This window comes from Salvelinus alpinus, chromosome 13 (genome assembly GCF_045679555.1).
Source record: "Salvelinus alpinus chromosome 13, SLU_Salpinus.1, whole genome shotgun sequence".
In the NCBI taxonomy this organism is placed as follows: domain Eukaryota; kingdom Metazoa; phylum Chordata; class Actinopteri; order Salmoniformes; family Salmonidae; genus Salvelinus; species Salvelinus alpinus.
The window spans coordinates 21,158,616-21,298,195 of NC_092098.1; the positions used below are offsets into that span (position 1 = coordinate 21,158,616).

The window sequence follows — 139,580 nt, forward strand, 5'->3', positions numbered from 1 at the left end:
TATGCAAATATTGTCTAGAACGGGCCAATAAGGTCTTGCTAGTTCAAGCTTGGCTCTGCCCACGTCCTTGCTTGTTCTGCCCACTATGGCTAATTTGTTCCCATTTGAAATGACAGGCTGTGGTCTATCTTTGTTTAGTCATAAAAATCTTTGGTACTATTCTGCCAGTAGCATAACGATGATGTCACTTTCTTTCTTTTTAATGATGAAACCTTCAAAATAAAAGCCCACATTGTAATATCATTAGCTGATAAAAAATGTATTGAATGGTATATCAATGGCCACTTGTATTGTGCCAACAAGAAAAAGTGATAAGTAATTTATGAAAACAAATAAAAAATATGGTTTTAAATTATTATTATTTAAAGACCAATAATGAAAAAATACAATGTTGACACTGGTATGTTAAGTACATTGAACTGTAGAGAGAAAACTTTACTACCTGTCTCAGCTAAAGGCGTGGGAAATAATTATTAGTGTCTACTAACCAAATATGATTTGTTTTCAAGGGGGCTATGTCACATGGCCTGCTGCTGGCTTTTTACTCCACCCCCTACATAGCCCCCGATACAATACATATTGGATTGTCGAGAGATCTTTTCTACCTGTCTCAGCTAAAGTTAGGTGGGAAATACTCAGTATGATTAGTTTTGGAGGGGGACTGTGTCATACATATCCAGCTGCACTTCTCCGCCCCCTCCCTTTAGCTGAGATTTTGCTCTCGAGTGGCGCAGCGGTCGAAGGCACTGCATCTCAGTGCTGGAGGCGTCACTACAGACCCTTGTTCGATTCCAGGCTGTATCCCAACCGGCCGTGATTGGAAGTCCCATAGGGCAGCGCACAATTGGCCCAGCATTGTCCGGGTCAGGGTTTGGCCGGGGTAGGCCGTCATTGTAAATAAGAATTTGTTCTTTTTTTAATTATTTTTTAAATTTAAATTTAAAGGGGTGGATCAGCTTAATATTGCGCAAAGAATGTTGCGGAAAGAATTTGTTCTTATCTGACTTGCCTGGTAAAAAAAGAAAAGCTGAGACAGGTAGAAAAGATCTCTCTACAACCCAATATGTATTTAGCATCCAAGATGGCGTAGCAGTCGGACGTGTGTTTGTTTGTCTTGTCTTGTCCCGTGTAAATAGTCTTCGTATTTTTTCGTATACATTTCGTATATATTTTAATTTCACTTTCCATCTAGGAACTGAATATACATTCCTACATTCCGCCTCACCCAATGTGGTACGGACCTGCTATTTTTTATACTTTAGAACAGTAACCCCAATCAGAAGCTAGCCAGATAACTAGCTACTAGCTAGTAGTCAGTTAGCCACTGCTGCGGTCTTCACCCTTAACTCGGACACAGCCAGCTTCAGCTCGGGCCAATACCTGCCAGTCTGCAAGCGCGATATCAACCCAGAGCATATAGGACTGCTTTTTCTCTACCACATCACCGGATTCCTGACGCAAGCTCTGGACAATTACACTGTATCATCACAGCTAGCTAGCTGCAACCGAGTGGCTACTACTGGCTAACACCTCTGTCCCGAAGCAAGCACCAGTTAGCCTTGAGCTAGCCTCGAGCTAGGCCCATCTGCCGGCTAGCCGAAGAGGTCTACCAGCGAATTCTTGGGCTACAATACCTCTTTTGCCAATTGGACTGGACCTTTTTTTGCCGACACAGAGCCCTGCCAATCCATCACAACTGGTCTAAATCAGCTACAAGCTAATTTAGCCATTTTTTTTTGCCGCTGCTAGTAGCTTTTACCTTCTGCACAGACACCAGCCCTGTTATTAGCCTGGATATTACTCACCAATTTACCAGCATCGGACTGTCTCTCGACAACAACGCCGGATTCCTGCCGTAATCCCTGAGCCACTACTTCTGATCCTCACAGCTAGCTTGCAGCTAGCGCAGCTAGCGCCACTGCCACGAAGCTAGCACCAGTTAGCAAACACAATTCTACAATTCACAACCTCTCTTTCGCCATCCGGCTTGGATTCTCTGTCGACACGACCACGTCTGAGCAGACCCCCTCCGTCTGAGCAGATCACCCCCCGGGCTACTAACTTTAAACGCCGCGTGCTAGCTTAGTGGAGGCCTCCCTGCTCCATCTACGGCTGCCCCCTGGACACTATGATCACTTGGCTACATAGCTGATCCATGCTTGACTGTCCATTAATTCACGGTACTCCATTCTGTTTATTTGTGTTTTATCTGTCGGCTCTGTGCTTTAACTCAGGATCTGTGTGTAGTTAATCCGACCCTCTCTGCCTAGTCGTCGCCATTTTTACCTGTTGTTGCTGTGTTAGACTAGCACCCTGTTATTGCTGCTGTTATCTTACCTGTTGTTTTAGCTAGCTCTCCCAATCAAGACCTGCAATCACTTCATGCCTTATTGTATGTCTCTCTCAAATATCAATATGCCTTGCATACTGTTGTTCAGGCTAGTTATCATTATCATTGTTTTGGTTTGCAATGGACCCTGTAGTTCCACTCTCCGTACCTCTGATACCTCCTTTGTCCCACCCCCCACACATGCGGTGACCTCACCCATTGAGACCAGCATGTCCAGAGATACAACCTCTCTTATCATCACCCAGTGCCTGGGCTTGCCTCCGCTGTACCCGCGCCCCACCATACCCCTGTCTGCACATTATGCCCAGAATCTATTCTACCACGCCCATAAATCTGCTCCTTTTATTCTTTGTCCCCAACGCTCTAGGCGACCAGTTTTGATAGCCTTTAGCCGCACCCTCATCCTACTACTCCTCTGTTCCTCGGGTGATGTGGAGGTAAACCCAGGCCCTGCATGTCCCCAGTCACCCTCATTTGTTGACTTCTGTAATCGAAAAAGCCTTGGCCTCATGCATGTCAACATCAGAAGCCTCCTCCCTAAGTTTGCCTTACTCACCGCTTTAGCACACTCTGCCAACCCTGATGTCCTTGCCGTGTCCGAATCCTGGCTTAGGAAGGCCACCAAAAATTCTGAGATTTCCATACCCAACTATAACACTTTCCGTCAAGATAGAACTGCCAAAGGGGGAGGAGTTGCAATCTACTGCAGAGATAGCCTGCAAAGTTCTGTCATACTTTCCAGGTCTATGCCCAAACAGTTCGAACTTCTAATTTTAAAAATTAATCTCTCCAGAAATAAGTCTCTCACTGTTGCCGCCTGCTACCGACCCCCCTCAGCTCCCAGCTGTGCCCTGGACACCATCTGTGAATTGATCGCTCCCCATCTAGCTTCAGAGTTTGTTCTGTTAGGTGACCTAAACTGGGATATGCTTAACACCCCGGCAGTCCTACAATCCAAGCTTGATGCCCTCAATCTCACACAAATCATCAAGGAACCCACCAGGTACAACCCTAAATCCGTAAACATGGGCACCCTAATTGACATTATCCCGACCAACCTGCCCTCCAAATACACCTCTGCTGTCTTCAATCAAGATCTCAGCGATCACTGCCTCATTGCCTGTATCCGCCACGGGTCCGCGGTCAAACGACCACCCCTCATCACTGTCAAACGCTCCCTAAAACACTTCTGCGAGCAGGCCTTTCTAATCGACCTGGCCCGGGTACCCTGGAAGGATATTGACCTCATCCCGTCAGTTGAGGATGCCTGGTCATTCTTTAAAAGTTACTTCCTCACCATATTAGACAAGCATGCTCCGTTCAAAAAATGCAGAACCAAGAACAGATATAGCCCTTGGTTCACTCCAGACCTAACTGCCCTCGACCAGCACAAAAACATCCTGTGGCGAACTGCAATAGCATCGAAGAGCCCCCGCGATATGCAACTGTTCAGGGAAGTCAGGAACCAATACACGCAGTCAGTCAGGAAAGCAAAGGCCAGCTTTTTCAAGCAGAAATTTGCATCCTGTAGCTCTAACTCCAAAAAGTTCTGGGATACTGTAAAGTCCATGGAGAACAAGAGCACCTCCTCCCAGCTGCCCACTGCACTGAGGCTAGGTAACACGGTCACCACCGATAAATCCGTGATAATCGAAGACTTCAACAAGCATTTCTCAATGGCTGGCCATGCCTTCCTCCTGGCGACTCCAACCTTGGCCAACAGCCCCGCCCCCCCCGCTGCTACTCGCCCAAGCCTCCCCAGCTTCTCCTTTACCCAAATCCAGATAGCAGATGTTCTGAAAGAGCTGGAAAACCTGGACCCATACAAATCAGCTGGGCTTGACAATCTGGACCCCCTATTTCTGAAACTGTCCGCCGCCATTGTCGCACCCCCTATTACCAGCCTGTTCAACCTCTCCTTCGTATCATCTGAGATCCCCAAGGATTGGAAAGCTGCCGCGGTCATCCCCCTCTTCAAAGGGGGAGACACCCTGGACCCAAACTGTTACAGACCTATATCCATCCTGCCCTGCCTATCTAAGGTCTTCGAAAGCCAAGTCAACAAACAGATCACTGACCATCTCGAATCCCACCGTACCTTCTCCGCTGTGCAATCCGGTTTCCGAGCCGGTCACGGGTGCACCTCAGCCACGCTCAAGGTACTAAACGATATCATAACCGCCATCGATAAAAGACATTACTGTGCAGCCGTCTTCATCGACCTGGCCAAGGCTTTCGACTCTGTCAATCACCATATTCTTATCGGCAGACTCAGTAGCCTCGGTTTTTCTAATGACTGCCTTGCCTGGTTCACCAACTACTTTGCAGACAGAGTTCAGTGTGTCAAATCGGAGGGCATGTTGTCCGGTCCTCTGGCAGTCTCTATGGGGGTACCACAGGGTTCAATTCTCGGGCCGACTCTTTTCTCTGTATACATCAATGATGTTGCTCTTGCTGCGGGCGATTCCCTGATCCACCTCTACGCAGACGACACCATTCTATATACTTCCGGCCCTTCCTTGGACACTGTGCTATCTAACCTCCAAACGAGCTTCAATGCCATACAACACTCCTTCCGTGGCCTCCAACTGCTCTTAAACGCTAGTAAAACCAAATGCATGCTTTTCAACCGTTCGCTGCCTGCACCCGCACGCCCGACTAGCATCACCACCCTGGACGGTTCCGACCTAGAATATGTGGACATCTATAAGTACCTAGGTGTCTGGCTAGACTGCAAACTCTCCTTCCAGACTCATATCAAACATCTCCAATCCAAAATCAAATCAAGAATCGGCTTTCTATTCCGCAACAAAGCCTCCTTCACTCACGCCGCCAAACTTACCCTAGTAAAACTGACTATCCTACCGATCCTCGACTTCGGCGATGTCATCTACAAAATAGCTTCCAATACTCTACTCAGCAAACTGGATGCAGTTTATCACAGTGCCATTCGTTTTGTTACTAAAGCACCTTATACGACCCACCACTGCGACCTGTATGCCCTAGTCGGCTGGCCCTCGCTACATGTTCGTCGTCAGACCCACTGGCTCCAGGTCATCTACAAGGCTATGCTAGGTAAAGTGCCGCCTTATCTCAGTTCACTGGTCACGATGGCTACACCCACCCGCAGCACGCGCTCCAGCAGGTGTATCTCACTGATCATCCCTAAAGCCAAAACCTCATTTGGACGCCTTTCCTTCCAGTTCTCTGCTGCCTGCGACTGGAACGAATTGCAAAAATCTCTGAAGTTGGAGACTTTTATCTCCCTCAACAACTTTAAAAATCTGCTATCCGAGCAGCTAACCGATCGCTGCAGCTGTACATAGTCCATCTGTAAACTACCCACCCAATTTACCTACCTCACCCCCCATACTGCTTTTATTTATTTACTTTTCTGCTCTTTTGCACACCAGTATCTCTTCTTGCACATGATCATCTGATGATTTATCACTCCAGTGTTAATCTGCTAAATTGTAATTATTCGATTTATTGCCTACCTCATGCCTTTTGCACACATTGTATATAGATTCTCTTTTTTTTCTACCATGTTATTGACTTGTTTATTGTTTACTCCATGTGTAACTCTGTGTTGTCTGTTCACACTGCTATGCTTTATCTTGGCCAGGTCGCAGTTGCAAATGAGAACTTGTTCTCAACTAGCCTACCTGGTTAAATAAAGGTGAAATAAAAAATAAATAAAAAAATTTCATATATAGTGTCTTGCGTTGGGTGCTATGGAAGGGGTGGAGTAAAAAGCCAGCAGCAGGTCGTGTGACACAGCCTCCCTCAAAAACAAACTATATTTGGTTAGTAGAGACCCTAATGAATATTTTCCACCCCACTTTAGCTGAGACAGCTGTATTTTTCTCTCTACAACCAAATGTGTATCCCATGTACATTGCAGTGAATGGAGTGGGTTGAGTAGGGAGCACTCTGTATTAAACCCATCACTCAACACAAGAGTTCAATTTAAGTTTTTGCAGACTCTATTGAGTAATTCCAGCGACATATATTTGTATTTTGTTAAAAGTGTATTTCTTGAAATCTAACCTACACAATAGCTTTCAGCATGGCAGTATTAGTGTAAACTTTCAAAATAAATGTTGGTATAAATAATAATAATACTAATAATAACAATAAAATACCACAATTTTTTTCAAAGGCGGTTGCAATGCTGTGTGAAAAACTGTTGTACTGCACTAGAGTGTTAAAAAAATAGATATTCCCAAAGTTTAGCACAATCGTGCCGCCAGGAGTACGGTAATAAACTGAAGGCTGATTTTAATTTCGTTGGTATACTACCTTTCAAAAGTTTGGGGTCCTTGTTTTTGAAAGAAAAGCAAATTTTTTGTCCTTTAAAATAACATCAAATTGATCAGAAATAGAGCGTAGACATTGTTAATGTTGTAAATGACTATTTTAGCTGGAAACGGCTGATTCTTTTATGGAATATCTACATAGGCGTACATAGGCCCATTATCAGCAACCATCACTCCTGTGTTCCAATGGCACGTTGTGTTAGCTAATCCAAGTTGTTCATTTTAAAAGGTTAATTGATCATTAGAAAACCCTTTTGCAATTAGTTAGCACAGCTGAAAACTGTTGTTCTGATTAAAGAAGCAATAAAACTGGCCTTCTTTAGACTAGTTGAGTATCTCGATCATCAGCATTTATGGGTTTGATTACAGGCTCAAAATGGCCAGAAACAAATAACTTTCTTCTGAAACTCGTCAGTCTATTCTTGTTTTGAGAAATGAAGGCTATTCCATGCGAGAAATTGCCAAGAAACTGAAGATCTCGTACAACGCTGTGTACTACTCCCTTTACAGAACAGCGCAAACTGCCACTAACCAGAAAAGAAAAAGGAGTGGGAGGCCCCGGTGCACAACTGAGCAAGAGGACAAGTACATTAGTGTCTAGTCTGAGAAACAGACGCCTCACAAGTCCTCAACTGGCAGCTTCATTAAATAGTACCAGTCTCAACGTCATCAGTGAAGAGGCGACTCCATCGATATACAAAATCTCAAATTCATACCACTGAACAAAAATATAAACCCAACATGTAAAGTGTTGGTCCCATGTTTCATGAGCTGAAATAAAATATCCAAGAAATGTTCCATACGCACAAAAAGCTTATTTCTCTCAAATGTTGTTCACAAATTTGTTTACATCCCTGTTAGTGAATATTTCTCCTTTGCCAAGAGAATCCATCCACTTGACAGGTGTGGCACATCAAGAAGCTGATTAAACAGCATGATCGTTACACAGGTGCACCTTGTGTTGGGAACAATAAAAGGACACTCTAAAATGTGCAATTTTGTCACACAACACAATGCCACAGATGTCTCAAGTTTTGAGGGAGCGTGGTATTTGCATGCTGAATGCATCCATGTCCACCAAATCTATTGCCAGATAATTTAATGTTCATTTCTCGACCATAAGCCACCTCCAACATCATTTTAGAGAATTTGGCAGTACGTCCAACCGGCTTCACAACCGCAGACCAAGTGTATGGCGTCGTGTGATCAAGTGGTTTGCTGATGTCAACGTTGTGAACGGAGTGCCCTATGGTGGCGGTGGGGTTATGGTGTGGGCAGGTATAAGCTACGGAGAATGAACACAATTGCATTTTATCGATGGCAATTTGAATGCACAGAGATACCGTGATGAGATCCTGAGGCACATTGTCGTGCAATTCATCCGCCGCAATCACCTCATGTTTCAGTATGATAATGCACGGCCCCATGTCGAAAGGATCTGTACACAATTCCTGGAATTGTGAAAATGTCCCAGTTCTTCCATGGCCTGCATACTCACCAGATTTGTCTCCAATTGAGCATGTTTGGGATGCTCTGGATTGACGTGTACGACAGCGTGTTCCAGTTCCCGACAATATCCAGAAACTTTGCAACAGCCTGATCAAACTCTATGCGAAGGAGATGTGTCGCGCTGCATTAGGCAAATGGTGGTCATACAAGATACTGACTGGTTTTCTGATCCACTTCCCAAGGTATCTGTGACCAACAGATGCATATCTGTATTCCCATTCATGTGAAATCCATAGATTAGGGCCTAATGAATTTATTCAGACCCCTTGACTTTTTCCACATTTTGTTACGTTACAGCCTTATTCTAAAATTGATTAAATAAATGTAAAAAATTTTATAGCATAATGACAAAAGCAAAAACAGGTTTTTAGAATTGTTTTCAAATTTATAAAAAATACAAAACAGAATTTACCTTATATTTACCTTATTTACCTAAATATTCAGACCCTTTGCTATGAGACTCGAAATTGAGTTCAGGTGCATCGTGTTTCCACTGATCATCCTTGAGATGTTTCTACAACTTGGAGTCCACCTGTGGTAAATTCAATTGATTGGATATGATTTGGAAAGGCACACACCTGTCTACATAAGGTTCCACAGTTGACAGTGCATGTCAGAGCAAAAACCAAGCCATGAGGTCGAAGAAATTGTTCGTAGAGCTTTGAGACAGGATTATGTCGAGGCACAGATCTGGGGAAGGGTACCAGAAATGTCTGCAGCAATGGAGGCTGCAAAGAACACAGTGGCATTCGTAAATGGAAGAAGTTTGGAACTGCCAAGACTCTTCATAGACTCTTTCAAACTGAGCAGTCGGGGGAGAAGGGCCTTGGTCAGGGAGGTGACCAAGAACCCAATGATCACTCTGACAGAGCAACAGAGTTCCTCTGTGGAGATGGGAGAACCTTCCAGAAGGAGAACCATCTAAGCAGCACTCCACCAATCAGGCCTTTATTGTAGAGCGGCCAGACAGAAGCCACTCCTCAGTAAAAGGCACATGACAGCCCGCTTGGAGTTTGCCAAAAGGCACCTAAAAACTCTCAGACCGTGAGAAACAAGATTATCTGGTCTGATGAAACCAAGATTGAACTCTTTGGTCTGAATGCGAAGCGTCACATCTGGAGGAAACCTGGCACCATCCCTACGGTGAAGCATGGTGGAGGCAGCATCATGCTGGGGGGATGTTTTTCAGCGGCAGGGACTGGGAGACTAGTCAGGATTGAGGCGAAGATTAACGGATTAAAGTACAGAGAAATCCTTGATGAAAACCTGCTCCAGAGCACTCAGGATCTCAGACTGAGGCGAAGGTTCGCCTTCCAACAGGACAACGACCCTAAGCACACAGCCAAGACAACACAGGAGTAACTTTGGGACAAGTCTCTGAATGTCCTTGAGTGGTCCAGCCAGAGCCCAGACTTGAACCCGATCGAACATCTCTGAAGAGACCTGAAAATAGCTGTGTGCTAACGCACCCCATCCAACCTGACAGAGCTTGAGAGGATCTGCAGAGAAGAATGGGAGAAACTCCCCAAATACAGGTGTTCCAAGCTTATAGCGTCAAACATAAAGAAGACTCGAAGCTGTAATCGCTGTCAAAGGTGCTTCAAGATCAAGATGGCGCCAAAGAGGATGGCTGACGTTTTACATGCCTGTGACTAATTGTGCTATTTAGTTAGTTTTTTGTTGTTGTTTGTAACTTATTATTTTACTTATTTTGTATACAATGTTGCTGCTACCATCTCTTATGACCGAAAATAACTTCTGGACATCAGAACAGGGATTACTCACCTCGAACTGGAAGAAGCTTTTTCCTTTAATGAGTCCGACGAGAAAGATATACTGCTCTCCTGGGAACAGGCCCAGATCCCAGTCATTTGCGTGAAGAAAAGACGAAGGAAAAGAGGACGCAGATCAGGCTGCCTTTGAGAATCTGTAGGCGAGCGAGTAAACTCCCACTGCCATCCTACTTGCTAACATGCAATCATTGGAAAATAAAATTGATGATCTACGATTAAGATTATCCTACCAACGGGACATTAAAAACTGTAATATCGTATGTTTCACAAGTCGTGGCTGAACGACAACACAGATAATATAGAGCTGGAGGGATTTTCAATGCACTGGCAGAACAGAGCGGCTACGTCTGGTAAGACTAAGGGTGGGTGTGTGTGTCTTTTTGTCAATAACAGCTGGTGTGCAATGTCTAATATTAAAGAAGTCTTGAGGTATTGCTCACCTGGGGTAGAGTACCTTATGATAAGCTGTGGACCACACTATCTACCAAGAGAGTTCTCATCTATAATATTCGTAGCCGTCTATTTACCACCACAGACCGATGCTGGCACTAAGACCGCACTCAACCAACTCTATAAGGCCATAAGCAAACAAAAAAATACTCACTCAGAAGCGGCGCTCCTAGTGGCCAGGGACTTTAATGCAGGCAAACTTAAATCAGTTTTACCAAATTTCTATCAGCATGTCACATGTGCAACCAGAGGGAAAAAAACTCTAGGCCACCTTTACTCCATACACAGAGATGCATACAAAGATCTCCCATGCCCTCCATTGGGCAAATCCTCCTAATTCCTGTTTACAAGCAAAAACTAAAGCAGGAAGTACCAATACGGAAGTGGTCAGATGACGCTGATGCTACGCTACAGGATAGTTTTGCTAGCATAGTCTGGAATATGTTCCGGGATTCATCCAACGGCATTGAGGAGTATACCACCTCAGTCATCGGCTTCATCAATAACTGCATCGACGACGTCGTCCCCACAGTGTTCGTACGTACATATCCCAACCAGAAGCCATGGATTACAGGCAACATCCACATTGAGATAAAGGCTAGAGCTGCCGCTTTCAAGGAGCGGGACACTAATCCGGACGCGTATAAAAAAATCCCGCTATGCCCTCAGACGAACCATCAAACAAGCAAAGCATCAATACAGGATTAAAATTGAATCCTACTACACCGGCTCTGATGCTCGTTGGATGTGGAAGGGCTTGAAAACTATTACGGACTACAAAGGGAAACCCAGATGCAAGCTGCCCAGTGACGTGAGCCTTCCAGACGAGCTAAATTCCATTAATGCTCGCTTCGAGACAAGCAACACTAAAGCATGCACGAGAGCACCAGCTGTTCTGGATGACTGTGTGATAACGCTTTCCGTAGCCGATGTGAGCAAGACCTTTAAACAGGTCAACATTCACAAAGCCGCGGGGCCAGATGGATTACCAGGACGTGTACTCAAAGCATGCCTGGACCAACTGGCAAGTGTCTTCACTGACATTTTCAACCTCTCCCTGACTGAGTCTGTAATACCTGTTTCAAGCAGACCACCATAGTCCCAGTGCCCAAGGAAGCGAAGGTAACCTGCCTAAATGATTACCGCACCGGAGCACTCACGTTGGTAGCCATGAAGTGCTTTGAAAGGCTGGTCATGGCTCACATCAACAGCATCCTCTTGTCATGAAATTACCTTTCAAATTATAGCTAAAATAACCAACTTTGAAAGCACTAACTACAACTATTGTTTAAAAATCGCCCATATTGTGCCATTGACATCAGATTGTTAGCAGATAGAGGCACCAAATTGCACACTCACAGCTAGAATATGGATTTGTAGATACAGGGCCATCACAGGATTCACAAATTAACCCCACAGAAGCCATTTTCCAATATGGCCTCCAAACAACTCAATGGGGTCTTATTGGATCAGTTTCGCATGACCATACATGTATGAAATATAACTGTAGTATGCCCAATAAAATCTTTAAAGGTTCGTAGTGATGTAGAATACACAACCAAATGAGCCAGGTGTGCCAGATATATAAATATATCTATAGCTGTCAGAATCACTGACTTCTGATTATGTTTTGATCCTTAATTGCAATATTTAATCTTCAAACATTTAAAATGGATACATACGTGTAAATATTCATGGATGTGGGCTGATTAAAATGATATACAATGCTATCCTATTAACTGTTTTCATTAGGAGGACTATAAGAGAACTACAAGTCTCTCAGCTGAAAATGTACTGTCATGTTTGATTAACTGGAACAAACATTTAACCTACTGTGAAATATGTGCTCACTAATTTCTCTATGACTCAAAGGCTGCCTTTAGACAGGTATCTCAATTCTGATCTTTTTTTCACTAATTTATTTTTTGACCAATCAGATCAGCTCCGAAAAAGATCTGATGTGATTCGTCAGAATACCAATTAGTGGAAAAAGATCAGAATTGGCTGAATTAGCCTAATGTGTTTCGTCTGCTCTGAAATTGTATACAACTGTTTTTGGACATACAGTATTTCCCAAAATACCAGTAATATTATGAATTACAACTTAGTTCACAAATCATTCAAAGAAACCTAACAGACTTTTGGATGTAGACTCCGACCCATTTCGGCTCACACCCACTCAGAGGACAGGGACAGGTACGAGTCTACGAGGGCAGAGTAATAATAGCTGGAGAGAGGAGAGAGCTTCCTTCCCCAAGGATATAAATTATTCACAGATAATGGGAAAAATAATAGCGACATAAAAGCCCATCCATTCATAACTTGCAAGGACAAAATGGACTGAACAGCTGTAAGGCTATGGTATTTCACATGCCCGCCTTGCAATGCAGATGACACATTCTTTGGATAAAATTTGTCAGAGATGCTGACAACGATACCCCCACACAGAGCAAATGTGTTCACATACCCATGGGGGTGTGGCAGAGGGACAGGAACCATCGCTAAACTTACATAAACCAAACAAAGAACAAGCCAAGATGCTTTGATTTAACATAGCAATACTTGGTTAACAGCTTGTCCTAAGAGAGGCCTATTTAATATCTTATGTCTTGTCTCTTGTTTGCTGTATATCCTCAGACTTCAAACACTACTTTTTTTTTTATATACATCTTGATTGATATCACTGAGAATTAGTCTTCAAGGCATTTTAGAAACCTAGACTCTTTGTTGTGCCATGATTCTGGACGGAACAAACATTCCTGTTACATGAATAACATGATAGTGTCTAACTTCACCTCAGATTTAACCAGACCGGAGCATAGACTGAAAAAAAGACTGAGCAAAGTCTGAACAGCCTGTGATATTGTGCCCAGGTCAGGGGTTATGGGAAAAGAGTTGCTCTTTGTTCTGATGACACGTCTCTCTCTATGCTCCATAGTCTCTCTCTCTATCTACGCTCTATAGGCTCTCTGACAGATGTATTGTGCATTTGGGGCTAGTGTGCTGGCTAAGGCTGTGAGTGAGGCTCAGCTCTCTGAGTAGAAACTTCCTCACAACAGCCTAACTACCAATACTGAGGATTCTGAAGTGGCTGTGTCCCTGCTTTAGACTAGATTATTAATTAAGGAATTCATATGATTTAGAATTGTTCAGTGCACAGGTGTATTACATCACATCTTGCCAAGGCCACATACAGTATGCACATTATACCAAACCACCAGTAAAGCGAAACCACTTCAAAGTAATCTGAGTTTGTTGTTTCTATAGGCCTACTTCATGAGGCAGCATCTCAACCTATGGTAAGCCTATTCATATTGTGGTAGTGGGATGCATTCATGGCAGTCTTCTATAGCTTCCACCTGAGTGAGTGGGATGTCTTTGTTATGTCAAAGAGATTCATTGTAGTCTCGACTGAGTCTTGAGTCTGTTGGTGGATATGTTAAATAGGGAGTGTAATCTATGTGATGTGCCAGCCACCAGCGCTCTCAATTCTCAGCGAACTGGGCGTGCCTTGCAAGACCCAGGCTCTGATGGGTTACAACAGATGAACTTAGCTCATGAGCATCTACAAGTTATATTCTTCAAGAATTCATGGATTTACAAAAGTATGTATACAAAAGTATGTGGACACCCTGTTAAATTAGTAGATTTGGCTATTTCAGCCACACTGTTGCTGACAGGTGTATAAAATCAAGCACACAGCCATGCAATCGCCATAGACAAACATTGGCAGTAGAATGGCCTCACTGAAGAGCTCAGTGACTTTCAACGTGGCATCGTCATAGGATGCCACTTTTCCAATAAGTCAGTTCGTCAAATTTCTGCCCTGCTAGAGCTGCCCCAGTCAACTGTAAGTGCTCTTATTGTGAAGAGGAAACTTCTAAGAGCAACAATGGCTCAGCCAACAAGTGGTAGGCTACACAAGCTCACAGAACGGGACCGCTGAGTGCTGATGCGCATAGCACGTAAAAATCGTCTGTTCTCTGTTGCAACACTCACCGCCAAGTTCCAAACTGCCTCTGGAAGCAATGTCAGCACGAGAACTGTTCATCGGGAGCATCATGAAATAGGTTACCATAGCCAAGCAGCCGCACACAAGCCTAAAATCACCATGCGCAATACCAAGCATCGTCTGGAGTGGTGTAAAGCTCGCCGCCATTGGACTCTGGAGCAGTGGAAACGCGTTCTCTGTAGTGATGAATCACGCTTCACCATCTGGAAGTCCGCCGGACAAATCTGGGTTTGGCAGATGCCAGGAGAACGCTACCTGCCGGAGTGCATAGTGCTGACTGTAAAGTTTGGTGGAGGATAAATAATGGTCTGGGGCTGTTTTTCATTAGTTCCAGTGAAGGGAAATCTTAACGCTACAGCACACAATGAAATTCTAGAGGATTTCTGTGCTTCCAACTATGTGCCAACAGTTTGGGAAAGGCTCTTTCCTGTTTCAGCATGACAATGCCCCCATGCACAAAGCGAGGTCCATACAGAAATGGTTTGTCAAGATCACTGTGACTGAACTTGACTGTCCTGCACAGAGCCCTGACCTCAACCTCATTGAACACTTTTGGGATGAACTGGAAGCAAGTTCCCGCAGCAATGTTCCAACATCTAGTGGAAAGCCTTCCCAGAAGAGTGGAGGGTGTTATTGCTGCAAAGGGGGGGGGGGGGGGGGTTAACTCCATATTAATGCCCATGATTTTGGAATAAGATGTTCGGTGAGCAGGTGTCCACATACATTTGGTAATTTATTGTATCATTCATTTAAAGTCTAAAAATCAATGTATCAATTACAGATTTTCCCTTTAAGCAAGGATAATTAGTTCATGTTAATAACTAATTAAAATAAACGCCCATACTTTCATTATTATCTTATAATAGGGTAACCCATACCCTACCTAAGTCCAAAAATGAATGTAGCAGCAATTGCAGATTGCCCCATTGATATTTAATAGGCTTTTATCAGAAGCTTTCAATAAAAACTCATAACGTATAGAGGTGCAAGTATTCCATATTATTATACATCTTGTGCTATTAAATTGATTATCTGTTATTTCAAATAAAAATAAAAATACATTGCAACTGGCTCGTTCTTCTCTTTCATAATGTTAATTAACCAGATCAATTAATGTTTTATTGAATGCCTAAATCTTGCTTCCCAGAAGATTAGAATAAGAGAAGGAGATATTACAGTATCCTCGCTTCAGTTACGAGCGTCGTTTCCACTTGGCTGCGCTTGCTTGTATGATGGAGGCGTGAGCAACGACAAAGACGCGAGGGAAACATGGGCGAGAGGGAGAGAAAGAGGAGGGAGATACATACAGTGAACGTTCGTCTGATGAGGGGGAGGGGGAGAGGGAGAGGGAGGGGGAGCTTGCAAGCGCTTGTGTGACTCACAGATGGGTGGTAGCAGTCTAGAAGGAGAATGCGTGGACCGCACGGTGCGACTGGGAAATAAACCCACAGACGCCACTACATGCCTTCTCTTTAGGATAGTATGAGATGAATTGGCGAGAGGGTCGCGGACGGTGCCACCAGAATCGTGCAGCAGCCTGACATGAGCTATTCGAGCGCACAACACAACAAGCACCAACCGCAGAGGAATGTCTATAACTCTATCCGACTCGAATCAAGCCACCCAGAAAATAACGTAGTCTCGGATCCGTTGGACCTCCTTCGTCGTTGTTATAAAACAGGAAAACGGATTACAGAACCAAACATTTGAGAATTTTGGGCTTGTTGGAGCGTTTCTTTTGTCAGGCGAGACCTGAAAAACTTATACAATGGCTCTGGTCATGGAGCCTGTGAGCAAGTGGAGTTCGAGTCAAGTGGTGGACTGGATGAAAGGTACGCCACGGTTTCAAGATGTGCATTAGATGTTGCCAATCAACCTGCACACAAAATGCTGTGAAATACATATTCTCTGTCCTCAAGTATAACGGCACCAAATGCGCCTAACTCCGATCAATAAACAGTGAGGCTAGTGCCATCACTGGCGACTAGGTGAAACAAAAACACCTGCTGGACCTCAGAAATAATGTATTAAATTATAATGGCAACAAATTGATATTCTATTATATTGTATTTACTATGTGGGCTCTCTATACCACTAATGGAATTCAAATTGCAATTGAAATGTGGGCTGTGGAATTGGCAGTGATATAGACTTGGACCTGAGAACATGTCGAAGCACTGCTGGATGAGTTGGTTTATTGGTAATTGAAAGAGTTCTGTATGGAGGCAGTCTTTGTCTTTTAAGTGGCATTTCAGATCGGTCTGAATATTGCCATTATGGGAGAAATGATCCACTGAAATGAAGGCATTGGGATGAATGACACTGAGGGAAAAGTATTTACAATAAAACATGTAGGTATTTGAAATGAAACATTTGATGGTTCCAGAATATGCAGAATATAATTATTGGAACAAACCGAAATGTCTATAAGAGAGACACTAATGTATCTAAAATACCTTATTTAATGTCTGTGGATGTGGAGCTGAGATAGTTGTTTGATTCTCTGAGTCCCATCGAAGTGAAAGTCAAAGATGGACTCTAGAGTATATATTACTAATAGCTATTACATCATCACTCTGGAGTGGATCTAGTGCATATACCAAATACATCAATTATTTATTAACTACATCCAAAAATACTATTTCAGATCTGCAACACAGGTGGTGGTAATAATGCAGTAATAGCTATATGTTAGATGAAGAATATAAGATGGATGTGGTGCTACTTTGAGTGATTCATATGAGAGATGTATTGTGTGTGAGGCAATGGATGAAGGTTGGCAGTAGGCCCATGTTGCTTTGGAGAGATGCTTAACCAGATGGTGGTAGTGCCCTATGTGCTTTTGAGCCACTGTGGCCTGCGGTAACTGCCGTTGGTAAGCCTATCTTTAACACTCACTAGGCTCCCTGGGCCCAGAACCTGTGGCTGGGCCAGCTCTCTGAGATCCAAGCTCAATTTCTTTCAGTCCTCATCACCTTCCCACTGGGCACACACTGGTTGAATCAACGTTGTTTCAACAAAATTAAGTTGTACCAATGTGGAATAGACGTTGAATGGACTTCTGTGCCCGGTGGGTCTCCATCTCTTCCAATATGCAATCTCTTTCTCTTCTCTCCATCAGCTCTGAATATCATCATTATTGTCCTTTTACTCTCTCTTCTGCCATTCCCTCTTACTCTTCCATTACATCCCTCTAATCCTCCTATTCCTCCTGTCTCTCCAAGCAAAAAAAAACACACACACACACACACACACACCACCTCAAATAGACGTTTTTCACCTCCCATCCTCTTCTTCCAATATGAATTGTATGAACTACTGACTCCAGGTTAGAATTAAGTGGAGCGGTAACACTTAATACACTTCTCAGACGTGTTTAGATAATGTAGGCCAAAAGGCATGCATATTCGGGGGGGTCATGCATATTCATTTGAGAGAGGGTATGTTTTCTGTCCATTCTATGTTATTGTTTACATTAATTGTGTGTTACTGTCATGTGTTTTGTGTGTATCACATGCCTGTGTATGTCTGTTTTCATATATGTCGTTATTACTGTGTAATGTGTTGTTTGTCTCTGCTGAGCAGAGTACTCATGTGGATGATTCTAACCTCGCAGTGATGCTCCAACCACTTGTTCATTTACTTATTCACGCCTCCACTGCCGGAAAACACACTCACTCAAAGATTCAGTCAATCTCCAAACGTACACAACAGCTCAGCTGGCTGACTGAGACAGACACACTAGTGCCTGACTGCTGGGATCAGACACAAAGTAGTTCATGAGTTCAATACAATAGCACATAGTAGTCAAGGCGTTAGTGTGTGTGTGTGTGTGTGTGTGTGTGTGTGTGTGTGTGTGTGTGTGTGTGTGTGTGTGTGTGTGTGTGTGTGTGTGTGTGTGTGTGTGTGTGTGTGTGTGTGTGTGTGTGTGTGTGTGTGTGTGTGTGTGCATTTGCCTGGAGAAACAAGAGGAATAGGAGGATTAGAGGGATGTAATGGAAGAGTAAGAGGGAATGGCAGAAGAGAGAGTAAAAGGATAATAATGATGATATTTAGAGCTGATGGAGAGAAGATATTGCATATTGGAAGAGAAGGAGAGGAGATGAGGACTGGAAGAAACTGAGCTCGGATCTCAGAGAGCGGGCCCTAGAGTGGCCCAGCCACTGATGAGTGGAGCTGAGACAAGTTAAAGGCCCAGAGCCTAGTAATGGGCATGTGAAGTGAGGGATGTAGGAAGACGCCACAGTAACAAAGGAAAGGAAATGGAGTTTGTGTGATCTTGTCTCGGATCCATTCTTATACTCCCCGTCGCAAGGGCCCATAGCATCTCCACCTCATCATTACCATTCAGAGGTTCCATTATTAGCATAGGGCTCAGTGATGTCACCTGAGGCCAAATAGGAGCACCCAGTGACCTTCCTATAATGCCACTCTCTGCATCCTCCTGGCGCTGTCCAAGCTCTCTACTCTCTTTGCACCTACAAAGACCTCTCCACTGAGAAACCCCTCCACTTATTTTAAATGAAGGGTGAACTGTGCATTTTGCACATATCATTTATTTACACATGTATTGCATTTTAAACCAGGGGTTGGAATGTTCTGAACAGAACCATTATTGTTTTTATTTCGTTCCACTCTTCCGACCAGCAAATAAAGTTCTGAACCATTTTTAACCCTCAAAAAGTACCGGTTTATATCATTCCTTTCTGTTCCTTTTTTAACCTGTGAAATATATATATATTTTACAATTATCTCATCAAATTACTTCACCAACCAGTGCAGATAGAGCAGGCAAGCTAGTTGATTACATGCGTGATGGACAGACAAGTGTAGCCTATGGCGCAAGATGCCACTGAAAAATGCCTGGAATGTAAAATAATGATATTAACTGGTTCCCATGCATTTAAAATAATGTTTCTGTTCTAGAACAGTATGGATAACTTTTGTTCCAGGTTCCGTTTCTGTTCCTTAATTTTTTTTGTTCTTTTCCAGTTTTCGGTTCTGTTCCCTGAACCGGGTTCCAACCCCTGGTTTAGAAAGCTGCAAATACTTGGCTAATGTTCAAGCTAAGGGTTTTATGAAAATATTTAAAAAAAAATCTTAAATATGTTATGTTCACACAAACACCTGCCATACATTTGTGCTAAAGGCAATTACTGAGAAGATTGTCAAGCTAGCTACCCTAGCAGAATCATGTCGAAAATTAGACCAATTTCCTCACTTGTGTTGCATAACATTTAATGCATTTGATGTTTGAATATTATTATGTGATTAAAAAACATGAGCTGGCGCACACCCAGAAAAATGTGTTTGTGTGGAGGTGCTGACTAACGGGGAATAAACTTTTAACTATCAAAATAAAGAAAGTCACACACTGGCCCTGAGGAAGGCACAGCGATGCCGAAACGTTGGTAAATACCCATTCAGTTGCTGGTTTATACACGGAGTGTGCGACTTTCTTTATTTTGATAGTTTATGTATAGACTATAGAGTATGTGTGTACACATTTACAGCATGTTTCTCTGGTTAAAGTGTGGTTATCGGGCCTCCTGGGTGGCGCAGTGGTCTAGGGCACTGCATCGCAGCGCTAGCTGTGCCACCAGAGATTCTGGGTTCGCGCCCAGGCTCTGTCGCAGCCGGCCGCGACCGGGAGGTTCGTGGGGCGACGCACAATTGGCCTAGCGTCGTCCGGGTTAGGGAGGGTTTGGCCGGTAGGGATATCCTTGTCTCATTGCGCACCAGTGACTCCTGTGGCGGGCTGGGCGCAGTGCGCGCTAACCAAGGTCGCCAGGTGCACGGTGTTTCCTCTGACACATTGGTGCGGCTGGCTTCCGGGTTGGATGCGCGCTGTGTTAAGAAGCAGTGCGGCTTGGTTGGGTTGTGTTTCGGAGGATGCATGGCTTTCGACCTTCGTCTCTCCCGAGCCCGTACGGGAGTTGTAGAGATGAGACAAGATAGTAATTACTAACACAATTGGATACCATGAAATTGGGGAGAAAAAGGGGGTAAAATGTATTTAAAAAAAATATATATTTTTAAAAAGTGTGTTTATCGTGTGTGTGTTTTGATCTGACTGGCTGGCACACTGCCCATGTCTCTTGACATTGATAAATGATGTAGATTAGCATAGTGCCCCTCCCCTACAAAGCCAACACAATAATGTATCACAGCACTAAACACAACTTACTCACCGCAGGCTCAATTACTAGCAGATTAATAGTCTCTTAATCAGATCTCTCATCTCATCTCTCTCTGTGTCTCTCTGTGTGCTCTTCCCAGTCAGGGTGGCTGTCTGTCTCATCCATTGGTCTCATCACAAAGAATAGCTCTGTTTGTTTAGGGAGGCCAGGCCAGTTGATTAAGGGGTAATTTCTCTGCAAAGTGGGGGGAAGGCTCTATGCAAAGTGGGGTAAAGCAAGGCTAGTTTGTTATAGAAGGGTTGCTCTGCCCATTTAGAATGACAAAGCCCATCTCTGAATTGAGGTGTAATATAGGTGTTTAGAACAGATTACTGTGTTTATGTAGGGAGATAGCTCTGTTATCTGGCGAGGCAGAGCATTCATACTTTAGACAATGACCCTGCTTGTTTTGGTGGGAAGACGTTAGAAGGGTCTTTTCTATCTCTCTACCTTTTCACTTACATGTTTAGTTACAGTATTGTTGTCTTGTTGTCTTGCAGGAGCCACTACTCCAAACCCCACTGCATGGTTTCTATAGCAACATGGGGATTTCTTCATTGACAAATGGTTCTTGATTAACTGGGTAAAGAGGCTGATTTGTTAAGCCCTTAAATTGTATGCAAAGCCATGGAACTCTCCTCTTTCTGCTTCTCCACAATTTCTCTGCCAGCTGAACTTGAGCCGAATGCTTCATTAGGTCCAGGCCCGAGAACACACTGAGATTGAATCAAAAGGAGGAGATGAGGGCTCCACAGCCTTCTTTGTGGGAGGCTGACCGAGGGAGGAGAAAGGAGAGAAAGAGTGTGGAAGGGTGGATGAGAGTGGATGAGGGAGAGATTGAGAAACACTGAGACGGAGAGAGATGAGGAAAATTGTATATGTGTGTTTAAACATGTATATGTGTGTTTACGTGTGTGTGTGTGTGTGTGTGTGTTTTTATATGTGTATCGGTATCTTAGCCAATGTGAGGACAATGTCAACATCCATGAAGAGCGGGGGGGGGGGGGGGGGCGTTTCCATGACAACATCAAGCTCTGCCAAGTAGGTCTGCCCCTATTTGAGACAACGGTCCTTGAGATGAGATCCATGATGTGTGTGTGTGTGTGTGTGTGTGTGTGTGTGTGTGTGTGTGTGTGTGTGTGTGTGTGTGTGTGTGTGTGTGTGTGAGACAGCAGTGTGTGTCAGTGCTGGAGCGAATGTGTGTGTCTGTGTGAGTGTTGAGTCCAGATTTAGACAGACAGTGACAGATAGCGTTTGTACAGCTGTGAATGAAAGCTTTCAGAGATAATGACAGAGATGGTGCTATCGTTGTGTTTGTATGCCAGTGAGATAGGAGGATCAGTTTGAACAGCTCCTCTGTTCAAACTGGGGAGGGAAGGATGGATGGAAGGAGGGAAGGAGGGAAGGATGGTACTGTGTTTCAAGTGGGTTTAGTGTGGGGCTAAATGTTTACTCATGAAAGACCTGTGCCAACTGTTGGTTATGAGTGGGCTGTAAGTGTGCAGTAAATGTGAGAGTGTTTGAATGTGTCATGGTCTTAATAAAGATATTATACTTTTTGTGTAGTTCTTTGTGTGGAAAGAACTACACAATAATAGTAGGATGGTTGTATGTAATGGTATGCGTAGGGGTTATGCGTATGTAATGGTATGTGGAAAGGATTGGTTGTTTGTGGGTTGTACATAGCACTGTAATTTGTTGGACATGTGTGGAGGTCTGTGTGACGTGGTTGATTAAAGCTTGGTGAGTCTGTGTGTGTATATCTGTTCAGCGATGCCCAGAAAGGCACTATGTTCATCTCTGAGATCTCTGTTTGTCCATTTTCGTTAAACCAAGCACTGGCACACACTCACAGGCTGCAGTTTCAAAGCCCAGAAATGAGAGACACAAACACACACACAGTCAGAGATAGAGAGAGAGAGTGGGGGGGAAGAGACAAGGTGGAGCGATAGAGTCACTGTAAACCCCTCAGGACTGCAGAGCTGAACTGATAAGAGGGAGTTTCTTCACACAGCCCTGACCAGATAATATAACATCTTCACACACAATATTTAGACTGATGCCTGTGAGGGACTGAGGTTGTTGGAGCTTACATCTGAAACACACTGCCTGCATTGGTCTTGGTAATAATCTGGATAGATGGAGTTGATACCAAGATTATTGTTACTTAAATGATATTATGTTGTCTCTCAAAATAATATGCTATATATGCTATTTTTCAATTATACATGAATCAATACTTGTGTATAAAGTAGTAGCAGATAGCAGCAGAGAGGAGTAAGCCAATACAAATCTGTTTACCTGAATATATCCCTATGTAATGAGAGTTTTCACCTTGTCATTTCCTCCTCTCCCTCCAGGGCTGGATGACTGTCTGCTGCAATACATTAAGACGTTTGAGAGAGAGAAGGTGGGAGGAGACCAGCTGCTTCGTATCACCCATCAGGAGCTGGAGGACCTGGGAGTCACCCGCATCGGACACCAGGAGCTCATCCTGGAGGCTGTGGACCTACTCTGTGCTCTGGTGAGTCCTCCATCCCTTTCACTCAGTAATTTCATTCCCCTCCAGAGCAGGGGTCTTCAACCTTTTCTTACCCAGGGACTCCCGTCACATGTTACCAAACCTTTTTTTTCACGTCTTGTCTTATCATCAGGTGAATGATAATGGCAAGGCGAAGTAATCAACATTTATTTTTAAAATGGATAGATATGGTAGATCGTTTTCACTATTTTGACCTCCCCACACTATAATTGGAAGATGAAGTGTAAACTCTCAACTGCCTATTAGCTAGAAAGTTAAAAATAGCAGCTAAAAAATAGCAGCTGCTTAGAGCTAAAATAGCAGCTGTTTAACTGGTTAAACAAAGGTTAGCCATGTTTTTGCAAAAATGATTTACCAAGTCAAGAAAGCTTACCACCAACCAGTAGCACTTGCCACACTGGTAGCCTATTCGCAGGGGCTTTTTCAAAGTCTATGTCAGATACTCTAGTGATTGTAATTTGCTCAATATTAGGAGTTGAGAGTCATTGAGGACCGATGAACCCACCAATGAGTGTGAATCAAGTTAGGAAGTCAGAGAACCATCCAGAGACCAACTCAAAAAGTCTAGGTCTAGGCTTAATCTGTGTCCGGGAAACCAACCCTTTATTTTTTGGCCATAGTGAAGACCCCTTTTTAGAGAGGTCAGACAGGCAGCTGGCGTAGGGCTTAACTGTAAGAGTCTTTACAGTTTAGGAGTGAAGTGTTGGGATATGTTAAAGCATTTCTGCGCTGACAGCATTTCAGACTCTTGTTCCATCTTGTATGTTTTGTTTGTCTGACGTCTGTGTCCATTTTAGGACATTCTATCATTCAATATTCCCTTTAGGTTGGATTTTCTTTCTGATTATTGATAATTAGTTGTTGACATATTCACAGTTGGCTAATATCTATTTTAGGCTGACAAGTGTTGTGACAGATCAGGTAATTGCCCTGTTTGTCAGTTAATTTCACTTGTTCCATCTGTATGCTGGAGGGATAGTCACTCACAGAAAATAAACATTGATAATCTCTGATAATCCCCTGGACTAATTTTCCATTCTCTCTGCCACCCCACACATACTGTACAGACACAATCACACCAGCTTCTAGGGTGGTTTGGGTGGGTGTGACACATGGATGATAAAGAACGATGACCAACAGAAAATAATAGATATAGAGAAAGAGGGGGAGCTAGAGGATGAGAGAGAAGAGAGAGGATCCGAGTAAAGATTGAGTGGGTGAGATTGATGGGAATAAAGGGAAACGAGTGAGGCGGGATATCTATTTAACTAACTATTTAGCAGCCTTATGGCTTGGGGGCAGAAGCTGTTCAGGTTCCTGTTGGTTCCAGACTTGGTGACTTAGTTGGTACCATTTGCCAAGCGGTAGTAGAGAGAACAGTCTATGACTTGGGTGGCTGGAGTCTTTGACAATTTTTAGGGCATTCCTCTGACACGGCCTTGTGCTTGAGCTCGGCCCTAGTGATGTAGTGGGCTGTACGAACTCTCTCTGTAGCGCCTTGCGGTCGGATGCCAAGCAGTTGCTATACCAAGCAGTGATGCAGCCAGTCAAGAAGCAGTTGTAGATGGTTTAAATGGTGCAGTTGTAGAACTGAGGATCTGAGGGCCCATGCTGAATCTTTTCCGCCTCCCGAGGGGGATGAGGCATTGTCATGCCCTCTTCACGACTGTGTTGGTGAGTGGACCATGATAATTCCTTAGGGATGTGGACACAGAGGAACTTGAAGCTCTCAACCTGCTCCATTACAGCCCCATCAATGTGCATGAGGGCGTGTTCGGTCCTCTGTTTCCTGTAGTCCACGATCAGCTCCTTTGTCTTGCTGATGTTGAGGGAGAGATTGTTGTCCTGACACCACACTGCTAGGTCTCTGAACTCCCTGTAGGCTGTCTCATAGACTGTTCTCTCTGCTACCACATGGCAAGCGGTACAGATGCACCAAATCTGGAACCAACAGGACCCTGAACAGCTTTTACTCCCAAGCCATAGGACTGCTAAATAGTTAGTTAAATAGATAACAAATACAGTTGAAGTCAGAAGTTTACATATACCTTAGCCAAATACATTTAAACTCAGTTTTTCACATTCCTGACTTTTAATCCTAGTAAAGATTCCCTGTCTTAGGTCAGTTAGGATCACCACTTTATTTTATGAATGTGAAATGTCAGAATAATAGTAGAGAGAATGATTTATTTCAGCTTTTATTTCTTTCATCACATTCCCAGTGGGTCAGAAGTTTACATACACTCAATTAGTATTTGGTTGCATTTCCTTTAAATTGTTTAACTTGGGTCAAATGTTTCGGGTAGCCTTCCACAAGCTTCCCACAATAAGTTGGATGAATTTTGGCCCATTCCTCCTGACAGAGCTGGTGTCACTGAGTCAGGTTTGTAGGCCTCCTTGCTCGCACTCGCTTTTTCAGTTCTGCCAACAAATTTTCTATAGGAGGGATGTCAGGGCTTTGTGAAGGCCACTCCAATACCTTGACTTTGTTGTCCTTAAGCCATTTTGCCACAACTTTGAAAGTATGCTTATGGTCATTGTCCATTTGGAAGACCCATTTGCGACCAAGCTTTAACTTCTTGACTGATGTCTTGAGATGTTGCTTCAATATATCCACATAAATTTCCCTTCCTCACGATGCCATCTATTTTGTGAAGAGCACCAGTCCCTCCTGCAAGTTATGTTGATATAGGACTCATTTTACTGGGGATATAGATACTTTTGTACCGGTTTCCTCCAGCATCTTCACAAGGTCCTTTGCTGTTGTTCTGGGATTGATTTGCACTTTTCGCACCAAAGTACATTCATCTCTAGGAGACAGAATGCGTCTCCTTACTGAGCGGTATGACGGCTGCGTGGTCCCATGGTGTTTATACTTGCGTACTATTGTTTGTACAGATGAACGTGGTACCTTCAGGCATTTGGAAATTGCTCCCAAGGATGAACCAGACTTGTGGAGGTCTCCAATTTTTTTTCTGAGGTCTTGGCTGATTTATTTTGATTTTCCCATGATGTCAAGCAAAGAGACATTGATTTTGAAGGTAGGCCTTGAAATACATCCACAGGTACACCTCCAATTGACTCAAATGATGTCAATTAGCCTATCAGAAGCTTCTAAAGCCATGACATCATTTTCTGGAATTTTCCAAGCTGTTTAAAGGCACAGTCAACTTAGTGTATGTAAACTTCTGACCCACTGCAATTGTGATACAGTGAATTATAAGTGAAATAATCTGTCTGTAAACAATTGTTGGAAAAATTACTTGTGTCATGCACAAAGTAGATGTCCTAGCAGACTTGCCAAAACTATAGTTTGTTAACAAGAAATGTATGGAGTGGTTGAAAAACGAGTTTTAATGACTCCAACCTAAGTGTATGTAAACTTCCGACGTCAACTCTAGTTACCCGGGCTATTTGCATTTACCCTTTTTGCACAAACTCTTCTGACTCATCACATACGCTGCTGTTACTGTTTATTATGCACTGAGTGTACAAACCATTAGGAACATGACATAGCCTGACCAGGTGAATCAGGTGAAATCCCTTACTGATGTCACATGTTAAATCCACTTCAATCAGTGTAGATGAAGGGGAGGAGACAGGTTAAAGAAGGATTTTTAAGCCTTGAGACATGGATTGTGTATGTGTGCCATTCAGAGGGTGAATGGGCAAGACAAAATATTTAAGTGCCTTTGATCGGGATATGGAACTGTAGTAGGTGCCAGGCGCCCCGGTTTGTGTCAAGAATTGCAACACTGCTGTGTTTTTCACACTCAACAATTTCCTGTGTGTATGAAGAATGGTCCACCACCCAAAGGACATCCAGCCAACTTGACATATCTGTGAGAAGCATTGGCGTCAACATGGGCCAGCATCCATGTGGAACGCTTTCGACACCTTTTAGAGTCCATGTCCCAATGAATTCAGGCTTTTCTGAGGGAAAAAGAGAGGGGTTCAAATCAATATTAGGAAAGTTCCTAATGTTTGGTATGCTCAGTGTATATCCTGTTGCTTAGTCACTTTATCCCTACCTATATGTACATATCTACCTCAATTACCTCATACCCCTTGACATCGACTCGGTACTGGTACCCCATGTATATAGCCAAGTTATCGTTACTCAATGTGTAGTTATTCCTTGTGTTATTATTTTTCAATTTTTTATTATTATTATTATTTGTCTCTGCATTGTTGGGAAGGGCCCGTAAATAAGCATTTCACTGTTAGTCAACACCTGTTGTTTACAAAGCATGGTGAGAGGGAACGAGGGATGAGAGAGAGAAAGAGAGGAGGGGATAGAGAGAGAGAGGAGGGAATAGAGAGGGAGAGAGGAGGGGATAGAGAGAGAGGAGGGAATAGAGAGAGGGGGGGGTAGAGGATGGGATTGAGACAGAGGAGGGAATAGAGAGAGATGGGAGGGAATAGAGCGAGGAGGGGATAGAGAGAGAGGAGGGGATAGAGAGAGAGAGGAGGGGATAGAGAGAGAGGAGGGAATAGAGAGAGAGGAGGGAATAGAGAGAGAGGGGGGAGAGAGAGAGAGGGTGGGATAGAGAGAGAGGAGGGGATAGAGAGAGAGAGGAGGGGATAGAGAGATAGAGGAGGGAATAGAGAGAGAGGGGAGGGAATAGAGAGGAAGAGAGGAGGGGATAGAGAGGGAGAGAGGAGGGGATAGAGAGAGAGGAGGGAATATAGAGAGAGGGGTGGGAATAGATAGGGAGAGGAGGGGATAGAGAGGGAGAGAGGAGGGGATAGAGAGAGAGAGGGGATAGAGAGGGAGAGGAGGGGATAGATAGGGAGAGAAGAGGGGATAGAGAGAGAGAGAGAGGAGGGAAGAGAGAGGGAGAGAGGAGGGGATAGAGAGAGGGAGGGGATAGAGAGGGAGGGGTGGGAATAGATAGGGAGAGGAGGGGATAGAGAGAGAGAGAGGATGGAATAGAGAGAGAGAGGGGGATATAGAGAGGGGATGGGATAGAGAGAGAGAGAGGAGGGGATAGAGAGAGAGAGAGGAGGGGATAGAGAGAGGGAGGGGATAGAGAGGGAGAGGAGGGGATAGATAGGGAGAGGAGGGGAGAGAGAGAGAGAGAGAGAGAGAGAGAGAGAGAGAGAGAGAGGAGGGAATAGAGGGAGAGGAGGGGATAGAGAGAGAGAAGAGGGGATAGAGAGAGAGAGAGAGAGGAGGGAATAGAGAGGGAGAGAGGAGGGGATAGAGAGGGAGAGAGGAGGGGATAGAGAGAGAGGAGGGAATATAGAGAGAGGGGTGGGAATAGATAGGGAGAGAGAATGGGATAGATAGAGAGAGAGGATGGAATAGAGAGAGGGGGGAATGGAGAGAGAGGGAGGAGGGGATAGAGAGAGGAGGGGATAAAGAGTCAGCAGTCAGAGGTCACAGATGTTATCTGAAGCCCACTCATCCTCCCTAGACGTACGGGTAAGCTCGCCTTCACTCCCAAAGCCCCTTATGTAACTGGGATTTGGTTAAGTCAGTCAGTCAGGCACAGTCAGGCACTGTATTAAATATGATTACTCATCGGCCAGCCCCCCTCCAAGAAACCCTCTCATGACACACGCCCACAGGCCCCCACGTGCAGCGGGGCATTGTGGGTAGCGGGTAATGAGTTTTCTGGTTTCCCCACACATGCGAGGTGACAGCTGGAGGGGGAGTGGGGGGCGGGTCTGATGGGTCACTGGTTCTGTTAGATCCTCGCATGTTTGTCACACAGTGAGGCAGGCATAAGCAGGCAGGCTAGACTCCCTGTGAGCCCCTGTCAGTATGACTGGCTTTTTATTTACCACACTTTTAATCCCTTACTTTATCTGCCTGTATGGAAAGAAACATGTTACAGTGAATTGTGTGTTTATGCCACATTCCCTTCCTTTGAATGAGGGTGAACAGTGTTAACGTGAAAGGGAGTTTAAGGAGCATTTTTATGATTACTGTTGACTTGATTATCTAAACAACATTGTCATACAGTATATTTACAGCTTTTGAGAAAGTTAGTAATGTCACGACTTCCGCCGGAGTCGGTCCCTCTCCTTGTTCGAGCGGCGTTCGGCGGTCGACGTTACCGGCCTTCTAGCCATCGCCGATCCACTTTTCATTTTCCATTTGTTTTGTCTTAGTTTTCTACACACTTGGTTTCAATTCCACCATTACATGTTCATTATTCCTCTGGTTTCCCCCATGTTTGTGTGCGTGTTTGTTCTATTGTTCAGGCTGTTTCTGACGGCTGGTATTTTGTTGCCGGGTTTTGTTATTTACGCCCGTTTATTTTGTGGAAACGATATTCTTCCCGCACCGTAGTATTGTGTTTATACTGGTGTATCTTGTATTAAATACCTTGTCCACGCATCTCAGCTCTCCTGCGCCTGACTCTTTTCACCATAACCCACAGCCTTAACAAGTAACTCCTTCTCCTTCACATGTAAAGGATGTGACTTACTGGTTAGTGTGCACTTTGTTTTACACACACTATAGTCAAGATCTTCTTTGGCAAAATGCACTCCATGTCAGTGAACTTCCTGTAATTGTGTAATATATTGGCTCTGAAGTTTCTGTAGTTTGTTTTGAATTGATATCGACAGGTTAAAACCAGTTGAGACGCACCATCTCCTCTTCATGAGGGTTCTGTAGAAACATACAACAACAGAAATCATCCAAAATCCCAAATAAAACAACAATAACACCCCTGTAATAAATGATAATGACAACGAGAGTCGACCAAATCCCCCCCCTCTCTCTCTCTCTCTCTCTCTCTCTCTCTCTCTCTCTCTCTCTCTCTCTCTCTCTCTCTCTCTCTCTCTCTCTCTCACTCTCTCTCTCTCTCTCTCAGAACTACGGTCTGGAGACAGAGAATCTGAAGACTCTATCCCACAAGCTGAATGCCTCAGCCAAGAACCTGCAGAACTTCATCACAGGGAGGCGTCGCAGTGGTCACTATGACGGCCGCGCCACCCACAAGCTGCCCAACGACTTCCTCACCTCTGTGGTGGACCTCATTGCTGCAGCCAAGAGCCTGCTGGCATGGCTGGATAGGTGAGATTTGCAAAGAGCTACAGTACACACACATACACACACACACACACACACACACACACACACACACACACACACACACACACACACACACACACACACACACACACACACACACACACACACACACACACACACACACACACACACACACACACACACACACACACACACACACATTCCACCAGTTTTGAAAAGAGGAAACAGAACATTCTGCTCCATTGCACTTCATTGTAAAGTGCAATAATATATTTGACAGCATCTGTACACACTGTACATGCTCAGAGACACACTATCATACACAGACCACTCTCAAAGGTTGTTCCCTATGTAATGCACTACTTTTGTCCAGGCCAGTGGCGGTTTTAACATGTGAATCTTGGTGGGGCAAACAAAAAACATGTGGGATGCATGCCAGCAAAGCCACAACACAACACTAAAGAATACATGAATTGCACTCAAACAGTGGCCACAAACTGTTAGGGCCTGCATGATGCTGTCCCAACAGCAGTCCCAACACCTTACCGCTGCTACAGTTCATTCAGCCTCATTTACTGCCTTTTAAAAAACAGAGTTGATATGGATGACTTGCTTAAACAAATATGGTTTCTACTGACAGTTGAGATGTACAAACTATGGCATAAGAGGACGACAAGTGGATAAGAGGCAATCCATAATTTCGATTAAGACAATAATGAGTGAGAGACGACGGACTAAAAGGAAAGGGGTATATCTAGTCAGTTGTACAACTGAATGCATTCAACTGAAATCTGAATAAGAGAGGTGCGTAGGGCTGCCTTAATCGACATCCACGTCTTAAGTGCCTTGCTCAGGGGCAAAACAACAGATTTTTACCTTGTCAGCTCGGGGATTCGATCCAGCAACCTTTTGGCTACTGGCCCAACGATCTAGGCTACCTGCTGCCACGTAGTCAATATAACTATTTGTTCAGCATTTTTGAAATGTACAGTGACAGAATTCAGAACATAGGCCGTTCTTACATATAAACAGACAATGAAAGCTCTTACAATATTTGATGAATACATTTCTCTTAAACAGGTGATAGGCAAACAAGCACACACCGGCCACGAACGATGTGTTTACGAAACCGCGTTGGTGAAAATTGACCAAATGATTAGGGTGAAGCACATGGGCAACTAACAGCTTACCACACAACATACAGTTAGTATTACTCTCTCAGCTGCAGTATACATATCTCCCTGGCATATTACATCTGTTATGCAGCAGCATACAAGACATTTTTGGACTCACCTTGGCTTGTGATTTGCTCACTTAAACATGAAGGTGACGCGGCGGTTTTGTCATCAATTTTGTCATCAAAGTCTGGCATTCTCTGGATTTATGGTAGGAACTCGGAAAAGAAAACACACAGCCACTCGATTGAATAGCAGACTACTGTTACTTATTGCTTTGCACTGCTTGCAGTTAGCCACTGATTCCTTCCAAAAGACTCATTGTTGTATTTGCGATTTCCAACTTGTTGTGTAATCTTTATTTCCAATGGTCGATGAGCACCGATACGTTTTATCCATCATTTCTCTTCATTATTTCTCTTTATATGACAAGGATTAAAAATAATTTGCCTGTAGATTGTTGATTCATGATAATGACTGCTAGCTAAGACTTTTAAAGTCCAATCAAAGCTACTGTAGATATAACGTGATTTGATGTCATTCTGTCTGTGGCCAATGATCTTGAGCCTTCTTGGATGGGCACTTCTAATATAACTCTATAGCAGAACCCAAGGGGCAAAAACTTTCGAGCTCTAACCTTAGAATTGGGGGTGACGTACTGTCCCATGAGTGACAGAAAACTGAGCCAATCATGCTGGCTACCCCCACCACCACAGAAAGCACTGAGCTAAGCTGAAACACCTGCATTTTGGAGCTGCCTTACTCAAGAAAACCAAAAAGAGACCATGTTTGTATGCAGCTTTATTATTAACTCGGTTAAATTTTTGTTTATTTACATTGTTTGCAAATTGATATGTGACATGTAAATGCCAAAATAACAAGCAAAACAGGCAAGCCCCCCCCCCAATTTTTTTTTTGCCCCACCTGACCTGAATGACGAGTCGCCACTGGTCCAGACCCATAGGGTGTCATATGAACATTTACCCATAATTAATTCAGAGGTCAAGGGTCAGAGATGGCTCACTGGGTAGCAGACAGACAGGGTCTGTTTTCGACCACTCAAAAGTCTATGTCCTTACATAATCTCCATGAGCAATCAGCTGACGAACAAAGGATGAGTAAAGCTTTTATGTAAGGGTTGTTTTTGAGAGGTTGGCCATGAGAGCTGTTAAGAGCTGCTGTGTATCCTCCTCAGGTCCTCTATGAGTTGCTGCCAGACAGTGTGTCTGTGTGTGTGTTTGTGCGTGTGGACCAGCGTGTGGGTGGGTGTATTAAGACTATCATATGCAGTAGACAAACTTGTATGAAAGCTGCATTATTAGTTTGATTCCCTAGACTTGCACTCTAGTTTAAGAACTGAACAATACCAGCTTCATAGATAACTGTCATTGTCATATATAATATGACACACGATACACACATCATATTCACCCCCATGCATTGTCCACTCAAAGGGATCCGAATGAAGAATGATCTAATGGTTCATTCCAGGTGCTACTTCTTTTTCAGGTCTCCGTTCGCAGCAGTGGCAGACTACTCCATGACAAGAAACAATGTGATTCAGCTGTGTCTAGAGCTCACCACGATTGTACAGCAGGCAAGCCATCAAACACAGTCCCATATACAGCTGTACCACTAGCTAGCATTAACCACTGTTATAACAAACATGTCTCAAAGGCCTTTTTAAATTGAGTTAGTCAACACAGGACCTGTGTTCTCTGCTCTGCTATTGGAAATAACTGTATGTGTCATCATGCCAACTGAGCAAAGACAGCCTCTGGCTACTCAAATGGAGCCTTTCCTTTTGTAAAGAGCATGACAGCCTGCCTGCCTACCATACAGTATGTGTGTACGCTGGGAGGATGTGGATGGGTTTCTCTGTGTTGCTCTAATTCCTACTGCGGGAGCAGAACTGAGCTGTTCCAATAGATATAAATAGGGGAAGGCTGTGACTGTATAGAGGCATCCGTCTTCACTAGAGCAGGACAACGTACTGTAGGAGGAGGGCTGCAGGGAGGGAGGAAGGGTGAGTTCAAGCCTGGTCCTACAGGGATTGGCTGGGGTACAGGCTCTACGAGAGGGCCTGGTCCAAGGCTGCAGAGGTGTTTACAAAGAGCAGCAGAGGTTTCATCCATGTGTGGCTGTCTATGGAGTCTATCTGATGGCCAGGAGATATCGTCTGTAGAGAGAGAGAAGGAGCGGAGAGAGGGACGCATGCTCCCGACAAGGCAGAGGGACTCGTAGCGGACTGTTTGTGTGTGTTTGTGTGGGAGGGGGGCATCAGTGCTGAACTTCTCTGTTCTTTTCATATTGCCACCTTGGTATAACTGGAATAATCACTTCTCTGACACGTTGTCCTGTGGTAACCTCTACATCTCCCTCTGCTTGGCAGGACTGTTCTGTGTATGAGACAGAAAATAAGATTCTCCATGTGGTGAGTGGACCCACTTATTTCCATTCCTTTCAATGCATCCAAACATAATTAGAGTCCCCATAACTCAGTTACTGTCTGGCGACTCATCCCTAATCCATCTAAAATCCCTGTTTTCTCTCTTTCCCTACTCTCCATCCTTTCTGTCTACAGTGTAAGACTCTATCTGGAGTGTGTGATCACATCATCTCTCTGTCCTCTGACCCGATGGTGTCCCAGTCAGCCCATTTGGAGGTGGTTCAGCTGGCCAACATCAAGTCCACTGAGGGACTGGTAAGACTCCCCAGATACTCAGACGTACAGACTAGAAGGTCTTGTACCTTTTACTTATCTTCTCTCTTTCTCTAACACAACTACAAAACATGCACTCCTTCTGGGTGACAGATCACTCTTCTGGGTAATAGCTTTTGGAGAGTTACTACTATGTATTTACTTAGTATATTTGTCCTGTACAGTATGTGGATATAAACCGTTATCTAAAACCTGCATGTTTGCCCTAACTTGCACTTACAGTTGAAGTCGGAAGTTTACATACACTTAAGTTGGAGTCATGAAAACTCGTTTTTCAACCACTCCACACATTTCTTGTTAACAAACTATAGTTTGGCAAGTCGGTTAGGACATCTACTTTGTGCATGACACAAGTAATTTTTCCAACAATTGTTTACAAGCAGATTATTTCACTTATAATTCACTGTATCACAATTCCAGTGGGTCAGAAGTTTACATACACTAAGTTGACTGCGTGTCACGATCGTCTTCTGGTGAAAGAGTGGACCAAGGCGCAGCGTGATACGAATACATCTTCCTTTTTATTGAGAGAAGATGAACACGAAACAAAACACTTTTACAAGCTACAAAACGAAAGTGCAGACACAAGCTACTAACGTTTAGACATAGACAATTACCCACAACCTGCCTAATGCCTATGGCTGCCTTAAATATGGCTCCCAATCAGAGACAACGATAGACAGCTGTCTCTGATTGAGAACCACTCAGGCAACCATAGACATACCTAAACACCTACACTGAACACAACCCCATAAACTCTACCAAAACCCCCTAGACAATACAAACACCCTCGACTAGACAAAAACACACAAACATCCCCCATGTCACACCCTGACCTAACTAAAATAATAAAGAAAACAAAGATAACTAAGGCCAGGGCGTGACACTGCGCCTTTAAACAGCTTGGAAAATTCTAGAAAATGATGTCATGGCTTTAGAAGCTAGGTAGGCTAATTGATATCATTTGAGTCAATTTGAGGTGTACTTGTGGATGTATTTCAAGGCCTACCTTCAAACTCAGTGCCTCTTTGCTTGATGTCATGTGAAAATCTAAAGAAATTAGCCAAGACCTCAGAAAATAAATGGTAGACCTCCACAAATCTGGTTCATCCTTGGGAGCAATTTTCAAATGCCTGAAGGTACCACTTTCATCTGTACAAACAATAGTACGCAAGTATGAACACCATGAGACCATGCAGCCGCCATACCGCTCAGGAAGGAGACGCATTCTGTCTCCAAGAGATGAATGTACTTTGGTGCGAAAAGTGCAAATCAATCCCAGAACAACAGCAAAGGACCTTGTGAAGATGCTGGAGGAAACAGGTACGTAAGTATCTATATCCACAGTAAAACGAGTCTTATATCGACATAACCTGAAAGGCCGCCCTGCAAGGAAGAGGCCACTGCTCCAAAACTACCATAAAAAAGCCAGACTATGTTTTGCAACTACACATGGGGACAAAGATTGTACTTTTTGGAGAAATGTCCTCTGGTCTGATGAAACAAAAATAGAACTGTTTGGCCATAATGACCATCGTTATGTTTGGAGGAAAAAGGGGATGCTTGCAAGCTGAAGAACACCATCCCAACCGTGAAGCACGGGGGTGGCAGCATCATGTTGTGGGGGTGCTTTGCTGCAAGAGGGACTGGTGCTCTTCACAAAATAGATGGCATCATGAGGAATTAAAATTATGTGGATATATTGAAGGAACATCTCAAGACATCAGTCACGAAGTTAAAGCTTGGTCGCAAATGGGTCTTCCAAATGGATAATGACCCCATGCATACTTCCAAAGTTGTGTCAAAATGGCTTAAGGACAACAAAGTCAAGGTATTGGAGTGGCCATCGCAAAGCCCTGACCTCAATCCCATAGAAAATTTGTGGGCAGAACTGAAAAAGTGTGTGCAAGCAAGGAGTTCTACAAACCTAATTCAGTTACAACAGCCATGTCAGGAGGAATGGGCCAAAATTCACCCAACTTTTTGTGGGAAGCTTGTGGAAGGCTACCCGAAACATTTGACCCAAGTTAAACAATTTAAAGGCAATGCAACCAAATACTAATTGAGTGTATGTAAACTTTTGACCCACTGGGAATGTGATGAAAGAAATAAAAGGTGAAAGAAATAATTCTCTCTGCTATTATTCTGACATTTCACATTCTTAAAATAAAGTGGTGATCCTAACTGACCTAAGACAGGGAATTTTTCTAGGATTAAATGTCAGGAATTGTGAAAAACTGAGTTTAAATGTATTTGGCTAAGGTGTATGTAAACTTCCGACTTCAACTGTTTATATGACTGTCCTGCTTGGGGCTGTAAACTTCCACCCCCCTACACACACAAATGCACAGAGCACACAGAGGGCCACAGAGCACACAGAAGGCAACAGAGCTTTTCACATACAGGACTGTCAATAGAACCTGAACAGAGGAGTGGGCAGAGTGGGGCTAAAATAAACCTCTTACTCTCTTCTCACTCAGACTGAGATGCACTGAATGTGTGTGTGTGTGCGCGCGTGTGCGTTTCTGTGTGTCTGTTTGTTATGCACTTACAGCCCCTCTGAGGAAAGGCTTGAACATTTGAGTATGTTTGTCTGTTTGCCTCTCTGAGTGACAGTGTCCGATTGAATATGTACAATATAGATTTATGGATGTTTTTTGTAACTTTGTACTGTATGCATTTATATGTTTGTGTTTGTAATGTACTGTATATGGATGTGCAAACTATTATCAGGCTATGGCTCTAAGCTACCTCTCTCTGTCTCTCTATAGGGCATGTACATCAAATCGACATATGATGGCCTGCATGTCATCACTGGAACTACAGAGGGAGTGAGTATCGATCATGCTCAGTCAGAGGGAGATGTGTCACTCAAGGCGGTGTCACAGTGAATCTCCTTTATGACAGTAAACAGCATCAGGCCCATCAGTGCTTTTATAGCTGTGTGATGTGTCTCTTCCTCTCCATCAGTCTCTGGCTGACCGCTGTAAGAAAATTCATGCAGGCGATGAAGTCATCCAGGTCAATCATCAGACAGTGGTGCGTCTCTCTATTTTCTAACCTTTTTTTTAAACCTTTATTTAACCAGAAAGAAACCCATTGAGAAGCAGGGTCTTTTTTTCCAGGGTGACCTGGACAAGATAGCAGTAGTAGTCAATACAACATTTAAGATGTTCACCCATGAAAGGATTCATTCATTCAATGTTAATACAAACGGGTGCAACTTTCACTGGGGACGGGTGGGACATCCCCCCCACATTCTGAAATTGCATTTTTGTCAACCACAGTTTTATCATTGGAATGTGATGGTGTGCTTTAGGACCATGCGGATGCCTCCGAGCGGTCGGAGTAGGCTGTTTGGAGTGTTCATCTGACTGCATAAAAAGAAAAGTCCAGTCAAAATAGAATTTCATCAGAAAAACAATAGTCCAAACCCCATGTCTCTACTATATATGTTTCAAACGTTACAGACAATTTACTCTGAGAATTTAGCATGTTTAGAGTGAATGGAATGTCATCACAGTATGCTAAAAAAGTGGTCACTGCTCAATAGAATTCTGTGGCGCTGCTCCGTGGCAGAACGGCGCTAACTTCGAAACTCAACTGACAAGCTAACTAGTGGCTGCAGGTTTATGAGTGAAAACATGGGTTTTTCTAAATGAAATCTGCTGAATACAATACTTAAAATTAGACTAAATATATATTTATTTACAAAGCTAAGAGATTGAATTTCAATATCCACCCTTTGCGAAGACAATCTGTTCCTGTTTTCGTAGTGTATTTCTGAGTCTTTCCCTTTAAATCGGCATAGAAACGGCCCATCTCAACGTAGAGTGATCGCCATTATAGGCAATGAAAGCCAAGGATCTGGAGGTGAAAATGACGAAGATATCAAGTTGATTTTGATTGGTCCAAACATTTGGAAACACCTCCAAATGGTACCACCTCACAATGCCAAATATGGAAGAGATACAACCAAGAGTTGCACAGTCTAAACTAGCAACGGTCACAGCAAATTAACATTCTTATTTCATCAACACTGTCAAATACAAGTATATTAAGGTTATAATATTGTAAAGAACAATCTAATGATTCATTCTATGTAATTGATAATGACATAGGGCAAAGAAAACTACATTTTGACATTGATTTTGTAACACCCTACAGAAAACATTTATAAAATGCTAACCTTCTCTGGCTGAGAGCGAGCTCTGGTGAAGGTCATTCATTTAAATGTTTTATATTATCTCCCTGTCCATCCCCATTTATCTTATGTTTACATACTGTTATAGGACTACTCTATGATTACTACTATGCTCGTGCGAAATGTTGCCCTATGTGTTTTTCATTGTATGTGTATGTGTGTGTGTGTGTGTGTGTGTGTGTGTGTGTGTGTGTGTGTGTGTGTGTGTGTGTGTGTGTGTGTGTGTGTGTGTGTGTGTGTGTATGTATGTGTGTGTGTGTGTGTGTATGTGTGTGTGTGTGTGTGTGTGTGTGTGTGTGTGTGTGTGTGTGTGTGTGTGTGTGTGTGTGTGTGTGTGTGTGTGTGTGTGTGTGTGTGTGTGTGTGTGTGTGTGTTTGTTGGCGTGTGGCGCTAGGTGGGCTGGCAGTTGAAGAACTTGGTGAATTCTTTGCGTGGGGACCCCGGGGGTGTTATGCTGACTCTGAAGAAGCGACCACAGAGCACGCTGACATCCACCCCAGCACTGCTGAAGAACATGAGATGGAAACCCTTAGCCCTGCAAGTATGACAACACATTCACTTTCAACCTCCACACAACTGATGAATGGGTGTACATTTGGCCGAATCTGAAATCACAAACTATTCCCTTAATAGTGGTTCTTTATTATATATATTTTTTAATTAGATCAGCTTTAATATCGCAGATAGATTGTGGCTTCTATCAATGTAATTGTCTGCATCACTTCCAATCATTTCCAATCTCCCATATATTTTTCCTCTCATCAATCTACATACAATACCCCATAATGATCAAAAACTGTTGTTTAGAAATATATAGACAGGTGTGTGCCTTTCCAAATCAATGAATTTTCCGTAGAGCTCCGAGACAGGATTGTGTCGAGGCACAGATCTGGGGAAGGGTACCAAAATATTTCTGCAGCATTGATGGTCCCCAAGAACACAGTGGCCTCCATCATTCTTAAATGGAAGAAGCACTGTACATTATCTCCAATGTATTGTTTATGTTAAAGAAAACTGGATTAATAGGATTAAAATGATCTGACAGTACCTTTTTAATTCTTTGCGCTATACATTTTGCTAGAATTTTTGCATCACAACGCTGAAGTGTAAGGGACCTCCAATTTGTTAAATGGACTGGATCTTTATATTTACCACTTGGGTCCTGTTTCAGTAATAGTGAAATCAGACCTTATTGTTGAGTATCTGATAATCTACCATTTTTATAGGAGTGGTTAAAACATGCTAATAACGGTCCTCCAAGTACATCCAAAAAGGTTTGATATACTACCTTAACTGGTAATCCATCCAGCCCTGGAGTTTTCCTAGACTTAAAGGCTTTAATTGCATCAAGAAGGTCCTCCTTTTTAGTGGTTACTTTATAGTAAATATGGAATAGGGTGGCATTTCACTTGCGCTGAGATGGGAGGAGTGGCGATATTTGAGGTGTGTAAATATTTAAGGCAATTACAACAATGTTGACTGCTAACACTCTGAACATATTGAGCAAACACTGGATGTTTTTTTTTACTATTGCTATACTCGTTACTGTAGCTTATGCTATTTAATAAACCGTAGTTGGTATCATTCCACAGTGGACTAGGACGAGAATATTCCGTGCCCCCAGCAACTCAAAGACCGTCAATAACCTACACAACTTGAGACAACCGCATGCGGTTATTATGGGGGTGCCACAGGGTTAAATTCTCAGGCCGACTCTTTTCTCTGTATATATCTATGATGTCGCTCTTGCTGCTGATGATTCTCTTATCCACCTCTGCACAGACGACACCATTCTGTATACTTCTGGCCCTTCTTTGGACACTGTGTTAACAAACCTTCAGACGAGCTTCAATGCCATACACCTCCTTCCGTGGCCTCCAACTGCTCTTAAATGCAAGTAAAACTAAATGCATGCTCTTCAACCGATCGCTGCCCGCACCCGCCCGCCCGTCTAGCATCACTACTCTGGACGGTTCTGACTTAGAGTATGTGGACAACTACAAATACCTAAGTGTCTGGTTAGACTGTAAACTCTCCTTCCAGACTCACATTAAGCATCTCCAATCCAAAATTAAATCTAGAATCGGCTTCCTATTTCGCAACAAAGCCTCCTTCACTTATGCTGCCAAACATACCCTCGTAAAACTGAATATCCTACCGATCCTTGACTTCGGCGATGTCATTTACAAAATAGCCTCCAACACTCTACTCAGCAAATTGGATGTTGTCTATCACAGTGCCATCCGTTTTGTCACCAAAGCCCCATATACTACCCACCACTGCGACCTGTATGCTCTCGTTGGCTGGCCCTCGCTTCATTTTTGTCGCCAAACCCACTGGCTTCAGGTCATCTATAAGTCTTTGCTAGGTAAAGCCCCGCCTTATCTCAGCTCACTGGTCACCATAGCAACACCCACCCGTAGCACGCGCTCCAGCAGGTATATTTCACCGGTCATCCCCAAAGCCAACTCCTACTTTAGCCGCCTTTCCTTCCAGTACTCTGGAACGAATAGCAAAAATCACTGAAGCTGGAGACTTATATCTCCCTCAATAACTTTAAGCATCATCTGTCAGAGCAGCTTACCGATTACTGCACCTGTACATAGCCCATCTGTAAATAGCCCACCCAACTACCTCATCCCCATATTGTTATTTATATTTTTGCTCCTTTGCACCCCAGTATCTCTACTTGTATATCATCTTCTGCACATCTATCACTCCAGTGTTAATTGCTAAATTGTAATTATTTCGCCACTATGGCCTATTTATTGCCTTACCTCCCTAATCTTACTACATTTGCACACACTGTATATAGATTTTTCTATTGTGTTATTGACTGTATGTTTGTTTATCCCATGTGTAACTCTGTGTTGTTTGTGTCGCACTGCTTTGCTTTATCTTGGCCAGGTCGCAGTTGTAAATGAGAACTTGTTCTCAACTGTCCTACCTGGTTAAATAAAGGTGAAATAAAAAATAAAAAAAGCCATGGAACACATTGATTGACCAGTGAGTGGCCAAGCTCTCGTCACACCTACAACTTGTTTATTAATCTAAACCACCGCCAGCCTATGAGCTCATCATTCCTGCTGTGAAAATAGCAAAAGTATTTCTGACACACCCAGGACCTATAGCGCTACCACCAGTGATAAGATTTACCATTGCGTTAGGTTTGTTAAAATAGAGCCCTGTGTGTTAGTGAGAGGTGATTTATGTACTGTATACCACTATCTTTTCAGTGGGTTAATGACTGAGAGGGTTTGTGAACTTCTGTATGTGCACAGTATGTGCCTGATTGTGCATGGTGAGTATGCAAGCAGGAGAGTGCATTCCATGTTTGTGGGTCTCGTTAAAGCAGTGACTTTTTGTGAATGTGTCTGTCTCTGTGTGTCTGTCTGTCATATTATACCCCAAACAATTATTTAATATCGGTGTTGTATCTGAACTAGTGCGTGGAGGGAAGCGTATGTGTGGAGATGAGACGGGCATATGTGACTCTATCCCTGTCCCCCTCTGAGTCCCACGCTGGGCTAAGTGCTGTTTCCCTCCCTCCCACTGGGGCCCTGACCAACTGGAGCGCGTCAGAGCTCTGCCGCCTCCTAATCCCCCGCTCATCTCCTCCCCCTTCTCCTTTACCTCTTTTCCTCTCTGTACCCTCCTCCTCCTCGTTTCATCATACATCCAGATTCAGTTATTGATTTATGCTTTATAATTCATCAAATGCAAAGGATCAAATCAATTTCCCTTCCCTAACCCTGCCTCTAGCCATTCTCCAATCGAGAAACAAGACTAGCATTTCCTACATATTGAAGCTTTAATGGTTTGATTGATCGTAATTTATTATGAAACTACACATCACAGCAGTATGTCAGAAAACTCACCCTCTCTCCCCCGCGGCAGGTAGCCTGGCGGGTAGGAGCGTTGGGCCAGTAATCGAAAGGTTATCGAATCCCAGAGCCGACAATGTAAAAATCCGTCATTCTGCCCCTGAGCAAGGCAGTTAACCCACTGTTCCCCAGGCGCCAAAGACGTCGATTTCGATTAAGGCATCCCTCCGCATCTCTCTGATTCAGAGGGGTGTGGTTACATGCGGAAGACACATTTCAGTTGAATGCATTCAGTTGTGCAACTGACTAGGTTTCTCTCTCCTCACAGCCCATCATCCCTCAGAGCCCCAGCAGCAGTGTGGCCACACCCACCAGTACCCTGAGCACCCCTTCCAGGAGGGACAGCTGTGCCCTGCAGGACCTTTTCATCCCCCCGCCCCCTGAGGAACCATACACCCCCAGGTACACACACAAGCTGCCTCACTTTGACATACTGTATGCCTTACTTTAGGGATTACACAGTGTAGTCACTGTTTATACTGTATGCCTTACTTGAAGGATTACACAGTGTAGTCACTGTTCATACTGCATGCCTTACTTTAGGGATTACACAGTGTAGTCACTGTTTATACTGTATGCCTTACCTTGGGGATTACACAGTGTAGTCACTGTTCATACTGTATGCCTTACCTTAGGGATTACACAGTGTAGTCACTGTTTATACTGTATGCCTTACCTTGGGGATTACACAGTGTAGTCACTGTTCATACTGTATGCCTTACCTTAGGGATTACACTATGTAGTCACTGTTTATACTGTATGCCTTACCTTAGGGATTACACAGTGTAGTCACTGTATAATGTACTTTGATTATGTTTTATGTTATTATCTGCAGTGAAATAGTGTAGTGGTTTACCTGTGTAATTACTTCACTCTGTGAATTTAGTCAGTTTGTTCCCTTTTGTGGGGGGATTTATGTGCCTTGTAGTATATGACTTTGTTGAAGTTTACCCATGCAGTCGATGCTCCATAGGCGAACAGACTCTCTCCATGATCTGTGCTGCAGAGACGACAAGGGAAATCTATCAGGTGACGACGACCTCCAAACTGACATCCCGGTGGCCAAGGGCTCTGAGTCCCCCAACTCCTTCCTGGATCAGGAGTGTCGCCGACGTTTCCCTCTGGTGGAGGAGGATGCCGTTCTGTACTGCTACGAATACGACCAGAACCACGGGCCTCCACCTGTACGCAGGGACTGCACCCCCACTTATGGTATGACCCAGTCCAAACCGCATATTTGCATGAGGGATGTCAGTCCCCCATATACTGTATGATATGACCCAGTCCAAGCCTGTTGGTTTGTATGAGAGATGCATGTGGTGCACTTCCTACAGATTTGATCACTCTTTTGTTGCTGCGAAAATTTTCCTGCAAGGCAGGAAATGCAAACTTGTAGTGTATTTCTGTTTTAAAAATGCTTCTAAAGTTTGTAATCTCCACTTTGACCATTTCAGACTTGATTTGCCCTAACAAAAAATGTATCAACCCCTACAAAAATGCTCATTAATTATAATACACATAATAATTCACATTTCCTGTTGCTGCAGGATTATTTTCCTGCTGTAGCAAAATGAACGATCCTACATCTGTATACAATGCCTGCTGTGTTTGTGATGTTTGTGTCACTGTATTGTTAATATAGGCTGTTTGTAGCTCTTAGATTTTCCTGGCTAGGTCTGTAATGTTGTGTGTTATCTGTGCTGCGTGCTCCAGGCAGGCTTAGGCCCATCTCCATGCCAGTGGAATATAACTGGGTGGGAGACTATGAAGACCCGGCCAAGCTGAAGAGAGAGAGCAGGAGAGGTGAGTGGGAGGCCGGGATGGAGAGAAAGGGAGAGATAAAAAGAGAGGGGAGACAGTAAGAGAGAGCTATAGCAGCAGAGGTGAGTGGGTGGATATCTCTCATAATTGGGTTTTCTGCCTCCCCATCTCAGATGTCTTAGCCAAGGGACTAGGAAGCTGAGCAGCCAGGCAGGGCTCAGTGCATAATAGATATGATGCTGAATTAGCTATCCTCCTCTCTATCTGTCCCTCTTTTCCGGTCTCTTCTTTCTGTGTATCTTTGTTAGTCCCTCCTACTCTCTTTCTCTTTCAATCTCACCCATTTCTCTCAGTGACTCTCTGCCTCTCTCTCTCTTTGCTTTTGGGTCTTGAAGGTATGTCGTTGCCTTGGCAACTGTAACCAGGCTCTTCCTAAGATTTGCTTGGTTTGATTGATTGCTGCCAGGCCTGGTGGCAAGCAGAGTAGGAAGAGAGCGAATGGCCTTGGTTCAGTCTGAGAGGCAGCCACTGTGATGTTGTGTTTTTAATTCCCAATGGCAGTCAGTTTATTTTCCCCCTGGGCTTTTCAGCTTCAGTGAGGGTGCTGTATTATCCGTATATTTGGCAAGAGGCAGTATCTTGACGTATTGCCTAAAGGCAACATTTCTTTCAATTGTTTGGGAAGATGTCTTGCAAATATCAGAATAATGACAATCCTTTAGAAATGTCTCTGTTGGTTCAGTACAATAATGGGGTTTGAGTGAAGCCTAGGCATTTGTCTGAATGACAAGACCGAGTAAAGCCTCAGAGCCCTAAAGCTGAATGCCTGGACACACCACAGGATTACACAAAACATAAATTACACTGCCCAATGACATGGCTCTCAAAACTAGCCTATAAGAGTCAGATGGAGGATGTTCATCAGGGGCCTTGCTGTAGCCTCAAGGCCCTAATGACATGACTAAGTCCACAAGTCACACAACTGTCCCTTTTCATCCAAGCAATCATTACACAATCTCTAGAATTGGCTTTTGGCTTGTTTTTCACTGTTGTTTAAAGTTTGTAGTAACAAAGTAACAGCACAATGACTATTCAATAGGTAGAAATGATTTACACATAGTAGGCCGATATAATCAAATGGCGTTAGACAAAGTGATCTAATTGCTGGCCTCCCCTGCTCTCGTAGAGAACTCCCTGCTGTGCTATGTGAATCAGAGTGAGGACAAGGCCATGCCAGAGGAGTACCTGACAGGACGCAGCAGGAAGAAGAGTGACAAGGGCAGCCCCGCCCACTACGCCCTCCTCCCAGCCCTCCAGATGGAAGTCTCCACGTCCGGCTCTGACTCCGCCTCCCTCTACCATGTAAGTCCCATTGGTCCCAGGGCCCTGAGACAACACTGACGCTTTTTTTTGTTGTGATTATGATTAGATATATAGAGGTCTGAGCACAGTGGTTTGATATCTCTAATTTTCCTGTGTGTTATTTTGTAGATGTTTGAACGATCCTCGCTGCGCTCAAGGTCTAGGAAGAAGAGTAAAGGTCAGTTATTCAAAACCTACAGTCCACAACGCATGTACAGTTTCAAATATACACTACATACCTTAAATGTAATCTGATGCAGACCACCCAATACAGTTGTTTCATCGATACTCCTCTCTCCTCCCTACAGCTGGTGACTCTTTGTCCTCCATCAGTAAGAGGCGTATCTCCTGTAAGGACCTGGGGCGGGGGGACTGTGAGGGCTGGCTGTGGAAAAAGAAGGATGCTAAAAGCTACTTCTCCCAGAAGTGGAAGAAATACTGGTTCATCCTGAAAGATACCTGCCTATACTGGTACATGAATGAGGAGGTGAGTGTGTGAGTGATACTGACAAACTTGCTAATTTGTTGTACTGTGACTCCCTCTCTGCATCCTCTCTTGATTATCTTGTGAAAATGTTAACCATCCCTCTATATTTTTTGTAACTCAGAAAAGTAATGTTTGTCAGACTCAGAACAGTGTATGATATTATGTTTTTTCCTCCCTCAGGATGAAAAGGCAGAGGGCTTTGTTAGTCTCCCAGAATTCAAGATTGATCGTGCATCTGAGTGCCGTAGGAAGTAGTGAGTACATGCCTTTGTGTTTGTATACAATAAATTAATATGTGAGTCTTGTAGTCTGTTTGTCTGTGTGAACCTTGGCATGTGTTTGTTTGAATCTATTTAGAATGCAGTGTGTGAGTCTTTAAATACAATATATGTTCAGTATATGAAACCTGTGTTTGTGCCCCAGAATACTTACAGTTAGTGCTGAGCGACTAACCGACATTTCATTTTTTGTTGTTGTTATTAAACAACTAATTGACCGACGTCGGTTCAATTACTTGAATTCCATTTAGTTTGTTTTTTGTGAGCCCAGCGTGACGTTTCTCTAGAGAAATCTTTCAAAACAGAAATCAAGTCAAGAACTATATGGAACGCTGGGCTAAAGGGAGTTGTAGTTCGCAAATATTCAACCTAGTTTAGCTCAGAAACGTGGTAATTAACTATAATCCTATAATCCATTGCGCCAGTTTTTTCTTTTTTGGACAGAGATGGATCAGAGGGGAAGAGGCGAAGCGAGAGGTTTTACTCTCGTCAAAATCTGTCCAAAATGCGTTTCTATGGGCTTATTTTGGATTTAAATGTGTCGCCTGCCTTCCTGCCTTTGGGACAACGACTCCCATGGTTAGGACGGAGACAATAGCATCTCGCCATTATATACAGATCTCTGGATGGACACACTTTTACGCAGGGGCGCAACTTTCATTCTGAAATTGCATTTATGTTCCCCCCCAGTTTTATCATTGGAATGTGATACAAAATGAGGCAACGGTGTGCTTTAGGATTTTGCGGACGCTCCCGAGAGGTCGGGTAGGCTGTTTGGAGTGTTTATTTAACTGGATAGAAAAAAGAAAGGTTAGATCAGTGTTGCATGTTCGTGGGTTTCCAGATAAATTGGACTACTTTGATAACAATGTATTGTTATCAACAATGTATTGGCCGCGGGTTGCAGGTTTTTGGGCTATTTTTATGTTGCACCGCAGCCGAATGACATTTTTCTTTAAAAAATATATATTTTACTGTGACCTGCTGCTGACAGTCAGGCAGTCTGTTGCTGAATGAGTGAGTGGCGTGGAGGGCCGGAGGAGTGTGTGCGTGTGTGTTGAGAGAGCACTACATTTATTGGCTGTGTCACGTGAGCGAGAGGAGAGAGAGCAGCACGCGTGCACATTGTGACAACTTTTTCCCAGTTGTAGGTAGGCTATTTAGATTGTCATTATGGAGACACCTATTTCCAACCCTTTTTTCCAGAAAACATATTATTACACTAGAACTAATGCACATCAATAAATAATGGAGATAAAGCACTGGAAAATTACTTTAGGCACACTAGAGCGCATTACATAAATTCGCTCAGAGGTGGTTTAAACTGCATTCTAATGTTGACTGCTTAAATAAAACGGTATCAAGCGAAGTGCTTTATGCATGCGCAGTTCTTGGGTCTCAGGGGCTGCCCGAGTGGAAATTTGAAATGCAAGTTATGGAACTCCCTCACATAGTTGTTTTTATGGGGAAAAGTCCTCAATGAAACTGACATTAGGCTAATGTGGAGAATTATACATTTGCCTATGTTGGCTATCAAGTAGCCTATTAATGTATATGCCATTGTAGGCTACCATTTAATAAAATAAATATGTTGAAATGACGAGTTATTGCAAATCAATTTGTGTCACTTGTTTAGCCTACCTAGCTGGCAAACCAATTGAATAAATAGCCTATGACTTCATTGTATTGTTGTTGTAGACTTGTGTTATTATGAATGCATTAGATTGACGGTAACAGTAGTCAGATTAGGCCAGGGGTGCACCTTTCACTGGGGACATGTCCCCCCACATTCTGAAATTGCATTTTCGTCACCCCTGTTTTATAATTAGAATGTGATACAAAACGAGGCAACGGTGTGCTTTAGGACCATGCGGATGCCTCCGAGCGGTCGGGTAGCCTGTTTGGAGTGTTTATCTGACTGGATAAAAAATTATATATATGATTATGTCCCCCTCACTTCTAAAACCAAAGTTGCGCCCCTGGATTAGGCTACAGGTAAAACAATTTCAAAAAAAAAAACACTGGCTGTGGTTGACAAGCATTTTCAATTCATATACATATACAGTAACAGTCAAAAGTTTACTCATTCAAATCAAATCAAATTGTATTAGTCACATGCGCCGAATAGAACAGGTGAAATGCTTACTTACGAGCACCTAACCAACAATGCAGTTTTAAAAAATACGGATAAGAATAAGAAATAAAAGTAACAAGTAATTAAAGAGCAGCAGTAAAATAACAATAGCGAGACTATATACAGGGGGGTACCGGTACAGAGTCAATGTTGTTAGTTGAGGTAATATGTACATGAAGGTAGAGTTATTAAAGTGACTATGCAACAAAGAGTAGTAGCGGTGTAAAAGAGGGGGAAGGGGGGGGGGGGGCAATGCAAATAGTCTGGTTATCCATTTGATTAGGTGTTCAGGAGTCTTATGGCTTGGTGGTAGAAGCTGTTCAGAAGCCTCTTGGAACTAGACTTGGCGCTCCGGTACCGCTTGCCGTGCGGTAGCAGAGAGAACAGTCTATGACTAGGGTGGCTGGAGTCTTTGACAATTTTTAGGGCCTTCCTTTGACACCGCCTGGTATAGAGGTCCTGGATGGCAAGAAGCTTGGCCCCAGTGATGTACTGGGCCGTTCGCACTACCCTCTGTAGTGCCTTGCGGTTGGAGGCCGAGCAGTTGCCATACCAGGCCATGATGCTACCAGTCATGATGCTCTCAATGGTGCAGCTGTATAACCTTTTGAGGATCTGAGGACCCATGCCAAATCTTTTCAGTCTCCTGAGGAGGAATAGGTTTTGTCGTGCCCTCTTCACGACTGTCTTGGTATGCTTGGACCATGTTAGTTTGTTGGTGATGTGGACACCAAGGAACTTGAAGCTCTCAACCTGCTCCACTGCAACCCCGTTGATGAGAATGGGGGCGTGCTCGGTCCTCTTTTTCCTGTAGTCCACAATCATCTCCTTTATATTGATCACGTTGAGGGAGAGGTTGTTGTCCCGGTCTCTGACCTCCTCCCTATATGTTGTCTCGTCGTTGTCGGTGATCAGGCCTACCACTGATGTGTCATCGGCAAACTTAATGATGGTGTTGGAGTTGTGCCTGGCCGTTCAGTCATGAGTGAACAGGGTGTACAGGAGGAGACTGAGAACGCCCCCCTGAGGGGCCCCTGTGTTGAGGATCAGTGTGACAGATGTGCTGTTACCTACTCTTACACCTGCGGGCGGCCCGCCAGGAAGTCCTGGATCCAGTTGCAGAGGGAGGTGTTTAGTCCCAGGGTCCTTAGCTTATTGATGAGCTTTGAGGTAAAACAGGTAAATCAAATACAAAACAATAAACACTGGCTGTTGTTGACAAGCATTTTGAATTGATATACATATACAGTACCAGTCAAAAGTTTGGACACACCTACTCATTCAAGGGTTTGTCTATATTTTTACTATTTTCTACATTGTAGAATAATCGTGAAGACATCAACACTATGAAATAACACATATGGAATCATGTAGTAACCAAAAAAGTGCTAAACAAATCAAAATACATTTTATATTTGAGATTCTTCAAAGTAGCCACTCTTTGCCTTGATGACAGCTTTGCACACTCTGGCATTCTCTCAACCAGCTTCATGAGGTAGTCACCTGGAATGCATTTCAATTAACAGGTGTGCCTTAATTAATTAGTTAATTTCTGGAATTTCTTTCCTTCTTAATGCGTTTGAGCCAATCAGTTGTGTTGTGACAAGGTAAAGATGGTATACAGAAGATAGCCCTATTGGTAAAATACCAAGTCCATATTATGGCAAGAACAGCTCAAATAAGCAAAGAGAAACAACAGTCTGTCATTACTTCAAACATGAAGGTCAGTCAATGCGGAACATTTCAAGAACTTTGAAAGTTTCTTCAAGTGCAGTCGCAAAAACCATCAAGCGCTATGATGAAGCTGGCTCTAATGACGACCGCCACAGAAAGGAAGACAGAATTACCTCTGCTGCAGAGGATAAGTTCATTAGAGTTACCAGCCTCAGAAATTGCAGCCCAAATATATGCCTCAGAGAGTTCAGGTAACAGACACATCCCAACATCAACTGTTCAGAGGAGACTGCAAGAATCAGGCCTTTATGGTCAAATTGCTGCAAAGAAACCACTACTAAAGGACACAAATAAGACGAACAGACTTGCTTGGGCCAAGAAACACAAGCAATGGACATTAGACCAGTGGAAATCTGTCCTTTGATCTGATGAGTCCAAATTTGAAATGTTTGGTTGTGTCTTTGTGAGACGCAGTGTAGGTGAACAGATGATCTCTGCATGTGTGGTTCCAACCGTGAAGCATGGAGGAGGAGGTTTGATGGTGTGGGGTTGCTTTGCTGGTGACAATGTCTGTGATTAATTTAAAATGCAAGTAACACTTAACCAGCATGGCTACCACATCATTCTGCAGCGATATGCCATCCCATCTGGTTTGCGATTAGTGGGACTATCATTTGTTTTTCAACAGGACAATGACCCAACACACCTCCAGACTGTGTATGGGTTATTTGACCAAGAAGAAGAGTGATGAAGTGCTGCATCAGATGACCTGGCCTCCACAATCACCCGACCTCAACCAAGTTGAGATGGTTTGGATTGAGTTGGACCGCAGAGTGAAGGAAAAGCAGCCAACAAGTGCCCAGCATATGTGGGAACTCCTTCAAGACTGTTGGAAAAGCATTCCAGGTGAAGCTGGTTGAGAGAATGCCAAGAGTGTGCAAAGCTGTCTTCAAGGCAAAATATATTTTGATTTGTTTAACACTTTTTTTTACTACATGATTTCATATGTGTTATTTCATGGTTTTGATGTCTTCACTATTATTCTACAATGTATAAAATAGTAAATATAAAGAAAAACCCTTGAATGAGAAGGTGTGTCCAGACTTTTGACTGTTACTGTACATATTGTCGTGACTTGACTTTAATATTAATCTGAAGACTGTTATTTATCAAATTAACTAATTATCTTTAATTGTTACCCGATTTTAAATGAATCATGTAACAATTAACTGATTTGGATCTGGGGCAACACGAGAGCGCTCTTTAACTAGTTAAAGAAGAGATGGAGATGGAGAGAGAGAGGGACAGAGGCACTTAACATTGGTACATTCAGAAACTACTCTCACCTACAGTAACCAAATACTTTGCACACGAACAGCTGCCCACTTTGAGCAAGAAATCATGAATGTATTTACGTGAAATGCCTGGGTTCACCCGGGGATCTCTCGGGTAAACAGGGCAGCCTTGGAAAGGGCGTTGGGCCTTTTCGCAGCACACTTGTAAGGCTCTGATTGTCCGAAATGGTTCCAACAAGTCTTCTACTGTTGTCCTTCTTTGAAGTTGTTCGGTATCCGGTAACTTGTCGTGTAGTCCTGAACAGAACTACAGAGTGGACTTTCCTTCCATTCACTCTTGAAGAGGCTTCTTTGAAGATAGGCTAGCCAGCTGTATCGATGGTTTGAGCAGAGTAACAGGATTATCCTACTTAAATTCTCTTTCTAAGACACTTTACTTAGAACAGCTAATCACTCGTACCAATGATTGTCTGGGAGGTGAGTTTATCGTCTCCACCTCGTGTTGAGATTCAAAGTTCAAATCACTTTAAATGCGCAGCTGCAGCTTCATGCTTTTCTGGTCCAATGTGGGGTTTTTTAACCCATCATTTATACCTTTTGCTAGAAAGGGGTGGTTCCGGCAGGCTGGCATGCTCCTTGACCTCACTTCAGGGCGGTGACTACTCACTGTGCAAAGTTCATGGAAAACAATTATCTCTTATAGCTTCTCAAATCACACCCCTCACAAAACAAAAACACTTTCATAATTGTTCATGTTACATGCACAATGCATAGTATAGAAACTATAGAATGGAAACTAAAATAATTAATATTTGGAGGAAACACAAATTTTGCTTCTAATGTCATTACAAGATACACTGATATTCCTTCTTAATTGGCTCGATAACGTTATGGAAAAAGGCTTTATTGTATATAGAAAAATGAGGCTCGTTTTCAGGTCTTTTGGGTGGGTTTAGAGATGTCATTGGGCTTGACATTTTTTGCTTGACCTGGCAACCCTGGGTTAGATAAACACAGACCACATGAGAGAGGAATGTTCACAACACAACGACGAGAGGGACAGAGACAGTTCGTGAAAGTATATCTTATCTACGTTGAAGAACTAGTCAAATAATTTTGTCAGACAGTTCTGCAGCATAGGCTACTTAGGCTGGCTAGCTAAATAGGATGACTGAAGACAGTACAGTATGGGGAGCACACAGATAAAGTTAGGTTTGGCTTCTAGTGCCTGAGCAGAGATGAGATGACTTGAAGAAATGAAAAATAATAAAGTCATCAAATCAAACAAAGTAATACACATAACTGAAATATTTATTATTTCATAGTAATTTCCTATTTTTCTATTGGTGTCTACCCAATGTGGACGTGACAGAGACAATGGAATATTTTAAATGTTTTGGCAATTAAATGCTCACTATTTTTGGCTTTGGAATGTCCATTAAAAAGCTGTATTTCATAATGTATTTCATAATGTATGAAAAACTTATCGAAACCAAAAACCGTGATTATTTAACCGAACCTAACCGACCTCAAAAAGCACTAACCGCTCAGCACTATTTACCGTATGGTATAATCTGTCCCTGACCGCATGTTTCTGTGTTCCAGTGCTTTCAAGGCCTGCCATCCAAAGATCAAGAGTTTCTACTTTGCAGCAGACAATGCAGATGACATGAACAGGTGAGAGTCACTGTCAGACATTATTACTGTAGCTAACACGGAGGGGAGACAAGCAGAGACAAGGAGGTGAGAAAAACTGAAAGGTTTTGACAAATAGGGCTAGGCAGATGACCAGGTGAGCTGATGTGAGATGCAAAAACAGCAGGAGATAACAGAATGGTGTGTGGTGTGTGAGATTTGGAATGGGGTCATTAATGTTGTTCCCTCACAGGTGGCTGAGTCGTCTGACCATGGCAGTGGCAGGTTACTCGGAGCAGGAGAGGATCCGACAGGACCAGGGTGAGAATACGTGAATACACATTAATATAGTTTACAATAATAGAGGCTAAGAGCTGCTTCGTTTGCCCTACGTCTACTTTAGAAAATCCTCCACATTGTCTCTTTCTGATGGTGACGTGTCCTCTTCTCTGCTTCATCCTTGTCATCATGACCAGACTACTGGAGTGAAAGTGACCATGAGGACATGGAGATGCCTTCAACCATGCCCAAACAGGACAGCCCTCCTCCCCCCTACGATACCTACCCCGGGCCCCCCTCGGTAAGTCACTCTTTCTGTGAAAAGCTACTCTGTGCATAGTTTTAATCTGGACTCTTCCCTCTTTTCTAATCCTCCTGTTATTTACATTATTGTTACAATGCCATTATATACCTCTCTAGCTGAGTCTCTTCCCTTTACAAAAACATATTCAGGTATATACATTAATTACCAATGCTATGCCATGACACCTCTCTGTCTGGTTCTCTGTAGGTGTCCCAGATGAGTCCATACCTGGAGCCCAAACACGGCCGCCTCTCCTCCTCTGAGACCTTCCAGTCACGCTCCTCTCATGAGGAGTTCCACCCCGAGCCACAGGAGGGAAGCAGCAGTGGAGGCGGCATCTCGCCTGGCCAGAAGTCCTCCAGCCAACGGCGTTCGTGGCAGGACCTGATTGAGACGCCCTTGGGCAGCACGGGGCTACACTACCTGCAGACACTGCCCCTGCCCCTGGAGGAGGCCCTGCTGTGTTCCCCTGGAGGAGGAGGTCTGTCTGTGGAGTACCGCCGCCAGTCAACCCTCCCTGCCCAGCGCAGCCTGCTGCAGGAGCACTATGGCCCACTGCCCCTGCAACTCAGCCCCAGTGTCCCTGTAGAGGCTGTGGGGAAACCACGTAGCTTCACCCTACCCCGAGACAGTGGGCTCCATGCCATTCTCTCAGCCTCGGCCAGCGCCTCTGACCACAGGGACCACGACCACTACCAGCTGGCCAGAGACACAGGTGAGACATTACTAAGACATGACTGAGACACAGGACAAAGACGTGACAGCCATGACACCATGAAATAGAGAGTCATGGCACCATGAGACAGAGAAGAAAGAGATGTGACAACAACCTTAACCTCTCTCTCCCTGTTACATTCTAGGATAACTTGATGTGTAAAAATAGTTTTATATACTTACATGGAAATTACTACTTATAGGGTTATAACCTGGTATCCAATGGTGAATGATGTTGCTAATTATAGGCATTGTTCAGACACAGTCTGTGTCACAGACATTGCTGATTGTCTGAGATTTAGACCAGCCCCATCCCCCATCCCTACAGATCTCCAGGACACCATTCTAAAGTGAGGGGAAATCTTAGTGTCCTAATTGACACTAATTCATCCTGGCAGCCCGGCCCCCTCCTCGATGTCTTCCACACACACACACACACACACACACACACACACACACACACACACACACACACACACACACACACACACACACACACACACACACACACACACACACACACACACACACACACACACACACACACACACACACACACACACACACACACACACACAGCCATGATAGAGACATCGCTGTGCCCCGCCGCAGTGTTTGGGGAGATGGGGCGAGGAAGAATCCTTTCAGCCCATGTTAACGTTGAATTTTGAAGAGGACAAAGAAACATGCCCAAGGGGCCTTTTTTCCTGTCCTAATTTCTCTGCCGCTCTATCACTCACTGTCTCTACTACTCCCTCTATAGACTCTAACACAAAAACACGCAGCAAATACTGCATGATACACTTCAAGAGGCACAGCCCCACAGCTTCACAACTGACCCCCAAAACAAATGTATTGCTGACCCCTAAAACATATATTGCAAATGCACAGCAAAGTATGACAACCACCAGACACAAAACCTTTGGTTAAGTTTGAGTCAACATACACTACATGGTCAAAAGTATGTGGACACCTGCTCGTTGAACATCTCATTTCAGAATCATGGGCACTAATATGGACTTCGTCTTCCCTTTTCTGCTACAACAGCCTCTACTCTTCTGGGAAGGCATTCAACTAGATGTTGGAACATTGCTGTTGGGACTCGCTTCCATTCAGCCAAAAGAGCATTAATGAGGTCAGGCACTGATGTTGGGTGATTAGGTCTGGCTCCCAGTCAGCATTCCAATTCATCCCAAAGGTGTTTGATGGGGTGAGGTCAGGGCTCTGTTCAGGCCAGTCAAGTTTTTCCACACCGATCTCGACAAACTATTTCTGTATGGACCTCGCTTTGTGCACTGTTGCCACAAAGTTGGAAGCACAGAATAGTCTAGAATGTCATTGTCTGCTGTAGTGTTAAGATTTCCCTTCACTGGAACTAAGGGGCCTAGCCCGAATCATGAAAAAACAGACCATTATTCCTCCTCCACCAAACTTTACAGCTGTCACTATGCATTGGGGCATCTAGCGTTATCCTAGCATCCGCCAAACCCAGATTTGTCCGTTGGACTGCCAGATTGTGAAGCGTGATTCATCACTCCAAAGAACGCGTTTTAACTGCTCCAGAGTCCAATGGCGGCGAGCTTTACACCACTCCAGCTGACGCTTGGCATTGCACATGGTGATCTTAGGCTTGTGTGCAGCTGCTCGGACATGAAAACCCATTTCATGAAGCTCCCGACGAACAGTTATTTTGCTGACGTTGCTTCTAGAGGCAGTTTGGAACTCTGTAGTGAGTGTTGCAACCGAGGATAGACGATTTTTACACGCTACGTGCTTCAGCACTCGGCGGTCCCGTTCTGTGAGCTTGTGTGGTCTACCACTTTGTGGTTGAGCCGTTGTTGCTCATAGACGTTTCTACTTCACAATAACAGGACTTACAGTTGACACCTCTGGAAACTTGACAGTCTGACTTGTTGGAAAGGTGGCATCCTATGACGGTGCCACGTTGAAAGTCACTGAGCTCTTCAGTACGGGCCATTCTACTACCAATGTTTGTCTACGGAGATTGCATGGCTGTGTGCTCAATTTTATACACCTGTCATTAACGGGTGTGGCAGAAATAGCCGAATCCACTCATTTGAAGGGGTGCCAGATAAGATAAGAGCTATGTGGCAATAGCACCATAAGAGGGCAGTATATGTAAAGGATAGCATGGGACATTCCACAGTAGCAGCTTACTGTGTGTGTTCTGCCTGCCTATGAGGAAATGCAGTATTGTTCTGAACTTCCAGGAGTGAGAGATCTTGATGCACATGCATATTGCTGTTTTTGATGTTGAATGTGGTGCCAGCCGGTGAATGCCATGTATTGTGACTCTGTTTTTCCTCAGGCCGTGAGAGAGAGGGCCGTCCCCAGGCTGACTCTCTGGGGGACCTGTACCGGGCCCTGGAAAGGGCCAACCTGTCCTCCATGGGAGACCACCGGCCCTCTGCCCGCCTTGAGTACAAACGCTCCTTCGTCCGCCGCGTCAACGACCCACTGCTCAGCGAAAAGCTGCACCGTCTCCGCATCCTACAGAGTGCGCTCAAGGTATGACCCCCCCTCTCTCTTTTTCTCTCTCCCCATCTCCCTCTCTCTCTCTCTACTGCACCTGCTGTGTGGAATGCTCGGCCAACTGACATTTAGTCCTGAGGTGCTAACCCGTTGCACCCTCTATAATCACTGTGGTTATTATTTGACCTTGCTGGTCATCTATGAATGTTTGAAAATCTTTTTGAAGAACGATCTGACCTTAATTGCATGTACCCTTATAATCTCCAGCCTGCACAGCCAGAAGTGGACTGGCCACCCCTCAGAGCCTGGTTCCTCTCTAGGTTTCTTTCTAGGTTCCTGCCTTTCAAGGGAGTTTTTCCTAGCCACCGTGCTTCTACATCTGCATTGCTTGCTGTTTGTGGTTTTAGACTGGGCTTCTGTATAAGCACTTTGTGACATCTGCTGATGTAAAAAAGGGCTTTATAAATACATTTCATTGATAGATGACAGGACCTATAGAATATAGTGTGTACAGTGTGTGTACTGTTTATGTAGTGTATACACATCTTAAATCATACTCTTCTTTCCCCCTGACAGAATGTCCCTCTTCAGGACTCTGACCCGTCGTTGGGTTTTTTAGGATAGCCTGTATGGAACAGACCATGGACACAGCAGCACCATCATAGTCACCCAGTTCATCCTGCCAAGGGACGTGCCCTTACTGCCCTAACCCAGACATCCCCACATCCCTGGAAGACAGCCACAACAACCAGGGTTAACCCCCCTCAACCTCTCTCTTTCACTCAATCTCACTCTCTCTCTGCATGCCCACATCTACCTCTAAGGACCTTCTCTCATGCAAAATAGTTTGTTCAGTGATCAAAATAACCATAACATATTCAATAGTTGCATCGTGCAATGCATGTTCATGCTATTTACAGTACTTAAACTCTAGTTCAATAATAGTCTTCTTCTCCTTGACATTGTTAAAGGAAAGTTATAACATAAATTGAACTGGAGAATATAGTGAGGCCAGGATTTAATCAGATTAGCTTTAACCCACGGTAATCAACAAACACATAGCTTAATATTGCCTTTGTTTAGGCGATGTCGGAGGTGTAACTGCGTTGAAGCTGTTAAGTCGGTGAGTGGCTGCGCTTGTGGTCATTGTCACGAAAACCACACCCGTCCTTATGTCCCACCCGCGTTACAAGTTCAGAAGGAGAAAGTGTAGGCTATATAGAAATAATGACACTCAAATTGAAAATCATTCAACTAATTAATAATGATTTATATCAGCCTAATCGAGGTATAGATTATATCACACATTCCAGTGTTCAAACTTGTAACACGGCTGAATGGGATTTCTACTAATGTGACTCAGTGCATCCAATGGCAATGTCCACGAATGCAGTTACACCTCCGACACCGTCTAAATAAAAGCAATATTAAGCTATGAGTTTGTCTGTTAGCGCTGATCTGATTGAAACATGGCCTGAGTTTTATGGTATTTTCTGCACAGTTCATTGCTGTTTTGCATGAGGAAAATGTTGCCCTATGTGTCTTTATTCCCATCTCCCTCCACCTATTTCAGCAGCTCTTGAACACACATTCATCTCACTCTGGGTTTCTGTCCACTCCATCTCTCTCACTCTCTCAGAACATTGTCTGTGAAGGACAGTATTGTTTGACTTATTAAGGCACATAACTTCTAGAAGGCACATAAGACATCCACAGCCTTTTCTGGTTTGATGATATTGGATATTTCGCCTCATCTGAAAGACTGCATTAGTGGAGCGCCCTTTAACTCACTGCTCACCTGCATGGCCATGTTAGAACCTTCTGCTTCTGTACAGTACTGTCTGTTCTGAAGACTATGCCAGGGATGTGTACAGTAACACTACAATGAATCTTGATCTTAAATGAACTACACTGCTCAAAAAAATAAAGGGAACACTTAAACAACACAATGTAACTCCAAGTCAATCACACTTCTGTGAAATCAAACTGTCCACTTAGGAAGCAACACTGATTGACAATAAATTTCACATGCTGTTGTGCAAATGGAATAGACAAAAGGTGGAAATTATAGGCAATTAGCAAGACACCCCCAATAAAGGAGTGGTTCTGCAGGTGGTGACCACAGATCACTTCTCAGTTCCTATGCTTCCTGGCTGATGTTTTGGTCACTTTTGAATGCTGGCGGTGCTTTCACTCTAGTGGTAGCATGAGACGGAGTCTACAACCCACACAAGTGGCTCAGGTAGTGCAGTTCATCCAGGATGGCACATCAATGCGAGCTGTGGCAAGAAGGTTTGCTGTGTCTGTCAGCGTAGTGTCCAGAGCATGGAGGCGCTACCAGGAGACAGGCCAGTACATCAGGAGACGTGGAGGAGGCCGTAGGAGGGCAACAACCCAGCAGCAGGACCGCTACCTCCGCCTTTGTGCAAGGAGGAGCACTGCCAGAGCCCTGAAAAATGACCTCCAGCAGGCCACAAATGTGCATGTGTCTGCTCAAACGGTCAGAAACAGATTCCATGAGGGTGGTATGAGGGCCCGACGTCCACAGGTGGGGGTTGTGCTTACAGCCCAACACCGTGCAGGACGTTTGGCATTTGCCAGAGAACACCAAGATTGGCAAATTCGCCACTGGCGCCCTGTGCTCTTCACAGATGAAAGCAGGTTCACACTGAGCACATGAGTACATGTGACAGACGTGACAGAGTCTGGAGACGCCGTGGAGAACGTTCTGCTGCCTGCAACATCCTCCAGCATGACCGGTTTGGCGGTGGGTCAGTCATGGTGTGGGGCCGCACAGCCCTCCATGTGCTCGCCAGAGGTAGCCTGACTGCCATTAGGTACCGAGATGAGATCCTCAGACCCCTTATGAGACCATATGCTGACACATGCACATTTGTGGCCTGCTGGAGGTCATTTGCAGGGCTCTGGCAGTGCTCCTCCTTGCACAAAGGCGGAGGTAGCGGTCCTGCTGCTGGGTTGTTGCCCTCCTACGGCCTCCTCCGCATCTCCTGATGTACTGGCCTGTCTCCTGGTAGCGCCTCCATGCTCTGGACACTACGCTGACAGACACAGCAAACCTTCTTGCCACAGCTCGCATTGATGTGCCATCCTGGATGAGCTGCACTACCTGAGCCACTTGTGTGGGTTGTAGACTCCGTCTCATGCTACCACTAGAGTGAAAGCACCGCCAGCATTCAAAAGTGACCAAAACATCAGCCAGGAAGCATAGGAACTGAGAAGTGGTCTGTGGTCACCACCTGCCAGAATCACTCCTTTATTGGGGGTGTCTTGCTAATTGCCTATAATTTCCACCTTTTGTCTATTCCATTTGCACAACAGCATGTGAAATTTATTGTCAATCAGTGTTGCTTCCTAAGTGGACAGTTTGATTTCACAGAAGTGTGATTGACTTGGAGTTACATTGTGTTGTTTAAGTGTTCCCTTTATTTTTTTGAGCAGTGTATAATAAGCAATTGTATTTTTGATGTCTACAATGTTTATGTTATGCATGTGAGAATGGTAAATGAGTTTGTATGTCTGTGTGTTAGGAGAGTGTACAGTATGTTAATCATATATATTTATTTCATAGACTGGATATCGCACAACTGGTATGTCAGAACAAAATATAAGGAGATATAATTTCAACTTCAGTGTTGTGCCTCAGAGATTTCTGAAAGTATTACCACTCCAAAACTGGGTGGACATAAATAGTTGATGGCTGCAGGGCGTAATCTCTCTCTTATAATAAACAGAAACTGGTGCACAGAGACAGATAGACAGGTGAGGACTGGCAATAATAAACCAGTATTGTAAATTGTGAAGCATTGATCAGAAACACGTGTCTATTTTTGTATGCATGCTATCTATCCAAATGTTTGTAAATGGTTTTGTATTCCGAGGTGTGTGATCTGAAGACTGCTGGTGTGAACCCATCATTCACTTTGTGTTTCTAAGAACTATTTTACATTTGAAGTAAAAGCAACAGGAGAAAGTGTTAGTTTTTGAAGTGTTCTCTGCAGAAAGGTAAATAACTGTATTTATAAACTGTTCATTGTTTGAGCATGCTTTGTATAACTTAAACAGAATATCATGCCATTTGAAATCTATGGAAGTCGCACATGTTTGGCGTATCGTGGCTAATTTACTTTTTTATTCAATAATAAACGATGGCTTGTCCATCTCCTGAACTCTCCCTGAATGGTGAATCCTCCATTTCAAGTATTTTCTTAGGTGCTCTATTCCTGATGCGGGGAACACAGATTGTACAAGATAAAACTATTTTCCTCTGAAAGGTTCTCCCTCAATGTTGGATTTTTCTTTATACTGTATCAGCAGTAAGCATTAATAAGTACTTCTTACTTGGTAACTCTCATGTTGATACACTATTGAAAAGAACAGAACATTCCCTATAAATCCATCTCTGAACATGGCTGTCAGCCTATCAGGAGGTTGATGAAGAATCAGCTCAGATTTACAGAGGAGATAGGCAGCACAAGCCTCAAACCAGATATCATTCTCTGGTCTAGAGGCACCAAGCAGGTACAGGTCGTCATCGAGCTTACAGTGCATTGGGAGGAGAGGATAGAGGAGGCACATGATTGGAAGCTCAAGAAATACCAGTCCCTCATCCTGAGCAGAATGAATGGAGAGCCTCGAATCTACCAGGGGTGAAAACATTAGTCCTAACAGTTGCAAACAGTTGCGTTTTGCAATGAACACAAACGTTTCTATTGGACAAATGAATGTAGGTCCCTCCCCGCTTCGTTCCGTATGTTTCCGTTTAAGAAACGTTTTGTAACAGAATCGGCGTAATGAATACGCCCCCAGTTTAGGTCGGTTGCAGGGGCTTCGCAAGCCAATCACTGGAGAGCCCTGGAGCTGCTCAGCATTGAAGGAGTGGAAAGGAAGAAGCAATTGACTGACGACAGCAAGGAGGCAGAAGTTGCATCCCGTTGGGAAAAAATCCTAGGTTTTTATGAGGGTTAGGGCATATAAGTTCTTCAGTTAATATCTAAGATTACTTGTTTTGAAGTTAGCCGGTCAAGTTCAAGTTCTTAAAAAAATGCATTGGACGTTTGTACCTTTGTTGGTCAATTTAATTTGGCTGCACTTGGTTTGAGTTTAACATGCTAATCAGCTTCGGACAGAACAAGAAACTTTTGCTCCCTATTTATTTAGATCTATGGGGAGAGCGATGTCTGATCACTGTGAACTTGCAAGACAATCCCGTTGGAGACGGCCAACACTGTTTAATGAGCTTGTTATTGTTATCAAACTATGCTAATGTGTTTTCTGTTCATTAAGGTTAAGAAAGCCTATGATATATATGTCCTGTAGGCAGCCCTTCCCTTTATGCACTAGCTAGGCCTACTGCATCTACTGAATCACAGATACATGATTACAAGACTTTTCCCACTCATGTTACCATGAATGTGTTCAATTCAACGTTATGTTTGTTGAGCCAAGATGAATTATGTTGAGCAGCACTTTTTCTTGGTTCAACACGTTTTGTTTTGTGCAACCAAAACTGTCATATTAATATGACAATACAAACGTATTTAACTGGACGCTGTAATGTGAAAATGCTCACTACTCTACTTTCAGTGTGTTTTGTTTTGATGGGAGTTGATGCACTAGGCGGGCGCTAACCCAATGTACTGTATTTCCAAAACATTACACATGTGCACAAGCACCAGCACAGCAAACATCCTCTAGTGACCCCCACAGCTTAGCTAGGTTCATAGACCCATTTTTTTGTTTACAAGCTAACATCATGTTTGAGTGATGCGTGCGCATGCTAGCAACAAGCCCTGTAGAATGACATACTTAGAAGTGAGTGAGTGATGACCATGAAAAACACAAGACTGATGGCTGTAGACACACAAGGCTGATGGCTATAGACACACAAGACTGATGACTATAGACACACAAGACTGATGGCTATAGACACACAAGACTGATGGCTATAGCTATGCTCAACAAGTATATTATTCTTCTGGCTTTATCTAGCTCTGTTTGTGATTATTTTACCATGCCTCAATGGCTTGCTAGGTAATCAACATTCCAATGACTACTGCAATGTTAATGTAGCTGATAACCATCTGATTATGTGTTTGCTAACTTACATGAGCAGAGCACCATACTATGAATCCAGTTTGAGGAGTTAGTGAGGTAACTTTGGTCAACTCTGAGTTTAACTCAGGATAACCAGGACCACAAAAGTGGCTCACCTTTTAGCCAGGTACATTTCTATGACAAGGAATCCTTCAGAACTAACCTGCTCTGGGGCTGTGGGACGTGTCTAGAATATTCTTGTATTCTGAGAACATGGCAACCATGTTCTGTTATTTGCCATTCCCACTGCCTTCAAGCAGCACAGCCTTCCTCAAGTCGTCTTCCTCAGGATGTAAGCAAGACTGTGGATGTCTCTGCTATCCCCACAGAATACAATGACCTCCTGGAAGTGTTCAGTAAGGCACGTGCTACTTCCCTTCCCCCGGACCATCCTTATGATTGTGCCATTGATCTTCTCCCAGGCACTACGCCACCTTGGGGTCGATTGTATTCTCTGTCTGGACCAGAGACCAAAGCTATGGAGGAGTACATAGAGGAGTCTCTGGCCACTGGGGCCGTCCGTCCGTCTGCATCTCCTGCCGGCGCAGGGTTTTTCTTTGTGGAGAAGAAGGACAAGACCCTGTGTCCGTGCATTGACTACCGGGGACTTAATGACATTACTGTCAAGAATCGTTACCCCCTACCTCTCCTCGGTGTTTGAACCTCTCCAGGGGGCCACCATATTTTCCAAGTTGGACCTTCGAAATGCCTACCACCTGGTTTGGATATGCGAGGGGGATGAGTGGAAGACAGCCTTCAACACAGCCAGTGGACATTATGAGTACCAGGTCATGCCATTTGGACTCACCAACTCTTTTCCAGACTTTGGTCAATGATGTGCTTCGGGACATGCTAAACCGATTTGTGTTCGTGTACCTTGACGACATCCTGTTTTTTCCCCCAATCTGCACAAGAACATCTTCATGTCAGACAGGTCCTTCAGCGCCTCCTGGAGAACCAACAGTTCGTGAAAGCCGAGAAGTGTGAGTTCCACCGCTCTACAATCACCTTTCTGGAATATGTCATTGCTGAGGGCAATGTTCAGATGGATCCTGGAAAGGTGAAAGCAGTGGTGGATTGGCCTCAACCAACGTCCAGGGTGCAGTTGCAACGGTTTCTTGGGTTTGCAAACTTCTACCGATGTTTCATTTGGGACTACACCACCCTGGCGGCCCCCCTCTCGGCACTCACCTCTCCCAAGGTACCGTTCAAATGGTCTCCAGCTGTTGACAAAGCCTTTGTAGACCTGAAGCATCGGTTCACAACAGCACCCATCCTCATCCATCCGGACCCCTCGCGTCAATTTGTGGTGGAAGTGGATGCTTCGAATGTTGGAGTGGGGACCATCCTGTCCCAGCGATCTGCCCAGGACCAGAAGATTCCTCCCTGTGCCTTCCAGTCCCATTGTCTCAATCCTGCTGAAAGGAACTATGATGTTGGAAACTGAGATCTCCTGGCTGTGAAGAAGTTGTTGGAAGAGTGGAGGCACTGGCTGGAAGGAGCAGAACAGCCATTCCTGGTCTGGACCGACTATAAAAACCTGGAAAATCTCCTTACAGCCAAGCGCCTCAACTCCAGGCAGGCCCGGTGGGCCGTCCTGTTCACCAGATTTAACTTCACCATCTCCTACCGCCCTAGGTCAAAGAATGTGAAGCCTGAAGCCCTCTCCCACCTATACAGTTCCTCTGCCACACCCATGACCTCTGAAACCATTCTCCCTACCGCATGCCTTGCTGCCACTGTGGATTGGGGTATTGAGAACCTGGTCCGCGAGGCACAAAGCTCTCAGCCTGGACCTGAAAGGGGCTCGGCTAACTGGCCTTTTGTCCCTAATACAGTCCGGTCCCGGGTCCTGGAATGGGCTCATTCCTCCAGGCTGACCTGTCATCCAGGGTCCCGTCGTACACTAGCCTTCCTCCGACAACGTTTCTAGTGGCCCACAATGTTTCCTGACGTCTCTGCCTTCGTCGCCGCATGCACAGTGTGTGCTCAGAACAAGACTCCACGGCAAGCTCCTTCTGGCCTCCTTCAGTCACTACCGGTCCCTCATTGTCCCTGGTCTAATATATCTCTGGACTTTGTCACTGGGCTCCCTCCGTCTGATGGCAACACTGTCATTATCCAAGGCCGCCCATTTCATCCGACCCCCAAACTACCTTCTGCCAAGGAAATTGCCCAGCTTATGGTGCAGAATGTCTTCCGGATCCATGGACTCCCGGTAGACATGGTCTCCGATCGGGGTTCTCGTCTCAGTTCTGGAAGGCATTCTGCACCCTTATTGGGTTGTCGGCCAGCCTGTCATCCAGATTCCATGCCCAAACTAACGGTCAGTCGGAGCTAACCAACCAAGACCTGGAGACCACCTTAAGGTGCCTGGTCTCAACCAACCCCACTACCTGTAGCCGTCAACTGGTCTGGGTGGAGTATGCCCGGAACACCCTTCCCAGTTCTGCCACGGGACTCTCCACTTTCGTGTGCTCCATGGGGTATCAGCCTCCACTCTTCCCGGAACAAGAGCAGGAGGTCAGCGTACTCTCAGCCCAGATGTTTGTCCGCCGCTGTTGACGTACCAGGAGAAGAGCCAGGGCGGCTATTCTCAAGACCAACTCCAGGTATCGTCGACAAGGGGACGGTCGCCAGGCCCCAGCTCCCCGCTACCGCATTGGGCAGAGGGTATGGCTTTCCACTCGGGATCTGCACCTTCGGGTCGAGTCCCTCAAGCTGTCTCCCCAGCTCATTGGTCCTTTTCCCATCTCCAGAGTCCTGAGTTCCACTGCTGTCCATCTTGTGCTACCCCGTACTCTTCGTATTCATCCTACCTTCCATGTGTTTAGGATTAAGGCTGTGTCTCACTATCCTTTGTAATTCTGTCTCCAGGCCCATCCCTCCCCCCTGGGTTATCGGTGGCCAGCCAGCGTATACGGTGAGACGCCTTCTAAAGGTTCGACCACGGGGCAGGGGTTTCCAGTACCTGGTTGACTGGGAGGGTTATGGCCCGGAGGAGAGGTGCTGGGTCCCTGCTGAAGACATCTTGGACCCGGCCCTCATCGGCGACACTCCGGTCAGCCAGGTATGCGCCCAGGTAGGACGCCAGATGGCATCCCTAAGGGGGGAGGGGTACTGTCACGCCCTGATCTGTTTCACCTGTTTCCCGGTTTTTACCCATGCCTGTTTCTGGACTCTGTACATGCCTGCCTGACCATTCTGTCTGTCTTGACCACGAACCTGTGTTTAATGGTCTCTTGGGAAAAGTCCTTGCACATCACTGGAACATTCATATGAAAACGTTAGATAATGGCGTAATGAGACTCTTAAGGGAACGTTCTCAAAAGTTGTGGGAACGTTTGTTGTTAGCTGCGATGTCAGCGCAAAATGTAAGGCAATTACATCTCAACTTTAGTGTTCAGATATTCTGAAGTTCTTAACACTTCAAGACTGGGTGAACATACAATATATTTACAAAAGTCAGCCCCCAGCACTCTTAATTCTCAGCGAACTGGGTGTGCCTTGCAAGACTCAGATGTGTCACAATAGATGAACTTAGCTCATAAGCATCTAGTTATATTCTTCAAGAATTAATGGGTATACTATATACACTATACACGCAATAGTATATGGACACCCCTTCAAATGAGTGGATTCGGCAATTTCAGCCACACCCATTGCTGACAGGTGTGTAAAATCGAGCACACAGCCATGCAATCTCCATAGACAAACATTGACAGTAGAACGGCCTTACTGAAGAGCTCAGCGACTTTCAATGTGGCACCGTCATTGGATGCCACCTTTCCAACAAGTCTGTTCGTGAAATTTCTGCCCTGCTAGAGATACTCCTGTCAACTGTAAGTGCTTTTATTTTCAAGTGGAAATGTTTAGGATCAACAACGGCTCAGCCGCGAAGTGGTAGGCCACACAAGCTCACAGAAGCTCACAGAACGGGACCGCCAAGTGCTGAAGCGCGTAAAAATCGTCTGTCCTCGGTTGCAACACTCACTACCGAGTTCCAAACTGCCTCTGGAAGCTAAGAACTGTTAGCAGGGAGCTTCCATGGCCGAGCAGCCCACACAAGCCTAAGATCACCATGCGCAATGCCAAGCGTTGGCTGGAGTGGTGTAAAGCCCGTCGCCATTGGACTCTGGAGCAGTGAAAATGTGTTCCCTGGAGTGATGAATCACGCTTCACCATCTGGCAGTCCAATGGACGAATCTGGGTTTGGCGGTTGCAAGGCAAACTCTACCTGCCCCAATGCATATTTCCAACTGTAAAGTTTGATGGATGAGGAAAAAGGGTCTGGGACTGTTTTTCATGGTTCGGGCTCCTTAGTTCCAGTGAAGGGAAATCTTAACGTTACAGCATACAATGACCTTCTAGATGATTCTGTGCTTCCAGCTTTGTGGCAACAGTTTGGGGAAGACCCTTTCCTGTTTCAGCATGACAATATTCCTGTGCACAAAGCGAGGTCCATACAGGCCTTTCCAGAAGAGTGGAGGCTGTTATAGGGGGATCAACTCCATATTAATGCCCATGATTTTGTAATGAGATGTTTGATTAGCAGGTGTCCACACTTTTGGTCATGTAGTGTAGTCAGGGCACTCATTAACTATCTCTCTCTTATAATAAACACAAACTGGTGCACAGAGGCAGACAGACAGACATACGAGAACTGGCAATAATAAACCAGTACTGTAAATTGTGAATCATTGATCAGAAACACATGCCTATTTTTGTTTGCATGTTATCTATCCAAATGTTTGTAATTGGCTTTGTATTCCGAGCAGGGCCCGATTAATGCAGGGGCTTACCGGGGCTGAAGCCCCTGGGCCCAGGCCTTTTTTACTATAATAATAATAATTTTTATCCAACCACAGGAGTCCTCTCTCAATGTTCAAAATACACCAGAGAGCATAATTTACGCACAGAGGATCAATAGTTAAAAAAACAACAACTGTATATTAGGATTTATCTCAAGTACATACAGGTATCTGCCAAAATTAAGGAAACGCCAACGTAAAATGTCTTAAAAAGGTGTTGGGCCACCACAAGCTGCCAGAACAGCTTCTTTGCGCCATGGCATAGACCTAAACCATGCCAGGAAAATGCACCCCACACACAACATATTCTTTGTATCCCTCGCTTACTCAAATGTTTCCTTTACTTTGGCAGTTACCGGAATGCCGACAGTTGGAAAGGCTGCAGTATAGGCTACAGCTTGTTGCGGCCAAAGACATATAATCCATAGAAGGGTCTCGTAACCTCTTATCCTGGCAATTTGACTGTGAAACTAATCGGTACACTAGCAATGGATGCCAGTCCTGACTAGAATGGGAACTATCTATGGATTATATTTCTATGGTTGGTTGCGGCTGTCACTTTGCCTTTTGCAGATTTCAAAATATAATCTCAAGAAAAACGTAAAGTATTGGAATGCAAATGCCGACTGCTGAAAAGAGAAGACTATCTGTCTGTAGAACCAATAGAAATAATAATTTCTCAACAACTCCCAATTTGTAGGGGAGGGGCGTGGGGGGAGGGAGCCTATAAAAAAACATAGCCCCAGGGCCTATGATGTCTTAAAAACTTCTTGACGCACGGATCCCTTTACGCGGGATCATTTTCGTAAACAACTGCTGATTTTCAGAGCGCCAAATTCAAAAATAATTGCTAAAAATATTTATATTCATGAAATTACAAGTGCAATATAGCAAAACACAGCTTAGCTTGTTGTTAATCCACCTGTCATGTCAGATTTTGAAAATATGCTTTACAGCGAAAGCAATCCAAGCGTTTGTGTGAGTTTATCGATCACTAGACAAAACATTAAGAACACCTAGCAGCAATGTATATTGGTCACGAAAGCCAGAAAAGCAATAAAATGTATCGCTTACCTTTGATGATCTTCGGATGTTTGCACTCACGAGACTCCCAGTTACACAATAAATGTTCCTTTTGTTCGATAAAGATTATTTTTATATCAAAAAAACTCCATTTGTTTGGCGCGTTATGTTCAGTATTCCACAGCCTTAGGCAGGTCATCAAGGCTTGACGAAAATTCCCAAAAGTATCCGTAAAGTTCGTAGAAACATGTCAAACGTTTTTAATAATCAATCCTCAGGTTGTTTTTAACATCAATAATCGATAATATTTCAACCGGACTGTAAACTATTCAATACTGGAGAGAAAGAAAATGTCGAGCAACCAGTGTCGAGCGCATGAAGGACAGGACCTTCGTCTATCCACTGACGCGTTTTGATAAATCTCGCTCATTTTTCAGAATAAAAGCTTGAAACTATGTCTAAAGACTGTCTAAAGACATTGGAAAAGGAATATGGTTGATATCCCTTTAAATGGACGAAAGGCAGGCAATGGAACAGTGATTTTTCAAAATAAAAGGCACTTCCGGGTTGGATTTCCTTAGGTTTTCACCTGCAAAATCAGTTCTGTTATACTCACAGACAATATTTTGACAGTTTTGGAAACTTTAGAGTGTTTTCTATCCTACTCTGTCAATTATATGCATATTTTAGTATCTGGACCTGAGAAATAGGCAGCTTACATTGGGAACGTTATTTAAAATATTCTGCCCCCTAGCTTCAAGAGGTTTAATCCGGCCCTGATTCCTAGGTGTGTGTGATCTGAAGAACAGTGAACCCATCGTGCACATTGTGTTTCTAATAAATATTTGACATTTTAAGTAAAAGCAACATAAGAAAGTGTTACATTTCGAAGTGTTCGCTGCAAAAAGGTAAATAGCTGTATGTAAAAAGGTGTTCAATGTTTGAGCATGCTTTGTGTTTTATGTTTGTTCATTGATGAAGGACAAGCCGGAGGGTAAGTTTAACTACTTTTAATAACCCAATGCTGCCTGGAGCTAGCAATGTACAACAGTGTGTAGCCATCAGAGGTGGGACCAAATCACTATTATTCTTGTCACAAGCAAGTCGTAAGTCACAATTAAGGTCTTAGTCTCAAGTTGAGTTCAAGTAGAACGGGTCGAGTCTCGAGTCAAGTCCAAGTCGTGCATTCTACGAGCAAGTCAAGTTTGAGTCAATGTCGAGTCACAAGTTTTTTCAAGCCAATTCTCAAGAAGTAAAAAATAAATATACACATGCAATGACAACTACAAATATGTGTCCATTTATTGACGCTATCAGACATCCCTTTTCATTATTTTGTATGAAACACTTTTTGACAAGCAGTTTTGACACGCCAAAAGACCAGTAGCTAGGCTTATGCTAGGAATTGTTGCTTGATGCCCCATTGCTGGTGAGCTTGAAAAGTAATATTCTTGACCACCAAACTGTTTTTGGGGGTGGATATTTATTTTTGGCAATTTGCTCTCCGTACAATTTGACATATTGCACTGCCCTCAATCCTTTAGCTGTACAGCAAATCAGCAATCTGTTTGCTAGCTAAGTGGTTCCTAAACTTTTTGACCCGCGACCCCCAAAAAACAGTGGTTCAAAGCTTGAGACCCCCCACACATGCATGTGTGCACGCACAATTGCTGCGCAAATGTAGCCTGTCATTACAGCCATTAACAGTGATGCATTTTCAAAGATACAGAAATAAACTGTGTTTTACACATTTGCATTTGTAACTGAAAGCCATTATGGTTAAAAGCCAATATCAACTAGCAGTGTTGTGTTTGAGACCACCTAAAGTGAGAGGGACTCGATTTGACCGGAGGACCATGATTGTAATTGTGTTAATTCGCCATCATAATAAGAATTCAAAATGTCCAGTATTTCTGTGTTCATATTTCAGAAGAACATATGGATTCTTTACACCAGGGATTCTTTAGACTCTTTTCAGCCTGGGACCGAGATGAGAAATTCAGTGTTTTCCTGGGACCTAAACTCATGAAAACATGTCCCCTTTTGTGGGTCCGAAGCGAGATTTGGTTGAGGGTCACCCCCACCTCGTGGACAAAACATTTTATTGATAGCAGAGAGAAAATGGTTTTAAAGTACATTTCCTGCAATTCTACACATTTTGCTATGGGGAGAGAAAATGCTGCAGTTTTAAAGCAAATTTCCTGAATTCTACATATTTTGCCATGAGTGCTATGTTAATATGATATCTGAGTGAGAGTGACTAACAAAATCAATGTAGGTCCCTTGGAAGTCAGGGGCCCTGGGCACGTGTCCTGCTTGCCCAGTCAGTATTCGTCCATGATAACTACAAGTTTAGGTAACTGGCTAGAACAATTTACCAATCTAAAAATTGTTAGCTGCCATGGCTAATTGAGTGACTCAGTGACTGACATAACAAGATAAAACTGCTGATGCACAACAAAATTGCACCTTGTGTATTCTCCTATTCTACATGAACTGTGTGGTCCTTTGTAGCTTAGTTGGTGGCTTAAGGTAGTCTTTTTTTACATCCCAATATTGCACTTTATATACATCACAGAAGACTGAAATATAATAAAACTGTTTGACATAGACTTCCCAGTTGTCTTGAACTCACTGAAGTCAAGTTTTCGCAGTTCCGAGTTAACAGTTGTTTTGAGCGCGGCACAAGTCCTGCTTCATTGACAGCATGGCCAATGTTAACTGTTTATCATTTTAAACTTGGAAAAGAGACACTTAATCCCAGATTTGGGACCACACAGCAACTCCACTGAATAGCAGGCTAGTGATTGCTTCGCAACGCTTGCAGTTAGCCACTGCCACTGATTTCTTCCAAACCACTCATTGTTGAAATTGTGATTGTGTAATGTTTTTTTCCAATGGCCGATGAGCACCGATACATTTTAGCTATGGCTTCTCTTCATTATTTCTCCTCATATGACAAGGATTAAAACAGATTTGCCAGTGAATTGTCGACTTGATTCGTGATGATGACTGCTAGCTAAGATTTTGAAAGTATGATGTTGACATAATCAGTACAATCAAAGCTACTGTGCATATAACGTGATTTGACGTCATTTTATTTATGGCCAATGACCTTGAGTCTTCTTGGATGGGCACTTCTAATGTAACTCTATGGCAGCACCCAAAGGGCTAGAATTTTCTAGCTCTACCCTTAGACTTGGCAGTGACGTAGTGTCCCAATGAGTGACAGAACAGTGAGCCAATCACGGCGCAACGCTCCGTATTTTCTGATGGCTTGCCCCACCACCACAGAAAGCACTGAGCTACCCTGAAACTCCTGCATTTTGGAACTGCCTTACTCAAAAAAACAAAAAGAGACCTTGTTTGTATGTGACTTTATTAACTCAATGATCTTTTTTTTTTTTTACATTTTACATTTGACATTTTTCGCAAACTGATATGTGACACGTATTAATGCCAAAATAACATTAACATTAATGCAAAAATAACATTTTTTGGGGGGGCAAGAAATGTGGGGCTCAAAACAAGTGGGGCTCTGTGCTGAATGACAGGTCGCAGTCATGGTGAATACTGTTACAGATGTGTTGTCCATGTTTGTCTTACATTCTGCCTTTATAGAACTCAGTAAAAATATTTACAGAGCTAGATCTTTTCCTCCCATTTGTCTTACAGGACTGGCTATACTGTGCATGTTGAAGGTTCAATCAATAATTTATCTTTCTCCAATATACAGTTGAAGTCGAAAGTTTCCATACACTTCTATAGACAATCTATAGTTCTGGCAAGTTGGATAGGACATCTGCTTTGTGCATGACACAAGTCATTTTTCCAACAATTGTTTACAGACAGATTATTTCACTTATAATTCACTGTATCACAATTCCAGTGGGTCAGAAGTTTAATGTGCCTTTAAACAGCTTAGAAAATTCCAGAAAATTATGTCATGGCTTTAGAAGCTTCTGATAGGCTCATTGACAACATTTGAGTCAATTGGAGGTGTACCTGTGGATGTATTTCAAGGCCTACCTTCAAACTCAGTGCCTCTTTGCTTGACATCATGGGAAAATCTAAATAAATCAGCCAAGACCTCAGAAAATAAATTGGAGACCTCCACAAGTCTGGTTCATCCTTGGGAGCAATTTCCAAACGTCTGAAGGTACCACGTTCATCTGTACAAACAATAGTACGCAAGTATAAACACCATGGGACCACGCAGCTGTCTTACTGCTCAGGAAGGAGACGTGTTCTGTCTCCAAGAGATGGACGTACTTTGGTGCGAAAAGTGCAAATCAATCCCAGAACAACAGCAAAGGACCTTGTGAAGATGATGGAGGAAACAGGTACAAAAGTATCTATATCCACAGTAAAACGAGTCCGATATCGACATAACCTGAAAGGCCGCTCAGCAAGGAAGAAGCCACTGCTCCAAAACCGCTATAACAAATCCAGACTACGGTTTGCAACTGCACATGGGGACAAATATTGTACTTTTTGGACAAATGTCCTCTGGTCTGATGAAACAAAAATAGAACTGTTTGGCCATAATGACCATCGTTATGTTTGGAGGAAAAAGGGGGAGGCTTGCAGTCGAAGAACACCATCCCAACCGTGAAGCATGGGGGTGGCAGCATCATGTTTGTTGGGGTGCTTTGCTGCAGGAGGGACTGGTGCACTTCACAAAATAGATAGCATCATGAGGAATGAAAATTATGTGGATATATTGAAGCAACATCTCAAGACATCAGTCAGGAAGTTAAAGCTTGGTCGCAAATGGGTTTTCCAAATGGATAATGACCCCATGCATACTTCCAAAGTTGTGGCAAAATGGCTTAACCTCTCTTGGGTACATGAGACGTTAGCTTCCCACCTCTTCAACAGCCAGTGAATCTGCTGGGCGCCAAATTCAAATACAGAAATACTAATTATAAAAATTCAGAAAACAAAACATATTTTACATAGGTTTAAAGATGAACTTCTTGTGAATCCAACCACGGTGTCAGATTTTAAAAATGCTTTACGGCGAAAGCATACCTTACGATTATTTGAGAACATAGCCCACTAGACAAATCATTACAAACAGCAACCAGCCAAGTAGAACAGTTACACAAGTCAGAAATAGAGATAAAATGTATCCCTTACCTTTGATGATCTTCATATGGTTGCACTCAGCAGACATTAATTTACTCAATAAATGTTAATTTTGTTTGATAAAGTCTCTTTATATCCAAAAACCTCTGTTTTGTTCGCGCGTTTTCTTCAGTAATCCACAGGCTCAAACGCAGTCAAAAATGGAAGACAAAAAAATCCAAATTGTATCCGTAAAGTTCTTAGAAACATGTCAAACGATGTTTATATTCAATCCTCCGGTTGTTTTTAGCCTAAATAATCGATAATATTTCAACCGGACAATAACGTCGTCAATTTAAAAGGTAAACAAGAAACGCACTATCTCGGTCTCGCACATGAAAAAGCTCTGTGACACTTTAGGGTCCACTCATTCAGACTGCTCTTACTTCTTCATTTTTCAGAATACAAGCCTGAAACAATTTCTAAAGACTGTTGACATCTAGTGGAAGGCATAGAAACTGCAATTTGAGTCCTAAGTCAATGGATACTGTAATCGCATCGAATAGAAAACTACAAAACCAAAAATAAAACTACTTCCTGAATGGATTTTTCTCAGGTTTTCGCCTGCCAAATCAGTTCTGTTATACTCACAGACACTATTTTAACAGTTTTGGAAACTGTAGAGTGTTGTCTATCCAAATCTACCAGTTATATGCATATCATATCTTCTGGGCCCGAGAAACAGGCAGTTTAATTTGGGCATGCATTTCATCCAAAATTCCGAATGCTGCCCCCTACCCTAGAGAAGTTAAGCACAACAAAGTCAAGGTATTGGAGTGGCCATCACAAAGCCCTGATCTCAATCCGATAGAAAATTTGTGGGCAGAACTGAAAAAGCGTGTGCGAGCAAGGAGGCCTACAAACCTGACTCAGTTACACCAACTCTGTCAGGAGGAATGAGCCAAAAATCACCAAACGTATTGTGGGAAGCTTGTGGAAGGCTACCCGAAATGTTTGACCCAAGTTAATCAATTTAAAGGCAATGTTACCAAATACGGATTGAGTGTATGTAAACTTCTGTCCCACTGGGAATGTGATGAAAGAAATAAAAGGTGAAATAAATCATTCTCTCTACTATTATTCTGACATTTCACATTCTTAAAATAAAGTGATGATCCTAACTGACCTAAGACACTTGTATTAAATGTCAGGAATTGTGAAAAACTGAGTTTAAATGTATTTCGCTAAGGTGTATGTAAACTTCAGACTCAAATGTAGTGGGTCAAATTGTATTCACAATCAAGGCTGTAGCAAAACACAGGCACATAGACACACAGGCACAGACAGACACAGCAACAGGTTATGTATGTACGATATTTTGATATGTGACACGTATTAATGCCAACATAACATGCAAAACAGGCAAGCCTGTTTGTTTTTTGGGGGGCAAAAAATGTGGGTTAGGGTTAGGGTTAGGGCTCTGCCCCACCTGTGCTGAATGACAGGTCGCCACTGCACTCTCTGAATTAATTTAATTCAACTACTGAAAACCCTCCCAATTGCTGGCCAACAGATTTTCTCTGTAGTTTCCATTCAATAGGGTTTTCAGTACATTTGTCTTAAGCAATCCCTTTCAATACGGTGTACCTTTAACTATAATTTTGTGGACAGACTCAATAGAATACATAGAGAGAACAGATTCAGAATAGATGGATTAATGAAAGAATGCCATCTATGCATCTTCGTCTCTGTTTCAGCAGCAACTTGTAGATTTAAAAATAGCCTGATCTTGTAGATTATTTGGGCACATTTTAGGGTTGGAGAACTTTTATTTGTATTGCTTTTAAAGCTATCAAGTAAACACAATGAAAGCATGTATGAATCATTAAATAAACGGGTTTGGAGAGCCTTTACGCACAAAATATATTGATGAATAAAAAATACAGTGGTTTGATTCATCCTGAAATACATAAAATATTGGATGGTGGAAAAAAGTGTACAATAGGGGTTGAACAATAGTCCTATAAATGTACCCTAAATCCTCACTAATCATGGAACTGTACGACAATGGTCCAGTCATTGTGAACCGTGCGTTAGGCTCCAGGTTTAAACTGCTACCTGGTCTGAGTTCCATAATGATTCAAATAGACTACATGTCCCAAATTACTGCACAACGTTAGCCTAAAATGATCCACTAATGCTAGCAACCCTCAGGAACAACTACACGGACGTGACAGAGGAAAGAAAGGTAAACAGAATGGAATGATGCAAAATGTAAACTACAAATTGAAGAAAACTAACACTAAAGTAACAGTTATAAATGTATGTGTGTATTACTGACGGTGGCTCCCGATAGTGGCTAATATATGACATTATACACAATTTAAAATAAAACTGAGAAAAGCCCAAGCATAGGCTATAATTAAAACATACATCAACTCGGCCTGTTCAGCCCTACAGAAGCCGATAACTTGGGTGTTCAAATTTCATCCATGCAAATTACGAGGGAACACAATTAAAATGTTGAATAACGCCACAGCTGTATATTCTAGCCTATTTCACTGTGGAAAAGGGGATGCCACACGGGTCATGTTTATATAATTTTCAGTTTGCTTCCATATGGCTAGTTTCACATTTGTCTACATGGTTCCTAATGAAAAACAATCTAAAACAATTGCTGTCTATTCACAATCCCCTTCTCCTAACGGACTACTTATTTTCCTAGCTCTTTTATATTTCTCTTATCCATTTATAAATTACAGTGCATGGAGAATGATATTATTTCTGTCAGAAAAAAGAAAGTAGATGCTTTCCCTACTGAGAAACCGGCAGGTTTGCTCGACCTTATTCATGGTTTCTTGGCGCATAAAGGTGGTGGGATTATGAGGGAATGAAGTCAAGGTCAGAATAGGGTTAATCTGTAGACACCTCCGCCACACCTTCATTTCTTAGATCTCCACCCTGAGCCAATGGGTGAATAGCATGCTATTCTCATGCTTAAATTCAAGGTCAGAATATGCATAGAGATAAAAGTACATAAAATGGAATTACTTTCCATTTGCGTGTGCTTACCGTGGGTTGGAATTGGTGCCAATGTGAATAGCACATCAATGCAAGGGCTCCCAATCATCATTACTAACATCAGTCATTTGTCAAGCAAAGTAAAACTTTCAGAAATGATGGATTACAGCCAGTCTATATTTTCCATGTTGATCATTACAAACTCTTGTATTCGTTTATACATACTGTAGATACCATGATTTAGGTTGATGATTGATATTTCCAAAATAAAGGAAATCACACCCAAAAAACACAGTGGTTTAATCTTGTACTTTTCATTTTTATTATTAAATTGACAAGAGAAATTCATGAAATATATATAAGTTACAATTATTGTTCATCACTTAACAAATTTTGACTTATTCTGTCTCATTCTCTATGTACAGTGGGCCTCAAATTAAAATGTAGTCTGGTGACTGATGCAGCTATATGCTGTATAAGATATTAAATATTAAACCTAGACTTGACTAAGATAACCTACATGGAGCCCTTTTTTTGACCAATTGTGTGTTTAGATACATACATAAATGATTATAGCTAAACAAAAGATCAACAGAGATGAAGGGCAGCTCTCTGAGATAGGACTGACAGTAGCAGAAATAGTTCTAAGTAATCATACAAATAATGATGATAACATGAAAATATACAGTGTTGTAGATTACAGATGCTTTTCATTGTTTTCATACACTTTATTTATAGTGACTTTAGAACTAAAATAAAGTTTACAGCATAATTGTAGGTCTACATGGTGGTTTTGAAAAGTATATTCACAAATGTGAAGTGTACATTTCCTATTAAATTCTGTTATAGTGGGGTTCATGTAAAGCTCGACACCCTCCACCCACATCTTGATGAGACATTTACAAACAGTATCTGTTTCATGTACATCTTGATGAGACATTTACAAACAGTATCTGTTTCATGTACATCTTGCCATAATTGCACGTTGCAGTTTTTCGGTGACATTGCTTTTACGTCAACAATTTATTCATTATTCATTATGAAAACTTTGTCTACAGGACTAGAACTGTGTTTAACCCATTTTTAACAGGAGGCCAGCCTGTGAGACGCACGGTATATTTTTAAGACGTGCATTCTGATGGTTTGATTGGCCATTCCGTAAATTGCAGGGTTTATCAATGGTGTAAGCAATGTATAGTATAGTGACATGATGATCCGAAACTTAAAAGATGTCCCACTCATGTCAAATCTACTTTGAGCAATTTCAAAAAACCCTCCAATAGAGTAGTTTATTACTGAAAGTAAATGAGGGAAGCACGTTTTCAGTGCTTTGACCTGAGATTCTTTTGAGGATTTCACACAGACCCTGAAAATGTGTGCATATGAGAATATAATCATGAGGAGCTGGGGGATCATAATGAAAGCTATTAGCACAAGTCCTACAATACTATGGTAAGATGTGGGAGAACACGCATTTTTGACCAATTCAAAATTGACACAAAACAATTTAAAATGTATGAACCTCCCACAAAACTTCAACCTCAAAGTCAAGCAGAAGTACATCAGAAAGAGAGAAAAAGGATATAGCCATGCCAATGCAATAAATTTACAAATCTTGGGAATAGACATGATGCTGTGATAATGTAGTGGATAACAGATGGCAACATACCGGTCATATCCCATGACAGCCAAAATATGAAATTCAACCGCTGCATATGTATGTACCCAATAGATTTGTATTAGACACCACGGCAATGATATCTCATATGTCTCAGACAAAAGTAGAATCAGAGTAGAGGGAAGAAATCCAGTGCTGCCATATAGTCCGTTAGCAGCTAAGTTACATATGAACACATACATGGGTTGATGCAGAGCTCTCTGACAGCATATCACAGCAATCAGCAGAAAATTGAAAGAGATTATCAAAATATACAACAACATAAATATAGAAAACTGCAGGTACTTGTTTTTTTCCATTACAGCATACGCAGTCATGGTAAATACTGTTACAGATGTGTTGTCCATATTTGTCTTGAATTCTGAAAAGACAAGAAACATTGCCTTTATACAACTCTGCCTTCAGAAAGTATTCATACCCCTTGACGTATTACACATTTTGTTACATCCTGAATTCAAAATGGATGAAGTATATTTTATTCTCACCTATCTACCCACTCTATTATGACAATTCTTTTTGCAAATGTATAGAAAATGAAATACAGAAATATCTAATTTTACATAAGCTACCTCAAAAGTTTGGGGTCACTAAGAAATGTCCTGGTTTTTGAAAGAAAAGCAATTTTTTTGTCCCTTAAAATAACATCAAATTGATCAGAAATACAGTGTAGACATTGTTAATTTTGTAAATGACTATTGTAGCAGGAAACTGCTGATTTTTTTATGGAATATCTACATAAGCATACAGAGGCTCATTATCAGCAACCATCCCTCCTGTGTTCCAATGGCATGTTGTGTTAGCTAGTCCAAGTTGATAATTTTAAAAGGCTAATTGATCATTAGAAAACCCTTTTGCAATTATGTTGGCACAGCTGAAAACTGTTGTTCTGATTAAAGAAGCAATAAAACTGGCCTTCTTTAGACTAGTTGAGTATCTGGAGCATCAGCATTTGTGGGTTCAATTACAGGCTCAAAATGGCCAGAAACAAAGAACTTTCTTCTGAAACTCATCATTCTATTCTTGTTTTGGGAAATGAAGGCTATTCCATGTGAGAAATTGCCAAGAAACTGAAGATTTCGTATAATGCTGTGTACTACTCCCTTCACAGAACAGCGCAAACTTGCTCTAACCAGAATAGAAAGAGGAGTGGGAGGCCCTGGCACAACTGCACAACTGAGCAAGAGAACAAGTACATTAGAGTGTCTAGTTTGAGAAACATACACCTCACAAGTCCTCAACTGGCAGCTTCATTAAATAGTACCCACAAAACACCAGTCTCAATGTCAACAGTGAAGAGGCGACTTCGAGATGCTGGCCTTCTAGGCAGAGTTGCAAAGAAAAAGCCATACCTCAGGCTGGCCAATAAAAAGAAAAGATTAAGATGGGCAAAAGAACACAGACACGGACAGAGGAACTCTGCCTAGAAGGCCAGCATCCCGGAGTCACCTCTTCACTGTTTACATTTACATTTAAGTCATTTAGCAGACGCTCTTATCCAGAGCGACTTACAAATTGGTGCATTCACCTTATGACATCCAGTGGAACAGCCACTTTACAATAGTGCATCTAACAGTGCACCAATTTGTGCACTGTTAGTGCACAGTGCACTGTTGACTTTGAGACTGGTGTGCTGTGGGTACTACCTGGTGTTTTGTGGGTACTACCTGGTTTTTCAAGAGGTAAAACACACATAAATAAGATAAAACGTGAAATTGTCTTAATTTATTCTTCATCGAAATGACTTATTATTCTCAACAACCTTTAAATTCCACCTAGTGCAAACACTTAGTAAATATGATCTACATTAATCTCTTATCCATTGTATGAATGTGGTCATTTGATTGGTTTAATTAAAAGCATTAAGGTTCTCCCATGTTCCGACTAGCAGGGACGTCAGGGAACAATTACCTCTGAGAAGGAAGTGCATGTCATTATTCAAAATGGATAGAGAATTGTTAAAGGCCTGTTGCGGTCAAAAATGTAATTACCTGTGTTTTACATATATTTCCACACTATGAGGTCGGAATAATTCTGTGAAATTGTGAAAATTATGATAATACCCTTTTAGTGTACGAACTGTTTGAAAAGACCACCTGAAATTTCTACCTGTTTTGGTGGGATGGAGTTTTGGCCAAATTAGTTATTTTTAATCTTTATTTAACAAGGCAAGGCAGTTAAGAACAAACTTTTATTTTCAATGATGGCCTAGGAACAGTGGGTTAACTGCTTTGTTCAGGGGTAGAACAACAGATTTTTACCTTGTCAGCTCGGGGATTTGATGTTGCAACCTTTCAGTTACTAGTCCAACGCTCTAACCTCTAGCCTACCTGCCGTCCCATGTAGACCAATAAGAAAGAGAATTCCAAACCGCTCTGCCAATAACAGCTCGTTTTCAGTTTCAGCATTGAAAACAATCACAGTAAGGTACTTAAATGTTACACAGAAATGATTTGATAATGAACTAATAAAATGGCTTTAACTAACCTTTATAAATACACTATTTCTAAAATATCATTGTACCTTCAAACAACTTAGCTCCAGTGATCCCTAGTTATTGAATTAAACAATAATAACTCAACAGGAAATAATTCAAAACAAGGAAACAAATGTATACAATAAACACATTTTAAAGAAAATAATTAAAGGAGAAACCATAAATTAAGAGTTATTCAGAAAACGAAAATGCAGTGTGTGCATGATTTACCTGTTTCTGAGAGTCTGAGAGTTAAATAAAGGTTAAATAAAAAAATGATTAAATGTCCCTCTCAAGCCAATGTTACACCTCCCCAGGTTGGCAGAAGTGAATGAAAATGTTGCATCAAGTGTCTTTTTGTTAAGACATGTAAAAACATGACGTCAGTTATTTGTGCAACATATTTTACTGATGTTGATTATTCCAATCCCACAGGACACTAGCTGTAATCTGTGTGTTCCTAGATACACCGTGTCAATAACACTTTCTGAAACAATGTCAAATATAGTAGTGACATATAGTGAAAAATATGCTTAACTGCACAAATGAATTGCATTTGAATTGATCAATTTATTTATTTCATGAGAAAAACATCTTGGTACAGGATCACACACAGTGAGCAATACTTTTGTTGGTTAGGGCCCTGCCATTAAAGGGATAGTTCGTTTTTTAAAAGTTTTATCTTATGTTTGACTTAACAAGGGTGTTGTCGTTTGATCCAAACTGTTTATAGGTTTGGTTGCTGGTTATTTAGAAATGTCCAGGATTTTATAATAATAATAATTATAACAATTAATTTATTTGCATAGCACATTTAATACACAGAATGCAGCTCAAAGATTTAAATAATTGGCTAACAAACATAACAGGTCAATTTTGGGGGGAGAAAATGTATTCAGTTTGGATGAAAAAACAACACCCTAGGTCAGGGCAATTCATCTATATTCTTATGGGAGCCAAGTATTGCAAGTATTCTTCCGAAGAACTATAAAAAACAGCGCGCACACACACACCATATAAAACACTTAAAGATCCCCTCCAGCCTCTGTAGAACCTAATTTATTACCTCATTTACTTAACAAAAGGCTCAATAGGTAGTCCAGGTGTCCTCTGACATGGCACAAGTGGGTGTGGGTCTTTTCTCTTTTGTCCTCAATTGCTCCTCTATTGTTCCCGCAAGCAAGGGGGAGTACACGATCAGACCAACTCCTTGAATTGCCAAACGCTTAATTTTCGCAGTTGTGTCGAAACAAAATTTTGCTTAAAAAAAATGTGACCGTTGAGTGTGTGTACTTTACTGTATTTATATTTGGAATGTCGTTTTTTAACTGGAAAAGTAAAAATAATTGCTGGAGTGGGACTTTAAGTAAAAATCCCCTGAAAACGAAGCATTTTCGATATGATATTTACTGCCCTAACACACGGATAGTGATAACATGGACCAACCAGCAACTTTATTTTTTATTTTTGTGCTTTTGAATCTGGCCTTATTGCAATAAAATTTCAGTCTGAATGAAGTATACTTTGAATATATTTTCCTCATTCATTGAAAAACATTTCATCCTCACTCACTCTTTGTTCAACAGACTGTATGTTGTAAATTTCAAAAACACAATGTTGACGGCTCAGTACATCACCGGGTCCAAGCTTCCTGCCACCCAGGACCTCTATACCAGGCGGTGTCAGAGGAAGGCCCTAAAAATGGTCAAAGACTCCAGCCACCCTAGTCATAGACTGTTCTCTCTGCTACCGCACAGCAAGCGGTACCAGAGCGCCAAGTCTAGGTCCAAGAGGCTTCTAAACAGCTACTACATTCAAGCCATAAGACTCCTGAATAGCTAATCAATGGCTACCCAGACTATTTGCCCCCCCCCCCCCCCCTCATAAGCTGCTGCTACTCTCTGTTATTATCTATGCATAGCCACTTTAATAACCCTACCTGCATGTACATAATTATCTCAATTACCTCAACACCAGTGCCCCCGCACATTGACACATTGACTCTGTACCGGTACCCCCTGTATATAGCCCCACTATTGTTATTTACTGCTGCTCTTTAATTATTAGTTTTTCTTATCCCTTCCTTTTTTTAAAGTATTTTCTTAAAACTGCATTGTTAAGGGCTTGTAAGTAAGCATTTCACTGTAAGGTCTACACCTGCTGTATTCAGCGCATTTGACAAATAAAATTTGATTTGATTTGACCTAAGCTCTCATCTACAATAAGGCCCTAGCCAGGAAAGTAATGCTATATACAGAGGTCACAAAGCGATATAGGCCTACAGTAATTTTAACCCCCTCAAACGTGGATTGCCATTGTTCGCATGGCCACATTGGGTACATGGCTCCCTTCTCCCTTCATCCAGTTCCATCAGAGTTACATCAGTGTTGTCTGACGGGAGGTAATTACTGCGCTGTCCTCATCTGCTTCACCCTATCCTCCAGACACTGGCCACAGAGTGCACCATTTGGTCGCAGTGTCCTTTAGGTCTCATCAGTGTGTGGTTTTTAATTGCTTTCCAGGGGATGAAAGTATCAAGTGGATAATGACCTCTGATAACATGTTTATCCACTTTGCAGTTTGTCAGCGATATCCCAGAAGGTACTGAGAACCCTCCAGAATGTACACAACGTCAGAATATCCAAAATTGGATAGCAACATCTATAGTTGAAAGTTAGTATACTGTAACTCTAAAGTTACATTCTCTTCATAATGACACTGTCCATACGTCATGTGTCAATTACTAGGGAAATCAAATCAAATGTTATTTGTCATATGCTTTGTAAACAACAGTTGTAGACTAACAGTAAAATGCTTACTTACAGGTATTTTCCATCAATGCAGAGTTAAAGATAAAGATCAAAAAAATAAACGAGGAATAAATACACAGGGAATAATGATTAACAATAATGAGTCAAAATAACATGGCTATATACAGGGAGTACCAGTACCGAGTCAATGTGCAGGGGTATAAGGTAATTAAGGTACAGTAGCTATGTACATGTTGGTAGGGATAACGTGACTAGGCAACAGGATAGATAATAGACAGTAGCAGCACTATATGTGGTGTGTGTGAGTGTGTTTGTGGCATCAGTATGCATGTGTGCGCATGTTATGTGTGAGTAGCTATGTACATGTAGGTAGGGATAACGTGACTAGGCAACAGGATAGATAATAGACAGTTGCAGCACTGTATGTGGTGTGTGTGAGCGTGTTTGTGGCATCAGTATGCATGTGTGCGCACGCATGTGTGTGTGGACGTATGTAGTGTGTGTGTGTATATGTGTGTTGTGGTGTCAGTGTATGTATGTGTGAGTGTGTGGGTAGAGTCCAGTGTGTGTGCATAGAGTCAGTGCAAGAGTTTGTGCAAAAAATGGTCAATGCAGGTAATCTGGGTGGCCATTTGATTAGATATTTTGCGGTCTTGTTTAGCGGTCTTGTTATGTCTTCTGACATAGTGGTAGAAGCTGTTCAGGGTAGTGTTGGTCCCAGACTTGGTGCACTGGTACCGCTTGCATGTGGTAGCAGAGAGAACATTCCTTGGCTTGGGTGGCTGGAGTCCTTGACAATTTTTTGGACACCGCTTGGTATAGAGGTCCTGGTTGGCTGGCGGCTCAGCCCCAGTAATGTACTGGGCTGTAATCACCACCCTCTGTAGCGCCTGACGGTCGGGTACCTTGCAGTTGCTGTACCAATAGTGATGCAGCCAGTCAAGATGCTGTCAGCCGTGCAGCAATAGAACTTTATGAGGATCTGAGGGCCCATGCCATATCTTTTCAGCCTCCTGAGGAGGAAGAGGGGATGTCGTGCCCTCTTCACAACTCTGTGAGTGTGTGTGGACCATGTTAATTTCTTAGTGATGTGGACACTGAGGAACTTACAGCTCTCGACTTTCTCCACTACAGCCCCATCGATGTGGATGGGGGCGTACTCTCCCCTCTATTTCCTGTAGCCCACAAACAGCTCATTTGTCTTGCTGACGCTGAGGGAAAGGTTGTTGTCCTGGCACCACACTGGGCCCCCGTGTTGATGATTAGCGTGGCGGATATGTTGTTGCCTACCCTCACCGCCTGTGGGCGACCTGTCAGGAAGTCCAGGAACCAATTGCAGAGGGAGGTGTTCAGTCCCAGGGTCCTGAGATTGGTGATGAGCTTGGAGGGGACTATGGTGTTGAATGCTTAGCTGTAGTCGATGATCAGCATTCTTACATAGGTATTCCTTTTGTCCAGGTAGGTAAGGGCAGTGTGGAGAGCAACAGAGATTGTATCATCTGTGAATCTGTTGGGGCGGTATGAGAACTGGAGTGGGTCCAGCGTGTCTGGCATGATAGTGTTGATGTGAGCCATGACCAGCCTTTCAAAGCATTTCATGGCTATAGAGATGAGTGCTACAGGGTGATAGTCATTTAGGCAGGTTACCTTGGCGTTCTTGGGCACTGGGAATATGGAGGTCTGCTTGAAACAGACCGGGTCAGGAATAGGTTGAAAATGTCAGTGAAGACACTTGCCAGCTGGTCAGAGCATGCTCTGAGTACACGTCCTGGTATTCCGTCTGGCCCCGCGGCCTTGCGAATGTTAACCTAGGTCTTACTCACATCGGCTATGGAGAGTGAAATCACACAGTACTCCGGAACAGCTAGTGCTTTCATTTAACTCGGTAGGCTCGTGTTGCTGAGCAGCTCACAGCTGGGCTTCCATTAGTAATCTGTGATAGTTTACAAGTCATCCGTTGAGCGTCAGAGGATTCCATTTTAATCCTGTATTCACGCTTCGCCTGTATAATGGTTCATCGGAGGTCGTAGCGGGATTTCTTATGAGCGTCCGGATTAGTGTCCCGCTCCTTGAAAGCGGCAGCTCTAGCCTTTAGCTCAGTGATAAAGTCATACTGAGTAAAAGTAAAGATACCTTAATAGAAAATGACTCAAGTAAAAGTGAAAGTCACCCAGTAAAATATTACTTGAGTAAAAGTCTAAAAGGATTTGGTTTAAAATTTACTTAAGTATTTTTTTTTTTTTTTTTTTTTTTTCACCTTTATTTAACCAGGTAGGCTAGTTGAGAACAAGTTCTCATTTGCAACTGCGACCTGGCCAAGATAAAGCATAGCAGTGTGAACAGACAACACAGAGTTACACATGGAGTAAACAATAAACAAGTCAATAACATGGTAGAAAAAAAAAAAAAGAGAATCTATATACAATGTGTGCAAAAGGCATGAGGTAGGCAATAAATCAAATAATTACAATTTAGCAGATTAACACTGGAGTGATAAATCATCAGATGATCATGTGCAAGAAGAGATACTGGTGTGCAAAAGAGCAGAAAAGTAAATAAATAAAAGCAGTATGGGGGGTGAGGTAGGTAAATTGGGTGGGTAGTTTACAGATGGACTATGTACAGCTGCAGCGATCGGTTAGCTGCTCGGATAGCAGATTTTTAAAGTTGTTGAGGGAGATAAAAGTCTCCAACTTCAGAGATTTTTGCAATTCGTTCCAGTCGCAGGCAGCAGAGAACTGGAAGGAAAGGCGTCCAAATGAGGTTTTGGCTTTAGGGATGATCAGTGAGATACACCTGCTGGAGCGCGTGTTGCGGGTGGGTGTAGCCATCGTGACCAGTGAACTGAGATAAGGCGGCACTTTACCTAGCATAGCCTTGTAGATGACCTGGAGCCAGTGGGTCTGACGACGAACATGTAGCGAGGGCCAGCCGACTAGGGCATACAGGTCGCAGTGGTGGGTCGTATAAGGTGCTTTAGTAACAAAACGAATGGCACTGTGATAAACTGCATCCAGTTTGCTGAGTAGAGTATTGGAAGCTATTTTGTAGATGACATCGCCGAAGTCGAGGATCGGTAGGATAGTCAGTTTTACTAGGGTAAGTTTGGCGGCGTGAGTGAAGGAGGCTTTGTTGCGGAATAGAAAGCCGATTCTTGCTTTGATTTTGGATTGGAGATGTTTGATATGAGTCTGGAAGGAGAGTTTGCAGTCTAGCCAGACACCTAGGTACTTATAGATGTCCACATATTCTAGGTCGGAACCGTCCAGGGTGGTGATGCTAGTCGGGCGTGCGGGTGCAGGCAGCGAACGGTTGAAAAGCATGCATTTGGTTTTACTAGCGTTTAAGAGCAGTTGGAGGCCACGGAAGGAGTGTTGTATGGCATTGAAGCTCGTTTGGAGGTTAGATAGTACAGTGTCCAAGGAAGGGCCGGAAGTATATAGAATGGTGTCGTCTGCGTAGAGGTGGATCAGGGAATCGCCCGCAGCAAGAGCAACATCATTGATGTATACAGAGAAAAGAGTCGGCCCGAGAATTGAACCCTGTGGTACCCCCATAGAGACTGCCAGAGGACCGGACAACATGCCCTCCGATTTGACACACTGAACTCTGTCTGCAAAGTAGTTGGTGAACCAGGCAAGGCAGTCATTAGAAAAACCGAGGCTACTGAGTCTGCCGATAAGAATATGGTGATTGACAGAGTCGAAAGCCTTGGCCAGGTCGATGAAGACGGCTGCACAGTAATGTATTTTATCGATGGCGGTTATGATATCGTTTAGTACCTTGAGCGTGGCTGAGGTGCACCCATGACCGGCTCGGAAACCGGATTGCACAGCGGAGAAGGTACGGTGGGATTCGAGATGGTCAGTGATCTGTTTGTTGACTTGGCTTTCGAAGACCTTAGATAGGCAGGGCAGGATGGATATAGGTCTGTAACAGTTTGGGTCCAGGGTGTCTCCCCCTTTGAAGAGGGGGATGACCGCGGCAGCTTTCCAATCCTTGGGGATCTCAGATGATACGAAGGAGAGGTTGAACAGGCTGGTGATAGGGGGTGCGACAATGGCGGCGGACAGTTTCAGAAATAGGGGGTCCAGATTGTCAAGCCCAGCTGATTTGTATGGGTCCAGGTTTTCCAGCTCTTTCAGAACATCTGCTATCTGGATTTGGGTAAAGGAGAAGCTGGGGAGGCTTGGGCGAGTAGCAGCGGAGGGGGCGGGGCTGTTGGCCAAGGTTGGAGTCGCCAGGAGGAAGGCATGGCCAGCCATTGAGAAATGCTTGTTGAAGTCTTCGATTATCACGGATTTATCGGTGGTGACCGTGTTACCTAGCCTCAGTGCAGTGGGCAGCTGGGAGGAGGTGCTCTTGTTCTCCATGGACTTTACAGTATCCCAGAACTTTTTGGAGTTAGAGCTACAGGATGCAAATTTCTGCTTGAAAAAGCTGGCCTTTGCTTTCCTGACTGACTGCGTGTATTGGTTCCTGACTTCCCTGAACAGTTGCATATCGCGGGGGCTCTTCGATGCTATTGCAGTTCGCCACAGGATGTTTTTGTGCTGGTCGAGGGCAGTCAGGTCTGGAGTGAACCAAGGGCTATATCTGTTCTTGGTTCTGCATTGTTTGAACGGAGCATGCTTGTCTAATATGGTGAGGAAGTAACATTTAAAGAATGACCAGGCATCCTCAACTGACGGGATGAGGTCAATATCCTTCCAGGGTACCCGGGCCAGGTCGATTAGAAAGGCCTGCTCGCAGAAGTGTTTTAGGGAGCGTTTGACAGTGATGATCAAAAGTATCAAAAGTAAATGTAATTGCTAAAATATACATAAGTATCAAAAGTACAAGTATAAATAATAAAAAATTTATTATATTAAGCAAACCAGACAGCACGATCTTGTTGTTTTTTAAATTTACGGATAGACAGGGGCACACTTCAACACTTAGACATAAGTTACAAACGAAGCATTTGGTGTTAGTGAGTCAGAGGCAGTAGCGATGACCAGGGATGTTCTCTTGATAAGTGTGTGAATTAGAAACATTTTCTGTCCTGCTAGGAATTCAAAATGTAACTAGTATTGTTGGGTGTCAAGGAAAATGTAAGGAGTAAAAATAACATTATTTTCTTTAGGAAAGTACAGATACCCCAAAAACTACTTAAGTACTACTTCAAAGTATTTTTTACTTAAGAACGTTACACCACTGCCCGTTGCTGACAGGTGTATATAATCGACCACACAGCCATGCAATCTCCATAGACAAATATTGGCAGTAGAATGGCCTTAGTGAAGAGTTCCGTGATTTTCAATGTGGCACCGTCAGAGGATGTACTATATATATAATATATAAATACAGTACCAGTCAAAAGTTAAGACACACCTACTCATTCAAGGGTTTTTCTTTATTTTTACTATTTTCTACATTGTAGTAATAATAGTGAAGACATCAAAACTATGAAATAACACACATGGAATCTGGTAGTAACCAAAAAAGAGTTAAATAATTCAAAATATATTTTATATTCTTCAAAGTAGCCACCCTTTGCCTTGATGATAACTTTGCACACTTTTGGCATTCTCTCAGCCAGATTCACCTGGAATACTTTTCTAACAGTCTTGAAGGAGTTCCCACATTGGCTGTTTTTCCTTCACTCTGCGGTGCAACTCATCCAAACCATCTCAATTGGGTTGAGGTCGGGTGATTGTGAAGGCCAGGTCATCTGATGCAGCACTGCATCACTCTCCTTCTTGGTCAAATAGCCCTTACACAGCCTGGAGGTGTGTTGGGTCATTGTCCTGTTGAAAAACAAATGATAGTATAACTAAGTGCAAACCAGATGGGATGGCGTATCGCTGCAGAAATCTGTGGTAGCCATGCTGGATCAGTGAGCCTTGAATTTGAAATAAATCACCAACAGTGTAACAAGCAAAGCACCCCCACACCATCACACCTCCCCCTCCATGCTTCACGGTGAGAACCACACATGCCGAGATCATCCGTTCACCTACTCTGCGTCTCACAAAAACACGGCAGTGGGAACCAAAAATCGCAAATTTGGACTCATCAGACCAAAGGACAGATTTCCACCAAATCAAATCAAATTTTATTTGTCACATACACATGGTTAGCAGATGTTAATGCGAGTGTAGCGAAATGCTTGTGCTTCTGCTTCTATATGAATGAGTGATGGTACAGAACGGCATAGGCAAGATGCAGTAGATGGTATCGAGTACAGTATATACATATGAGATGAGTAATGTAGGGTATGTAAACATAAAAGTGCATAGTTTAAAGTGGCTAGTGATACATGTATTACATAAAGATGGCAAGATGCAGTAGATGATATAGAGTACAGTATATACATTATATTAGTGGCATTGTTTAAAGTGGCTAGTGATACATTTTTGATCAATTTCCATCAATTCCATTATTAAAGTGAGCTGGAGTTGAGTCAGTATGTTGGCAGCAGCCACTTGATGTTAGTGGTGGCTGTTTAACAGTCTGATGGCCTTGAGATAGAAGCTGTTTTTCAGTCTCTCGGTCCCTGCTTTGATGCACCTGTACTGACCTCGCCTTCTGGATGATAGCGGGGTGAACAGGCAGTGGCTCGGGTGGTTGTTGTCCTTGATGATCTTAATGGCCTTCCTGTGACATCGGGTGGTGTAGGTGTCCTGGAGGGCAGGTAGTTTGCCCCCAGTGATGCGTTGTGCAGACCTCACTACCCTCTGGAGAGCCTTACGGTTGTGGGCGGAGCAGTTGCCGTACCAGGCGGTGATACAGCCCGACAGGATGCTCTCGATTGTGCATCTGTAGAAGTTTGTGAGTGCTTTTGGTGTCAAGCCGAATTTCTTCAGCCTCTTCACAACGCTGTCTGTGTGGGTGGACCAATTCAGTTTGTCTGTGATGTGGACGCCGAGGAACTTAAAACTTACTACCCTCTCCACTACTGTCCCGTCGATGTGGATAGGGGGGTGCTCCCTCTGCTGTTTCCTGAAGTCCACAATCATCTCCTTTGTTTTGATGACGTTGAGTGTGAGGTTATTTTCCTGACACCACACTCCGAGGGCCCTCACCTCCTCCCTGTAGGCCGTTTCATCGCTGTTGGTAATCAAGCCTACCACTGTAGTGTCGTCCGCAAACTTGATGACTGAGTTGGTGGCGTGCATGGCCACGCAGTCGTGGGTGAACAGGGAGTACAGGAGAGGGCTCAGAACGCACCCTTGTGGGGCCTCAGTGTTGAGGATCAGCGGGGCGGAGATGTTGTTACCTACCCTCACCACCTGGGGGCGGCCCGTCAGGAAGTCCAGTACCCAGTTGCACAGGGCGGGGTCGAGACCCAGGGTCTCGAGCTTGATGACGAGTTTGGAGGGTACTATGGTGTTAAATGCTGAGCTGTAGTCGATGAACAGCATTCTCACATAGGTATTCCTCTTGTCCAGATGGGTTAGGGCAGTGTGCAGTGTGGTTGCGATTGCGTCGTCTGTGGATCTATTGGGGCGGTAAGCAAATTGGAGTGGGTCTAGGGTGTCAGGTAGGGTGGAGGTGATATGGTCCTTGACTAGTCTCTCAAAGCACTTCATGATGACGGAAGTGAGTGCTACGGGGCGGTAGTCGTTTAGCTTAGTTACCTTAGCTTTCTTGGGAACAGGAACAATGGTGGCCCTCTTGAAGCATGTGGGAACAGCAGACTGGGATAAGGATTGATTGAATATGTCCGTAAACACACCAGCCAGCTGGTCTTCGCATGCTCTGAGGACGCGGCTTGTGATGCCGTCTGGGCCTGCAGCCTTGCGAGGGTTAACACGTTTAAATGTTTTACCCACGTCGGCTGCAGTGAAGGAGAGTCCGCAGGTTTTGGTAGCGGGCCATGTCAGTGGCACTGTATTGTCCTCAAAGCGAGCAAAGAAGTTATTTAGTCTGTCTGGGAGCAAGTCATCCTGGTCCGCAACGGGGCTGGTTTTCTTTTTGTAATCCGTGATTGTCTGTAGACCCTGACACATATGTCTCGTGTTTGAGCTGTTGAATTGCGACCACTTTGTCTCTATACAGACACTCTGCTTGTTTGATTGCCTTACGGAGGGAATAGCTACACTGTTTGTATTCGGTCATGTTTCACCTTGCCCTGGTTAAAAGCAGTGGTTCGCGCTTTCAGTTTCGCGCGAATGCTGCCATCAATCCACGATTTCTGGTTTGGGAATGTTTTAATAGTTGTTGTGGGTACGACATCGCCAATGCACTGGACGCAATGCGGAACATATCCCAATCCACGTGATCGAAGCAGTCTTGAAGCGTGGAATCAGATTGGTCGGACCAGCGTTGAACAGACCTGAGCGCGGGAGCTTCTTGTTTTAGTTTCTGTCTGTAGGCTGGAAGCAACAAAATGGAGTCGTGGTCAGCTTTTCCGAAAGGAGAGTGGGGGAGGGCCTTATATGCGTCGCGGAAGTTAGTATAACAATGATCCAGGGTTTTACCAGCCCTGGTTGTGCAATCGATATGCTGATAGAATTTAGGGAGTCTTGTTTTCAGATTAGCCTTGTTAAAATCCCCAGCTACAATGAATGCAGCCTCAGGATATGTGGTTTCCAGTTTACATAGAGTCAAATGAAGTTCGTTCAGGGCCATCGATGTGTCTGCTTGGGGGGGAATATATACGGCTGTGATTATAATCGAAGAGAATTCCCTTGGTAGATAATGCGGTCGACATTTGATTGTGAGGAATTCTAAGTCAGGTGAGCAGAAGGACTTGAGTTCCTGTATGTTGTTATGATCACACCACGTCTCATTAATCATAAGGCATACCCCCCCGCCCCTCTTCTTACCAGAAAGATGCTTGTTTCTGTCGGCGCGATGCGTGAAGAAACCAGCTGGCTGCACCGACTCCAATAGCGTCTCTCGAGTGAGCCATGTTTCCGTGAAGCAAAGAATGTTACAGTCTCTGATGTCTCTCTGGAAGGCAACCCTTGCTCGGATTTCATCAACCTTGTTGTCAAGAGACTGGACATTGGCGAGTAGTATGCTAGGTAGTGGTGCGCAATGTGCCCGTCTCCAGAGCCTGACCAGAAGACTGCTTCGTTTGCCCGTTTTACGGCGATGTTGTTTAGGTGCGCCGGCTGGGATCAGATCCATTGTCCTGGGTGGAAGGCAAAACACTGGATCCGCTTCGGGAAAGTCATATTCCTGGTCGTAATGATGGTGAGTTGACGTTGCTCTTATATTCAGTAGTTCCTCCCGACTGTATGTAATAAAACCTAAGATTACCTGGGGTACCAATGTAAGAAATAACACGGAAAAAAACAAAATACTGCATAGTTTCCTAGGAACGCGAAGCGAGGCGGCCATCTCTGTCGGCGCCGAGGCTATATGTCCATTGCTTGTATTTCTTGGCCCAAGCAAATCTCTTCTTCTTATTGGTGTCCTTTAGTAGTGGTTTTAATTCGTCCATGAAGGCCTGATTCATGCAGTCTCCTCTGAACAGTTGATGTTGAGATGTGTCTATTACTTGAACTCTGTGAAGCATTTATTTGGGCTGCAATCTGAGGCTGGTAACTCTAATGAACTTATCCTCTGCAGCAGAAGTAACTCTGGGTCTTCCTTTCCTGTGGCGGTCCTCACGAGAGCCAGTTTCATCATAGTGTCACACCCTGATCTGTTTCACCTGTTTTTGTGATTGTCTCCACCCCCCACCAGGTGTCACCCATCTTCCCCATTATCCCCTGTGAATTTATACCTCTGTTCTCTGTTTGTCTGTTGCCAGTTTGTTTGGTTCATCAAACCTACCAGCGTTTGTTTCCCTGCTCCTGCCTGTTTTCCTGCTCCTGTTTTCTAGTCCTTCCCGTTTTGACCATTCTGCCTGCCCTGACCCTGAGACTGCCTGCCGTTTTGTACCTTACCCCACAGTTCTGGATTATTGACCCCTGCCTGCCCTGACCCTGAGACTGCCCAGCAAAAAGGCACATGAAAGACTAAGATCATGAGCCAAAAGATGATGTGGTTTGATAAGACAAAAATATAAATGGAGAAAACCAGACACAGCTCATCACCCATATAACATCATCCCTACCATGAAGCATGGTGGAAGCAGCATCATGCTATGTGGATGCTTTTCAGCAGCAGGAACTGGGAGACTGGTAAAGATAGAGGGAACAATGAATGGAGCCAAACATAGGCAAATTCTTGATGAAAACCTGCTTCAGAGTGTAAACAACCTTAGACTGGGGAGAATATGTACGTTTCAACAGGACAATGACCCTGTAGAACAAGGAACAAGAATGAAGAACAAGAAGAACAAGAATGTGAAAGTTCTTGAGTGGCCCAGCCAAAGCCCAGACTTGAATCCCGTTAAAAATCGATGGAAAGATTTGAAGATTGTTGTTCACCAAGATGACTCAAAGCTGTAATCGCCACCAAATGTGATTCTACAAAGTATTTGGAAAATATGGCTAGGTTGTAGATTTGAAGGACCATTAAGATAGGGGAAAACCTAGGTGCTGTTATTAGGCCGGTTGTAACCACTACAGAATGTCCGGTTAGAACAAAGAAGAGGCAGTGTTTCCAGATTAAGGGTGTTAATTGAAGATCCAGACACACACACACACACACACACACACACACACACACACACACACACACACACACACACACACACACACACACACACACACACACACACACACACACACACACACACACACACACACACACACACACAGACACACACACACTGACCACTCTTGGTTCTAAGTTCTAACCCAGTAATATCTGTAGATACAGTAGTATGGTTTCATATTATGCACTCACAAGTACAGCTGACTTGTCTTCTGCGGAGAACTCAAACAGTCCACGTGGCTTCACCACAACTCACTGGCTAGAGGTGGGACTTACAACAAGCAACTGATAGAGAATGTCTCTGCCGCCTTCTCTGCCCAGAAACATGCAACAGGAGGACCTCAACAGTGAGGGCTTGTAAGACCTCCAGGGAAGGAACAGGAGTCATCTAGACCTCCGGCATGTTGTCAGCTGAGGACACCAGGACTGGAGAATCAGGGACGCAGCGGCAGAGATTTACGATGGTCTCAGGAATGGAGAACGAAGCAGCAATGGGCGGTGGTCACCGGACAAGCCGGACCCAGACAGAGGGACCAGATGAGGGCCCCGGATCAGGAGGCCGGCAGCAGCAAGAAGACCAGACGAAGGCCCCGGGACTGCAGATTGTGATGTCGCAGGTCTCAACGAAGGTCTCAGAACTAGAGATAGCAGGTCCGCAACAGCAGAGCTCTTTGAAGGTGTCCGGACTGCAGATAGGGAGGTCGCCCCATCAGCGACAGGAGAGGCCCCCGGGACAGGAGTTGAGATTGGATGGATCTCCAAAGCAGCTTTGGCAGGAGATCTCAGGACAGCAGACGGCCAGAACCCCACATCAGTGACAGGAAAGGGCTGCTGGTCAGGAGCTGGGATCAGCTGGATCCCCATAGCAGCGACAGGTGGAGATCTCAGGACATGAGACAGCTGCACACCTGAACGAGAGGAAGAAAAAAGCGGGAGAGAGCTGGACCCCTGTTCCAGGTGAAACTGACTGAGTGCCCAGAGCTGTTGACTTGGGGCTTGACAGAGCTTGTGACTTGGGGCCTGACTGGGCTACAGAGAGTGACTGGTGTGTTAGATCTATTAGGACAGAAAGCTCCGAACCTACTGTGATAGAAAACTGGGGACCTAGTTTAGCAGGAGACTGTGAAGCCACTAGGTGATCAGGGAACTCAGGGCTATGGTGGTCTGGACCTACTGGGGTTATAGATTGAGGACCTAGTAGGGAAGAACGTGAGGTGTCTCCTACAACAGGACACTGAACACCTCTGACAGGAGGGTCCCCCACTGGGACATCGGGAGGATCTCACAAGGCTGGAGTCTTTGGACAGCAGCAGGCTGGACGTCAAAGGTAGGAGAAGGGAGACATCTTTTTTAGAGCAGCAGGCTGGACTAGGCAGATCCCACCAGACAGGCACCAGAGATGCCAGAGCGACTTACAGGAGCAATCAAAGTTAAGTTCCTTGCTCAAGGGCACATCGACAGATTTCTCAACTAGTTGGCTCCAGGATTCGAACCAGCGACCTTTCGGTTACTGGCCCAACACTCTTAACCACTAGGCTACCTGCCGCGCACAGCTAGAGTCGGATCTGAGACCGGGGCTGATGGCTACTCTGATGCTGATGGTGAGGTCTCATGCTGATGGAGGCGCTGATGAGCAGCTTAAGGCTGGTGAGAGTGGAGTGGGGCTGCAGGGTGTAAATCTGTAGCACCGCCTGATGCTGTGCTACAGCAGCTGACAGTGAGAGAGAAGGTGCATGAGAAAGGAGACGTGAAGACTGGTCAGCCCCCACTTGGTCAGGATGGGCATCTCTTCTGGTAACCAGTGGTGGTGATCTTCTCCTCATTGTAGATAGTGAGCCATTCCTTCCCTGCGTCTTCTCACTGGCCCTCCATGGTGTGCTGGTACGAGCCTGTGGCACAAGAGGTTCAGCTGGCTGTGGGCGTGGTTTGGTTAGTGTAGCCATGAGCTGCTCCATCTTATGCTCCATCTGCTTTAGATCCAAGTAGCATCAGGTCAGAGGTGAGCTGGGCTGTGGCGGAGGACCTCGGTTGTAGGCAGAGGCCTGATAGCATTCAACTGATCTTCTACCCAGTGGTCACCCCGACCAGTAGGGGGGAAGTGGCATGCCGTGTCTTGAGGCTTGTCTGTTCGTCTTCGTTCAGGGAGAGAAGACTGGGATGAGGTGGGTGCTGCTGTGTGTGGGGGTCTGTGCCTTACCCCATAGTCATTCGGATGATGTGGGTGGCGAGTCTGACGGCGGGGACCAACCACATCTTGTGGAGGATCTTCTCTGTGTACTGGCATCCTTGGGCTGTAGCAGTTACAGTACTTAATCCGCCTCGAAAAGACCATGCAAAATATGGCTAAGTTATAGATTTGAGGGACCATTAAAATAGGGGACAAGTTAGGTGCTGGTATTAGGCCGGTTGTAACCACTACAGAATGTCCGGTTGGAACAATGAAGAGGCAGTATTTCCAGATTAAGGGTGTTAATTGAAGATCCACACACACACTGATAAGGCTTGGTTCTAAATTTCAACCCAGTAATAACTGTAGATAGTGTGGTTTCATATTATGCACGCATAAATACAGCTAAAACATGGTGCGACTTGTAACTTGTCTTCTGAGGAGAACTCACAAACTCCAACTTGTCAATATAGAATGAGCAAAGTATGTTTTATACAAACAACACATCCTATACAGTAGTCAGGGTAACTTGGCTGTCTCTCACAGAGAGAAAAACATTCCCTGGAAGTGATTAACATAAGGACTATAGCACGAGTTTGAGATTAGGTGAAAAAAAATGTTGCTCTCGGATACCGTGACACTACTGCATCATGTGCAGCCTACCCTTTGCAGTGAAGCAGTTTTACTAATGTGATTAGGAACAGTATGTCTATTCAGACATCCACATAATTCCATCCTGAGGTTCTCACAGTGACCACAGCGTTCCCTATTAAAGTCACTCCTCCCTCAAGACCAACATACAAAACAGGCCATGACTAAAAAGTTTAGTTCCGTGTCAAAGTCATTGGAGTAGCAACATCATCTTCTTCAGCAACTAGAATGTCTTGTCAACGTATGGTCACCTTGGTGCTCCTGGTTTTCCTATTGCTTAATAGTAAGTTTGGATTAAATTTGTGTTTACATGTCTTATGAAAATAGCACTGCTAAATGAAATGGTTATATCTCTGCATTGGCATTCAATAGTTACATGTAAGTTGCATGTAATACAGTATATGCCATATGTTTTTCTTAGGTTTTTATTGTTTTATTGATTCCGATTTGTACTCCTTTTGGTTCGATCTAAAGTTGTGGAGAATGAGGCTGCATCATTTCCCTTCTCTTGCCCCACCCTGAGTGGAGTCTGTCGAAAACTTTGCCTGCCAACAGAGATGTTCTTTGGACCACTGGGCTGTGGAAAGGGATTCTTGTAAGTCTATATTTCAACAGTTCCACATGAAGTAAATGTATTAAATAGTGGGACACACTTTAATTTTGAATATGTGCACTTACTAATCTATGATATTATTTTCAGGTGCTGTGTTTCTCATTTCTTATGACAACTGAATAATTACTAGATTGTTTCTGATCAATCACACATGAAGACATCACATCCCCATTTATGGTCTTTCTTCTTATGTCCCTCCACCTGACCTTGGATTCTGTGGACTGCCTTCCATGACTTAACTGTGTGTCTAACTACCTTTATATTTATGTGTTGCAGTTTTCTGTTTGTAACACCGCCCAAAAAATAACATATCCCACTTTGTATCTAATAGTATTTCATTGCAAGAATCACCACCATCATCACAGCTTAGATGATGGTGGCGGGGTGGGATGATAAATACACTGTGAAAACAATGTAATAAATGCATGTATTAGTGATACAGTTCTCCTGTGAGGAGTGGATGGTTAAAAAAGCTGTTCTGTTATATTATGGTGCTATTATGGTATTCACCACTCTTGTTTGGAAGAACTTATAAAGCATAAAGGGGCAATCTGTGATTGCTACATCCATTGTTTTTGTCAAAGTGCACAAGCTCAGCAAATATGGTTGGGAATCATTGATGGACAGCCATATTCAAACTTTGTTTTTATTAATTAAGAAACATTTCTATAATGTAGGTTGTGTAAATACTGTAAGTAGGAAACAAATCCAATTGAATCCCTTTTTAGATTGAATTTTAAGGCAGCAAAATGTGAAAACTGTGCAAGGGCTATGTGTACTTCCACTAGGCATTGTTAATATTTGTATTTTTTCTTTATTTAACTAGGCAAGTCAGTTAAGAACAAATTCTTATTTTCAATGACAGCCTAGTGGGTTAACTGCTTTGTTCAGGGGCAGAATGACAGATTTGTACCTTGTCAGCTCGGGGATTCGAACTTGCAACCTTTCGGATACTAGTCCAATGCTCTAACCCCCTCTAACCACCCCACTCACTCTTGAAGAATATAACTTATAAATGCCTCATGAGCTTAGTTCAACTGTCTTACCCCATCAGAACCCCAAATATAAGCTTGTTTTACCACATTGTTTGTAAACAATTCTATTGTAAACAAACACTGTATAAACAATTCTATTGTAAACAAACACTGTATAAAAACATGGTTAAAACTATCTCTCTATTCGAGAATGGTTACATTACATTTCTCCAGGCCAGACCCATCCCTCAGCTATTTAATAAATAAGTGGCAGGGTGTCAGCTTTGTTATTCTTTGTTTTGCAGATTTCCCCTTTAATCCTGAGTTTTTTGGGGGGGTTTTAGCAAAGAAAATACACATTTAGGATTATTTCAGAAGTCACGTTATGTCTTCTTAAGAGTATATTCTCTGTGTGATAATAGACATTTACCGGTAATAAGGCATGTGATAAAACTAAGCCTAGGGTTCTGTGGAGAAAAGCATTTACAGTCAGGTCCATAATTATTGGCACCCTTGATGAAGATGAGCAAAAACCCACCACTGGTGTGCGTGGCCAAAGAGCTCTATTTTCATGTCATCTGACCATAGCAGCAGTTCCAAGCCGTGTGCCATTGCCGTTTATCAAACTCCAGCTGGTGCTATCGTCAGATGACATGAAAATAGAGCTCTTTGGCCACACACACCATTGGTGGCTTTGGCGTCAAAAACGGAAGCATATGCAGAAAAGTACCTCATACCTACGTTAAATATGGAGGTGCATCTTTGATGTTATGGGGCTATTTTACTTCCACCGGTCCTGTGGCCCTTGTTAAGGTCAACGGCATCATGAACTTTACCAAGTACGAGGACATTTTAGCCAAAAACCTGGTTGCCTCTGCCAGGAGGCTGACACTTGGCCGCAAGTGGATCTTTCAGTAAGACAATAACCCCAAGTACACAAAAACATCCACAATTTTTTTTTTTAATTGACCACACAATCAAAATGTTGCAATGGCTAACTCAGTCTCCGGACTTGAACCCCATTGAAAACCTGTGGTTTGAATCGAAGAGGGCAGTCCATAAGCGCAGACAAAGGATAGACAAAGATCTGGAAAGATTCTGTATGGAAGAATGGTCTAAGAGCCCTCTCAATGTGTTTCCCACAAAAAGGCTCAGTGTCGTTATCCTCACAAAGGGAGGGTGCTGGAGTACTGAAACGGGTGCCAATAATTATGACCCCTATCGTATTCGATTTATTTTAATACTTGTTAAACAAAATCTCTTTCTCTGAGCAATTGTATTAGTATAACATAATATAATTTTAGAAAAATGTTGAGCATGTAATATAGCTCAGTATTTGTATTATTTATTTGATACAGTATTGTTTGCTCATATTAACGTCAACTCATCATCGTTCCTACCAGGAATATGACTTTCCCGAAACGGATCCAGTGTTTTGCCTTCCACCCAATACAATGGATCTGATCCCAGCCGGCGACCCTGTGCGACGCCGTAAAAGGGGCAAACGAGGCGGTCTCCTGGTCAGGCTTCGGAGACGGGCACATCGCGCTCCACTCCCTAGCATACTACTCGCCAATGTCCAGTCTCTTGACAATAAGGTTGATGAAATCCGAGCACGGGTAGCATTCCAGAGAGACATCAGGGATTGCAACGTGCTCTGCTTCACGGAAACATGGCTAACTCAAGAGACGCTAACGGAGTCGGTGCAGCCAGCTGGTTTCTTCATGCATCGCGCCGACAGAAACAAACATCTTTCTGGTAAGAAGAGGGGCGGGGGGGTATGCCTTATGATTAACGAGACGTGCTGTGATCATCATAACAACACACAGGAACTCAAGTCATTCTGTTCACCTGATCTAGAACTCCTCACAATCAAATGTCGACCGCATTATCTACCAAGGGAATTCTCTTCAATCATAATCACAGCCGTATATATTCCCCCCCAAGCAGACACATCGATGGCCCTGAACGAACTTTATCTGACTCTTTGTAAACTGGAAACCACACACCCTGAGGCTGCATTCATCGTAGCTGGGGATTTTAACAAGGCTAATCTAAAAACAAAACTCCCTAAATTCTATCAGCATATCGATTGTGCTACCAGGGCTGGAAAAACCCTAGATCATTGTTATACTAATTTCCGCGACGCATATAAGGCCCTCCCCCGCCCCCCTTTCGGAAAAGCTGACCACGACTCCATTTTGTTGATTCCAGCCTACAAACAGAAACTAAAACAACAAGCTCCCGCGCTCAGGTCTGTTCAACGCTGGTCCGACCAATCTGAATCCACGCTTCAAGACTGCTTCGATCACGCGGATTGGAATATGTTCCGCATTGCGTCCAACAACAATATTGACGAATATGCTGATTCGGTGAGCGAGTTCATTAGGAAGTGCATCGACGATGTCGTACCCACAGCAACGATTAAAACATTCCCAAACCAGAAACCGTGGATTGACGGCAGCATTTGCGTGAAACTGAAAGCGCGAACCACTGCTTTTAACCAGGGCAAGGTGACCGGAAGCATGACCGAATACAAACAGTGTAGCTATTCTCTCCGCAAGGCAATCAAACAGGCTAAGTCCCAGTACAGAGACAAAATCGAGTCGCAATTCAACAGCTCAGACACAAGAGGTATGTGGCAGGGTCTACAGTCAATCACGGATTACAAAAAGAAAACCAGCCCCGTCGCGGACCAGGATGTCTTGCTCCCAGACAGGCTAAACAACTTTTTTGCCCGCTTTGAGGACAATACAGTGCCACTGACACGGCCCCCTACCAAAACCTGCGGGCTCTCCTTCACTGCAGCCGAGGTGAGTAAAACATTTAAACGTGTTAACCCTCGCAAGGCTGCAGGCCCAGACGGCATTCCCAGCCGCGTCCTCAGAGCATGCGCAGACCAGCTGGCTGGTGTGTTTACGGACATATTCAATCAATCCTTATCCCAGTCTGCTGTTCCCACATGCTTCAAGAGGGCCACCATTGTTCCTGTTCCCAAGAAAGCTAAGGTAACTGAGCTAAACGACTACCGCCCCGTAGCACTCACTTCCGTCATCATGAAGTGCTTTGAGAGACTAGTCAAGGACCATATCACCTCCACCCTACCGGACACCCTAGACCCACTCCAATTTGCTTACCGACCCAATAGGTCCACAGACGACGCAATCGCAACCACACTGCACACTGCCCTAACCCATCTGGACAAGAGGAATACCCATGTGAGAATGCTGTTCATCGATTACAGCTCAGCATTTAACACCATAGTACCCTCCAAACTCGTCATCAAGCTCGAGACCCTGGGTCTCGACCCCGCCCTGTGCAACTGGGTCCTGGACTTCCTGACGGGCCGCCCCCAGGTGGTGAGGGTAGGTAACAACATCTCCACCCCGCTGATCCTCAACACTGGGGCCCCACAAGGGTGCGTTCTGAGCCCTCTCCTGTACTCCCTGTTCACCCACGACTGCGTGGCCATGCACGCCTCCAACTCAATCATCAAGTTTGCTGATGACACTACAGTGGTAGGCTTGATTACCAACAACGACGAGACGGCCTACAGGGAGGAGGTGAGGGCCCTCGGAGTGTGGTGTCAGGAAAATAACCTCACACTCAACGTCAACAAAACAAAGGAGATGATTGTGGACTTCAGGAAACAGCAGAGGGAGCACCCCCCTATCCACATCGACGGGTCAGTAGTGGAGAAGGTGGAAAGTTTTAAGTTCCTCGGTGTACACATCACGGACAAACTGAATTGGTCCACCCACACAGACAGCGTTGTGAAGAAGGCGCAGCAGCGCCTCTTCAACCTCAGGAGGCTGAAGAAATTCGGCTTGTCACCAAAAGCACTCACAAACTTCTACAGATGCACAATCGAGAGCATCCTGTCGGGCTGTATCACCGCCTGGTACGGCAACTGCTCCGCCCACAACCGTAAGGCTCTCCAGAGGGTAGTGAGGTCTGCAGAACGCATCACCGGGGGCAAACTACCTGTCCTCCAGGACACCTACACCACCCGATGTCACAGGAAGGCCATAAAGATCATCAAGGACAACAACCACCCAAGCCACTGCCTGTTCACCCCGCTATCATCCAGAAGGCGAGGTCAGTACAGGTGCATCAAAGCAGGGACCGAGAGACTGAAAAACAGCTTCTATCTCAAGGCCATCAGACTGTTAAACAGCCACCACTAACATTTAGCGGCCGCTGCCAACATACTGACTCAACTCCAGCCACTTTAAAAATGGGAATTGATGGAAATTATGTAAAAATGTACCACTAGCCACTTTAAACAATGCCACTTAATATAATGTTTACATACCCTACATTACCCATCTCATATGTATATACTGTACTCTATATCATCTACTGCATCTTGCCATCTTTATGTAATACATGTACCACTAGCCACTTTAAACTATGCCACTTTATGTTTACATACCCTACAGTACTCATCTCATATGTATATACCGTACTCTATACCATCTACTGCATCTTGCCATGCCGTTCTGTACCACCACTCATTCATATATCTTTATGTACATATTCTTTATCCCTTTACACTTGTGTGTGTGTATAAGGTAGTAGTTGTGGAATTGTTAGGTTAGATTACTTGTTGGTTATTACTGCATTGTCGGAACTAGAAGCACAAGCATTTCGCTACACTCGCATTAACATCTGCTAACCATGTGTATGTGACTAATAAAATTTGATTTGATTTGATTTGATTTGATTTATTTATCAAGGGTGCCAATAATTATGGACCTGACAGTACAAAGAAATGTAGAATCCTCTATATTTATTCCTGTTTCAAACATTTATTTACGTTGTTTAACATTATCTTGCATCTCATCTTTGTCTGAGATTCTCTCTGGACAGAGTGGTGGAGTAGCAGGTGGGCATACTGGGATGTGCACGCCTGATTGAGGGTGTTTTAACTGCGCAGGCACTCATCTGTTCTTGGAGAGGGTGGTATCTTTTTGGTTTGGATTTGCCAGTAACGCAACTATAATGCTCAGTATTTTTATAAGCCTAATGAATAAAGAATTTAAAATGAAGACTTACATTATAAATATAATAAAAAATGCATTGGGGCTAGAAGAGTATTTAAGCTGCTATCTGGCAGGCTTATGGAGATTGTCCTGTTAGGGTGAAGGAAGCAAAGGTGGCAAGAATAAGGGCTGTCCAGCATGTCTCCAATCCGGAGGCAATGACAAGAGTGGAAGAAGGGAGTGATGTTGAAGAGGCAAAGGTAGCAGGGTTAGAGCAGGGGTCTCCAACCTTTTCTAGCATGAGAGGTACTTTAAAAAAATAAACATGTCACAAGCTACTCATTGTTTTCTAGCTCCTCTGACCTGTAACTCTTCCCCTGGTCCTTAGTGTACAAGAGAAAGTAGTGCACTATGTTTTCTGTTAATATACCTGGTCAAATAATGGTTCATAAACAACTAAGGGGGCCCCTATATAAAGTGATTTTTATTTGCATATTCTTTTTAATATTTTCCCAAATTATGTTTTCTCCTGTTTTGAGAAGAAAAAAAATGTCACTCTCGAAATTATAATTGTTCATAAAGAAACAACTAAATTAGATGTTTTAAGTACATTTCAATGGTTAAATCACATCAGAATTTATTTATTTTTGTCTGGAAGAAAACGAACAAATAGATTTTTGAGTGTATTTCCAATTTAATTTAAACTACTGGTAGTTCACAATCGACCTGTTGGAGACCCCTGGATTAAAGACATTAGTGAATGTTCCATGCCAACAGAGGGATCCTGACATGTTGCATATTAAGAAGGTGGACTTCGTATTGTTTATGGCGGTGATTATAAACTGCACAGCATAAACAGAGGAAATCAGAGAAAATAGGAATCAATGCTAGTGCAGCGAGTGTTTTTTGGGGCTCAGGGAATTTACAGCAGAGGCATTTAGCCTAGGCAGCTGATAGTGGGTGCTAGATCTGCACTATTGTTTATGATTGATGTGCACAGCCGGTAATACTCTCCTGTCCCCTGTGGACCAGCTTGTACATAAAGCATCTTCCATTCAGGCAGCAAATGCATGATTTTCCACTTTAACTAGCTTAAAATGGCAGGCCGTCTGGGAAAAAAATGTGTACTGTCTTAATAAAACACAATCTTCCACCACAATTTTCGGGATTTCGGACAACTTAAGATATTGTACACCCTTAGCTGAACGTGGTGTGTAACATCCTAAGTTATCAGAAAATGGTGGTTGACATTTTTGTTTTATTAAGACAGCACACATTTCTTTTCAGATGGCACGCCATTAAAGCTAGCTAAAGAGGAAAATAATGCCTTTGCAGCCTGAATGGAGGATACTTTATTTACGAGCCGGTCCACGGGGGACACAAGTGTATTACTGGCTAGGCACATCAATCCTAAACGATAGTGCAGATCTAACGCCCACTATCCTGGCAACGAATGTTCCGCCCTCACAGGCCCCTGGGCCTAAGTAAGGATATGATTGGAATGGAATATTGTCTTTTCAAGACAAAGAAGTGGGCAGCAATAAAACTTTTCACCCTAAAACCCCACCAAAGAAGAAGAAGCTTATGGAGATCTCCTAGAACAGCGGTTCCCAAACTAGTGGCTGCGACCCCATGTGATATGAAAATGGGGTTGCAGGAGAATTGTCAAAATCCTGGTAAAAAAAATGTATGTAATAATAATAATAATATAATAATATATATACATAATAATATATGTAATATTGTCTTTGTCTCTCAAAATCATTGTAATGTGGTTAATCTTAAAAACCTAAATGGAAATCATTCAAACCTTAAATCGTGGGAAAAGGCAGCACTTGACCGTTGGTCTTGAATCCTTCCCATGATGAATGGCTAAGCCCGCTACGCTATGACAGCACACACTATTGCAGAGACTTTGATATTACCAGCCGCAATTGATATGGTGATAACAATGTGTGGGGAGGCACCGAAACTCACATCAATACCTTTGTCAGAAAATCTGACTGAACAACTCCAAAACTCCCCACCTTATGCTCTCCAAATGGACGTTAGCCGTGAGGGCTGAGATGCATTGACTTTTGTTTGCTACATGTCGGGCGATGTTATTCACGAGGACATCATTTTCTGTCTCACGATTCCCGAGCATGAAACAGCACAGGGGATGTTCAGTGTGCTGCGTGGCTATATTGGCGAAAAACAGATTCCACGGGATCGAATGGTGGGCTTTTGCACAGATGGGGCTTAATCTATCACGGGTACAGCTCCAGTTATGAATATGTCTCCCTCTGCCATATGGACACATTATATAATACACCCACTGAGATATAATGGATACACCCAGAGCAACTGGCGGCAAAGAAGCTGAGCGCAGAACTCAGAGATATGCAGCAGGTAACTTCGATTGTAAACTACATTGCACACGCCTGTTCGCAAAACTACTGTATGTTGAGATATGGGATCAGAGCATGATCATGTTCTATTTCACACTGAGGCTTGGTGGTTATCGAGGGGGAGTGTTGGAAATATTTTTTGAATTAAGAGAGAAACTCTCAATGGATGTTGACTTTCTGTGTAATGAAAATAAAATGTGTCTCCTTACGTATGTAACAGACATATTTGGGAAACTGAACGAACTGAACGCAAGCATGCACAGGAAATACAAGAAAATTCTATAGATGAGTAAATGAAATTGAACAGCTGATCGAGCTGTCATGTGACCGAATACTGCAGACAACACATTCACTGGTCACTATGAAGGAATTTTGGTTCCTGACTCAAAGGGAATACTATGCCATCTCCCTCCAAGCATTTATTCAATGCACTGATTCAGTGCTCTCGCCTGCATTAAAAACAAATCAATCCAGGTTGGATGTGACAGGAGAGATGAGGTGCGCACTGTCGACCGCACCCCCTGACTTAGAGAAGCTCCGAAGCAACATGCATCAAGGACACCCATCTTATTAGTGATGGTGAGATAAGAGAAATTGTCAGACAAATTTGAAATTGACTGTAATTGCCCCACATTTAAAGTATATGATGGTGAGTTTAGAATACAATCCGAAATACTGTTAGAATGTTTTGCAATTGACTGCCATAACCCCAATTCAAAAAGTAAACATTGCGGTAAATTACATAATTTTGTTTTCAAATGGCTGGGGTCGCGTGAATTTTCAGATATCAAAATGGGGTCGTGGGCCAAAACAGTTTGTGAACCTGTCGCACCCTGATCTGTTTCATCTGTCTTTGTGCTTGTCTCCACCCCTCTCCAGGTGTCACCCATCTTCCCAATTATCCCATGTGTATTTATACCTGTGTTCTCTGTTTGTCTGTTGCCTGTTCGTTTTGTTCCTCAAACCTACCAGTGGTTTTCCCCTTGCGCCTGCCTTTTCTATGTTCCTGTTTTCTAGTTTTCCCGGTTTTGTCCTTTCTGCCTGCCTTGACCCTGAGCCTGCCTGCCATCCTGTACCTTTGCCCTCTACTCTGGATTACCAACCTCTGCCTGCCCTTCCCTGAGCCTGCCTGCCATCCTGTACCTTTGCCCTCTACTCTGGATTACCAACCTCTGCCTGCCCTTCCCTGAGCCTGCCTGCCGTCCGGTACTTTTGCTCTTTGGTGCACTACAAGAAAATAAAAAAACATGCAGCTGAAAGCAATAAACAATTTCTCTGATAGAAAACGGCCTAAGTGGCATCGATATTAGTCAGAAACATTTATTTTATTGTCAGAATTAACAACAAAGTGTAAATAGGATAATTTAGGATAACTGAGTTTTGTAAGTTCATGACTTGAGAGTTGGGTTTTGATTTCGACAAACCACTAAAACAGGATACACAGCTGCGAAGATTGCGCTCTACCCAATCCTACCGCAGAACACACAGACCCAGGTATATTCGACAAAAGCAAAATAATTGCAATGTGTAATGGAAATGGCAGATACAGAAGAAATGTTCTATAGATATAATTTTTTTTGTATTTCTTCGCTAGGGATGGATTTGTCTGACTTTCATTACTGCAACAAATAATGATGGAAACTGTGTTTATCGAATAAATGATTGCTGAATCATTTTGAAAGAATGCCTACGCGGGGCACGTGATGTCATCACGTAACTATAAAGCTCCACATTTAGTTCTAAATGCAATTGAAGAAATTAGAGAGGCTCGAATTCAATGAAAAAAGGGAAATCACCTGGCCCTGAAGGCCTATCAGTTGAATTCTATAGACAGTTTTGGGAGTTACTAGAATACCCTATTTTTAATATGTTTCAAGATTGCATTAAAAGTGGGGAAATGGTCTCCACTATGAAACAGGGCCTTATTTCATTGATTCCGAAGCCCGATAAAGACCCTTCTCTCATTGACAATTGGAGACCAATTACTTGGCCAATTATATTGATTACAAATTGATTGCTCTGGTTTATGCCAAAAGATTAAAAGGAATAGATACCATTATAAATGAGACTCAAACAGGATTTATGTAGGGCCGTCACATAAGCTCTAACATTCGTTTAGTCATGGACCTTATATATTATTCAGATGCAATTGACTCAGATGCAGTTGTCTTATTTTTGGACTTCTGTAAAGCCTTTGACACAATTGAACATGAATTTCCCTTTAGGTCTCTTAAACTTTTTTGATTCGGTGAAAATGTTATCAAAGTCATTCGCATGTTTTACAAAGATATAAATAGTTATTTGTTACTAAACCTTAATACTTCCAAAATATTCATTATCAACAGAAATGTATGACAGGGATGCACAATTTTGCCATTGTTATTCATTTTGGTTTTGGAACTTCTATCTCTAGATTTTCTGAATAATGTAAATTTGTATGGCTTAACCATTTTTAACAAAGAAATAAAAATTTCCCAACTGGCTGATGATACTCCTCAAAGACCAGCTCGCCCATGCCCTTAATGCTATAACTGCATTTTCTATTGCATCAGGATTAATGCTGAATGTTTCTAAATGTGAAATCTTATGTTTATTTGACTCTGATGATGAAGAAATAGAAAATATTCCTGTAAAGGACTGTTAAATATTATTTAGGAATACATCTGTCAAAAAAAACACTTAGTCAGACAAGATATGAATTTCTCTCCTAAAATTCTCTCCAAAAATATATTTAATAATTGGCTACAAAGAGATCTTTCTATACTTGGGAGAGTAGTTCTGTCTAATGCAGAGGGACTGTCTCGTTTTGTGTACCCCTCATTATCTGTATTTGTAAATCCTTCTACTTGTAAAGAGATCAATAAGACCTTTCTTTACTTCATCTGGAACAATAAGTCTCACAAACTAAAAAAGTCAGTCCTTTCTAATAAAAGAGCAGAAGGCGGTCTGGAAGTGTTGGATTTTGTTGACATAAATAACACTTTCAAGATCAACTGGTTGAAAAGATCTATACTGATTCAATATGGTATATCATTACAAATAATGTGTTTAACAAGTTGGGAGGTCTTCAATTTTTACTGAAATGTAATTATATTCCTGAAAGATTACCCGCTAAATTGGCTAGGTTTCAACAACAAGCTTTAATGGCCTGGCAAATATGTTTCCTGCACAATTTTCCCCCACATTAAGCTCTTTGTGCAATAATTCAGACATAACCGTAAGCAATAAGTCATTGTTCTACCCTAGCTAGCATGAGAGGAATATTGACTTTGTTCTTGATGTTTTCGACAACAGGGGTAATATTCTCAATTTATAACATTGAAAGAGTTTCCAATACCTGTCAGGTTTTGGCCAGGACTGTTTGGTTTTGTTCACTAGATGTCCCCCTTGCACCTTTTTTGTACCTTTTGTTTTTCTTGCCCTAATTATTGTTTGCACCTGTAAGTCATTCCCTTGTTAGTATTTAAACCCTGTGTGTTCCTTAGTTCCTTGCTCAGTGTTTGTATGTTAGCACCCAGCCCCAGCCTTTGTGAACATTTTTCTCTTGTTGGATTTTCCAGAGGTTCTCTGGTTTTGTTCTCGTGTATTTTTGGATTGGTCTTTTGAGGTTTGTTTTTTCCCTTGCTGTTTTTACCACTTTGTGGATTTTCTTTTGTATTTTGGAAGATATCTATTTTTTATTAAACCACCATCTCTAGTACTGCTGTGTCTGCCTCATCTTCTGGGTTCTGCCAATTATTAGTGACTGTTTCTCGCACCGGGTCCTGACAGAAACACTGAGCCCTTAATATGAACCCAGAGGCAGCCAGTACCCAGGACTTTTTTCCCATGCTGTCCCACCACGAGGGGACTGTCCAACGTCACGAAGCTGCTCTGGTTCAGCAAGAGGCCTTACTGGCTGGACATTCTCAACTTCTGTCGGAGATGATGACTTCCATAAAGCAGATTTCTGATCAACTTTCTCCTGCAACCGCTTCTGCTCCAGTTCATCAGATTCAAGTGCCCGTGGCAGTTAACCCCCTGGCTGAACCTCGTCTGCCGCCTCCCCAACGGTTCTCAGGTGATCCGAGTGTTTGTAAGGGGTTTTTCACCCAATGTTCTCTCTCCTTCGAGCTGCAACCCTCGTCGTTTCCCACCGACCGGTCCAAGATAGCATACATCATCACCCTGCTGTCGGAAAAAGCCCTAGCCTGGGCTACTGCTGTGTGGGATGCCCAAAGTCCCTGCTGTGCCAGCTACTCTACCTTTGCTGAAGAATTCAAGCGAGTGTTTCAAGGTCCTACCAGCGGTCCTGACTCAGCCAAACAGCTCCTGACTCTCCGCCAAGGTCGGCGCAGCGTGACGGACTATGCCATCCAGTTCCACACGGTGGCAGCAGCGAGTGGCTGGAACGACGAGGCGCTCACAGTGTGCTTTTTGAAGGGTCTTTCCGACACCATCCAAGATGAACTGGCCACTCGGGAACCACCAGACAACCTCGAGTCCCTGATCAAGTTGGCTTCACGCATAGACCAGCGTCTGAGAGAGAGAGCTCAACCGTAGATCTCTCACCCTAGCTCCTATCGGTCCCAGCTCCGAGTCTCCACCTTTATCCTCGCTGACTCCACCGGAACCCATGCAGGTTGGACGCATCTCCCAGGCTGAGAGAGACCGCCGGATGAGGGAGCGATGCTGTCTATATTGCGGCAAACCGGGCCATTTCCTCTCCACGTGTCCCGGGCTCCAGGGAAAACGCACTCTCCCGTGCAGGCCTGGGAAGACTGTAACGGGAAACATAACCTCCTCCCATCCATCCAACTCCCGCCTGCTCATTCCAGTTACCCTTTCCTGGGACAACCACGAGCTTCCCCTTCAAGCCTTGGTAGACTCTGGAGCCGCAGGTAACTTCATGGATGGTGTCTGGGCGAAGGAAAATGGCGTTCCCTCTGAACCTCTAAGTGATCCCATAAGGGTTACTACGTTGGATGGAAGCCCTTTGGGATCTGGACTTGTCACTCGTGTCACTACCCCCTTGCGACTTTCAGTTTCCCAACACCAGGAAGTGATGAACTTTCATCTGACCTCGTGTTCCGAGTTCCCTCTCGTCCTTGGATACCCCTGGCTTCACAGCCATAACCCTCACATCGACTGGTCTGTGGGCACTATCAAGCAGTGGGGTCCTACGTGCCAAGCCACTTGTATCTTCCCAAGTTCCCCGAGTTCCCCTCCCGAGTCTCTAGAATCCATCGACCTGTCCCGAGTTCCCGAGTGTTACCATGACCTCAAACCGGTATTTAGCAAACAGAGGGCCACCAAACTACCACCCCAGAGACCTTACGATTGCCCCATCGACCTGTTTCCGGGCACCTGCCCTCCCAGGGGTCGGATCTTTTCCCTATCTCCTCCCGAACGAGCTGCTATGGATACCTACATCAAGGACTCTCTGGCAGCAGGCCTCATGCGTCCATCCACCTCGCCGGCGGGAGCAGGGTTTTTCTTTGTGGCCAAAAAAGACGGGGAATTACGTCCTTGCATCGACTACCGGGGACTTAATGCCATAACCGTCCGTAACCGCTACCCGCTACCCCTTATGGCCACAGCCTTTGAGCTGCTCCAGGAAGCAGTGGTCTTCACTAAGCTTGACCTGCGGAACGCATACCATCTTGTGCGGATCAAACCCGTTGACGAGTGGAAGACCGCTTTCAACACGCCTACTGGTCACTACGAATACTTGGTGATGCCCTTCGGCCTGACCAACGCCCCGGCTGTGTTCCAAGCGCTCATAAACGATGTGCTTAGGGATATGCTTAACATTTTCGTGTTTGTTTACTTGGATGACATCCTCATCTTTTCGAGCTCCCTTCAAGAACACACTAAGCATGTCAGACAAGTGCTCAAACGCCTTCTAGACAGCCATTTGTACGTTAAGCCTGAAAAGTGTGAATTCCATTCCTCTCGAGTACAATTCCTGGGATTTGTAGTGGAACCCGGTCGAGTCCAGATGGATCCCAAGAAGGTAGGGGCGGTAGCAGATTGGCCCACCCCCAAGTCCGTTAAGGAAGTTCAGCGTTTCCTGGGCTTCACTAACTTCTACCGCAAGTTCATCAAGAACTTCAGCTCGGTGGCAGCCCCTCTCTCAGCGTTAACCAAGGGTGGCAACACAAGGTTTCTGTGGGGAAGAGAAGCTGAGACGGCCTTCCAAGGACTCAAGCAGCGCATCCTCTCTGCTCCCATCCTGACACTACCGACGGCGGATGAACCTTTTGTGGTGGAGGTAGACGCATCAGAGGTGGGTGTTGGAGCTGTCCTGTCTCAGAGGGGTGAAGACAAGAGGCTTCATCCTTGCGCCTTCTTCTCTCACCGGCTTACCCCGGCCGAGAGGAATTACGATGTGGGGGATCGTGAGCTCCTAGCGGTTAAGATGGCATTGAAGGAATGGAGACACTGGCTCGAGGGGGCTTCTCAACCGTTTCAAGTGCTTACGGACCACAAAAATCTGGAGTATATCCAGCAGGCGAAGCGGTTGAACTCCAGAAAAGCTCGATGGTCTCTTTTCTTCAGCCGATTCCAGTTTATTCTCACCTATAGACCCGGGTCGAAGAATCTCAAACCGGACGCCTTGTCACGAATCTACTCTCCTGCCATTCGAGAAGATACTGACATGACTGTCCTTCCGGCCGCTAAGATCGTGGCTCCGATCTCGTGGCAAGTGGAGGATACCGTGAAACAAGCCCAAGCCATCGAACCGGGCCCTGGAGGAGGTCCTGCTAATCGGTTGTTTGTTCCCAAGGCAGCAAGGTCCCAAGTCCTTCTGTGGGGGCACTCCTCTCGCCTCACCTGTCACCCGGGCGTAGGTCGCACCTTGGAGTTCATCCAGCGTAAGTTCTGGTGGCCCACCATAAAAGAAGACGTTGCCACTTTCGTCAAGGCCTGTTCCGTGTGCTGCCAGGGCAAATCTTCTCACCTCCGCCCTCAAGGACTCCTTCACCCTCTATCTATTCCCCACCGACCCTGGTCCCATATCTCATTGGACTTTATTACTGGCCTTCCTCCGTCCCATGGTAATACTACTATCCTAGTCATCATCGACAGGTTTTCTAAGGCGGCCAGATTCGTTCCCTTGACTAAGTTACCTTCTGCCAAGGAAACAGCTGAGTTGGTGATTAACCATGTGTTCCGAGTCTTTGGTATCCCGCAAGATATGGTTTCCGACAGAGGTCCCCAGTTCGCCTCAAGGTTTTGGAAGGCCTTCTGCCAACTCATAGGGGCCACGGCCAGTTTATCTTCAGGGTACCATCCGGAGTCCAACGGCCAAACTGAGAGGATGAATCAGGAGCTGGAAACCACCCTCAGATGTATGGTTTCCAACAACCCGTCCACATGGTCATCCTTCATTGTTTGGGCCGAGTACGCGCACAACACCTTGTGCTCCTCCTCCACTGGTATGTCTCCGCATGAGTGTCAGTTTGGCTATGCTCCGCTATTGTTCCCGGACCAGGAGGCAGAAGTCAGAGTGCCTTCAGCCTCGAGGTTCATCAGACGCTGTCGGCTTACGTGGAAGAAGGCCCGTCTTAATCTTCTGCGTTCCTCACAGCAGTACCAGCGACAAGCCAACAGACGTCGCCGTCCCGGTCCTACCCTGTACCCCGGCCAGAGAGTATGGCTCTCAACAAAAGACTTACCGCTAAGGGTGGAGTCTCGCAAGCTGTCCCAGAGATTCATCGGTCCCTTTAAGATTGCCAGGAGAGTCAATCCCGTTACTTTTCGCCTGCACTTACCCAGATCCCTTAAAATTAATCCCACATTTCACATTTCTTTATTAAAACCTGTTGTTTTTTCTCCCCTTATCCCGGCAGGCAGACCTCCCCCTCCGCCCCGTGTCATCGGAGGCCAGTCGGCTTATACCGTCCACCGGATACTGGATTCCCGCCGGGTGCAGCGGTCCTGGCAGTATCTGGTGGACTGGGAAGGCTACGGTCCCGAGGAGCGCTCCTGGGTTCCTGCCAAGGACATACTGGACCCTGACCTCATTCGTCAGTTCAGGGTCCTCCACCCTGAGAAGGCTGGTAGGAACGTCAGGAGCCGTTCCTAGGGGGGGGATTCTGTCAGGTTTTGGCCAGGACTGTTTGGTTTTGTTCACTAGATGTCCCCCTTGCACCTTTTTTGTACCTTTTGTTTTTCTTGCCCTAATTATTGTTTGCACCTGTAAGTCATTCCCTTGTTAGTATTTAAACCCTGTGTGTTCCTTAGTTCCTTGCTCAGTGTTTGTATGTTAGCACCCAGCCCCAGCCTTTGTGAACATTTTTCTCTTGTTGGATTTTCCAGAGGTTCTCTGGTTTTGTTCTCGTGTATTTTTGGATTGGTCTTTTGAGGTTTGTTTTTTCCCTTGCTGTTTTTACCACTTTGTGGATTTTCTTTTGTATTTTGGAAGATATCTATTTTTTATTAAACCACCATCTCTAGTACTGCTGTGTCTGCCTCATCTTCTGGGTTCTGCCAATTATTAGTGACTGTTTCTCGCACCGGGTCCTGACAATACCTTTCAGAGTTTATTTCAAAGCCGTTCCCAGTGGTCTAACTACACTAATGAAAACTCATCTTAGCTTTAGTAATGATCACAAAGCTTATCCAGAACTCAGATTGGAAGGTGTGGGCTTACTTGAGAAATCTTGTTGTAATAAATATATAAGACAAATTCTCCATTCACAAAACCAACTTACACCGAGAGGAACGTTTTTCTGGAACATGCTTATTCCTGACATTGTCTGGGAAAATGCATGGTTAAGGCCTTACAAATATTGTATACCAAATAAAGTTAAGGAAGTGCACTTTAACATTTTACATAAGAAATATCCATGTAATTCTATGTTATATATGAATATGTCTCACTTGTTCTTTGAATGTACATTTGGGTCAGAATTTTGGGAAAACCGTGCAAAATACATATTTACCATTATGAACACTACCCATGTTTTTGACATGTGTCACGCCCTGACTTTAGTTATATTTGCTTTCTTTATTATTTGGTTAGGTCAGGGTGTGACAAGGGGTGGTTTGTTTAGTTTTTGTATTGTCTAGGGTTTTTTGTTATCTATGGGTATTTTGTATTGTCTAGGGGTATGTAGGTTGATGGTGGCCTGGATGGGTTCCCAATCAGAGACAGCTGTTTATCTTTGTCTCTGATTGGGGAGCCTATTTAGGTTGCCATTTTCCAGGTTGGTTTCGTGGGTAGTTGTCCTTGTTTAGTTGCCTGTGAGCACTACGTTAGCACAATTTGCCTAAATGGGTAATAGAAACACTTCAAATATAAAAAATTATTAGACACTGTCGTATTTTTTTCTTGTGAAATACTGCACCAAACACCTTAGCTAGATGTTAAAATGTGCGACTAAAACCTCAACAAAAACGTAAAAATGTATTACATATGTCGTGGAAATTCTACACAGGGACACTCAAAGTCATTAATCGTTGTTTATTAACAGTAAGCTGGAGAGGTCACAGTCAAATTTAGATGCATAAAGTACCGGTCTGAAGTGATCTTGGTCGGGGCAGTCCCACTAGATCTCTTATATACTGCTTACACAGACAAGCTACATTTGCATGATTTAGCTTATTCCTCAGTCATAATCAATTAATCATTAACATTTATCATTCATGTGACCGACCAAAACTGGTTCATGCATTTGACAGACCAATACCTCTCGAGGCTTCTTCTCTCCAAGCTGAGACCTTGAAACTGAGATATCCCTTTCGTTCTCAAAACAAGGTTCTTGGCGAACTGGCAAATTGTAGATACTGATAGTGAAGATTCCTCCCAGGCACGTTCAAACAGTCACTTGCTTGAACACGGAAATGCACAAACACAGAACACAGAAATTGGTTATTAGAAAAGCACAAACATAACATTTTCCATCACACATATTTCTTAAATTATCTTAGAGTCATTCTGACTATTTTGAGTAAGTGATACTGGCTTTGTTCCTACGGTGTCTCATGGGGGACAAACATCGGTAACTGCCACATCAAACCACACCCCCAAGACTGAAATTATAATGTTATGACTATAACTACTGTTCCCCGAAGGAGGGAAACGAGGTACAACATACTATCGGGAGTTGCACTCTCGCGACTTTAGTTGAAGGAATGAAAATCTAAAAAAGGCCAATGAAATCCACGCCTTGCTGGAAGCTCCGCCTTCCACAGGGGATAAGTGTGTGGCTCAGATTAATTCCTTCAATTCAATACCGCTCTTCACCAAGCACAGGAATGGGCTGTGCGGTGCCAAACATGTTTTGTACCTTGTTTCCCTCCTTCAAGTAACAGTAGTTAAAGTCATAATGTTATGTGTTATGTTCCCTTTCAGTCAACTTCGGTACAACATACTATGGGTAAAAGAATCACGCACCAGGCCCGACCCCAACAGATACTAAAATGAAACAGAGCATCGCAGACCACCCAGACCTGACCCCGCAAGATGAGACAGTGTGGGTATTGCGCACAAGTCATGGTACCTAGTCACTTTCCCCTGTCCCAGCTGTGAGCACACTGGGAGCAGTGACATCAAAGTGATAAAACCTCACAAAAGTGTGTGGTGATGCCCAACTCGCCACATCTCAAATATCTCCTACAGTCAACCCTTTAAATAACACACAAGACGCTGCCAGACCCCTGGTGGAGTGGGCGTGTACAGCAGTAGGTAACACTTGCCCCTTGCCCCTTGCTGCTATATGCCAGCTCCAATGCCTGCCACTTATACAGCCCTCCCATGGAGGGCGTCATTGTGGACGAATAGTAGCAATCACGTTCGGAGGTAAAGCTCTATTCTCGAGATTGGACCTCTCAGATGCCAAGAACCACAGACCCCAAATCTCTGGCCGAGGGTGCCAAACCTGCCTGTGTGCCTGGGATAATGGATCCCTGCACAAGAGGGAGTTGCAACTGGACCCCACCCATCATGAATAGGGTGCATAAATCATCACACATTTTCAAAATGTTATAACAACCCTTCTACACTAAAACAAGTGACATATTAGACAGCTGCAACCTGTTAAACATTACGATCTTGTGGCTAGCAAGTAGCAACTAACGTTAGCTAGCATATCTAATGCTAGCTAGCATTGTTCAGCCCATAGAAAGTCAACCCGCTAATAACTTTGGCTTGCTTGCTATCAACTCGAAATTGGATGGCTTAGCAAATGTATGTTGTAGTTAAACATTAACTACATAGGCTGAACATTTCCGTACCCCACGGGAGTTATAAATGTTCCTTCTTGGATGTTCTAGCTAGCTAGCTACTTCTGCACTACCCATGTTCACTTCTGGCAAGTTTCCTGCCTACCCTCTGATTTTGGCAATGCATGAACATGAAGTACCCTAAACATAGTTCATAGTCTGGCCCAAAAATATCAGACTACAGCAAGTATGACCAACAAAACCAAAAGAGACATGAATCATCTTTCATCAAGTTAACCAAAGATGTACACTACCGTTGAAATGTTTAGGGTCACTTAGAAATGTCCTTGTTTTTGAAAGAAAAGCACATTTTTGTCCTTTAAAATAACATCAAATTGATCAGAAATACAGTGTAGACATTGTTAATGTTGTAAATGACAATTGTAGCTGGAAACGGTAGATTTTTTAATGGAATATCTACATGGCGTATAGAGGCCCATTATCAGCAACCATCCCTCCTGTGTTCCAATGGCACATTGTGTTAGCCAATCCAAGTCTATCATTTTAAAAGGCTAATTTGATCATTAGAAAACCCTTTTGCAATTATGTTAGCACAGCTGGTGTAACGGATGTGAAATGGCTAGCTAGTTAGCGGGTACGCGCTACTAGCATTTCAATCAGTTACGTCACTTGCTCTGAGACTTAAGTAGGGTTTCCCCTTGCTCTGCAAGGGCCGCGGCCTTTGTGGAGCGATGGGTAACGACGCTTCGTGGGTGACCATTGTTGATGTGTGCAGAGGGTCCCTGGTTCGCGCCCGTGTCGGGGCGAGGGGACGGTTTAAAGTTATACTGTTACACTGGAACAGTTTGTTCTGATTAAAGAAGCAATAAAACTGTCTTTCTTTAGAATAGTTGAGTATCTGGAGCGTCAGCATTTGTGGGTTCGATTACAGGCTCAAAATGGCCAGAAACAAATAACTTTCTTCTGAAACTCGTCAATCTATTTTTGTTTGGAGAAATTAAGGTTGAAAAAAAAATCTGCCGTTTCCAGCTAAGATAGTTATTTACAACATTAACAATGTCTACACTGTATTTCTGATCAATTTTATGTTATTTTAATGTACAACATTTTTTATTTTCTTTCAAAAACAAGGACATTTCTAAGTGACCCCAAACTTTTGAACAGTAGTGTGTATCTAACGCAATATTTACTAATGTAAGGATAAAGAAAACAGAGCATGTACAAAATGTTTTTTATTTTACAGGATCATATAATGCATGAAGCAAACATGGAATGACTTGTGAAAATGTAGACTCAGTGAAGATGTCGAGGGAAGGTGCCTTTCATCCCTCTCTGTACCCTGGTGCAGTGGAACAATTCTTGTTCAGCCTCATAGTAGCATGATTCTGTTTCTGATTCTGGATAAATGAACTCCTGTAAATAGTGAAAGGACATTTAGATAACATTGTAAAGCTTTGTAAAACATTCACATTATGGCTATGAGTTTTTCCAACTTGAGACCCTAAGGAGGATGAATGACCTGTCGAACTACAGCAACCTTGTACTTGTTTATATGAATTTGAGACTAAAGGGAGGGGGTGGGGGGCATAGCAGCGGAAGGTAAGAAGTAGGTGTTAGAGAAAAATCTGAATTAAAACAAATATATATTTTTAAACCGCAGCACCCCCACACCCAAAATCTTCATGCGGCTATTGCAGGGAGCGACAAATTGGGCTGAGCTTGCAGGGGTGCATTTATACAGGGTGCATCGTCTGGTACGCACCTATAATTTGAAAGTTTAAATACAGAGTATGTTATCACTAGGTTGATAATTTCAGTCAATACAAATATGGAATGAAAAGGTCTAGGTAGCATAGCCAGCCAGTGCATAACTCAAAATAATGAGAGCATTTCCACAAGGAAAAGGGTAAGCGGGGTAACAACACAGCTGCCATCTTGCTTCTTGTTTTCAGCTTTACGATAACCTATTGGAAACGGATTAGCCTACTGCATGAATTCTGTTAGCATGAGACAAGGCTTTAAAAATATACATAACACAGCAGTAGGGATATGCTTCTGGTTTAATGTGACCCTCTCCTGACCCTCAGAAAATTGGACCAACTAAGTTGTCTTAATTTTTTTTTAAATACAAATACTTTCACATGACCCTCCCCTTGTACTGTTAAAACATGCACCACACACATCCAATAAGCAACACATAACGTTGGGATACGGATGTAGCCTTGGTTCTCTTTAGTTTTTGTAACAGGTCGCCAAACGACCTATTGGAACTTCTTCCCCTTCACGAGATGTGATTGAGAAGATGTTTACAGTCGCGCCACACCCTTATTGTACCCATGTGACCTGTCACTATAAAAGGTGGTGTGGCGTGACATCTATAACCCAACGTTTTATTTAGTTTTCATAACAGGTCACCAAACGACCTATGGGAGAGGCTGTACCAAAGAGATCGTTTGGACAACATAGTCAGGATAACGCACCATTTAACTTAGTCCAGATGAGTCCCTGAGACGTCCTTGTATCCACCACAGGATTCAACAGAATAACAGGAAAACACAGAATTCAGCTGTGGTATACAATTGTATACACATGCAAGCTGAAAGCTAGAACTTACAACATGAGGCAACAAATTGGGTGCAACAGCACCAAGTGGAAGGCCTCTGTATAGAACATCCATCTCACTGATGGTTGATAGGTATCTCAATGTTCTCGGTACGCTCACTTATCTAGGTTGAGAGAGCGTGCCGTGTCCAGAACAATAGACCACACTGATGGTGTGGACATAACATTGAGCCTGTAGTACCTCATGAAAGTCATGGGTGTTGCCCAATTTGCAGCAGCACAGATAGAGTCCAGGGAGGTTCCTTTGAACATGGACCATGAAGTGATCACAGCCCTGGTAAAGTGTGCTACCACACTGTCTGGAGTTGGTCTACCTGCTGCAACGTATGATTTTGACAATGCATTGGTAATCCAAAATGACAGTCTCTGCTTTGAGACAGCACGCCCTTTGGTGTTCTCCCCATAACACACAAGAAGCTGTTCTATTTGACGAACATTTCTTGTTGCAGCAAGATAGGCACTCAATGCCCTAATCGGGTAAAGTGTATGCAACTCACGACTCTCCTGTGAGAAGTGGGGAGGCGGGGGAAATGCCGCTATGATTAACCTTTACTTAACACCCATCCCGGATCCGGGAGCATCCTCATCAGTAAAAGCTGACTAGCATAGCCTAGCATAGCGCCACAAGTAAATAAGAGCATATAAATATCATGAAATCACAAGTCCAATACAGCAAATGAAAGATAAACATCTTGTGAATCCAGCCATCATTTCCGATTTTTAAAATGTTTTACAGCGAAAACACAATATGTATTTCTATTAGCAAACCACAATAGCCAAAGACTCAACCGCATATTTTCACCATGTTTCTACCGCATAGGTAGCTATCACAAAACCGACCAAATAGAGATATAATTAGTCACTAACCAAGAAACAACTTCATCAGATGACAGTCTTATAACATGTTATACAATAAATTTATGTTTTGTTCGAAAATGTGCATATTTGAGGTATAAATCATAGTTTTACATTGCAGCTACCATCAAAAATATCACCAAAGCAGCCAGAATAATTACAGAGAGCAACGTGAAATACCTAAATACTCATCATAAAACATTTATGAAAAATACATGGTGTACAGCAAATGAAAGATAAACATCTTGTGAATCCAGCCAATATTTCAGATTTTTTAAGTGTTTTACAGCGAAACACAATATAGCATTATATTAGCTTACCACAATAGCCAAACACACAACCGCATTTATTCACCGCATAGATAGCATTCGCAAAAACCAGCAAAAGATATAAAATTAATCACTAACCTTGACCAACTTCATCAGATGACAGTCTTATAACATCAGGTTATACAATAGACTTATGTTTTGTTCGAAAATTTGCATATTTAGAGCTGCAAACCGTGGTTATACATTGTGAATATGTAGCATCGATTCACCAGAATGTCCGGAGCTATTTTGGACACTCACCTAATCTGACCAAAGAACTCATCATAAACTTTACTAAAAAATACTTGTTGTATGGCAAATGAAAGATACACTGGTTCTTAATGCAACCGCCGTGTTAGATTTAAAAAAATAACTTTACCATAACAAACAGCTTGCGTTATTGCGAGACAGTGCCCGCCAAAACGGCGGACAATAGAAATAAAATTTTCCACAGAAATACGAAATAACATCATAAATTGTTCTTACTTTTGCTGAGCTTCCATCAGAATCTTGTACAAGCAGTCCTCTTTCCAGAATAAATCGTTGTTTGGTTTTAGAATGTCCTTTTCTCCTGTCGAATTCGTGCCACAATGCTAGCCAATGTTGATGACGTTCCCAGTTTCTCTCGACGCAAGGAACGGAAAACTCCAAAAGTCCCAATAAACGTTGAATAATCTGATAAAACTCGGTTGAAAAAACATACTTTACGACGATATTATCACATGTATCAAATAAAATCAGAGCCGGAGATATCCGCCGTGTATACCGAACGCTTATCAGAAGACAATATGGGGGTGCTTCGCGCGCCTAGGTAGAGAAAGGAAATTCCTGACCTGCCACTCCAAAAGCTCTTGTTCGACCTCAGATCAAGCTAGACACCCCATTCCACCTTCCACTGCCTGTTGACATCTAGTGGAAGGCGTATGAAGTGCATGCATATCGATAAATATTAGGCAATTGAATAGGCAGGCCCTGAAACAGAGCCTCGTTTTCAGATTTTTCACTTCCTGTCTGGAAGTTTGCTGCAAAATGAGTTCTGTTTTACTCACAGATATAATTCAAACAGTTTTAGAAACTTGAGAGTGTTTTTTATCCAATAGTAATAATAATATGCATATTGTATGATCTAGAATAGAGTACGAGGCCATTTAAATTGGGCACAATTTTTTCCAAAGTGAAAATAGCGCCCCCCTATTAAGGGCTGGATGGCATATGATGATGAAAGCACTTTAGGTAAGAATGCTGTATTTTCCCCAAGCACTGCCATAGATCCATCTTCTGCTAAATTGAGGCATGAAGGATGTGTAGAAAACGCGTGTTATTCTCCAACACGCTTGGCTGAAACAATAGCCAATAGAAAGGCAGTCTTGACTGAGAGCTCACATAGTTTAAGTGAAGACACTGGCTCAAGTGATCATAGGACAACATCTAACTCCCATGAGTGTACTGAAGGAACCTTAGGAGCCGTAGCCTGCGGGCACCTTCCATGAACTGCGATACTAGAGTGTGTGCCCCTGGTGATGCACCCGTAATCTGGTCATGTCCCATACAGATGGCTGCCATATACACTTTCAATGTAGATGGGAACTTCCCTACAGCTATAAGCTCCTGGAGGAAAGTCAAAATGACAGAAATTGGGCAGGAAGATGGCGATTCTGCATGGTCGACACACCACTTCCTGGAAACGCATACAGCATCCCCCTTGGCCATCTGTGTGATAGGGCATCGACCCTGAGTGAGCCTGCTGGACCCTTTATGGAGTACCACATAGGACAATGGGTTGAGTCTTGCGATGCGAACAGAACGACGATGGCACTTCCGAATCGAGCTTCAGTACGTTGATGTGAACCATTGTCCATGGTGCTGACCATACACCATGGACCCCTGACTGGTTCAAGACCAACTCCCCATCCCTGTAGGGAGGCCTCTGTGGTCAAAGTCACCCATTTGCGAACTACGACTAGGAGAGCTCCACTGGGAGTTCGAAGTGCTAGGCGCCACGATTCTATTGCTCTCCAGCAACTCATTGAAATTGTGAGATTTTTGGGTTTGTCCCTTCTGGGACATAGATTGTGACTCTTGTACCAGTGCTGTATTGGCCGCATGTGGAACAAGCCCAATGGTACAAAATTGACTGCAGCAGCTAGGAGGCCAAGGAGCCTATGACTAGCACTGTCACCTGTTTTCTCAGTTTGAATGTTGAAAGACAATTTGCCAAAGATACCAGAGAGTGTTGCACACATGATTTCAATGTCTAGTGTCAAGCCCAGAAAGTGACGTTTGAAACAGCCTAATCATATTAAAACATTGTGACTAGTTGTGTTTATGCCACACATAAAATGTAATACATTTTAAAAGTGAAATGACAAATATTTAGGCTTTATTGAAGTGCTAGGTTTTAGGTCGAGGAATAGCCGCTAGGATCGGAAAGAAAGCAGAACACGTGTTAAGCTTTCCTGAATAACTGGGCTTGCTGGGTGCATAGGCCTATGTGGCACATAGGACGACCATGGAGAATGACGATCGGCAACAGACAGCGCATCAGTATCAGAAGTAAAAAATAAAGCCGGACTGGCCTGCTACTATGCCTTTCTATAATCTGTTGAGAGTACACCCACAACTGATCCAAATGTGTGAGTGAATGGAATGAAAATTCAAATAACAAGGCTTTTACGCCATTATTCAAATTACATTTTCACTGCAGTTTACAGAAAATGGTAACAAAAAATTGCTTTTTGTTTTGGTGTGTCTAGGTGTATGACTCGGTATTGGTTGCGGATGCTTAGAGAGAAAGTTATACTTACGGTTGGCTCATATCAGAAGTAAACATACAGTCAGACTGGCCTGCTACTTTCTATAATCTGTGGAGAGTAGACTCACAACTGATTGAGCTATGAAGAGAGTAGAGGAAGATGGGTCAAGGATGAGGGATTTTACAAATGCTCCCGGTGAATAGTAGTCCTTTGCCAGTACAGAGTAATAGGTCCACGAATTAAATGTGCTTCAGTCAGGTTGGCTTTTTAGCGTTCATTGCCATGGTTATCAACTCTACCGCAGAAATGGAATGTAAATCACAGACAATAGGTGTTGTAGTGGAAGCTGCAGAGAAGTACTTTAGATTTTACTACAGAGGATTACAGGGAGTGTTGAATGGTGGTGTCCCATCCTCCTAGGCTGTTGGCCTGGGGTAGATTCAGAAAGGATTGGAATGGGGTGGCGGGTTTTTATTTGTGATGGGTTAGTTGGCAGGGTCATTTCTTTCCCTTTTGTATCACAAAGTGAAATATATTTACATTCATCTCCAGTTGGTGGCAGTAATGCACCTTTAGGTTGCCAACCTCCATTTAAAGCTGCAATATGTAACTGCTTGGTTGACCCTACCGAATTCACATAGAAATAAGTTATAGATCTGTCATGTTCATTGAAAGCAAGTCTTTATATGTTTACATACCCTACATTACTCATCTCATATGTATATACTGTACTCTATACCATCTACTGCATCTTGCCTATGCCATTCTATACCATCACTCATTCATATATTTTTTTATGTACATATTCTTATTCATTCCTTTACACTTGTGTATAAGGTAATTGTTGTGAAATTGTTAGGTTCGATTATTCGTTGGATATTACTGCATTGTCGGAACTCGCTACACTCGCATTAACATCTGCTAACCATGTGTAAGTGACAAATAAAATTTGATTTGAAGAAGTGCTAGATATGTTATATGTGCATTACTTCTATGCTTGTATCTTTTACTTTCGGTTTTGTACACCAGCTTCAAACAGCTGAAAATACAATATTTTTGGTTATGGAAAATATATTTCACACCGGTTTAATACCTGCTTGTTTTGTCTGAAATTTTAGCAACCAGGAAATGGCGGAACGATTTCTTCATAATGCACCTTTAAAAAACACAGAAGAAGAAGAACAGATTACCATTCCAAAGATTTGTATAACTAACCCAAGATAGACCACCGACTGGCGTTTCGAATGGGAGCAAATTAATCATAGTAGGCAGAACAAGCAAGAGCCAAGCACGATGTAGCGAGATCCTATTGGCGCGTTCTAGCATGTCGTTGCATATTTCCGTTAGAGAACGCCTACTGTGAAGTGTGCGTGTGTAATAACTAAATTGTCCCTTGCACTCCTTCTAAACAACACAATTAAACAATTTGGCAAAGGGTAATGTCTGTTCGTAACATATTCTAGTTCTGGGAACAGTATTGAGATCAAACGTTTCATCGATGTAAAACAAATTGCAGAATGTTGGCCAAACTCCATCAATGGCTTCCTCTCATCACCATATTTGGTGGGGAACGAAAACGCCAACCGGATGCTTCAGATTTATACATCCGGTGAAACTTCTGGCTCATTTTTCTATCTGTGACCGTTCTCCTAGCGGCAGGATATTATTATACAGGAAATGCATTAGTCTTTAGCATAGCATTTTCATAAGAGTGGCTTTAGACACTATAGTTATACAGTTAGTTATAGTTATACACTATTATAACGTATCTAACTATCTTTCCAATTATACTTTAGTTTGCTAGCTGTGGCATACACCGTTAGCTACTTGAGTCTTCTAAAAATTCTAAGCTGTTAACTAGTTAAATTAGTTAGCTAAATCTAGCCTCTGGAACCGGAAAGGAGAGGACAAAACAACAAGGCACTGGACTGGTACAAGAAGGATCATACCCCTTTATTTTATAACTCAATTATCACACCACTTCTCCCCAGATAGTTAACTATATATGTTTTACTTCCGATTATTGATATTGTTCTGATCAGTTGATCGGACAGTCAGTGATGATCAACGTGACATAAAGTACCGTAGTTTTAAGATCGCTAGCTAGCTAACGTTAAAATATCTTAGTTAAGATTATAGCTAGCTAATGTAAGCGTAGCTATCTATCCGTGGTAAGTCAAATTCGTGTTTGTTGTTGTCTTAGCACACCCGGCTAGCGAGCTAACGTCAGCTTATCTGGCCAAGTAAACTAACTAACTTTAGCTAGCTGAGTTGTTACCGAACATAATAGTTTTGTCCACCAGACCGAATGTTTTTTCCCCCCATTGATTACAATTTTTAACGTGTTTTCGCTATTTGCTAACTTAGTTGGGAACGCCAAATAGCTATTTGTGTTGTATATACAGGCACCATTGATTGTAAAAACTATTATACTGTGAATGTGTGTTCGTTTATTTCAACAGCTTGCAACTGCAGCCCGCAATTCTGGGCGTTCCTGTATTGTGGGCTTTCCCCTCCATGGGATGATGGCTGGCTTGCTAGTTCGCGACACCGTTAGCTATTGCCTGTTGTGTACGGGAGAAAACCGTGCCTGACATTCGGGGCGGTTATTGTCTACCGGTCGCTCCCGCTGGCGCGGGAGGCTGGGGCTACACGGTGTGTTTACTAGCTAGCACACGGTGTCGTTCCCGCCAGCTATCTACCGAACTAGCTGGCACACTTTAACAGAACTGCGGGAAAACAATGCCCGACAAGCGGGGACGAAGGACACTGTCTGCCTGTGTACGGCTAGCTAGATACCATTGTCGCCCCGGCCCTTCTATGGGCTTTATCGCGACTGACATCCAACGTTATTGTGCATTAACGCCACATACTGTACTGGAGCGCCTCTGCTAGTGTAACAATGTACCAATAGAAGTATAAAGAGGGGTGAAAGCCCCGAAATGCAGGCCGCAATTCCACCCATGTTTATTTGGTCTGGTATTGGAATAATTTGTTATTATGCAATTGGTTACTCGATGTATGAGATTTGCCTCTTCCACTCCCCAGGCTGAACTTCCCAGCTTCCTGGCCCTACTCATCCCATTCTCCAGACAGACAGTGAGGCAGGATGTTGGGTCTGTGGTGCATGGGTGCCCGACTGGGCGTTCTCACTCTGGCGCTGTGCTGCACACTGGCTCCCTTACCTGCACACGCATACATCTATGCTGTGAGTCCTCATGATTGTTGAACTGTGTGATCAAGTTTGTTGTGGATTTACACGTGATCTAAGTGTACTGGCATTGATTTGAACACTTGTGTCTCTGTCTGGTAGCATTACAGCAATATGACCAACATGTTGTTTGAGGACCTGCCTGCCTTTTTTGGATCATCACTACCCAAAGAAGGACTTATGGTGAGTAAGGTTTAATATCAAAATACTCAATACCAAAATGATACCATGGAAAAAGAAGGCATATTAGCCAAAGTAACAGAATGGCACTTGATCCAGACAGAAACTCAGCTACTGCTCTATTCAATCGTTAGGCATCTTTTGAGTTCAATGTCATTACACTTTACATATTTTGCGTCAACATTTTCAGATTCAGCCATGTACAGTGCGTTCGTAAAGTATTCAGACTAGATGTCGACCGATTAATCGGAATGGCTGATTTAATTTGGGCCGATTTCACGTTTACATACCAATCGGTAATCTGCATTTTTGGACATCGATCATGGCCGATTACATTGCACTCCACGTGGAGACTGCGTGGCAGGCTGACCACCTGTTCCGCGAGTGCAGCAAGGAGCCAAGGTAAGTTGCTAGCTAGCATTAAACTTATAAAAAAACGATCAATCTTAACATAATCACTAGTTAACTACACATGGTTGATGATATTACTAGTTTATCTAGCTTGTCCTCCGTTGCATATATTCGATGCGGTGCCTGTTAATTTATCATTGAATCACAGCCTACTTCGCCAAACCGGTGATTTAACAAGCGCATTTGCGAAAAAAGCACTGTCGTTGCACCAATGTGTACCTAACCATAAACATCAATGCCTTTCTTAAAATCAATACACCGAAGTATCTATTTTTTAAACCTGCATATTTAGTTAAAAGAAATTCATGTTAGAGGGCAATATTTAACTAGGGAAATTGTGTCACTTCTCTTAAGTTCATTGCACGCAGAGTCAGGGTATATGCAACAGTTTGGGCCGCCTGGCTCATGTGAGCTAACTTGCCAGGATTTTACATAATTATGACATAATATTGAAGGTTATGCAATGTAACAGGAATATTTAGAGTTATGGATGCCACCCGTTAGATAAAATACGTAATGGTTCCGTATTTCACTGAAAGAATAAACGTTTTGTTTTCGAAATGATAGTTTCCGGATTTGACCATATTAATGACCTAAGGCTCGTATTTCTGTGTGTTATTATATTATAATTAAGTCTATGATTTGATAGAGCAGTCTGACTGAGCGGTGGTAGGCAGCAGCAGGCTCGTAAGCATTCATTCAAACAGCATTTTACTGCGTTTGGCAGCAGCTCTTCGCAATGCTTCAAGCATTGCGCTGTTTATGACTTCAAGCCTATCAACTCCCGAGATTAGGCTGGCAATACTAAAGTAGCTATTAGAACATCCAATAGTCAAAGGTATATGAAATACAAATGGTATAGAGAGAAATAGTCCTATAATAACTACAACCTAAAACTTCTTACCTGGGAATATTGAAGACTCATGTTAAAAGGAACCACCAGCTTTCATATGTTCTTTTATGTTCTGAGCAAGGAACTTAAACGTTAGCTTTTTTTACATGGCACATATTGCACTTTTACTTTCTTCTCCAACACTTTGTTTTTGCATTATTTAAACTAAATTGAACATGTTTCATTATTTATTTGAGACTAAATTGATTTTATTGATGTATTATATTAAGTTAAAATTGTTGTAATAGTCATTATTACAAATATATATATATAAAAATTGTCCGATTAATCGGTATCGGCTTTTTTTGGTCCTCCAATTATCGTTGTCGGCGTTGAAAAATCATAATCGGTCGACCTCTAATTCAGACCCCTTGACTTTTTCCACAATTTGTTACATTACAGCCTTATTCTAAAATTGATTAAATACAAAAAATCCTCATCAATCTACACACACTACCCCATAATGACAATGTGATTATTATTTTTTTTGTGCAAATGTTTAAAAAACAGAAGTACCTTATTTACATAAGTATTCAGACCCTTTGCTATGAAACTTGAAATTGAGCTCAGGTGCATACTGTTTTCATTGATCATCCTTGAGATGTTTCTTCAACTTGTCCACCTGTGGTAGATTTAATTGATTGGACATGATTTGGAAAGGCACACACCTGTCTACATAAGGTTCCACAGTTGACACTGCATGTCAGAGCAAAAACCAAGCCATGAGGTGGAAGGAATTTTCCGTAGAGCTCCGAGACAGGATTATGTCGAGACGCAGATCTTAGGAAGGGTACCAAAACATTTCTGCAGCATTGATGGTCCCCAAGAACACAGTGGCCTCCATTATTCTTAAATGGAAGGAGTTTGGAACCACCAAGACTCTTCCTAGAACTGTCTGCCCGGCCAAACTGAACAATCGGGGGGAAGGGCCTTGGTCAGGTAAGTAACCAAGAACCCAATGGTCACTCTGGCAGAGCTCCAGAGTTTCTCTGTGAAGATGGGAGAACCTTCCAGAAGGACAACCATCTCTGCAGCACTCCACCTATCAGGCCTTAATGGTAGAGTGGCCAGACGGATGCCGCTCCTTAGTAAAAGGCACATGACAGCCCGCTTGGAGTTTGCCAAAAGGCACCTAAAGGACTCTCAGACCATGAGAAACAAGATTCTCTGGTCTGTTGAAACCAAGATTGAACTCTTTGCCCTGAATGCCAAGCTTCATGTCTGGAGGAAATCTGGCACCATCCCTACGGTGAAGCAAGGCGGTGGCTTAACTGACTTGCCTAGTTAAATAAAGGTTAAATAAAAAAGGGACCTCAGACTGGGGCAACGGTTCACCTTCCAACAGGACAACGACCCTAAGCACACAGCAAAGACAACGCAGGAGTGGCTTCAGGACAAGTCCCTGAATATCCTTGAGGGACCCAGCCAGAGCCCGGACTTGAACCCGATCGAACATCTCTGGAGAGACCTGAAAATAGCTGTGCAGCGACGCTCCCCATCCAACCTGACTGAGCTTGAGAAGATCTGCAGAGAAGAATGGGAGAAACTCCCCAAATATAGGTGTATCAACCTTATAGCGTCATAACCAGGAAGACTCGAGGCTGTAATCACTGCCAAAGGTGCTTCAACAAACTACTGAGTTTGGGTCTGAATACTTACAGTTGAATTCGGAAGTTTACATATACCTTAGCCAAATACATTTAAACTCAGTTTTTCACAATTCCTGACATTTAATCCTAATAAAAATTCCCTGTCAGTTAGGATCACCACTTTATTTTAAGAACGTGAAATGTCAGAATAATAGTGGAGATAATTATTTATTTCAGCTTTTATTTCTTTCATCACATTCCCAGTGGGTCAGAAGTTTAGATACACTCAATTAGTATTTGGTAGCATTTCCTTTAAATTCTTTAACTTGGGTAAAACGAGTTTTACCCAAGTTTCAGGTAGCCTTCCACAAGCGTAAAACAAGTTTCAGGTAGCCTTCCACAAGCGTAAAACAAGTCCTATATCGACATAACCTGAAAGGCCGCTCAGCAAGAAAGAAGCCACTTCAACTGTACATGTTTCCTCCAGCATCTTCACAAGGTCCTTTGCTGTTGTTCTGGGATTGATTTGCACAGTACGTTCTTCTCTAGGAGACAGAACGCGTCTCCTTCCTGAGCGGTATGACGGCTGCGTGGTCCCATGGTGTTTATACTTGCGTACTATTGTTTGTACAAATGAACGTGGTACCTTCAGGCCTTTGGAAATTGCTCTCAAGGATGAACCAGACTTGTGGAGGTCTCCAATTTATTGATTTCTGATTTCTTTAGATTTTCCCATGATGTCAAGCAGAGGCACTGAGTTTGAAGGTAGGCCTTGAAATACATCCTCAGGTACACCTCCAATTGACTCAAATGATGTCAATTAGCCTAATCGAAGCTTCTAAAGCCATTACATTATTTTCTGGAACTTTCCTAGCTGTTTAAAGGCACAGTAAACTTAGTGTATGTAATCTTCTGATCCACTGGAATTGTTATACAGTGAAATAATCTGTCTGTAAACAATTGTTGGAAAAAGTACTTGTCATGCACAAAGTAGATGTCCTACCTGACTTGCCAAAACTATAGTTTGTTAACAAGAAATTTGTGGAGTGGTTGAAAAACGAGTTTTAATGACTCCAACCTAAGTGTATGTAAACTTCTGACTTCAACTGTATGTAAATGTGATATTTCAGCACTTTATTTTTTTTTTTTTTTACACGTTTTCTAAAATTGATAACCTGTTTTTGCTTTGTCATTATGGGGTATTGTATGTAGATTGCTTGAGGGGGGGGAACTATTTATCAATTTGAGGCTGTAACGTAACAAAATGTGGGAAAAATCAGAGGGTCTGAATACTTTCCGTATGCACTGTATGCATTTAATGAATCAATTATACAGTCATCCTATCAATTAGAGTTTGTTTTTACTAACCAAACTACATAACATAATGGTAATACTTTATTTGAATGGTAAATATCTTTGGGAATTGAGATGTAGCCTAGGCCTGATGTTTATTTTTTTTACTCTTATTTTACCAAGTGAAACTGCATATACCTATACAGGTGAATGAATATTCAATAGGAGTGTGTGCATGCATTGAGTTATTGGGCTTGTTTTGCCTTATTTCATGGGACCATATGGGATTTATTTTATTTTACTGCAGTTGAAGTGACGCCCGGCCCAGAAAAACAATTTCCATAGATGGCCAAATAGAGAAGTCAGATGAGAAATGTCCTAATAAGACACTTTAGTCAACACCTTTGTTCACAAAACAGCCATTGAATTATTCAAATAAGGCCAGGTTTTTTTCATCACTCAGCCACAGATCCTAATGTTTTATATTCATCCCAATGTCTGCCATGTTGTGTCGCTGCTCCCTGAGTGCTAGTGTGCATGTGATGTTGGTCTATGTAAACCAAATGTAACCTGGATATAGACGGTCCATGAATCGGCGTATACAAACATGAGTAGATTACCTTGAAAACAGCGGTCAGACATTTTAGTCAGTCTCCAGTTCTTATTATACCTCAATGATTCATACACAGTTTCGCTGAGGCAGTAGATAATCTTTCGGAGAGACGTGAGAGAGAGACCGATTTTAAGTGAATGGCACAAACTTTATTCAATCAGCTTTGAAATCAGCATATTTTGCATTATGGTTAGCATATTATCACAAAGTACGAGGGTAGATAATTGATATTCACTTCAGCTGTAAGCTAGCAAGGAAAGTTAGTTTACAAAGCTGGAAGCTACTGGTATCTTCTTGCATTGTCAAGTGATCTAGACATTATGGATGTTGTTTTGCGAACAGTAATTAACAGTTTTTACATGCTGTGTCGCATTATTCAAGTGTGTATACTTCTGTGCAGTATGAGTGGGGAGCAGGCACGGTATAAAGGTTTCTACACACGTGCGCACAACTCTACATGTGCGTAGAGTTGTACGTGCGCTGGGTGGAGTTATGGACCTTTTGTTACATGATATCTCATCAGTCCATACTCCCAAATAGCATCATTCACAAGGGGGTGACAGAGGTGTTCTTGTTGTCTTCTCATTTGTTGTGAAAGCAAAATAAGAGTCTCTTGTCGTCTTTTCTTCCCTTGCTAGCAAGTTGGCTAAACATTGCAAGCTAGCTAGCCTTTTAGCATCCCACATCGCCATGTGAAATAATATAATGAAATAATATGCCCCGGCCACTGTTCTTAAACTTTCCGGTGTGACTTAAAACATTATTCCAACTTTGATATGCTTCTTCAATGTCTTCGCTCCCATATCAGCTAAAAATAGAATGTCCACGTTTTTTGATTTGGTTTCATACCAGCTGTATTTCTGTATTTTTAAAGTTATATACCTTAAACTTGATTGCTGACATGCAAAATATTTTGGGACAATGTCAACAATTCATTAATGAAAGAAATACCAAAAGATTTTCTCTTAAGGGGGACATCGGCTTGGCTCAACAGACTTGATCCGTGAGACACATTTCACAGAAGTACCGAAAGTAAATACAAATTCTAGTACATTTACATTTTAGTCATTTAGCAGATGCTCTTATCCAGAGCGACTTAGTTGGTGCATTCATCTTAAGATAGCTAGGTGGGACCACCACATCTCACAGTTATAGTAAGTACATTTTTCCTCAATTTAATGTGGAAGTGTTAGTTCACAAAAGGCTTTTCCCCCCTGTTTTTTTGTGAGGGTCAGGGTGGGAAGGGGGGTGCTGTGGGATTATTTAACATAGGGTTTCAGATTTTTTTGGAAGATGGGCAGGGACTCTGCTGTCCTAGTTTCAGGGGGAAGCTGGTTCCACCATTGGGGTGCCAGGACAGAGAAGGGCTTGGACTGGGCTGAGTGGGCGCTACCCTCTCGTAGGGGTGGGAGGGCCAAGAGACCAGAGGTGGCAGAACGGAGTGCTCGGGTTGGGGTGTAGTACCGAACCGTTTTCATGTTCTAGTATCGAAAAAGTACAGAAGTTTCCGTATACCATGCAACACTAATGTGAGAGAAGGGTAATGGAAGAGTGAATACAGGAGCAACATGTCCTTTGATCCATTGCAAACATCAGCTGAAACCTCCTTTCTCTCTCTTCAAGGGTGTGTTAGTAGAGTCACGACCACTCAACGGCTGCACTCCGATAGAACCCCCACCACCACTGCCCACATCTAGTGATCCCAACACGACCACTACTAAGTACATAGTCCTCATCCGACGCTATGACTGCAATTTTGATATCAAGGTTGGTGTGTGTAGCTATGCTGTTCGGTTGCTTAGGATATAAGGTGTTGCAATTACATTTGAATTCAACAGATTATGTATGGCAACATATTCAGTGTAAAATCACACTGCGCCTAGTGTTTTCAATTGTTACAATGTAAATTATGGTTTTGTATTCAACGCAGGTGCTGCATGCACAGCAAGCTGGATTCAGTGCAGCCATTGTTCACAACATGTACTCAGAGACTCTACTCAACATGAACTACAGCAATGGTGAGGATCCTACAATCATCACCTTCTCTTAGCTGCCTTTATCCATTTCTTACAGAATCAGTTCAGTTAGTACAACGTTTACTTAACCAGGTTGCCTGATTTGTCTTCTCTCTCCTCAATCTCAAGTAGTCTTTATTAACCAGTATCATCCTAATAATTAAATACATTGGTAATGCTGAGTGGCAGTGCTCCCCTTTTTGTTTGTTTGTGTGTAGAAACTATTGCAGAGGAGATTGAGATCCCCTCTGTATTCACCAGCTACTACGCCTCCAAAATTCTCAGGACCTTCATCATTCCTGAACAAGGGTGAGTACCATTGTGACGTTTTTTATTTTTGTCAAGCTCAACTTCCATGACAAGCTTTTAATTGGTTATTTATTTGTTCATTTCTACCCCTAGTCACAATGTTAGATGGAGGTATGACTTAACTGTCTGTTGAGGGGTTATGATTGCTAATGTAACCATTCAACAGAGTCTTTTTGGGGATATTTGTTCATGGTCTTGCACCATAGTGAAGACCGGACCTTTATTGATTAGATTTGCGCTGAGATTCAGTCATATTCTTCACATCTTTGCACTCATCATGTCAACCCTGCTGAGGGTCTCAAATCAAATTATATTTGTCACGTGCTTCGTAAATAACAGGTGTGGACTGACAGTGAAATGCTTACTTACGGGCCCGTCCCAACTATACAGAGAGAAAGAAAATAGAGAAATAATAGAAAAGTAAAACACGTAATAATAAAAGTAATAGTAGATACACAATGAGTAACGATAACTTGACATTATACAAGGAGTACCAGTCCCGAATCGATGTGCAAGGGTACGAGGTAATTGAGGTAGATATGTACATATAACTAGGAATAAAGTGCGATTGGCTGGTCCTATGTGGACGTCATTACTATGTTGGAGATGGTGTTGAGTCTGGCACTGCTGTCCCTCTTAGTCGTACAGATTTGTGATCCGGAGGTGGTCGCTTTTCTGAACAATGCCCCCCATACTAATGCTGATGGTGCTGTATTTGGTATGCAGGGCCTATGTGATCCTCAAGCCGGAGTTTGCCTTCCCACTCTCATACTATCTCATCCCCTTCACTGGAATAGTGGGCATGATCATCCTTGTGATGGTTGTCATCCTGGTAAGTGCCTTCAGGAAACAGACTCATTTTGCTATGAATGGGGAGTTGATTTCACAATTGAATAGTTAAATAATCATTTCATACATCCTAAATGGATGGAATTCAATAATTCTATTCGCATATTAAAAGCACTGTGACTCTCAATCCTTCGATTTTGGTGTGGTCTGTGTCTCTTCATTCCCTGCCTTGTCTTGGTTTAGATTGTGCGCTGTGTGCAGTACAGGAAAAGGATGAGGAAATATAGGCTGACTAAGGAACAGCTGAAGAGGATCCCCATTCACAAGTTCATTAAAGGTAACGAGAGAGTCCCTCCACACATTCAAATGAGAATCTGTCACCAGTGTAACTAGTCAAAGACGTTGCAAAACACTTTGTGAAACAGCAGTACAGTATTTCTTCTCTGGAATGTTGAGAAACCTGATTAACAAGAAGGGTAATCTGATTGTCTGCTCCTGTTATTATTACATTACACGTAGCATTACAATGCATTGTATTTCCACCTGTCACATGTCAATCTTATTTGTATTCTAGGTGATGAATATGATGTTTGTGCTATTTGTCTGGATGAGTATGAAGAGGGTGACAAACTGCGAGTTTTGCCTTGCGCACACGGTAATTGCAAATGATCACATTTGGCCCTGTCTCACTCAGAAGTTGTACTCACAGGTCCAAGGCCATATGGTAACTGTTTTATTTCTGTCACCTCTTCAGCGTACCACAGCAAGTGTGTGGACCCCTGGCTTACAGGGACTAAGAAAACTTGCCCTGTGTGTAAACAACGCGTAACCCGACCTAATCCAGAGTATTCTGAGTCCGAGTCTGAGGATGATGGGGCACCTCGTGCAGACCAGGAGGGGGCAGAGGGTGAAGCTGACACTGAGCGCACCCCTCTGCTCCGCCCCTCCAACCCAGGCTCCCCTTCTGGCAACCCAGGGGCCTACTCTGCCACTGTCACCACTGTAACCACCGCCCAGTGCCTAGGCTCCCCCGGTCACAGCGACTCGCCCATCCTGGAGTACGAGGGCTACTACTCCCCTCAGGAGGAGTCAGACTCTGATACCGAGGAAGAGGGGATGGACTCCCACCCCTCAGATGATGACACTGCCCAGCTCATTGTTAGGGGTGCAGTGGGGGTCTGAAAGCTTGGAGGGAGCTGGGATTAAATTACTTTGTGCTAGCTGAAAAGGGTCAGGCTTGTCCCCGCAGGGTGTTTTTAAATGGTTTATGGAGTTGTGGCTATGAAGTTGTCTCAGCCATAGACTTTCTAGAACACTATTGTCACTTTGGTTACGTAGAACAGATTTACATATTTTATCCAATTTAGACTCTGTTGCTAGCTAAGATGTTAATATTTAGCCAAGATTCTGTTATGTTTAGGCAGTTCTGTCTTCAACATGAGGCACACATTGATAAGTACAGTAAATCAGTTCAAACATTTAGCTTTGAGTCTTTGCCAGTGAACTATAACCTTCCCACCCATCCCTAAAACTTAAGATTTGCACAAAATGAATCAACTGACAGGTAGTCTCAATCTTAACTAGCAGTATTTAGTTGAATACATTTTTTCAATGCACTACTTGACAATTGACATACCCCAAATTCTTATTTTCAATGAACATATTGTACAAGGAGATAACCCACCTGAGATTATTTTTGTAGTTATTGAGTAGACTCAAGTCATCCGCCAGTTGTTCTTCATATTTCTTCAACATTTTTATTCTAGTATTACATTGTTATTGCATTGTTGGGTTTTGAGTTTGAAAGAAAGGCATGTCACTGTACTTGTGCATGTGACATTAACTTAACTTGAGTTGAAAGGAAACTACAGTGCTGCAGTCGCATTAATAAGATCTCTTCCCCATGCTAGTAGTATACGGTTACCTGTATGCGTCTCTGTAACTGGTTTCTTTCATTATATTGGTTAAGTGGGAGTATAGTTTACTCTATGGGGTGTTTCTTTCTCTGATGGGTTTATGGAGTTTTTAGACTGTTAATTTGTTATGCATCATTGACCAGTAATCGGGGCATGCCAAAGGAGATTATTTATTTTTTACTTCACTGTAATACATTTTTATTATCCAGCATTGTTTCTTTTAACTTCTTTTACTCCTTTTAAAAGTTCAGAATTTGTCCAGTTTGATTTTATTTCAACCTCTTCTATGATAGATCGTTCAGAGTTCTTCATGATGTTGTAATGTTAGTTTGTTTTCTGTCTGTTTTTGTTTTTGACATAACTGGTGATATGGTCCGTCTAAAAGAGATTCCATCTGCTCTCTGAAGAAGTTGAACAAACTCAGGAATAGGAACATATTCACTCTGTATGGAAATTACATTTCAGAATTCTTCATGGATATTCTTGTTTTATTTTCATACAGAATGAACATATTACACCATAGAATATAGCAAACCATCAGCACAATTCTTTCCAGTTTTGTCAGTCTCCTCACATCAGCCTTTGTCTACCTGTAGAAGTACAGATTTATTGTTAGGAGAATAGTGTGTATCTTAAGGGACTATTACTCATGTAACAGTGTTTTTTTTTTATTTCTTCCTGTGTAGCCTTTTATACACAGTACACACTTTAGGAACAAGGTAGGCAACCATGTATATGATCATATGTCCATGCATCAAAATACACTCTGTTTAGATCATTTTTTCCCCTGAAAAGAGCAGGAGAAGGGGGATGCCAGTACTTATACATTGTTACACATTCACATTGGTCTCCACCTCAGCTATGAATCTATTGCTTTCTGTATGCAACTTCTTGATTGTCTGTGTACATTGCGTATTCCTAGGATGGCAATTATTTGTTGACAAATTATATGTTGACATCTCCTCCCATATGACATGATGTATGATTTAGCTTTTGAGTAGAATGTGCCTAATTTCAGTCAGAATGTATCTTTATTGCTGATAAATGATAGGTGTTCATATACCACAATTTAATTTGTAGGTGTATTTTTTTTAAACATTTTGGAAATCTTTTATGTTGGATGAAAGACTTATGTCAATGTACCTTTAATCACAAGCAAAACACTAGTAACAATAGTAATGGAACTGGCTATCAGCTTCTGTGGTGCTCATGCCATTGGGACCAAGTGTTATGTAACACTTTCATTTATTATGTCATTGTCGGTTAGTCCTTGACTGCTGCTTTTCCATAACCTCCTTTCTCACTGCTGAAGATTTATATAGTCTTGTGACATTTTATGTTGGTCCCATAATAAATTACATATTTTGGGCTTCTGTTTTAAGTCTTGAGTTTTTATCAGCCAGGAATCAACTTCCTATCGACATTAGTTAGAATACGGTAAATTAACTTAAATATCCCCTCTCCCTCCACCAAAGTACCATGATTAGCGGGAATGGTGTCTTTCCTGGCTGTGTTTTGAAAGTGAAGAACAATTGTCATAAGATTCACAACAGTCGTTGAAATCAGAATAATTCTAAAAATAGGCAATTTATTTGACGATAAATGTTCTAAATCATTACCAACTAAAAACCTAGTGACTCGTACTGTACCATAACTGAATGACAGCATGAATTTGCTTCTAGCCCTCTGCAGTTTACCAGCCCTGCAGTTCCATTGGTTGAATTGAACTGAGCCATGAATGGTTATGGTCAATGGATTGGACCAGTCACCACGCCTCTCATTTCTATTCTGTGTCGAAGAGACACAGATTCATTTATAAGCAAATACCTCAAAGGGTACAGTCATTAGGCTAATTAACATTGAGCATAGCTCAACAAGTCTGGCTTCGTGATGTTCCCTGACTGTGTTTTCATTTCAATAAGGCTCCCCCACACACTTTCTTTTTTAAACTCCATTTATAAAAGACATTCAGCTAGTAAACAGTCATCGCACAAATCAGTTGTGTACTTGCCCTTTAGAAAGTGTTTGACATCTCCCCCGTGAAAGCATATATATAACCTCCAATGATCTAAAACCTTCAATGTTCATTACACCTGATACAACATAGCTGATATTTCTTACTGTCTGTTGTGGGAAAGGATGCCTTAGTCATCACCTTCCCCCTCTCCTGTGTCTCTCGCTTACTATTCTAACTCATCTCATCTTTTTTGCTTGTTTCCAAAGAGTTCCCTTAAAAACTGGACAGGGAGGAACGTGACCAAATGTATTTGCCTTTGTGCTGAATAAAAATATGTTAGCTACAGGAACATCACTGTTTTAGGGGACCCTTTGTTCCACTTAAAGATGAAATAAACACTTGTACTGTAATTCATGTATAATACAAATGATGGTTTCAGACTGTTTGTATTGTGTTTTCCTGTCCATCATCGGTTTTGTCAAATTACTATTTTGTACCACAAATTAATTTAATGTCTCTTAAGCAGCCAGATGTCAATGACGAGTCAGGGGATGTCCGTATATTATCATCATACAAGGATGTATGGTCTAACGTGGATCAGGGTGTTGAACCCACTCCTGTCTGGTCGCACATCCTCTGGGACTTAATGGATCACCAGCATAATAAGTTCAGGAGCAAGACTAAGAGCCAAAAGAATGTGTCATACCATTGAATGACAAAGGTGAGTACTGGATTGTGTGCTGTAGCCAACTCTTCTATTGTTGTTGTCATGCCATGTTTGTCATGCG

The 139,580-nt window shown here is 43.1% G+C and overlaps 3 protein-coding genes across 11 annotated transcripts; 2 read left to right on the plus strand and 1 right to left on the minus strand.

Moving 5' to 3' along the window:
- Positions 1–15,790: 15,790 nt before the first annotated feature.
- Positions 15,791–57,587, plus strand: LOC139537335 (connector enhancer of kinase suppressor of ras 2-like). Of its 7 annotated transcripts, none has more exons than XM_071338522.1 (22): positions 15,791–16,265; positions 22,973–23,136; positions 29,985–30,187; positions 32,833–32,938; positions 33,734–33,775; positions 33,926–34,045; positions 36,835–36,894; positions 37,034–37,102; positions 38,662–38,808; positions 42,420–42,553; positions 43,125–43,363; positions 43,865–43,954; positions 45,099–45,274; positions 45,404–45,452; positions 45,583–45,761; positions 45,942–46,015; positions 52,748–52,819; positions 53,031–53,098; positions 53,254–53,357; positions 53,568–54,075; positions 56,404–56,603; positions 57,144–57,587. In XM_071338522.1, exons 1-22 carry the CDS (start codon positions 16,202–16,204, stop codon positions 57,189–57,191), a joined length of 2,916 nt encoding a protein of 971 aa, XP_071194623.1. In that variant the 5' UTR covers positions 15,791–16,201; the 3' UTR covers positions 57,192–57,587. The 7 variants fall into 7 exon arrangements, with proteins under 7 accessions (XP_071194623.1, XP_071194626.1, XP_071194625.1 ...); XM_071338525.1 differs by having other exon boundaries at positions 43,158–43,363; XM_071338524.1 differs by having other exon boundaries at positions 32,851–32,938.
- A 19,437-nt stretch (positions 57,588–77,024) lies between these two features.
- Positions 77,025–78,725, minus strand: LOC139536673 (olfactory receptor 1496-like). The gene has a single exon (XM_071337293.1). The coding sequence runs from the start codon at positions 78,662–78,664 to the stop codon at positions 77,690–77,692; it is 975 nt and encodes a 324-aa protein (XP_071193394.1). The 5' UTR covers positions 78,665–78,725; the 3' UTR covers positions 77,025–77,689.
- A 46,525-nt stretch (positions 78,726–125,250) lies between these two features.
- Positions 125,251–138,204, plus strand: LOC139537336 (E3 ubiquitin-protein ligase RNF167-like). 3 transcript variants are annotated; one of them, XM_071338530.1, is made up of 10 exons: positions 125,251–125,548; positions 126,666–126,825; positions 126,931–127,011; positions 133,430–133,573; positions 133,737–133,824; positions 134,040–134,130; positions 134,857–134,962; positions 135,163–135,256; positions 135,494–135,574; positions 135,674–138,204. In XM_071338530.1, exons 2-10 carry the CDS (start codon positions 126,727–126,729, stop codon positions 136,099–136,101), a joined length of 1,212 nt encoding a protein of 403 aa, XP_071194631.1. In that variant the 5' UTR covers positions 125,251–125,548; positions 126,666–126,726; the 3' UTR covers positions 136,102–138,204. The 3 variants fall into 3 exon arrangements, with proteins under 3 accessions (XP_071194631.1, XP_071194632.1, XP_071194633.1); XM_071338531.1 differs by lacking the exon at positions 125,251–125,548 and adding an exon at positions 125,653–125,788; XM_071338532.1 differs by lacking the exon at positions 125,251–125,548 and adding an exon at positions 126,158–126,272.
- The last annotated feature ends 1,376 nt before the right edge of the window (positions 138,205–139,580 follow it).

Excerpts from the sequence above, each read along its gene's own strand:
- LOC139537335 (XM_071338522.1), top strand. The coding sequence starts at position 16,202 with ATGGCTCTGGTCATGGAGCCTGTGAGCAAGTGGAGTTCGAGTCAAGTG. Across the intron at positions 23,137-29,984 it reads TGGACCTACTCTGTGCTCTG|AACTACGGTCTGGAGACAGA; the intron begins GTGAGTCCTCCA and ends TCTCTCTCTCAG. Across the intron at positions 30,188-32,832 it reads CTGCTGGCATGGCTGGATAG|GTGCTACTTCTTTTTCAGGT; the intron begins GTGAGATTTGCA and ends GGTTCATTCCAG.
- LOC139536673 (XM_071337293.1), bottom strand. The coding sequence starts at position 78,664 with ATGTTTCTTGTCTTTTCAGAATTCAAGACAAATATGGACAACACATCT.
- LOC139537336 (XM_071338530.1), top strand. The coding sequence starts at position 126,727 with ATGTTGGGTCTGTGGTGCATGGGTGCCCGACTGGGCGTTCTCACTCTG. Across the intron at positions 133,825-134,039 it reads CAACATGAACTACAGCAATG|AAACTATTGCAGAGGAGATT; the intron begins GTGAGGATCCTA and ends GTTTGTGTGTAG. Across the intron at positions 134,131-134,856 it reads TTCATCATTCCTGAACAAGG|GGCCTATGTGATCCTCAAGC; the intron begins GTGAGTACCATT and ends TTTGGTATGCAG.